At 32.7% G+C, this 142,977-nt stretch overlaps 14 protein-coding genes and 2 long non-coding RNA genes across 25 annotated transcripts; 7 read left to right on the plus strand and 9 right to left on the minus strand.

Moving 5' to 3' along the window:
- Window positions 1–1,835: 1,835 nt before the first annotated feature.
- Window positions 1,836–5,131, plus strand: LOC108483493 (protein SAWADEE HOMEODOMAIN HOMOLOG 1-like). The gene is made up of 9 exons (XM_017786937.2): window positions 1,836–2,346; window positions 2,874–2,959; window positions 3,087–3,132; window positions 3,238–3,376; window positions 3,898–3,967; window positions 4,124–4,175; window positions 4,403–4,546; window positions 4,638–4,757; window positions 4,873–5,131. The coding sequence occupies exons 1-9, from the start codon at window positions 2,284–2,286 to the stop codon at window positions 4,924–4,926; spliced, it is 774 nt and encodes a 257-aa protein (XP_017642426.1). The 5' UTR covers window positions 1,836–2,283; the 3' UTR covers window positions 4,927–5,131.
- Window positions 5,132–7,936: 2,805 nt separating this feature from the next.
- Window positions 7,937–13,584, minus strand: LOC108454193 (casein kinase 1-like protein HD16). 2 transcript variants are annotated; one of them, XM_017752572.2, is made up of 16 exons: window positions 12,820–13,584; window positions 12,420–12,530; window positions 12,268–12,341; window positions 12,085–12,154; window positions 11,943–11,998; window positions 11,788–11,859; window positions 11,492–11,586; window positions 11,336–11,402; window positions 11,079–11,208; window positions 10,781–10,999; window positions 9,673–9,815; window positions 9,417–9,591; window positions 9,147–9,237; window positions 8,895–9,052; window positions 8,609–8,797; window positions 7,937–8,526 (listed from the first exon to the last, which is right to left on the minus strand). In XM_017752572.2, exons 1-16 carry the CDS (start codon window positions 12,904–12,906, stop codon window positions 8,467–8,469), a joined length of 1,797 nt encoding a protein of 598 aa, XP_017608061.1. In that variant the 5' UTR covers window positions 12,907–13,584; the 3' UTR covers window positions 7,937–8,466. The 2 variants fall into 2 exon arrangements, with proteins under 2 accessions (XP_017608061.1, XP_052884008.1); XM_053028048.1 differs by lacking the exon at window positions 12,820–13,584 and adding an exon at window positions 12,652–12,806.
- Window positions 13,585–15,692: 2,108 nt separating this feature from the next.
- LOC108451260 (uncharacterized) lies at window positions 15,693–19,130 on the minus strand. Its single transcript, XM_017748994.2, has 7 exons — window positions 18,226–19,130; window positions 17,786–17,824; window positions 17,611–17,681; window positions 17,441–17,505; window positions 17,096–17,185; window positions 16,929–17,021; window positions 15,693–16,323 (listed from the first exon to the last, which is right to left on the minus strand). The coding sequence occupies exons 1-7, from the start codon at window positions 18,627–18,629 to the stop codon at window positions 15,889–15,891; spliced, it is 1,197 nt and encodes a 398-aa protein (XP_017604483.1). The 5' UTR covers window positions 18,630–19,130; the 3' UTR covers window positions 15,693–15,888.
- Window positions 19,131–31,751: 12,621 nt separating this feature from the next.
- On the plus strand, window positions 31,752–32,992 carry LOC128293047 (uncharacterized). Its single transcript, XR_008283068.1, has 2 exons — window positions 31,752–31,819; window positions 32,730–32,992. It is a non-coding gene; the product is annotated as an uncharacterized LOC128293047 (long non-coding RNA).
- An 8,854-nt stretch (window positions 32,993–41,846) lies between these two features.
- LOC108470554 (leucine-rich repeat receptor-like serine/threonine-protein kinase SKM1) lies at window positions 41,847–45,811 on the plus strand. Its single transcript, XM_017771939.2, has 3 exons — window positions 41,847–42,004; window positions 42,211–44,814; window positions 45,231–45,811. Exons 2-3 carry the CDS (start codon window positions 42,267–42,269, stop codon window positions 45,599–45,601), a joined length of 2,919 nt encoding a protein of 972 aa, XP_017627428.1. The 5' UTR covers window positions 41,847–42,004; window positions 42,211–42,266; the 3' UTR covers window positions 45,602–45,811.
- A 3,717-nt stretch (window positions 45,812–49,528) lies between these two features.
- Window positions 49,529–55,469, minus strand: LOC108459756 (homeobox-leucine zipper protein ATHB-8-like). The gene is made up of 19 exons (XM_017759163.2): window positions 54,948–55,469; window positions 54,615–54,837; window positions 54,322–54,481; window positions 54,002–54,102; window positions 53,765–53,855; window positions 53,041–53,136; window positions 52,842–52,955; window positions 52,650–52,733; window positions 52,394–52,549; window positions 52,221–52,295; window positions 52,023–52,129; window positions 51,737–51,929; window positions 51,337–51,522; window positions 51,172–51,252; window positions 50,932–51,066; window positions 50,511–50,836; window positions 50,283–50,382; window positions 49,953–50,102; window positions 49,529–49,853 (listed from the first exon to the last, which is right to left on the minus strand). The coding sequence occupies exons 2-19, from the start codon at window positions 54,830–54,832 to the stop codon at window positions 49,707–49,709; spliced, it is 2,520 nt and encodes an 839-aa protein (XP_017614652.2). The 5' UTR covers window positions 54,833–54,837; window positions 54,948–55,469; the 3' UTR covers window positions 49,529–49,706.
- A 7,500-nt stretch (window positions 55,470–62,969) lies between these two features.
- On the minus strand, window positions 62,970–65,503 carry LOC108481060 (uncharacterized). Of its 4 annotated transcripts, none has more exons than XM_053027712.1 (11): window positions 65,071–65,503; window positions 64,927–64,971; window positions 64,795–64,851; window positions 64,644–64,713; window positions 64,483–64,524; window positions 64,304–64,377; window positions 63,942–64,012; window positions 63,773–63,858; window positions 63,625–63,674; window positions 63,495–63,546; window positions 62,970–63,293 (listed from the first exon to the last, which is right to left on the minus strand). In XM_053027712.1, exons 1-11 carry the CDS (start codon window positions 65,227–65,229, stop codon window positions 63,271–63,273), a joined length of 729 nt encoding a protein of 242 aa, XP_052883672.1. In that variant the 5' UTR covers window positions 65,230–65,503; the 3' UTR covers window positions 62,970–63,270. The 4 variants fall into 4 exon arrangements, with proteins under 4 accessions (XP_052883672.1, XP_052883671.1, XP_017639729.1 ...); XM_053027711.1 differs by lacking the exon at window positions 63,495–63,546 and adding an exon at window positions 63,401–63,450 and having other exon boundaries at window positions 63,568–63,674; XM_017784240.2 differs by lacking the exon at window positions 63,495–63,546 and having other exon boundaries at window positions 63,568–63,674.
- An 18,096-nt stretch (window positions 65,504–83,599) lies between these two features.
- Window positions 83,600–85,465, plus strand: LOC108482694 (GATA transcription factor 12-like). The gene is made up of 2 exons (XM_017785818.2): window positions 83,600–84,099; window positions 84,467–85,465. The coding sequence occupies exons 1-2, from the start codon at window positions 83,806–83,808 to the stop codon at window positions 85,253–85,255; spliced, it is 1,083 nt and encodes a 360-aa protein (XP_017641307.1). The 5' UTR covers window positions 83,600–83,805; the 3' UTR covers window positions 85,256–85,465.
- A 2,863-nt stretch (window positions 85,466–88,328) lies between these two features.
- On the minus strand, window positions 88,329–90,716 carry LOC108457875 (protein NONRESPONDING TO OXYLIPINS 2, mitochondrial). 5 transcript variants are annotated; one of them, XR_001867189.2, is made up of 4 exons: window positions 90,381–90,716; window positions 90,044–90,225; window positions 89,452–89,509; window positions 88,329–88,600 (listed from the first exon to the last, which is right to left on the minus strand). XR_001867189.2 is itself a non-coding variant. In XM_017757079.2 (3 exons), exons 1-2 carry the CDS (start codon window positions 90,509–90,511, stop codon window positions 90,075–90,077), a joined length of 282 nt encoding a protein of 93 aa, XP_017612568.1. In that variant the 5' UTR covers window positions 90,512–90,714; the 3' UTR covers window positions 88,329–88,600; window positions 90,044–90,074. The 5 variants fall into 5 exon arrangements, 3 of the variants coding, with proteins under 3 accessions (XP_017612568.1, XP_017612581.1, XP_017612560.1); XR_001867188.2 differs by having other exon boundaries at window positions 90,062–90,225; window positions 90,381–90,710; XM_017757079.2 differs by lacking the exon at window positions 89,452–89,509 and having other exon boundaries at window positions 90,381–90,714.
- Window positions 90,717–91,016: 300 nt separating this feature from the next.
- On the minus strand, window positions 91,017–93,582 carry LOC108457865 (uncharacterized). Of its 2 annotated transcripts, none has more exons than XM_017757054.2 (8): window positions 93,337–93,582; window positions 93,037–93,243; window positions 92,554–92,614; window positions 92,428–92,464; window positions 92,192–92,269; window positions 92,022–92,094; window positions 91,706–91,745; window positions 91,017–91,433 (listed from the first exon to the last, which is right to left on the minus strand). In XM_017757054.2, exons 1-8 carry the CDS (start codon window positions 93,376–93,378, stop codon window positions 91,384–91,386), a joined length of 588 nt encoding a protein of 195 aa, XP_017612543.1. In that variant the 5' UTR covers window positions 93,379–93,582; the 3' UTR covers window positions 91,017–91,383. The 2 variants fall into 2 exon arrangements, with proteins under 2 accessions (XP_017612543.1, XP_052884760.1); XM_053028800.1 differs by having other exon boundaries at window positions 93,211–93,243; window positions 93,337–93,579.
- A 1,518-nt stretch (window positions 93,583–95,100) lies between these two features.
- On the minus strand, window positions 95,101–101,131 carry LOC108454215 (protein unc-13 homolog). The gene is made up of 5 exons (XM_017752602.2): window positions 100,429–101,131; window positions 99,085–99,951; window positions 98,385–98,840; window positions 97,401–97,590; window positions 95,101–97,309 (listed from the first exon to the last, which is right to left on the minus strand). Exons 1-5 carry the CDS (start codon window positions 100,963–100,965, stop codon window positions 96,375–96,377), a joined length of 2,985 nt encoding a protein of 994 aa, XP_017608091.1. The 5' UTR covers window positions 100,966–101,131; the 3' UTR covers window positions 95,101–96,374.
- A 4,022-nt stretch (window positions 101,132–105,153) lies between these two features.
- Window positions 105,154–107,015, plus strand: LOC108455352 (uncharacterized). Its single transcript, XM_017753925.2, has one exon. The coding sequence runs from the start codon at window positions 105,505–105,507 to the stop codon at window positions 106,591–106,593; it is 1,089 nt and encodes a 362-aa protein (XP_017609414.1). The 5' UTR covers window positions 105,154–105,504; the 3' UTR covers window positions 106,594–107,015.
- Window positions 107,016–107,145: 130 nt separating this feature from the next.
- LOC108455361 (probable transcriptional regulatory protein At2g25830) lies at window positions 107,146–110,114 on the plus strand. The gene is made up of 6 exons (XM_017753935.2): window positions 107,146–107,792; window positions 108,100–108,161; window positions 108,349–108,505; window positions 108,601–108,878; window positions 109,383–109,503; window positions 109,686–110,114. The coding sequence occupies exons 1-6, from the start codon at window positions 107,526–107,528 to the stop codon at window positions 109,776–109,778; spliced, it is 978 nt and encodes a 325-aa protein (XP_017609424.1). The 5' UTR covers window positions 107,146–107,525; the 3' UTR covers window positions 109,779–110,114.
- Window positions 110,115–110,537: 423 nt separating this feature from the next.
- LOC108455343 (GDSL lipase-like) lies at window positions 110,538–112,620 on the minus strand. Its single transcript, XM_017753921.2, has 5 exons — window positions 112,213–112,620; window positions 112,007–112,128; window positions 111,717–111,926; window positions 111,363–111,609; window positions 110,538–111,265 (listed from the first exon to the last, which is right to left on the minus strand). The coding sequence occupies exons 1-5, from the start codon at window positions 112,463–112,465 to the stop codon at window positions 110,988–110,990; spliced, it is 1,110 nt and encodes a 369-aa protein (XP_017609410.1). The 5' UTR covers window positions 112,466–112,620; the 3' UTR covers window positions 110,538–110,987.
- Window positions 112,621–116,334: 3,714 nt separating this feature from the next.
- On the minus strand, window positions 116,335–117,258 carry LOC108475807 (U-box domain-containing protein 12-like). Its single transcript, XM_017777784.1, has one exon. The coding sequence runs from the start codon at window positions 117,256–117,258 to the stop codon at window positions 116,335–116,337; it is 924 nt and encodes a 307-aa protein (XP_017633273.1).
- Window positions 117,259–131,522: 14,264 nt separating this feature from the next.
- Window positions 131,523–132,467, plus strand: LOC128292878 (uncharacterized). The gene is made up of 2 exons (XR_008282842.1): window positions 131,523–131,563; window positions 132,179–132,467. It is a non-coding gene; the product is annotated as an uncharacterized LOC128292878 (long non-coding RNA).
- The last annotated feature ends 10,510 nt before the right edge of the window (window positions 132,468–142,977 follow it).

The raw sequence follows: 142,977 nt of genomic DNA on the forward strand, positions 1-142,977 counted from the left end.
GTTCTCAAGAACTATTGGCCAAATCTTAGACAAGGAACGCCAGAAGGAAGAACGGTTAGCCTTGTCAATTCTTATGGGGCAACTGTCCTTGATCATATATTTGCTCCGAACCACTTGCACCCAAAATGCTTTCGTACCCATTTTCAGAAGCATTGCCTTATTATGTTCAACTAATCTCCGTAGTCCGAGGCCATCACTAGTGAGCGGTCTGACAACAGGATTTTCAATTTCTTTACAAATAAAACATCTCACTAACTTCTCAATTTCTTTACAAATCCAATCGAAACTAAGGTTGTCTGCATAAAGTAATTTGAGATAGCAAGCAAAACCCAATTAGCGAGACTGATTCGCCCTGCCGTAGAGAAAAGGATAGCATCCCACCCATTCAAACGACTCTTAACCTTATCAACTATAAACTGGTAAGTGGAGCAAGAAACCCTTTTATGAAGCAAAGGAACACCCAGATAAAAATCCAAGTTGTCAAATTTCCTAAAACCCACGCAGCTTGTAATTTGATCGGACAAGTTGTTCTCCACATTAGCTGAAAAGAAGATACTCGACTTTAGACCATTCACCTTATGCTCGGAAAACTTACAAAAAAATTTCAAAATATTCTTAATCAAAGTAGCTTCATTCAAATTCTCTCTTGAGAAAAGTATGAGATCATCAAAAAAAAAAAAAAAGCTGCGAAATGATAGTCCCCTACGATCAAGCCGAATCGGATCCCATTCCCTTGCCTCTATAGTCGAAGTGATACTATGCCCATGTTTCTCCGTACTTACGATGAATAGATAAGGGGATAAAAGGATCCCCTTGGCGGATCCCAAGAGTAGGCTGGAATTCGTCCGTCAACCTCCTAGTCCTCAATATTTCAATCAAATAAGTAATACAACGCATAATTAATTGAATAAGCTAAGGCCACATTTTCGCTTCAATCAAAGTATCTTCAATAAATTCTCATCCAACCCTATTGCACGCCTTTTCTAAATTATTTTTAATAACCATCCAATTAATCTTGTCTTTCTTTTTGTCCATAATTTTCTGTGCAATAATAATATTGTTTGAAATATTCTTTCCTACCACAAAGTTAGCTTGACTCTGAACAATAAACTTAATATAATTGGTCTAAACTAATTCATAATTAATTTAATCATAGTTTTGCACAATACAGTAAAGAGATTGATAGGACAAGATTGAATGAAGTAATCTACTTGTTGAAGACTTCCGAAGTAAGATTATTCTAAAATACTTTCTTGAAGAGTTAATTAACCATCCTAAAAATAGAAGGCCCTACAAACAATATCCCATCAGAATTAAAAAAAAAAAAAGTGCTTGAAACCCATCTACTCCAAGAGCCTTCCATGGAGTCATTCTGAACAAGGCCTATTTCACTTCTTTATACTTCACATGACGAGTTAATTGTTCAACCTCCAACTCACCTAGGAGAGGAAATTTATTATGAAGCGGATACCGACTTAAAAAAAACAATAGCACTATTCATAATGGATTATTCATCATAACATTATTTTATATTAAATAAATTGATATCATTAATACGATTAAACTTTTTAGGTGTCAAGATAGTATTATGTAAAAACATCGTATTTCAATCTCCTTCCAAAGCGAATCTGTCTCCACAAGATTTCCTGGTGGCCAAGGACCTTCTCTAATTCAGCTTGAAAATTAGCTTCCAATTCAAGAAGCCGATTTACCTTCTCCATTCCAAAGCCACTCGGATACCCTTTAATCTTACAATGACCCGCCTCTTACAGCCAGTAGTAGGGTCAAAAACCGATGGATACCAAGCCTTAAAAAATAAATAAAAAATAATACATCATATCAATTAATTCAATTTAAATTATTAAAGTTGAATATAAATCATCTATAATTATTAAATTTAGATAAAAACATTATATTGGTAACCAGGTGTGTGGCAAAACAGAGCTCCTCATCTACTACTACGCAGCAAAAGCCAAAACCAAAAGTGTTGAGCGTTTCCTCTCCAAAGCAAAAAAGGAGTAAACAAAATATTTATAAATAAATAAATAAAATTGAATCAAAAAGTCGAATGGCGCTTAAACTGGCATTCTCTCTTCGTTCATCAACTCACAGTCTGTGAAAACTTCCAACACTTCCGGCATTAGGGTTTTTCTGGTTTATATAAATTGAGGGCTTCCTTAATCCCCCCAAACTTTCCTGAGTGGCCGCCATTTTATAGAGGGAAGAGGACTTCAAAGTTTCATTCTTTTTTCATTAAAAAAAATCTATTTTACCAGTGGTTTGATGGATCGTCTACGCCCAAGACAGAGGGAGAGACTGGTCTTCTCTGGATTTACAAAAGCTGAGGTCAGAATAAAAGGCTCTTTATTTTAAGTTTTAAGTGGCATTTCATTATCTGAATACTTATCAGTTTTCTCCGATTCTTATTAAATGGTGTTGTTTTAGCTGTTAATTTTTTGCTTTCATATTCATTGTTTTTTTCTTTTAAAGAATTATCATCGGGTTGTTTTTTTCTTGTGGTAATATGAGTAGTAGTTTTCTTATGTATGAACAGTTGAGAATTTTAGCTCAGATTATGGGAATAGAACAAATACGGTGTCATGAAATTTTAACATATATTATTGAAAGCTTTCTGTATTTCTTAATGTATTGTCTTTGATGTACTGTGCTGTTTCTGCTTCTGATCAGCGTAAGTGTATGTTTCAATGTTGTTGACCCTAAGTCATTTTGCTATAAGCAAAACAATGCATTCATTATACTAAATCTCTGTTGGGGTTCCTCAAGTTTGTGCCTTCTACAAAGCTATTCTGCTATGAGATTATAAAACATATATATATATATATATGCCTATTCTGTTACCTCTTTATGTACAGATTGAGAAGATGGAGAAATTGTTAGTCGAATCAACAGAGCCGATTCAGAGTAAGGAATTTTGTCAAAAAATTGCAAGAAGTTTTAGGTTAGTTGCATTTCATGTATTTTTCTTTATAGTTCTTCTCCCCCTCCCTTTCTTCTCTCTATCCTTTGCACCCTTTGATATTAACCAAATGAATTAGCCTGGACTTAGATGAATGCTGTCTTTGCAGTGCATCCTCAGCTCGTGCTGGCAAACCTATTGTTAAATGGACTGAGGTCTTTCTTTACTCCATTACTTAGTATTTCTCCTCTTTTCCTTCAATATCATACTTTAGGGTATCTCCTATGAATGTGATCACTTATTTCCTTATTGTTTCTCAGGTACAAAGCTGGTTTGCAGCTAGGCAGAAAGAAAGCACATCCAAAGCTCCTTCCTTCACTGATACACCCAAAGATCAGTCCCCAATACCTGAAACTTGCCCTCTACACAATGGACATCAAGGTTCTCAAAGTCTTAGAGGTGTGTGTCCTATTTGGAATTTAAAAACGGAAATGGGCAAAGTTCGGAGAGATTTAGAAATCCGGTTGTTGTAATACGGGTTTTAGTTCAATTTGCTACCTCATTTCGGGAACATGAAAGCTATTTAAACATTGAGGATATGGCTCCAGGCCTTTGTTTTTGCACAAAATGTTATATAAACTAATTGTCCACACAATCTTAAGATTTATTCTTAGTCAGTTTGGCCTATGTCACTATTATAATCACAAATTTGCACCTTTGTCTCTCTTTGAGCAACAGGCCTGACGATTACTTTTACTTGCAAGGTAAAAATTTTACCAGTACAGGCATGAACTCACTACTGTTCATATTGACTGGTGCAGAAATCTCATACGGTTTTCTTGGTCATAGCTGCCTCTGCTTTGTGATCTAGAAACAATGACTTAACAAATAACTATAGAACCGAACCACCTTCTATGTTCTAGAGAAAAGTATGTTCTGCCTTTGCTAACTTACCTGCCTCTTTCTGGGAATGGTTTCAGGAATGGGAGGAAAGATCCCTGATCTGTCAGAACTAAAATTCGAGGCAAAGTCATCTAAAGATGGAGCATGGTAAGTAAATGAATATATATTAATCCATTAGTAATCGTTAGGCTTTTCTATGTAGAAAAAACAACAGTTGGAATATACTTGCATTTATTCTGTTATGTCATGGAAGTCTTGTGTTTGAACTTGCTCATATTGGACTGAGTTTATTTTGATGCACAGGTATGATGTTGATATGTTTCTCACTCACCGGTTTTTAAGTTCGGGTGAAGCTGTAAGTATCTAAATCATACTATTGCACTCACTGTATAGCTGATGCTCACCCCGAGCTAATAATTACGTAGTCACAGTTGTTTTCAAACATACTGACCCATGGAGTCAAATTCATGTGTAGGCAGTAAGTATTAACAGGGTGATTTTAGTTTAAAAAAGCAAAAAGTTCTTAAGAGTTTGTTATATTCGTATTTTAAGTCATTTGATAAAATATATTGTTTGTTAAAGGAAGTTCGTGTTAGATTTGTGGGATTTGGGGCTGAAGATGATGAATGGGTTAATGTTAAAAAGGCGGTACGAGAGCGATCCATCCCATTTGAGCATTCTGAATGTAATAAGGTGACCATTGGAGATCTCGTATTGTGCTTGCAGGTGACTTATAGATATGTACTCATTATTCTTAAATTTGTCAATAATCTTCCAACCCATTGTTACTTAATTTGCATTTTTGGCGTGAACTTAGGAGAGAAGAGACCAATCAATTTACTATGATGCTCATGTCGTGAAGATTGAACGGAAAACGCATGACATACGAGGTTGTAGGTGTCTCTTTTTGATCCGATATAATCATGACAACTCCGAGGTAAGCATCTTATCTTTTTGTCAACTCTTCTTTAGATACCAGCTACATCTAAAGAGTATCAAGTATTTCCTTTAAAGCTGCAGATACTGATCTTTCTAGGTTCGTTCTTTGCCAGGAAAGAGTTCGATTGAGGAGACTATGTTATATTCCAGGCCAACAAAGTAGATAATTAGCAGAATGCTTCTTGATCTTCTCTTCCAATCACCATTTTGCAGTTTTAATTGTGATTTTCTGAACAATAGAATTATGAGGATGTAAATTGGTTACCGTCAGCATAATTGAACCAACGGGAAATTATCTCCATTATGTATGGTTGTCTTTGGTACAGTAATACAGTTTAAACAGTGTTTTCATGTTGGAATATGCATATAAAACAGGTAAAAAATCACAGCTTTCTTCTTAAAATTGGTTCCCGTGTATTAATCACCATAACCAACTAGATTTAAAAGGATTTCGATGCCTCAAAAGTGCGAAGTAACCAGCTGTTGGCAACAACATTTTCATCTCATTAAGGGAAACTTGTAGGGGACAAATGACAATGACGCAACTTATACTTAAATCATAACGTTAGATGCCTTGACCAGTTACGCCATTAGTACGTCCAACACACTTGAGCAAAAATCTTTAAAATCATTTCTCATACTGAAACCCCACAAAACCAAGTTTTCCCTTTGGATTTCACTGAAGCTGTGTTTCACATCTTGTAAGATAAAAACTCACCTCTCTAAAGACCAGTTTGACATTGTTGTGATTGAAAATTATTTTTAAAAAATTTGGTTTGGAAAAAATATTTTTGGAAAGTGTTGTAAAAAGTGGGTTAATTTAATATATTTAATGTTACTGTCAAAATTTGTGATTGAGAAGATAAAATGTTCATTATAGACATAATATTGTAAATTAAAAATAAATTTATTTAAATAATATTTAAATCATTTAATATAAATTATACTTAAAGTATATATTTTAAATACTTTTAATAATTAACAGATTATTTATAATTTTAATTATACATGAAATATTTTAAATTTTTGAATATAATAATAAACAATTTTTAAATAAGTTAATATAATGATATATAAAATATAAATTAATCTAAAATTTTAAATACATTTAAAATAGTTAAAACAAATAAAATTATTTTGGTAATTTACACTGAAATGCAAAAGTCAAAAATATCTAAAACTAACTTTTGCGTTTAAATGAAAAATGTTTTTCCAATGTATTTTCAACTTTAAAAGCCAAGTGTTTGGCATTGTTTTTGGTGAAAAAAAAATACATTTTCAACCCCAAAACAACTCTCGAACAAAGATTTGGTGGTGTTTACATATCACTAGCGAGGTGAGATTCCTCAAAATGTATAGGTGTTTAGATAGTCTAATGGGGTAAACCCTCCTCCGATGAAAATGCTTTTCCCACTTTTAACTTTTTTATTTTACTCTAATATAAATCTAAAATAAAACTATAGATGTAACTGATAGTTATAAATACATGCATTTTATACGAGTTAAACATATTATATTAAGTATAAATGTAAATTTAAAATTAAAATTATAAAAGGTACATATGTTCTTTAAAAAAAGTGTATTAATTATGTAATGCTTGTACATTTTTAATATAAATATGATATTAATATTTTTAATTATTATTTTAAAAATATAATTGTAATTTAAATTTTATTATTTAATATAGACATGAATTTTAATTATTTACTATATTATAAGAACATTTTTAAAGTAATATCTATAACAATCAATTTTATTGTCAATACACTGCTATAGCTGTATTTAAATTCAAATATTAATTTCAATTGTTCTAATTTCACTACCACCGCTACTTTTAATCTCATCAAAATCAATCCAAAACCTCGGAATGATCAAATACTACCTACCTGTTAAAGACTATTAAGGTGAAATACTCGATTACAATTACCATCCGGTTAGATATCTAACAAAAGCATTTTGGATCAAATAGCAGGTCTCGATAATTTTTCTGCCCCAAACTAGGGAAAAGTCAATAGTAACGCATAGCCATTGCTCAAACAGCCCATTATATTAGCGGGGGCTTACATGCACGGAAATGCAACTGAACACAAGAGCAAATTGTCTTATTGTATGACAACTATTCGTAAGCAAGAAAACAAAACTCTCCAGTCCCAGAGAGATTCTTTAACCGCAATATCAACAACTTTCAGCATGTTCGAGAAAATTGCTTACTGCTTTTGATGCCACAACTTACAAAACGAACAGAGGTTAAATAAAAAAGTGTTGGTGCCCCAACTATCACCAGGAGCAGGGTGGACACATGTATTTTCTGTTAAACAATAATAATAATAATAATAATAATAATAATAATGTCATTGCCACACTATAGATAATTTATATGAATTGCTGAAAAAGACATGATATGTTTACCACATTAGGGGTAGAAAAAAATGACTGTCGAAATCAAAGATGAATCAACCTGAAGTTAAACCTGCAAAATACATGGAAAAATATTGCGAATAAACAGACTGGGCAATGTGCACAAAAACAGAAGCAAAAAATAGTGCAATCAATCTCCGGTTTCATAATGTATCAAATTAACCAATGAAACTCCTTACCAAATCATACGTTGGTTGTTCTCGTGGCGCCTGGCAAAAACTTTTAGGCATGTAAAAAGGGCCTCTGCTGCATTTCTGCTTCTGAGATTTTGACCTCTGTTAATAATACAAAAGAATCTAACAGGCTCACATTTGGAGCCTTAGACAAAGAATCACCTCAGACCACCATCTAAAGTCTAAAATCCACAGTATAGCATCAACATAGCAAAGGATCCTATTGTAAGCTAAAATACAAATGGTACTATCAGACTACATCAGCCACTATTTTTACCACTAAGGCAATCATTAAATGTAATAAGTTCAATATTCAAATGCTTTATCCGTAATGACACGGTAGGACTTCTTTGAAAGGGGTATATCACTCCTTGGAACGAAAGCATGAAATCCCGACTTAGAAAAGAGAGAAATAGATAATTGGAAGAAAACATCCACCAAAATAATTTGCAAACTTGGGGTGTTCGGCAAAAAAAGTTTGCTAAAAAGGGAAAAAAGGGAAAAAATAATGGAATAAAAACTCGGGGTGTTTGGCAAAAAAGGCAAGGCATTAGCTAAGAGATACTAAGATTGATCATGCACTGGATTTAGCTTTTAGGGAAATGAGAATACACGCACCAACTACAGGGCAAGAAATAAATAATAACAATATCCTATTACATCTTCTGCTTCAAAATATACAAAACAAGTAACATTCTTTCTTTAGGCTCAAATCAGACATCATAGAAGTGAAAGCCTGAAGGATCATAATGATCCTCTAGTCCAGAAAACAAGGCCTCAAACACCACCAACAATTAAAACTTATCCTTTGCACTTGCCTTCAACCAAGAAGTTATGATTTCAAAACTATACAAGTAAGGTAAGAACATTTGCATCTAATTCGACAGAAGCTTTTGAGTTTTGACTTGGATGAATGACAGTGCACAGGTTTTAGTAGATGCTAGATGATGATGACAATAAAGTAGAATTTTGCATACATCAACTCCAAAATGCTGTGATCAATCATTCCAGCTAAAGAGTTCCGCCCCCCAAAATTGAAGCAGTTGAGCCATCTCTTGTCGTACACATGCACGGTTAAAATAAAAAGACCGGCATGTGAACAAATCATTTGGCAGATCATGAAACAGTTCGGCCATAACAAACTGATGCAATATACAGATTCTTTGCCCATTTCTCCTGGTGAAAAAAACAGTGTGTAAACATTTACACTTGGGAAACAAGGATGAAAGCAGTTAATGAATAATGTTCGATGAAATACCTTCACATGTGTGCTAGGAAAAGCTGAAGTTCGAAGGGTCTCCTGAGTTTCATCTGTGGGTTTTCTTCTTGGAACACTAAGAACAAAAGCAGCTTGATCCCAGGTTGCAGCAGTTGAAGTGATACGGTAGCCATTATCCCATCTCCGGTGAATACCTTCACTGGGGTAGAGAAAATCTAATTCTACAACCTGCAAGCGGCACCAACAAAAACATATTATCAGGCAGCAAGTTTTTCCATTTACCACAAGTGCCAGGGAATAGACATTGAAGGAAATCCAATAAAACCTGGTCAGAAAATGGAGCACCGCGTGACATAACAATTGCCCATCTGCTTCCAGCAGTGGCCATGGCAGTCACATAGAAACCCTCCCTCCATTTTTTGTTGATCCACTTAAAGGGAAATGAATCGCTAACTTTGTAGGATTGCTGCAAAAACTGGGTCCCTACATTCAATAAAGTTACAGAAATGAGCTAAATTGTGTAACATAGAAAATACTGTAATTTCATTTTAGATACTTTAGGGATTGCTAAACTAACCCTTGGACATTACAACTAATGAACTCCCATTATTAGCTCCTGCAACTGCACTGATGTAGTAATTTTTTTCCCACTGCTCCATAATCCATTCCTTCAGAAAGTTACAAAATTGGTATGTTAATGTTTGAGCTAAGACAAGAAATTAAGACCTATTTACAACAATGTTTGACATGCAAAACTAAGAACAAATATCAATTAGCATACAGCTAACAAGAAATGTAATATGGTAGATGCAATAGACATAATTCTGGGAATAAGAACACAAGCAACCTTATGAAGAAAGTATGGAGAGAGTTCATAAACTTGAGCAGTGAAGCCAGTGCCAGCATCCATAATAAGAGCCCATAGGTTTGAACAAGAAGCCACACAGCTGATAAATAACCCATCTTCATTTCCTTTCTCGATATGCTGGGGAAGCCTCACATCTGCTACATTGTAATGGTATCTACAACCAGAGAAAAAAATTAGCAACATCTATTCCTACTTATGAACTTCAGAAGCTTGATGGTGATTTTAAGATTTATACCTTTGCTTCATAGGCCTACGAGCATTATACACACTAATCCATTGTGTTGCAGGCATTCCCATTCGAACCTTCTTCTTCGGTTGCTCATCCTCGTCCTCCTCCATCATTAACCGGCCTCTCTTTTGTCCTACTTGATACATAAGCTACAAGACAAAAATTACATGTTAAATGAATTCCAACAAGGCAACAATTGAGACACGTTTCTCTCAATGAGAAGCCAACCAAAATAGGGATTTAAATTGCGGTAGCAACCGCAGTTGCTTTTTTGGTCGCATCGTGTTTATCACAATTGTGGGTCAAACGGAGGTTATCACGGTCATTACGCTCATTCCGGTTGTGATTTTTTTTTTTGCTTAGTTTATTGTGAAGTTTAAAAATTATAATTACAATCATGAAAGCTATTTTCTAACCATTTTTAAAATGTTTTAATATATTCTATGATTTTTTAATTGATTTAATATTTTTATATAATAAATAAATACACATAAAAATGAAGTGAATTTTTTTAAAATTTCATATTATTTAAATAGTTCTCAAAAATATTATATTATATTTATAAATATAAATATGCCTACTATCCTTACAATAAACATATACACAAATACATAAATAAAACCACTATTTATAAATATTATAATTTTTTTCTATTTTCTTTTCTTTCTTCATATTGTTCTCTTTTTTTTCTCCTTTTTCCGCCTTACTTAAAAGGCCTAAAAAGACTAAAGGTTAAAATGTGTGAAACTATGTAACATTAATTTCTTTATTTTTTGAAGTCATCTATTATTTACTTTGACTATCTTCTTCATCTACTCTCCATCCTCTGGTTAAGCGATCTCTCTCTCTCTCTCTCTCTCTCTCTCTTCTTAATTTTATCGTTCTTTAACTTATGAATTAGCCAGAAAACTGGAATAGCGGGTCGTTATTACCGCTACACCGATTATTGCGGCCACTATTCACCGCAATTGTTGTGATTTAAACTCAACAGTTTTTCTTCCGATAGCTGTGGCGGCCAGCAGCACTACCACTAAATAGTGGCCACTATACCACTATTTCGGCGCTATTTGAATCCGTAATTACCAAATAATGCAGACAAAAGAAGCAAAAGTACCTTCTGAGCACCATCAGTATTGATTGGCCTAATATCTGGATTTGGACCAACAATCCCATCAAAAAGGGAGATGTATTTTGCATAATTCGGTTCCTCATCAAACTTCAAATTCACCACATGCTCAACAAACTGTCTGAAAGGTGCAGGGCAAAAGCAACACAAAGTTTCTGGGGATGTAGCCATCTTCTTCTTACAAACAAGAAATCCTTTGTTTTCACCCTAAAATAACCACCCACATCAAGAAGGTGACAGATAATAAATATCAAAATGCTGAAATTTATATTAAGTAAATGCAGACCTGATACCCTTGCCAGGGTAACCGACCACGTAGGAGAAAAATGAGGGTGTAAGCGAGAGACTCTAGATCATCTCTCCTGCTACCAGTTCTACCAAGATGAGCATGAACACTAGCATACCGTACGGTTCCCCTGCAGTAGAGGAAAAGGAAAAAAAAGTACTCCCAAGCTTATAGATATAGAAATTTAATAAAAGTACAATCAAAGAAGGAAACAAAAGCATGCAAACATAATTTTTCATAACAACATTTAATTTTACCTGAAAACGTCTGGACGTTGATCATACTCAACATGTTGACCACTTGAACTATCCCGCCACTTGGTTGCTGTTGAGTTCAAACAGACAAAAGAACTGTCAAATATGATCTGGATCTGAAATAAAACACATCTTAAAAGGAAAAAACCAATGGCTTACCTAATCCTAGGTCAACAAGGAAAAGTTTTTTCTCATCTAGAGTTCCTGGAGGACCAAGCAAGAAATTCTCCGGTTTTACATCCCCATGCACATATCTGCAAAACACAAAAGCAACAGCATTATAGCAACAAATGTCTTCCAATGATCAAAAGTCAAAGCCAATGATACACTGATTTAGTAGACCTCTTCAGCATTATCAATCGAAGTACTTTAACTTTCCTAACAAGACAAATCTTCTTGCCATATTTAAAACCAAATGAAAAACAAAGAACAAGCAAAATAGAAAAAAGAATCACCCTCTGGAGTGCATCTTCTCTAAAATTGAGATGGCCTCAATGGCAATACATGCAACCATTTCAATGGACATCCTGGAAGTTGAAGAAAAAGCTACCATTAAATGGTCAATCTCTTAATAAAGTAAGGAAAATAATTTAATTGAGAAGGAACATACGTGTGCGAGTTGTTATTCCAAACATCCCATAAGCTAGGTCCAAGAATATCCATAACCTGTTCAAAACATTGCAAAATCTCAGTCATCTTTAAAACCTGATACATATATATATCATTGAACTTAGAGACCGCAAAAGACATACCATAACGTAGTAGTCACCTTGCCGACCCTTGTAATGAACTCGAGGCACACCATGGCTACCACCAAGCGCACTGCAGAAAAAAATTAAAGCCCTAGTTAAAATTACAAATGACGGGCAACCCTAATTAATGAGGCTACGATACAAATATAAAACCGTTAAACAATGAGATGGAAGGGAACTCACCCGTAAACTTGCCACTCATATGGTGGCCCATAGTTACATCCTTTGCTGCTTCTATGCTCAAATTTTAAAGCAACCTAAAGTTCAAACATAACAAAATTAGCACATTGCAGATATGAACAATTTTCAGAGTATGCAATGAAATAATTTGATACCTCTAAAGCTCCTGGACCAGCACCAATTCGTCTACCAACATACACTTGTCCAAAGCCTCCTTTCCCAAGTTTCCTTTCTATTCTATACATGGGAGAACCACCTACCTGAACCTGTTGCAGCAAAAACAAAGAATAAGTATAATTTCTTCAAACTGATAAAACAACATTATCTGCTTCTTCCTTCATGTAACTGATTGTGTAAAATGAAGCTCGATACTATAACCAATCTTACAAAGTCAAAAGCAATAAATATCAGGTCCGCGACTCTTTTTTCTTTCTCTTCTACAGACTCTTTGCACAGATTTTTTTTCTTTAAAAACAAAAAAACTGAACTCCATAAATAGATATCTCAAGGTAAAATGAAGCAAAAAAGAGTCCAGAAAACTTTGAATAAAAGCACCTTCTCGGGAAGTGGGGCTGCACTTCCTTCATCTTCGGCTCCAGGGCCTTTGTCGCCGTTAAGGCCGCCGCTATCGTACTCGTCCATATCTTTTCGGCAACCTTTTTCTCAAAACCCTAAGGCTTTAATATCCTCGTTTTTTTTTCTTCCAAAAGGCGTAGCACCGTTCACGATATTATTGTGTTCGTTGTCGTTGCTTTTAATCTTGTTATCACAAGTGGCAGCAACGATCGCGTCTTTCTGTTTACTAACCAGTCCGGTTCTCCTCTGGCGAGTGCGAACAGTGAACTTTTTTTCTTGCCGGTGTTGGTGTAGGGTTTCGGGAGAATATCAATCGGATTCGGTTTCAGGTTACGGTTGACGGAGGCCCGATCTCTGCGAGCTCGGCTACGCAGCTCAGGCATCGTAGGGACTACATTCGTCCATAAAGGGTAGTAGCTTGGTGAAGATCCATGAAGGTTCTAGAATCATCGGCCGATTAATTTTGATTACAGGCTTTGAGAGATAGGATATTAACCCAATAACAAAAAAATAAGAGTTAGAGAGAGTAGGAAGATTTTATTTGATTAGAACAGATAAAGATGGTGAAATTGGGGTTTGGTAATGGAAATTTTGGAGATCTGTGGAGGGAAATGAAAGGAATGGGATACAACCTGGTCAGAGTGAGATACAAAGAGAAATGGAGGTGAGAAATTAGAGAGACAATGCTTCCTCCTGATTTTTTTTTTTCCCCTATTGTTGATTTTAAATTCATCTTAAATTTTCAATATTATGTATTACTAGCTTGGTCTTATGAAATTAATTTTGAATTCGCATGGAAAAAAATTTATGTAATAAAATATTTATTAAAATTTTGAATAAAATTAATTGATATTTTAATTATAGTGATAAAGTTTATATATTTACCATGCACTATATTTTTGAGTTCAAATCTCATATTTTATCACATAAATATAATTTAATTTACTTTAGATTTAAATGTTATTATAATTAAAATTTTATTATTTTATTATATAAAAATGATAAAACATGCTCATCAAAATATAATTTAATTTAATTTATAAATAAAACAATATTTTATTAATTTAATAATTAAATTATAGTTAAGTGACTCGTGATATTATTTTAATAAAATATTTATAAATTTTTAGAATAAGTTTATCTGTGTAGACAAAAATTTTTATGGAAGTTGAGTTTGGTTTTATTTATTTAAATTTGATTTTAAATCTCTATTTCTAAGGAATTAATATGAAGTTTAATATTTTGATTATTTTTTTATTTTTTGGCAGGCTGATTTTTTTCCTATCTTAATTTATATATAATTTGTTGATTATTTCCGAATCGAATCGTATTAGCGGATCGATAATCGATTGGGATGTTAGTTTAGAATAAAATATTAGATTAGTTTATTCGTAAATCAATTGAATTAACGAATTAAATCAGTCAAACTAATCGATAGAACTAATTAAATTGATGATCAAATTAATTGAATCAACTTTTTATGAAATCGATTAAATCGAAAATCAATACTCTAAATTATTTGAATATCAATTCAATCTTAAAAATGGTGTTTCTTCGATCAAATGAAATATTAAAATTAATATATATATATATATATATATTAAAGTTTTGGTGTATTCGTAAATGAAAGTTTGAGTAAAGTCTAAAGGTTATGTAAGATTGTTGGAGAATTTCACCTTCCCTACCCTCTTGACTCAAGGTCCGCTATTGGCTTTACATCCTCTAGTCTAAGTTGTAGGCTTGAAATTTTACTGTATATATATATCATTCTTTTAAATATATTTAAAATAATTTGTTATGATAAAAGAATGATATTTAATACATTAATTGTGTATTTTTTAAACTCCACAATTATAAAGGGTAAAAATTTTGTTTTTCATTGTATTTCACAATCAAATACGATAAATCAACATGAGCAACAAATTAAAACAGCTCACCACAATAGAATTTATTATAGTGACAGTTATCATATTTATTTAAAATAAAAATTCACCAACACATCCAACCATTTAACATGTTTCTTTTTCCAATTCAAATCTCTTTCATTTATTAATATCAAAAGTAAACAAATAAAACAAATTAATCGTGATAAAATCGCTGTTTTATTCTTATAGAATTTAATCGTGAAAGTATAAATTATTAAGACACCTTGACATTTATTTATATTTTATCATTTTGATTTTAATTTATTCTTTAATCACATTGGTCCTTGAATATCAATCTCAGTCAATTCCTTCTTTTTAGAAACGAAAATTGAACAGAATTGGTAAAATTTTATATAATAGTTTACATAGTAATCTATGTATACTTACATTATTGATGTAGATAATTTTTAGAAATTATGAACTTACTACCAAATGAGCTACTACGAATGTGCTGTTGCCAAAATACGCAAACAAACTCAAATGTTTAAAAAGTAATACATTTTATCCATCAATAGAGAAAACTCGTACAAGCAGAGAAGATAACATCAAATCAAGGAGCATATTGCATCTGCAGTCCAGCACATCATACTATATATGCTTATCCCCAAGTTCTTCAACCCTTTATTCCACTACCAAAGCCCCTATTTCAGCCAAAACATTGGCCCTCACCAAATTCTCTCTTCTACCCGATCAGGGATTAAGCCACTAATATTTCTACCCTAACAAGCCTAGTGCACATCATACAGCCCATTTTGCTGCCATAGCAATTTTAGTATCGTTTTCACATGTGTCATATACATCCGCTACATGAAATATTCTTTTTGCCTACCTAAGCCAGAAGTAGCACATGTCTTGCACAGAATTTATTCTATCAGGATAGACAAACAAAGAATTATAGTTTATGGATAAATCAGAAATACAACCATATAAAATGAAACAAACCACTAGATTAATATTGATTATACACGGTTACAAATTTCACTATAAAACCAGATCAACAAACGTGAGCTTTTAAAGTTTACTAAAACATCTACGTCTTCTTTCAAGTGAGATGTTCTAACATTAGTTTTGAGAAAGGAAAAAAAAAAAAAAAAACACTTGAGATGGCGTCCTGCAAGATCATTCACCAGATATGATCAATATTTTCAGCTATGGTGCCTAATCGCTTCTCCATCCAGTTGATTATATCCTGCCCTACCTCTTCACGCTCGGGTTCAAAGAGAAGATCATGCAAGAAGCCTTCATAGAGCTTTATGTCTTTGGAGGTGGAGGATGCCTCGTTGTAGAAATCCTGGGAGGCGAGTGGATCAGTGACTTTGTCTGCAGTCCCATGCAGAACAAAGAATGGGATTGTCACGGACTTAAAGTTCCGCATCAAATAAGAGGAAATGCGCAATATCTCATGCCCAGTTCGGGCCCTTATTGGACCAGTGTAGACCAAAGGATCAGAGTACTTGGCCAAGAGTGCCGCAGGGTCCCTTGAAACTGGGATGCCCTTCTTGTTCGCACCTTTAAACTGAAGCTTAGGAGCAACCAGAGAAAAAAGAGGAGCAATAGCCTGCATAAAAACACCATACATATTTATATTTTATATATAGAAATTAAAATAAAAAATCATGGAGGAAGAAAGTGGCAATTCATCATATCTGTTTTAATCAGTACTAAAATACCAATTTGACAGGATACAAGGAGGATACATACGAATATTGAGTTAAACCACAACTAATTTTATTCTTTATAATATGTTATTGATATTACACAGTAGCAAAATGGTTATACAAAACCAAAGCAACTCACAAATCTCAACCACAATAGCTAGATGACATTATAGGGCAAAACCATGAAAACAATATTCAAACTAAAACCAGACGAGCTGTCTCTAAAAGGAATTAACACCTCCTAAATACCTTTATCTGCACAGATCTTTCGCTTGACAGAATACAGACGTTTGAAAAGAACTAAGAAATCGATCACAAGAAGAAAGCCCGCATAAATGGAAGTGATATTAAAAATATTCCTTAGTTAAATTATTAAACCAATAATGGGTGATTGGTTGGTCGAAGCACATTTAACTTTTAACACTAAAGTTAAAGAAATAAAATCCGGAGGCAACTACAGCATGATTTAGCACGGTACAAATATAGAATAAGAAGAGCAACTTACCCCAACAATTGGATGTGCTGGTTTAACACGCAAAGCTGGAGAGGTCAACACAACTCCCTCCAGCATTCCTTCAATACGAGGATGTGAAGCTGCCTGGTAAATCACACCTTATTTAATTAAAAAGGTTCGGCAGATAATTCAGTTAAAGCAGTCGGCAGATGTGATACCTTCAAAACCACAGCTCCACCAGTAGAGTGACCAAAAAGGAAGCAAGGTACACCTGGGTTCTCTGATTTGATCTTTTCCAAGAAAGCCCCCTGGAAGTAGAGAGAAAAACTTAGCACCTTCTTGCAGGCATATTTTGAATAAAGCCAAAGACTTCCAAGTTATGGTTTTAGTTATTTGTCACTGGCCAGTAGTCAAGATAGTAAACTTCAAATTGTTAATGGTTAAAATGCTTTATCATCACAAGAGCAATAGGGTTATCCAATTAAATGTTAAATGACAAAGTGATCAGGAGGAGTTAATTTCTATTGCACATTAAAAGAAATACAGATAATTAAACTACTTACAGTGTCTACAACAACATGATCAAGTGAAGGAACATATCCATGCAATCCATCACTGCCACCATGACCTATAGCAATGAAGTTTTTCTCATTACCACAACTTAAAATCAATACTCTTGAATAGATTTTTGCAAAACAAAAACAAATGCGGAAACTTGTGTCAGATTATGTACCTATCCAGTCCATTGCATATACACCAAAGTTGCAAGAGATTAGTTGCTTTGCAAATTGAGCATATCTTCCACTGGAAATGAACACCACAAAAACAGAGTGAAAAATGAGGAAATTCTTTTCCAATGGGATAAAAAACTAAGATCTTCGTAGGCTTGATTTAGAAACTAGTGTTACCTGTGCTCATTCAGCCCATGTATAATGATCAAAATTCCCCTAAAATCACAGACAAGCAAGCAGTTAAGAGACGAGAGAGTAAAGCAATGGAATGAAGGCAGCTATATAATAAAAGTAAAGAACAAAAGCAGAAGCTACTGCCTTGCATGATGCTACAGACAAACTAACAGCAAAGCGTTATAAGTACATCAACCCAAAAAGAATGTAATTGCTGAAGAAAGCAAAGCATCATTCCACCGAACTTACACTAAAATTCAAAATCTTGATCCACTCGAATTACCATTCTAAATATAGGAAATTGAAAATAAGTTGATTTGTGTAAAGACTCTAGTATTCTCGGGTCATAAGCAATTCAAAAGTTAGTAACTTAAGTTCATGATTAAGCGCACAAATTAAAAAGAAAAATAAGGAACGTCGATAAAAAGAACACTACCGCTTACTTTAGTTCACCGGTAGCCGGAAGCCAAGACCGGCTAAACAAGGCATTTCTTCGAACGCCAAAGAACAGAGATGTGTTCCAGCGGTACGGAATCTCTCCGTCCTCGGTTTCGAACCCCATGTTCAAACCCTCCGCCAACGATCTCCTTCTTAAGGTGTCCTCCTCTTCTAGCCTCCATAATGATTTCCGCCTCGCCGTTTTAGCCGGAGATTGCTGCCCGGAAGCAGCACCGTCAACAGCCGCAACATCCGTCCGAAATTGCCGGCGACGAGGGAAGAGTAGGATGAGGATGTACAAGATTACTGATTGAATGAAAATCAGAGGAGTTCTTAGGGTCTTAAAGATCGGGATTATCCGATTGCTTGCTCCCGATGTCAATGGCTCCATCTCCCCAGCCGTTGACATGACAGAGATGGCAAAAAATCAAATTAAAAAAAATGAAAAAATAAAACCAAAACTAAAAATATATGGATATGGAAATAAGGAGAGGAAACAACGAAAAAAAAAGGTAAAATTTTACAGGCCAGGGGCAATTTGGCTGGAATATTTATAAAGCGCGGGCAGGTTTCGGACAAGGAAACCAAGGGGGAAAAGAAAGATCAAAGTAACGGCTGAGGTGACGTGGAAATGTTTGATTGAGTGGGGGAAACAATTTTCAATCTTGGAAGTAGGATGGACGGCGATGATGGAGTGAGATGAATAGCGTGCTTCGACATTTGGGTGTAGGAGAGTTTGATTCTTCATAGTTGAAATTAGGAGAAGGAACAGTGAAGCTTACGCTAAGCAACAGAAATTGAAAGAAACTCTACGCGTAGCCAGCCTCGCAGCTCGGCTTCCAAGCGCCAGAGTCATGTTTTTAACTGTTTCTCGTTTGTGCGAATAATTAGACGAGAGACTGGTTATCAACTCGACGACTCCCCCCCCCCCCCTATTTTTGTTCATAGAAAAAAAAAACAAAGGAACAAAAATGTAAAATAAAAATGTGGAGGAAAAGATAAAGCTCAATAATTTATCACAAATTTTATCGAATATTAGGTAAAATAAAAGTGTAGTTTATTATATAATTATAGTAAAAATAATTTGATTTGAAATTTGACCCGATAAACCTCTCTACTTAAATATTTTCTTAAGACTCATCTGTAGAGGGGAGATGGGACTCCAGACAAGCTACTGGATTGTCTTCTTCTTCTCTATTTCTTCGCCATCCTTTTTCTTTTTTTATTTTCATTGATACCGTGTAACAATTGAGTTAATCCTATACTTTTTAAATTTTAAAATATTAATCCTCATCAAGTAATATAAGTAAGTTCATTAAATTTTATTATTAAAATGATGAGGTAAACATATTATTATATGTCTACTATGTTGTTAAATTATTATTTTACATTTTACTCGTTAAAAATTTAATTAATAATTTAACACTATCATTTACATCAATATTAAAATTTTAAATTTCAAAAAATAAAAATTAAATTAATTCAATTATAGAATATATACTAAATATACAATTATAGGCATAAATAATATTAATAATTGTATTTAATTAAATAAATTAACTATTCATCATTGAGTAAAGACTAAACTTTCAAATTAAAAATATATAAAAACTAAAATTAATAAATTTAAAAAGTAAAAAAATTAAAATTAATTAGATTAAAATTTACAAATTTCATTAAATCAAAATTTAAACTAAAAATTTTTAGAGAGAGAGAGAAAGTATTTCTTTTGGTGAATGAAGATTACATTTTTCTAAAACTATTTACTTAATTCAATAGAATTAATCAAAACTAAATATATATTTTCCATCAAAATATTAAAAAGTTTTGACTCGCATGGCGGGCATATTTCAGCCTTCAAGTGTATATTATTATCCGCATTTGCCGGGTCGTACTATTTGTCGGGTCGGTGAACCAAAAAGGTAACCGCCCTTTAAATGGCCCCGCCAAACTAATTAAAACCATTAATTTTGAACAGCGAAAGGGAAGCCAGCCAATAGCGCCAAGCGGATAAAAGTCTCGACGAGCTGAGACTCAACGAAGCATCGATGAAATCGTAACCCCCCACGACGTATTTTCCTAGCCTCGAATTGCTCGTCATTGTCGTCACTGAGATTCTTACACGTGTCGCATTTTCATAGTTGTTATCCTTTTTAAGTTTATGGGTAAATTATAGTAGTAGTCACTCAATTATTAATATTTTTTGTCACCTAACTATGAAAATTTATAAAATATCATTTAATTATTAATAATTTTTTTGTCACTGAATTATGAAATTTTAAAATGGTCAATCAATTATTCAATTTCATCTTTTTCATCACCAATTGACTAACAGTGATAGCTTTTTAAAATTGACATAATAATAATTTTAACCCTCAACATTTATATATTATGTCAATTTACTCTTGATTCTAAAATATTTAACCCTTAATATACATTGTGTAATTTGATCATTTTTGCAAATTTACTTTTCTTCGTGACCCATTTCACTTAAAAACTAAAAAGAAAACAAATTTATCAACTAAATTTAATTGAAAATATACAAAAGAAAAATAAAACACCCAAAATTCTGAAATAATAACTTTCACCTTTTCTAATTTTTTAAATTTATCCCTCGAGAAAGAAAAATAAAACTGAAAAAAATTACAAAATGTGTAAATGTGGAATGTTAATTATTTTTAGAATCAAAACTAAATTAATAATGATTACAAATCTTAAGGGTTAAAGTTGCTATTGTGTCAAATTTAACGACTATCATTGTTGGCTAACATATGGCAAAAAAGAAAAAAAAATTGAATAGTTGATTGATCATTTTGTAAATTTTCATAGTTGGGTGACCAAAAGAATAGTAATAATTGAGTGGCGATTTATTAACTTTTCATAGTTAATTAATAAAAATAAAATATTAATATTTGGGTGAGTACTAATAATTTACTCTTAAGTTTATTTCATCTATTAGTTAAATAGTTTTATTTTATTTGTATCTATTTATTTTTATTACGACTCTTCCAATTTTTAAGTCAAAATAATTATATAATTATTGAAACAGTAATAATGTGAACTAAATTAAAATTTAATCATTAAATAATTAATAATAAACAAATTATTAGCGTCGTTTCTTATAACAAAGACATAAATCCAAATACATTTAAACTAGTAATATTATTCTTTACTTGTAATGATTTTCATGCCTAATACTTGTAATGATAAATGACTTAATTTTTAAATATTTTATTAATATAATAATTTAAATGAGATGACAAGGTCTCTCCTATCTTAACTAATTGTCGAGAGTTCGATTATCGCCCTGGATATGGAATAGCTTTAAAACTCGTGATCAACATCTTAATAAGCTTATAGAATGTGGAAGATTAATTACTAAGTTTACTCCTATAAATACCTTAAGGAAAAAATAAATCAAATTCAAACATCAACAATTTGATATTTTGTTTTATTATTATTATCATTTGTCACATCCTTTACTTCTTTTTTTCTCTTTCATCTTTTGTCGTATTTATCACGTCCTTTTCATGTTAACATCGTGGCGATTTCTCATATAATTATCTTACCCATTTTTTCTTATTTTTAATGACTTTTGGTAACAAATATTCTTTTCTTGAATTTTGGTAACAATTATTATTAAACAAATTAACAGTATAAACTTTAAAAATTAACAGTTTAATAGCTTAAATAATTTTTTGAATAATACAGTATTTTAAATGAAAATTTTAAATAGTTTAATGATTAAATTATTTTTATTTTTAATTAAACGATAAAATAAAAATTTATCCAGTAATAATATAAGGTAAAAGAAATATTAAGGGTTTTAAAGAACAAAAGAAATATCTAAAACAATGATTACATAATAATAATTAGAACAATGTAAAAAAGCGAGGAGATTTTGTCTTCTTAAACGTATACAAATAGAATATTGAGAATATGGATAAGAGGGTTATTATGGCCTACAAAGTATATATGGAGGATGAAAATAGAAGATTAATAAAATAATGTTAAAGTCGATTGAGTTTTAACTTTATTAATATTGATATTTTTATCAAGATAGGAGGACGTGGGTTCAAGTGTTTTAAAATGCATTATCTTTCTATTTAATGATTAATGAGAAATTATGAGTAATTTTAAACATTATATAAAGATGAATAACTATATTCAATCAAAATAGAAAGGTATTATACAAAAGAATTCAATAAAATTATTAATTCAACACTCACTCCGTGAAGAAAACTAATGAATTGATTCCTTATTTATATATTTATAATAGGATAAATTTGACAATGAAACAATAGTTAAGGGTTGTTTTTCAGTTTAAATCTGGTTATAAATGTAGCTCTTCTCTCAAATTTATGATTTTGAATTTGTAAAAAATAAAAAAAATAATTGTATTTTATTTTTACAAATAACATGATTGATTAAATTGGTGTTACAAGATAAATTGATATCCACTTGATTAATAAAATTACTTAAAATTGTTTTTAATAAAGTAACAAATATTAATATAATGGTGCTTTTATCTTTTATTATGTTTAAAATAATATTTAAAAGTAACAACTAAAAACTAATTATATGGTCATTCCTAATATATATATATCTAGCTCTCACGATTTTTTTTTTTTAAACTAAGGTAATCTGAGATTATTATGTTTTGGTGGTCATGAGTGACCAGTTAGGGACGATCTCTACGAGAATATAACGTGAGGGCCATCTGTGGGTGCTTGCTAAACAAATTTTCATGTCACTATGTGTCCAAGCCGGGGTAGGAGTATAATGAGCTCAACTATACATTAAATATAGATTTACTTTATATATTTTTAATTTTCATGTCTATTTTATGGTTCATATTTAAGGTTTATAGTTATTTTTTCAAACAATGCCGTATCTAACGTCTGAACATATATGCTCTCATTGAAAATGCAATATGTATTATCATTGTACTTAACACTTATTTGTTAATCTATATATTATTTACACAATATACCTACTATAATAAAATATATAATTAATTTATTGTCTTGAATTAAGTGATATAAACTCAATAAAAATATTAAAATACAATTTTTGTAATATTATAAAACTTTTTATATTTTAAGTTATTTATATAATAATTAGAAAAACTTAAATTTAAATTTAATTCTTTCTAAATTTAACTTTAGAACAAAATTCAAATTTCAGTATTCATTTCAACTATATAAATACCTAATTTAATTTAAAAAATCATTACCTTTTCAAGAAAATGTTATTATATTAATTTTGGAAAAAAATATCATATTTTTATAATTTGTATTCTATCTATTAAAATTGAAAGATGGGCTTGCAACGGTATGAACGCAATAGTTTGTCGGCTCATAATATTGAACAAACATGGACCATCAAGTAGAGTTTTAAGCAAATTAATGGTCCATCTGGACCATCATCTAGAAACTTATGGGCTTAACGATTTTATATTTGGGCGTTAAAACGATATGCGTGTATGGTTTTCATTATTTTAAGATTTTGGACAAAAACCCAACCCAATACCTTATGCTTTGAACGGAAGATAACGGGCTTTCACAAATATTAAAGCCTTGTCTCCCACTGCATTCCACACTGACTAGTACTAAAATTTTCATCATGTAAAAAAGAAGAGACGTAAATGTTAGTATTTTTATTATTTTTATTATTTTTTAAGCATAAAGTAATTAATTTTAAAATTAAAATTTGTAAATAACATTTAAGTGGACCTTAGTCTTGGTCTAAAATAGGGACCAAAGTTCTTTATCGGGGAGATGGTATTCATGATTGGGCTCTATAATTGCTTGCTGCCTGGTCCCCAATTCTCAAACCCCTAAAATTTGTTGTGTAAAATTAAGTAAAGTAAGGCTTAGGTGGTGCAACATCTCACTTTGAACGTAAACATCACACGTGCGATAGATTCAACTTTAGGGTTTAAAAGCGTGAATGATGGACCGACCTTTCCAAAAATACTTTGAATTTTTTAGTCATTTCATTGGACCATTCTCCTAAATCTTCAAAATCTTTAAGTGTTTGTTCACCAAGAAAACGACATTAATTAAGCTTACTAATTGGGCTTTTTGCCCTTAAAGTACAACTTTAATTGAAGCAAAGAACGAAAATGTCCATTACAACCTATCTCTTTCATGCACATACCTTATCAATTAATGAAAATAAATCCAAATTTAAATGATAAAAAAAGAAAGTATCCATACGAGGGATGTTCTTTTTGTTGCACTTACTGTTGCTAAAGGTAGATAAATTAGGAGACAAGTTAAAAGGTCGGTCGGTTAAAGCTTTATTAATGTCATGTTGGGGAACGTGACGTGACGTGATTAGCTACTAGGATATCAAAGGATCGCAAAAGACATGAGATTATTGTCCAAAAATTAAGTACTAATATATGTATGTCAATTGCTGTAATTAAGGGCGTTCAATTTATTAGGTTTAGTTTCGATATAAAAATAGGTAATAAATATATTTATTAAAAGTTTATATAAAAATCAAATAAAATTTTGATTGAAATGATATAAAATACGTTATGAGTAGAATTTTTATTATGATTGAATTTTACTGATTTCATATAAAGCGTAAAAGATAAAAAAAACATTCATAATAACGTAATTTATTTTATGTTTGGTTGACTTAGTATAAGTATAAATAATTATAATAAAAAATTATATTATTTAATTAATAAGTCTAGACTCTTGACTAAATTGACAATGATAGAGACATTGATTTTATATATCTAAATTTGAAATTCACCGTGTATATTGTAATGTGTAAACATTAATTCAATTAATCCAATTCACAATATTGTATAACACTTGAAAAAAATTATATTCAAAATTTAACAATTACAATCTAATATCAATTTTCATTATTATTATTTTCTGGTGAAAAAAGAAATCGTTCATGTTCCATTTTCAACTTAAATCAGGAACTTGGAAAGGTTTCGTTAATGGGATTCATGTGCAAAGCTAACTCAGTATTTCTTTTTTCAAAATTTTTTTGAATGAAGAACAAAATTGAAGAAGATTTAGAAGATAAAGTGTTATGGGCAGTGGTTTTCAGCTGCCATGTGACCCTCAAATTGGCTGATAACTAACCCTAATAATCCCACGTTATAATCTCAGTGGACCCTTTGCGCCCGACATTTGTGATCACCCTCTATATTAAATTATCTATTCTTTATAAAAGAAAGTGGGATATTCAAGTTAGCCCAAAAGCAATACATATATACTAAAGTTTCGAACTTATTGATCACTCTCTGGACCACTAACAAGAACACGAAACCCTAAAATAAAAATTTGCAAAAGAGGAGATTCAGACCCTTATTCAAGGGATACGGGTCGGCTCCACGTCATGCATGCTTCATTCGATGAATTGTGGGGAAATATATTTAAGAAATAGATTAAAAAAGAAAGAAAGAATTATATGATGTAAGTACAAATTTAAGCACTAAAACTAGTTTATTGTTTATAATGCTCTTTTACAGCATGTTAGTATAAATCAACTTTTTAATGTTATCTTACAAAGAGAATATTGAACTGAATTAGGCATTTGATTTGATCATCCCACCTTCTAAACCCCCAAAACACCAAAACAGATTAATTATTTTAGTATAATATAAATCTGATTGGGTTCTAGATGTACAGGACTTCCACTAGCAACATAATGTGGTTTTGTATCTATGCTGTTTATTTAAAAATTAGTGTTATGATTTAATTTCTCATGAATTCAATTAATAAATTATTAATTTTTCAAAACAAAAGTGTTATTTTGAAGAGAAAATCTTAAAATTATATATCAATTATGGTTTAATATGTAATTATATACGTAAATTTTAATTTAGTACAATTTTATACATGAATTTTTATTTGATCAATTTTTTATAAATTATTAACACAATTATTGACATAACATCATTTTACATTTATATATTGTAATAAATAATACATAATTATATTTATCCAATGTGTATTTATTTCTTTAGATGTGTATGATTAAATCAAAATTAAAGTTTTACATATACATTTGAACCACAACTAGAGTTTCACGTGTATATTTGCAATCAATTAAAGTTCATGTATATAATTGCATATTAAATCAAAGTTCATATATAATTTTGAAATTTATCCCAATATTAAAAAGACTAAAAATACTATAAAAATAATTCTTTAAAAGATTTGAATTTGATATAATAGGTGAACCTTGTCAACACAATCAAAATTTAATTAAAAATTTATTTATTAATTTTTCTTATTTTATAAATAATATTTTATTTCAAAAATTATTTTTAAAAATTTTATATTATTTTATTTCTTTCACCTATATCAGGTGTACCATAGGAATAGTATAAATATGTTTTTCACATAAATATTTTTATAATCAAATTTAAAAGATATATATTTAATTTATTATAAAGTGATATGTACCATAAAATGATATTATTAAGATATTACTTAGATAATAAAAAATTAAGTACCATTTCATGGTTTAAGTAAAAATATTTTAAATTTAACTTAAATCTATATTTATAAAAGATAATAAATATTGAAGGAATTAGAATGAATATCATTATTAATTCAGGCAATTAGTGGTCATGGATTACTCGTGCAGCTCGTGTCCATTCAAGTAGTGGGATTCATCGCACTTACACGCACTAATAAACTAAAGCAATTAATATGTAAATGATCTCTTCTCTTTGATATCTTGTACACAACATATTATTAAATATAAAAATATATAAAGGTGGGGGTTAAGAAGAGTTCTAGATTCTTCAATCATATCTCATTTTAAGAAAATAATATAGTGGAACCATTTTTTACACGTAACGACACAAATTAATAGTACCATATTTGTACAACATTCATATTTGTTAACCAAAATCCAAGTATATGTGCGATCCCTATGGTTGTCGACAACTATTTTGGACTATATAATAAAGGACAATGCTAGAAGCACTCAAATAATGCATCGTTTGGGAGAAAAAAAAACATAGTGAAGGTTTAAATGAAAGGTTTTTTCTTATAAACTTAATATTAAGGTTAATATTAAATACAGTTAATCGTATATAGTTTTTATACATATAGTTAATTGATCTCTATGCAACAACTTATTTGGATAATTAATTCGAATTTGTTCCTTTGATAGGGTAGTTTTGTTTGAATTTATTTGGTCTGTCGGATCAGATTCAATTGGATTCTTTAATATTAAAAGTTGGATACATCAACTTCTAACACCAATTGTTATAATATACGTCGATAATAACAGTAAAACAATCAGAAAATAATAATAATAATAAAAAACACTTTTTAGGAAAAAAATTACGGGTAGAAAAAAATAAATTCACTAATATTGAAAAACAAATGATACAAGAGAAATTTCGATTATTAAAGGTTGAGAAAAGCCTATTCTAATCAATATCAAATAGAATAAGTGTAAATTTATAAGGATTCTACTTGTGCGGCGCTTGACCTCTCGCCCTTATAGATCCCCTTATTTTACCATTGAAATTCGAGTCACACTGTCGTCTGGTAGCCTGGTAGCTGGTAGCGAGCAGCGAGCGTTTTCTAATTTCCTCCAAGATTTGGGCGATTCTGCTTCTTGTTTTTTTGTTGTGTGTCTGCCTTATTCGTTTGAATATTATGGCAGTTTGGGTGGGTTTTTGAGTTGTTCCGTTTTGTGCCTGGTGAATTTTATTTGTGTTTTTCCTTTGTTTTGCTCATTTTCGGTGGTCGTACGGTGGGTTTTATTGTGAAGCGACAGGGTCTGACGGTGTTCTAGGGTCGATTAGACGTTTCTTGCAGTGCTTTTGGACTCGTGTCTCACGGTGATTTCTCTCTGATTACTTTTCTCTAGTTTTTTTGTTTATTTTATTTGTTTTCTGTACGTTGTTGTTCTTCGTTCTATGCGTTCTTTGGTTTTTTTTCTCCTTTCTGGGTCCTACGGGGGCTGAATTCTTTCTTTTTCGGTTGACTTTGCTACGTTCTTTCCTTATTGTTCCTGCATGAAAACTGGTCACATTATTTTTTTCTCTCGAAAAATGTGCATGTTTCATACATGCAGTGTTTACGTGTTTTCGTTTCTTGAATAGTATTTTCTTTGACGATTTATGTTTCTTATTTTCTGGTTGGTTTCTTTGGGTCTTCTTGGTCTGTCCGGTGGTGGTCTCTTTAGTGTTGGTGAGGCTTTGTACGTGCGCGGGGTTCGATTTCGTGGTGGTGGCCCGGTTCTATTTTTGAGTTTTCTTATTTGGTTGCTTGGAGCTTGGGCCAAGGTTGGTTTTCTCGCCGTTTTTGAGTTGTTTCTCCTTCGTTCAAATCATGAAGAATAGTCCGGAGAATGATATGACAAATATGACGGAGGAGATCAATGAGCTCCTCGAGCGGCTGAAATTCTCGGAAGAGGAAACCGGGAAAATAATCAGTACGAACGACGAAACGAATACTCAAGGTTTTGAATCTTGGGCTGTGGGCAAGATTATGGCATCGGAAACACCTAACAGGGAAGCGATGTACAGGGTGTTTTGATCGCTTTGGTATACAAAACAGGAGATCGATTTTGTTGCTCTTAAGGACGGGGTGGTGATTGTCAAGTTCGGGTGTTTGGAAGATCGCAGCCGCATCCTAAATCTGGCACCTTGGCTCTTTGACAGATGTCTATTCTCGATGTTACCTTTCGAAAAAGGAAAAGATGTTCAATCTTACGAATTCTGGCTCTTTTCATTTTGGATTAGAGTTTATAATATCCCTATGGAATTAATGGATCGTAAACTGGCTTTCGACGTTGGTAATGCCATAGGGGAGCTGATGGCGATTGACTGGAAAGACCGAGATGGTGGGTGGACTGAATTTATGAGGCTAAAGGTTAAGATCAATATTCTAAAACCTTTAAGGCGGGTGGTGAGGATGGTGGACGTGGAGAGTGCGGAACAGATAGGGTTTATCAAGTACGAGCGACTTCCAGATTTCTGCTATGCATGCGGGGTGATAGGTCATACGGTGAGGACGTGCATGATTTGTAAGGACGGGGCTAGGCAGCATGACTTAAATCTCCAACATGGGAGTTGGTTAAGGGCGCCTGTTGTAACCCTAAATCAAGCAAGGGGCCTACGAAGGAATGGGGTTGAATTGGTTGCTTCAGGGGCCCGTGAGAGTGAGGGGAAAAATTGGTCTAGCTCGACGGGTGTAGGGGAGCAGTGTGTCAATATTGGCCAGGAGAAGTCAAATGCTGCTGAGTTAATGGTCTCCTCCCCTTTAGATAGAAACAGCCATAAAATAACGAGGGAAAGACTGGGAAGGCTCAAAAGCAAACGGAAAAGACATAGAGAAGCATATGGTGACATTACGGATGAAAGTCCAGCTCGAGTTGTTAAGAGGAAACTTTTGGACAGTGTCTCGCCTGTTAAGGCGGTGGATGGTGACCAGTCCCGCCAAGAACCATAAAATTTTTAAGTTGGAACTGTCGTGGGGTGGGGAACCCTGCGACAGTTCGTGAGCTTAAGCAACTCCTGGTTGCTAATGTTCCTGATATTATTTTTCTGTGTGAGACTAAGATTAACTCCAATGGATTCCACCGTATTCGCTCTTTGTGCAGGATGGAGGGTTGCCTTGCGGTGGACTCGGATGGTAAGAGTGGAGGACTGACGTTGCTTTGGAGGGATGGAATAAATGTTTCGATCCAAAACTACTCCAAATTTCATATCGACTCGCTAGTGAGGCTGGAGGACGATGTGGTATTGAGATTCACTGGCTTTTACGGCCAGTCTGACCCTAGCTCGAGGCTACAGGCTTGGAATATGTTGAGGAGAGTGCATTGTAGCGTTAATGAAGGCTGGATCATTAGGGGTGATTTTAACGCCATATTAAATGATTCTGAGAAGGAAGGTGGTCGACGAAAACCAAATGTGTTGATGGAAGAGTTCAGTAATATTTTGGAGGAGCTAAGGCTGGTTGATGTCAAGCCGTGCAACGGATGGTTTACTTGGACTAACAATAGGGAAGGGGATAGACTCGTCAAAGAAAGGCTCGATAGATTTGTTGCTTCGGAGAATATATTGGAGAAGCTCCCCTATCTTGCGTCCTATATCGTTCGCCAATCTAAGTCTGACCACGAGGCTATCCTGTTGGATACGGACGGTAGCAAGCCCAAGAAAGAGAGGTTGGGCCACAGGTTTTGGTTCCGCTATGATACGTGTTGGGCTGGGGATTAGGAGCTTAAAGACATTCTTACGAGCATTTGGTCGAAGAAGGAGGGTACCTTATTGGAGAAAAATAAAATTCACGGGCACCGAAAAAGTGAGTTATAGGGCCTTCGTCTTAGTGAAATAAGTTCGAAAATAATTATTAAAAATATTTATGAGCCTAGTGGTGTGTCTAATTAGGATCTAATTAAGTGAATTTAGCTTAATTTAGAGTAAGTAATAAAAAGGATTAAATTGAATAAAGGATAAAAGTTTAATTATAAAGCAATAGAAAATAAAAAGGATTAAAATGGCAATTAAGCCATTGACTACAAATGAGGTGGCATATTGGTGAAATAAAATCAAAGATTTTTTTAGGTTTTATATATTATAATGATTATTATTATGGTTTTATATTAAATTGTTATGATTATTTAATTGATAATATATTATAAATAAATTAAATAGAAGACAATTGTATGGTAATAAAATATACATGTGTAAGAATTGTATGGGTACATTTGTAATTTAAATATTTAATTACTTATAATTTAAGTATAAAGATATTTTATAATTATTAATTGTATTAATTAAATCATGAGATTTTTATTTAATAAGCAAATTAGATAATGACATTTGTAATAATATAAATATGTACACTTGTTATATAATTATTAATTTACTTAATATTAAAGTAAAAGATATTTTAATATATTATATTAATATTATGTTATGTTAATAAAATAATAAAGTATAAAAGAATTAAAGAAATAAAGAAACAAAAGCAAATAGAAACAGAATTGAAAACGGGAAGCAGGGGAGAAAAAGAGAAAGAAAAAGGAAAAGAAAAATAAAAGAGAAAACTAAAGATTTGAAGCTTGGAGTTAATTTGGTAAGTCAATTAAGTCCTTTTTAGTTAATTTTGATGTTTTAGGAGCTTTGAAACAAGATTTTGATGAAATTAAGTTGATAGTTCAAGAGTTCATATGTTTCCAAGTAGGGTTCATGTTGGAAAAATTATGGAATTAGGGATTTAATTGAATGGATTCTAAGTTAGAATTGATTAAGGGATTAAATTGTAAACTAGGCTATAAGTTTTATGTTGTAGGGACTAAATTGAAGAAATTTCGAAATTAGGAAATATGCTGGAAATTTTATAGTTAAATATAAGTTTAGACAAAATTTGAATAGAAAAAAGAGTGAATTGGATTAAGAAAATAATTAAGTTTAGTTAGGATTAAATTGGGAATAAGGTAGGAGTTGTTTAGAAATTTAATTATTTATTATAATTAATGCTGTAAATAATAATGCAAATTACTATTATTTTCGTAGCCAACAAAGAACCGGAAGCATCAGCATCGAAAGGAAAGGAGAAAGTCATCGAGGACTAAAACGGGAGAATTACGGTGTGTATTATTATAATTCGAATTTTAATTATTATTGATTGCTGAAATTTTAATTGTTATGTATGGTAAATAAGACTTGAGGTAAGTATGTGAAATTGATATGAATATTGAGTGAAAATGAAAGTGATGTAAATTTGAATCAAATTGAATTGAATAAGTGAATTATGGAATATGTGATTATTTGAAAAGTGTATTGATTGAAAATAAATAAATTGTGACAAATGTATGGTGTTGATGGTATACACTTGTGTGAAAATTAATTTGTATATGAATTAAGATAATAGATATTTGAATTGAATGAGTATTGAAAAATTTTGTGTAAATGAAATTGAAATTAGAAAAAGTAAAATAATACCCTATTAACTTGTCGGACTAGATTCGATACAAATGGCATGCCATTGGATTTGTGATGTGATGAAGAGATTGTAGTTCGGCCGAGAGGATGTTTCTGTTATTATATACTTCGGTTTATCCGAATAGGCATTTAATGCCTTATTGGTGTGTTTGGGAGGATATATTATACCGGTGTGTTATGGAGGATTTATAATATTCGGGTGTGTTTGGGTTGGATATTCGGTGTGTTTGGATGGAATCCAGCGTATCATCATAGTCCGAGCTTTGTTAATAGGGTAAATAATTGAAATGAAATTTTGAAAATGAGATTATTTGTTTTAGCACTATTGAAAAGTACGAGAAAGAATGTATGAACTAAATTATGAATTGAGTTAGTATGAAAAAAATGAATTATGAATTTAAGATTTATGAAGTAAAATTATTGTATATAAAAGTAGTTTAAATAATTATAAAATTTATGGTTGATGTTTGTAATTTATTAATGTTAAATAGTCTTGATTTATAGTAATACCACTGAGTATATCCATACTCAGCGTACGGTTGTTTCCGTGCCCAGGTTAGTAAAAGTCAAGTGTCCCGGCTCAGCATCCAGAACAATCCTGACTCCAACACAAACTTGGTGATGTATATTTTTCTTTTGGGTAAAGGTGGCATGTACATAGGTGTTATTTAGTCACTTGAATATGTATATTGTTTTGAGTAGTGAAGGATGAATTATAAGATTTAGATGGTTAAATGAAATGGTAAGGAAAGTACATGATATTTTGATACATGAACATTAACTTGTTAAATGAATGAAGTTTATAATCAATTTTGAATGATGCTATGATAGTTATTAAGTTAAAATTATGTTAATGATATAAATATTAGTTATATGAATGTGAAATATTAGTGTTGGTTGTTTTGGTTTGAATTTGCGGAGGTTTAGGTAAAATAAGCGAAATGTTGCGAAATTTTATAAAAAAAAATTAGAATACTCGAACAAGTCCCGTTCTACTTTTAATACGTGTTTGAACTTCGAGAGTTCAAGATAGGGACTTAATTATTATATTATACTCTGAAAGTTTTATTAATTGTAAATTATTCGTAAGTTGTCTGATATATCCGGTAATGCCTCATAACCTCGTTCCGGTAACGGTTTGGGGTTAGGGGGTGTTACAGTTTTAATGTTGCCTTGCTTGGGAGGCAGGTGTGGCGCCTTATGAGCTGTAGAGATACGCTCTGTTATAGAGTTTTAAGCGCTAAATATTTCCCGGACGGGGATGTTCTCCATCCTAAGCAGATTGACAAGCCCTCCTTTACGTGGCAAAGCATTTCTAAAGCTGCTAGTATTTTGTATGAGGGTTTTGGTTGGACTGTAGGCCGTGGGGATAAGATTAATATTTGGCGCGACAACTGGGGCTTTGAAGGGCTGTCGGGTGCCTCGATTAGACTGAATAGGCAGGAGGTCCACGAGAACAAGGTGAGTGACCTGTTAAATAGCGAGAGAGACGGTTGGAATGCGATTAGGATTTTTGATATATATGGTGAATTCTTGGGGGACTAAATATGCAAAATTCCCCTTTTCCATAATAGCCCTGATGACTATCGTATTTGGTACCATAACCCTTTCGGTTTCTACTCCACCAAGTCGGCTTACTCTTGGATGATGCTGAAGCATGTGGGGTACGGCCCTCATCGGATTTTTTGGAAAGTGGCCTGGAAAATTCAAACTCTCCCGAAAATAAAAATTTTTTGCTGGCAGTTAGGGCATGATATTCTTCCTACGTATGAGAGAATTTTTAGCATTCGGCAGGAGGTCAGCTGTATTTGCCCGAGATGTGGTAGCGATAAGGAGACCCTCATCCATGCCATGAGAGATTGTCCGAAGGCTAGGGAGGTTCTGGTCTATAGTGGTTTAAATAATAAACTCCTCGAAGGCAATTGCAGTAGGTGTGTGGACTGGATCCAGGATGTCACTCGCATGCTGGACAAGAAGGCGTTCTCTAACTTGATTTCGGTGTTGTGGAACATTTGGAACAGCCGGAATAATAAAGTCTTTCATGACAAGGAGGATGGTGCCATGGTTACCTGGGATAGAGCTGCTGCCTTAAGTCGTGATTTCCGCATATTTAACCTTTTAGACAGGCCGTTGATCCCGAAACCGGAGAGAGAGCATGGTTGGAAGAAGCCCGACCAAGGTACGGTCAAAATAAACTTTGATTGTAACAACCTAATTTTCAGTTGTGTCAGAACAGTGATTTGAGATCACTAAATTCTACAAATGAGTAGGAAATATTATTAATTTAGTGAGTATAAGTTAAATGTGAAGTTAGGAAAAAAAATTTTAAAATAGTGAATAGCGTACTAAAAATAAATATTAAAATAATTAGAATCGAAAAACGAGGTATTAAGACCTCGAGAATTTTAAATCGAGCCATAAATATTTTTATAAATATTTATGGAGCGTTAATAAGTTAATATTAAAGTTTCTTTAAGAAATTTTAAAGTTCTGATAGTTAATTGAACAAAAAGGACTAAATTGTATCAAATGCAAAATTGTGAGAAATGATTAAATAGCTTAAATGATAAAAGAAAGAGGGTTTAAAAGGAAAATAGACCCAAGGTCTCTTTGGGCTGGACAGCAAGGCATGAAATCAGCAAGAAAATAAGGAGAATTAAGGGCAAAATTGGAAAATTACAAAATTTACTTAATAAAGCTAGGACTAAAGTGGAATTATCTAGATTTCTCTTTATTTTTCTGCATTCTCATCAGTAAAAACACCATGGAAGAGTTCCTTCAAGCTGGTTTTTCATATTTTTACTTCAAGTAAGTTCAATTCTTGATTATTTCTTGAAATTTTTGTGTTTTTATGACTTTTACAACTAGGTCCACTTGTTGAATTCATTAGTTTTTAATTTTATGAAAGAAATTGAAAGTTGCTATGAATATGTGCTAGAACTATATGATGATTTGGGATGGAATTAGAGCTTTAAATTGTTTATATGCTGATTTTATTGAAAGAATTGAATAGAAAGTGAATGTTTAGGACCTAATTGTAAAAGAGTTTGAAGTTAAAGTTTCATGTGGAAATTCTGAATTTCAATAGTTATGAAATAACTTCTAATGTCTAGGAAAAGTATTAATTGAGAAAATTATCTTAATTGAGGGGTTAATTGAGTAAGGACTGAATTGTATGAATTGTGAAATTTGGGGAAAAAATGGAAATCAACACTTTGCACTAAAACTGTTTTGGACAGTAGCAGTAGTCTAACTTTTAAAAATCACCAAAAATTTTAGAAATGGAATTATAGGATGAATAAAATATGAAATTAAAGCTTATTGAGTCTAGTTTCTTATAGAAGAAATTATGTAAGCAATGGAATTGTAAATCATGAGATATGATAAATTTTGTGAGACAAGGTCAGAATGATTTCGAGTTCCCCTGTTCTGAATTTGAAAAATCATCAAAAATTGGATAAAAACAATTAGAGGCTTAAATTTATATGTTTAGGATCCTGAATGAGTCTATTTTCAATAAAAACAAACGAGGACATCATTTGAATTCTGTACGAGAAGATAATTAATTTTTAGTGAAGAAGGGTCGGAACTGTCAGACAGCAGAACAGGGGAGATTTCAATGAATAAACTGTATTAATTGGCCTAACCAAAAATTATGAAATTTTTATGGCAAGAAAAAATATGAGTCTAGTTTCTGGGAAAATTTATGGATCTTAATTTCGAGTTCTGTAGCTCAAGATAAAAATGATTTAGTGGCTATGACACGGATGGACAGCTTGAATATTCACATAAGTAAATAGTGAAAATTATGGATGGTGTTACTTACAAGTGTGTTATTTATACTAAGGATGTGGATGGAGAGGAGGAGGAAGAAAAGTAAATATATATATATGAATGACTTGATCACATGCCCGATTATAATCGATAAATGTTGAATTAGAAATGATATAATGTTTTATTTGGAATATTTATTATGAAATTATGAATATCGTTATAATACAAAAATCGTACTTGTGAGTTTGTATAACTAAATTTTAGTGACCACTTGTTAATTTTATGAATTTCATGATGTGTTATTTTATATGTATTGATGATAAAATCGCGAATAATGTAAAAACATGAAAATTAAATAAATGATCAAATTGAGCATTACAATTCAGTGACAAGATGAATTGAAGGAAAAGACCATGGTTGGACCATGGCAACAAGTGATAAGTGATAGCTTGGCTACACTTATCGATCAATGACAAGTGAAAGTGATAAGTGATAGCTTGGCTACACTTATCGATCAAGGACAAATGAAAGTGATAAGTGATAGCTTGGCTACACTTATCGATCAAGGACAAATGAAAGTGATAAGTGATAGCTTGGCTACACTTATCGATCAAGATAAGTGAAAGTGAAAGTGATAAGTGATAGCTTGGCTACACTTATCGATCAAGGACAAATGAAAGTGATAAGTGATAGCTTCACTACACTTATCGATCAAGGACAAATGGCAAGTAAAAGTGGTAACTTGACTACCGATCAATGAAAAGTGGTAGCTTGACTGCCGATCATCGGCTACTTGATTAGTGAAAATGGTAGCTCCGGCTACGATCGATGAATAGTGATAGCTTGCTACAAGTGACAAGTGATTTCGTAAAGACCATATCCGGGATAAGACATCGATGTGATATGTGTATAAATGTAAGACCATAGGCTGCTTATGGCATTCTAGTGAAAAGACCATAGCTATGCTATGACATCAATGATTGTCGAGAAAATTCAAAGCATACCGGTGCGACCAATTCAGTAAGATGTTCACTAATTTGAAAAAGTTTGGTAAGTATTACATGGAATTATGTGACATAAGGAAATACGAGTTGATGAGACATGAGCATAAAACCCGATTGATGAATGAGTTCATTTGTGATTATATATTTCTATGCCTTGAGTGTATTATCCGTATGAATTGGTATTCCAAATGAGTTAATGAGAAAACTTCTAGTATGAAATAATCTGAGTTCTAAATGAAATATCATGAAAACGTACCTGAAATACATTGGTATGTCTTGTATATGCTATTTGAATTCATGAATGTGGAAAGTAAATGTATGTGGAAATAAGAGATGATGATATCTGTACATGGAATTTATTGATGAATACGTACATCCAAATTTATATGATAGATTTTAGTGTACATTGAAATTGGGCTCAATAAGTGATTTGGCAATTTAAATCGTGATTGGCAGGAAGAGTTAGTGAATTGTATATTTATGAATTGTTACACGTATTTGTCTGAAATACGAGGAAGTGATGGTAATTGATACATGTAAATTTGAGACTATGATATATATATAAAAACATGGAATATGTTTGATAAATGTGTTCATTTATAACTACGGAATTATGTACCTCATGTGTGTTATTTGCATAAAGATGATATTTCAAAAACTTTAGTGAATAAAGCTTAAATATGAAATAGTATGAAATCGAGAAAAGTTGTTATGAAAATGTATTTAAATTATCTATAAGTGTTTCGTGCTTCTCAGTAATGCCTCGTACTCTATTCCAGCGACAGATACGGGTAGGGGTTGTTACATTGATGCTAGTACAAAAGGGGGGAAGATCTGTTTCGGTATTGTGGCCAGGGACCATGAAGGTTTCGTTCTTGGCGGTCGTGCGGGTGTGTTGGAGAAGAAAGTTTATGACGAATGTGCCGAGCTGCATGCGCTGGAGGAAAGCATTACTTTCACACAGACTAGAAGCTGGCCGAAGCTGATTTTTGAATCGGATAGCGTGGGCTTGATCAACCGGCTCAATAAAACAAAGATTGACTATTCTACTACGGGCCATCACATCAAGGACATCATCAATAATTTGAAACAGTGCTGTAATTTTAGATTTAATTTTGCTTGGGCCCCGCGTACATGTAATAAAGCTACGGATGGTCTTTGTACTTGGGCTAATATTCAGAATTGCTGTACGGATTTTGATATGGATTATCCTTCGGAAATCCATGATTTTGTTTTAAGTGATGCTATAAATTGAGGTTGACCTTCGGGTCTTTTTATCAAAAAAAAAAAAGAAATTCGAGTCACACAATCTCTAACACCAATCAACAACTCATTTACCAAGTTTGTATCATCATCCTGTGATAAATACGGAAACATAGAAATCACTTCTACTTTGCCAAGCAGCCTCCAGATTCGACATCAGCTCTACAGAGTTCCCAAAGCTGCCATCACCAATATCAAATATTAATTAAACCTACCACACGACGAGAACTTACCATGATTAATGTATTGCTCGGACCCCTCGGCTGTCTCAGAGTATCCAGTATGCACAGTCACTTTCGGTCATCACTACATTCACATATAACAGAACCACATCGACGTTTGGGTCCAATTCCTTCAACTCTTTTAATGGATTCATTTTACACGGAATACACCAAACTCTATTGCCAGATGCTCTTAACCAGATCTATACTACTATAAATCCGAGTCCTAGCTTGTGCATATCCACTCTTTTGTTTACGCCGGAAGTGGACGAAGATATTTCAAGAAAGTATAAATGTCCATTCAAAAATCGGGACCATTCAACAGGATATATACTCCTTTCAGCGTGGTATTTTTATAACCAACTCACTGTCTCATCATCCTATCCATCCATCACTCTACAGATTGGCTCGTCATGCGGCGTCTATTTAGACCCATAAGGATTGGCACTCCTCTATTATCACTACTACATACACCTGATGCTAATGTATGATAGTATGTTTCTTTTATAGATTTACCCCCCAAAAAATAAAAAGGTTTTTTAAGGATAAATCAAATTGTTTACTGGTTTGGGAAATAAATATAATATTCTATCTAAGATTAAAGAGCAAAAGTTAAAGAAAAACTTACATTAGAGAAAGTATCATATTGTGTTATCGGTTGATAATTTATACATTACTAATACATTAAATATTTTAGTAAAAAATTAAATACTAAACCCTTTTTCGTGAAGTATATGCATTAGTGGATGAGTACATTCAACATTTTTTAATTCTATAAAATAGCAATTATATGATAGGGAATAAGACATTTTTTTTTCTTTTATCTAAAGTAAAGAAGTTGTTGAACAAAAAAAAAAAAACCTAGGTAAAGGGGTTGTCCAGTGTTGAGCTTGTGAGTCTGTGACATCATGTCAACAAAGAATTAAGGTAAATGATAACTTAATTGGTTGAATAGCAAAATATTTCCATTAATTTGAACTCTTAATTAATAATAGGATTACACTTTGAATTTGGATAATTTGGTCTTCCATTTTACAAAAAATAAGATATTTGTTTTTTAGCCACCATTAATTTTAAATATTCACATACATCTTGTTAATCAGTGATCTTGTTAATTAGCGAGGTAAACAAAGACGGATGATGATGGTAAAGAAAAAGGGGAGGAGAGGTGAAAGTTGAGAAAGAGGTTATTGTTTATAGAAAAGTAAGAGAATTTAGAAAGAAGATATGTCTGCGTAAGTATTTGTGAGTTGTTTGTATGGTCCTTTTATAGTAGGATGTAAATTTGAATACGTGTCTTAATGTCACCAATATAGACTGATTTGATACTTTTAGCAGTGACGATAGTGCCACATTTTAGGATGTGGCATTTTAGGGTGACTAGCAATTAACTATCTTAGGCCTCCGTGTGGTCCCTATATAGTCTTAATGAAGATGTCCCTTTCCAAAGTTCATCGAGTTAAGGTTCACAAATTAACCCTGAGTCCGTAGCATCATTGGTTCAATTAAAAGATACATGTCTAGTTCTCTATGAGTACATTGTAAGGTCTGTAAGGTATGTTGGGAGGTCAAAGAGGATGTGAGATATAATACACAATTAGATTAATCATATTGCATACCTATTATGTGAGAAAAAAAAACAATAAAAACTTTCGAAGCAGTGATGATTTTTTATAGAATATAAATATTTTTATTAAAAATAAATAAAAATCAAATGAAGTAATAACCTTTTATGTGTATAACAAATAATTAGATAGATGAAGTATCTAGATTTTTTGAGTTAATGTCAATTAACTCATAATTACTAAAACTCAATCAACACTTAACTAATAATAATATATAGGTAAATCCAATCTTATTGAAGTCAAAGCCTAAAATTATAATGAGCATAGAAAATGGAGAAAAAAAGAGAGCAAAGCATGCAGGGGGGTATGACAAAGACAACACACTGTATATTCCTTCGAGAAAGAAATGGTGGGGTCTCCCTTAATACCATACCTCCCATTTCCAGAGAGTATCGCACGAGCACAACATTTGTGTACCCTTAGCTACTCCCTTTCCCCACCATGCTCTCTATTCTTATCTAGATCTCTCTTCAGTTTTGTTTAACCCAATCTCTCTTTTATCTATGACTTACCTCTACCTTATAATCGTATGTAAGTGTATTATATATATTAATTTATACATATTTATGGTTTCTTTTTTCTCCCTTTATTTGTAACTCCTTTCTATTTGCTTTTTAATGTGTAAAAGGGAATGTCCTTTTCTCTCTTTATGAAGGGGAGGGGGGTAGGAGAGAGAGAGAGAGAGAGGAGAATCCAAGATAATAATGATATAAACAGTGAGTCCAAACAAAAAGGGGGATTGAAGAAATGTGCTTTAACGTAAGCCATTTGATGATAATTTTTATTCCCTTTTCTCTGGCCAGTATTCCTCTCTACTTTTACTAAACACTCTACAGTTACCATTGGAATTGGACACAGTATTTTCCTTTCCTTCTTTTCTCTTCGTTCACACTTGATATAAATAAAAATCAAAGTATTTAATAAATAAAATATAAAAAGTAATACTAATAAAAAAATACAATTTTAATTTAATAATAAACTATAAATAAAAAAAATTATACTCGATTAATTCCTGATGTGAATTCAATAATTTTTTTATTAGATATAAATGCATCTCAATTCATAATTTCTTCTCACAAACTCTTACAGAATAAATTAAATGCGGACACACAGTCTAGTTAATTACTAGCTTTGAGTTCATTAATACATCAAATCAAATGAAATCATAGGAATAATAATTTTTATTCACTCCAGGTTTACTTTGCTAGTCAAAGCCTAATCCATGTTATTTCTGATTATTACACTGGTTTAATCTCACTTCATTGCATCTTCTTTGGACCCAAAATTATTATTTTGACCAAGAAAGGATGGGTGGATTATTGGCAATAATAACACAGCTGCAAGGGCTAAAAACGTGGTTTTACTTTCATCAAACATCAAGATTACACTTGATTATAATGTTGAAAACTCAATCTGTAATCTGGGTATACAAAATAATGAAGTTTCATTAGAAAAATATAAAATAAAAGGGAACATAAGCATGCATATAAGTGAGTCAGGTCACATTCTAGTAAATAATTAAGTTGAAACATAAAAACATGAGGTCATAAAATCAAATATAGAAAAGGTTAATCAAAACAAAGCTTTTTCAACGGTTACAGAAATGAAATCCCAGTTTCAGTCAAAAGAGCATATTGTTGGTAATATCCGACAAAATCAGAGCTTTTTCTTTTTCTTCTTTCCAACATATGTCCCTGTTTTCACTTTCAACCGTTCGATGTTTCAAAGGCAAAGTCAAGTTGCAATCTTGTAATTATTTGTTAATTCAATGCCCATTTCCCCATTACCATCTATTTATACACTCTCTGATCAACTCTCTCACCCTACCATCTTCACTTCAATAGTTGCAAAAAAGGGGGAAAAAATACATACATTTTTCTTCTTCTCTGTGGGAAAATCCCACTAATATTTGAAAATTTCTGTAATCTAATGATTACATTTAGGTATCTTACTATACATTTCACTCATATTTTATTGTCAGTTTAAGATTTGGATCTTTTCATGCATGTTGTTTTGTTAATTAGTCTCTCATTTTGATTGAATATATAGGTTCATGCACATATCTAATATATGTGATAAAGTATAACCTTTTGTTTAATTGATATATGTATGTATGTATTGATCATTCTTTTTTTGCCTTTCCAAACAGCTTGGGATCCCTGGAGTTATATCTAAGATCATCTAAGGTATCATCACAGTAAAGATATGGCAAAAACAGGAGCTCAAGCAAGTCCAGTTGTAGTGTTCTCCATGTTCATGTTGTTCATAGTCTTGTTTTTCAGTTTTGTCGTGTCTGATAATGGTAAAGAAGTTGAGATTCTTCTGTCTTTCAAGTCTTCGATCTATGACCCTTCTGGTTTCCTTTCAAACTGGGATTCCTCAGCCACTTTTTGCCAGTGGCACGGCGTCACTTGCTATAATAATCTCTCTCATGTCGACAAACTGGATCTTTCTGCTAAAAACTTAACTGGTAAATTAGTTTCCTCCTCGATTTTCCATTTGCCTTTTATTCAAACTTTGAACATCTCCAACAATCAGTTTTACGGTGAAATTCCCGAAGATATATTTTCTTCTTCATCTTCTTCACTTCGGTTTCTCAACCTTAGTAACAATAATTTCACCGGTCAAATACCAAGCGGTTCCATTCCTGGTCTCGAGGTATTGGATCTTTCAAACAATATGCTTTCCGGGAAAATCCCACCAGAAATCGGATCGTTTTATAGTCTAAAATTTCTTGATCTGGGTGGGAATTTTTTGGTTGGGGAAATTCCAGTCTCGATAACAAACATCACCAGTTTGCAGTTCTTGACTTTGGCTTCAAATCAATTAGTCGGCCCCATTCCACATGGATTAAGCAAAATGAAGAGCTTGGAGTGGATATACGTTGGCTACAACAATCTGTCGGGTCAAATTCCTGAAGAAATTGGTATGTTGACTTCCTTGAATCATCTTGATCTTGTCTACAACAATCTCACCGGTGAAATCCCATCATCCCTGGGGAATCTCAGCGACCTTCAGTATCTTTTCCTTTACCAAAACAAGCTTACAGGTTCGATTCCAGACTCCATTTTTGGACTCAAAAAGCTGGTTTCTCTCGATCTTAGTGATAATTCATTATCTGGTGAGATCTCTGAACTCGTAATTCACTTACAAAACTTGGAGATTCTTCATCTTTTCGGCAACATCTTTACGGGTAAAATCCCCAAGGCTTTAACCTCTTTGCCTCGTCTTCAAGTCCTTCAGCTTTGGTCCAACAGATTGTCAGGTGAGATTCCAGAAAGTCTTGGAAAGAATAATAATCTCACAATTCTCGACCTCTCAACAAATAATCTCACGGGTCGGATACCAGATGGACTTTGCAGTTCGGGTCGGCTTTTTAAGCTCATTCTTTTCTCAAATTCGCTTGAAAGTGCCATTCCAAAGAATTTGAGCACTTGCACGAGTTTGCAGCGACTAAGGCTTCAAAACAATCGTCTGTCAGGCGAGTTATCCTCGGAGTTCACGAAGCTGCCTCTCGTCTACTTCTTGGATGTCTCGAACAACGATCTCTCCGGCAACATTGGAGACCAAGAATGGGACATGCCGGCTCTTGAAATGTTGAGTTTGGCAGGAAACAGATTTTCCGGAAGGTTGCCTAACTCATTCGGGAGCCAAAAGATTGAGGACCTGGACTTGTCAGGGAACGGATTTTCAGGTACAATTCCACGTAGTTTCGGAAGTTTAACGGAGCTCATGCAATTCAGCCTATCTGGAAACAAGCTAATCGGTGAAATCCCCAAGGAATTATCTTCATGCAAGAAGCTCGTGAGTCTAGACTTGAGCCATAACCAACTCAGTGGCCAAATTCCATCAGGTTTCGCTGAAATGCCAGTTCTTAGTCAGCTTGACTTGTCGGACAATCAATTATCTGGTGAAGTTCCACCGCAGTTGGGGAAGATGGAATCACTGATTCAGGTGAATGTTTCTCACAACCATTTACATGGTAGTTTACCATCTACCGGGGCCTTTCTCGCTATAAATTCAAGTGCAGTTTCGGGTAATGATCTTTGTGGTGGAGCTGAAACGAGCGCTTTACCACCATGCAAGAAGGTTAAGAATCTGAATTGGTGGTTCTATGTTGCTTGCTCGCTCGTTGCTTTAGTTTTGCTTGCGTTTGCTGCTTTTGGCTTCATATTCATTCGAAAAAGAAACAATTTGGAGCTGAAGAGAGTGGAAAACGAAGATGGATTCTGGGAATTACAGTTCTTTGATTCCAACGTTTCAAAGTCAGTAACAGTCGATGATATTACACTCTCTGCAAAACAAGTAAATGGTATTTGCAGAGGCAATAAATCGTCTGCAAATGATTTCCAATTCGTGGTGAAAGAAATGAACGACGTCAACTCAATTCCATCGAGTTTTTGGTCTGAAATCAAACAACTCGGCAAGCTTCAGCATCCAAATCTTGTTAATCTGATCGGAACATGCCGGTCGGACAAGAATGCATATTTGGTTTACGAGTACATAAAAGGGAAACTTTTAAGTGAAATTCTTCACGAATTAACCTGGGAAAGACGGCGTCAAATCGCCATGGGGATTGCCAAAGCTCTAAAGTTTTTGCATTCTTACTGTTCACCAAGTATAATTGTGGGAGACATGTCGCCGGAGAGAGTTATCGTCGACGGAAAAGATGAACCTCGCCTACGATTAAGGCTTCCCGGGCTACTTTCAACGGAAAACAAAGCCTTCATTTCTTCGGAGTACGTTGCCCCAGGTACGTGAACAATAATAATACATAAATTGAAAATTTCCTCGTTTAACTGTGAGAATAATAGTGCAATGTCAACTTAATTATGTAATCCTGTCGCATATGAAAATTTTTTCTTGGCAATTTATAATTAGTCAAAGCAGAAATTATGAGATATTATTATGTCTGGCTCTTAGATACTTCAAACAATAACTTTAAAGCATTTTATCATAATTTATTTTATAAAAGAATATATATGAATCTTAATGGTTAGGTGCTTAGACACTTGAACTTCAACAAGGTTTTACATATTAAAGGAAAACAATTTATTCATATATTAGATATTGAGTTAATAATATTTTTCTACAAATCCATGCACGGGCAGGTTGCTAATGTATGTATATTTATTTTTATTTTCTTTTCTCCTATAATATATTTGGCAGAAACCAGAGAAAGCAAAGATATGAGTGAAAAGAGTGATATATATGGATTCGGCCTGATTCTGATAGAATTATTAACGGGGAAAAGCCCTGCGGATGCTGAATTTGGAGATCAGCACCAAAGCATGGTAGAGTGGGCCCGTTATTGCTACTCAGATTGTCATCTTGATATGTGGGTTGATCCCATGATCAGGCCAGGCCATGCATCCGACGTCAACCACAACCAGATTGTCGAAACCTTGAACCTAGCTCTCCATTGCACCGCGGGTGACCCCACCGCTCGCCCCTCCGCAACCGATGTATCCAAAACTCTACAGTCTGCTTTCAGAATAACTTCCTGTGTTTCAACCCTAAAGCTCTCTTCATCTGTTTAGGCTTCTTAATAATTATATATTATATATAGCATGATTTTGTTCAGAATTTTTGTTTTTTGGGTTAATTTCCTTTTTGGTTTCATGGTTTCTAGTTGTAAGTTATTAAAATATTGTCGTCGTCACTCAAATGTTTTGTTTGATGGTATGCTAAATACATACTATTGAGTGTAAAATGTAGATAAATTAAATGCAATTATATATGAATTACAATTTTTGTTTCTGCACAGATTGTAGAGTATAAATATATATATATATATATCTTTGGAGGTCTTCTATATGCATCCATGGCTCAAAGATTTAAAAAGAAATACCCATAGCCTGTAATAAATGAAGTACTTATAAATGTTAAATCTAGTGTTAGATTTTAAAAATCTAATTATACGAAGGGTTACTAGCAAGTAAGTGGATATACCACTGGCAAACCCACTCTTTGGGGTGAAAAAAGATATTGAAATCCCATTTTTTGGAATGGAAGAGAAAACCTGATATGCAGAGACCATTGTTTTCCTTTTTATCTTCTTTTACAGCTTGTTTTTTAGATATTGAAAATGGCATATAAGGATCAGACAGAATTCACATGGATTTGGGACTCAACACCATGGCCTACTCCATTTCCATTTCCTTTTGTCTTCCCTTATTCTTGTAGTAATTTTGACCCTTTTTACACTTTTGTTTTGTAAATATTAGCGTCAAAACAAAACACTGCTCGCTAATTTCCTTTCATGCCCATGGAAAAAGAAACTAGAGAGTTCAAAACTTGTTCACTTTCTCGTTTGTAATAACCAAGTTGTTGACTATATATAACGTTGAAGTGGGTTTATTGGTATCCTACAATGACTTGCAAAAGATCTTCTGCTCTTATCCAGAGAAGGGCAACGCACGCCTTGTTTGTTCTTTTTCTGCCCCCATTATATAAAAATTTGTTTAATATAACACATGCTTGGCTGCTTGTTTACAGCAAAAGTCAAAAGTTAGATCACAAAGGGAATTGGGGTCTTCTTCCCTATAGCCTTACAGATCGATTGATTGAGAAAATGGAGTTTCCACAATCTATAAATGTTTGACCCTTTTTAGAGTTTGGTTTGCATGTGAAAAATTTTGCTTTCAACGGCAGTGAAAAGGCTTGGTTTCACCACGCGCGCCCAGAAGCTATCGATTAGGTCAAACAGCTAGAAAACAGGGACATTGCTCATGCTTCAATGGTGGACCACTCTCTGTACTAAATTCCTGATGTCTTGATGATGATATTGTTTGTCTTATTGTCGGAACACTCTTTTGGAATTGAAAAAGAAAAGGCCAAAATGGTACTCTTTTAACAATCCCATATATTCATATGTAAAAAAAGCTAGCTTGAGCCTTTGAGGTATAAAGGCAAACTGGTATAAAATGACTGCCTTTTTTTCTCTTCACACATGACAGACAATGATCAAAGGGGTTTTAATATTTCAATATCTGGTTTACGAATAAATAAGAAAAAAAAAAATCTTACAGGGGATTGGAATCCTTGGTTATAAGTATTTTTTAAAATTTTACAGCAATTGATGGTTTGATTTTTTAATGAGATGGGGCTCATTTCTTTTTTCTGACCTTTCTTGTGACAAACTTTTGCCTTCAAAGTGGCAATGATGATGTTGAAGTTTTTTTTTTTTTTTTTTTAAATCTTTGTTGTTTTTCACTTCCATTCTCTATAAGTAATGATAGCATTGACAAAACCCTTTTTTTTTTCTTTTTATCTTTTAGCCAATCAGAACTATCATGGGGGAGATCGGAGCTCACATTGTTGGAAGATTCCATCACTAAAAGATCAAACTTTAGGCTTTAAGCATTAAAAATAAAAAAAACTTTGTGTGATGTTTCATGGAGCAAACCAGCTCAATTTTGCTGGCAGAGTTTGTTTTTTCGTAACGTTGTTTATCTCAAAAGCTTCAAGATATCAATTATGGTTTTTTCTTTCTTGGAGACCATGCAAAAAAGTCTCTTCGATCGGCTGCTTTCTTCTATTAAGAAAAAGCTCCTTTTCTCGTCTCCAAAAACTTATTTTCCTTTCTTTGATTCAATGGGGCATAGCTGGTGATCTTCTCTTTCAAATTATTTTCCCTTTAGATTTCAAAATTCCAAAAGTTTTTCCCTTTTGCACATCACAAGAAGGGAAAGTTTTTACATATCTTAACAACAACCCACTTAACAACATCTATGGAGTTCTTGATATAGGAGAAATGAAAAAGTGGGATGATTTGTGTAGTTTCAATTTGACCAATTATTAGCAATAAAGGTTTTTTTCTTTTTTATTTAAAACCATGTTTTGCTGACATTTTGGTTATATCATGCTTAGCCAAGGCCAGCTTCCATTAGCTTTTTTTATCAAGGGCTTAAATCACAGCCATTGAGTTATATAAATGGAAGACCTTCTTTTTGTAATTGGAGAAACTACTGTTTCTAACAGGTCTGAATCATTTCAAATTTGTCTAACATAATGTCAAAATTATTCATCAAAAAGGTTATTAATCTGTTTTTAAGATTGTCTCATAACTTTATTATCCCACAAGCCTTTTGTTCCTCATATATTCCGGTGTAGGATTAACCACATCAAATCAGTCAACTAACTAATAAATGATTTGTGTTGATATTTCGAATTCAAACTCGCACAGTTTCTTTCTGTTATATTAAAAAACCCTAGTCCCTGCAAGTTCTTAAAACATCATTTTCATTCGTATGTAACATTCCTAAGACTGCTATATATCTATAGATAGTTTATCATGGGCTTGAAGTACTATTTATCACTACTCATGTTAATTTGTTAACTAATTATTGAAGTTTTACTATAAAACAAATGGAACATGGTGTAACACTGCAAGCAATAACATCAATAAATGGGCCGGTTTTGAATGATTCAATAGAGTAGGTACTGGATATGTACTTCATAGATATAAGGTTCAAGTTTTATCCATGAATGGAATAATATTGAAATGATCATTAGTGGATGAAGGTGATGAAAGATTACAAGGATTGACATTGACTCAAGATGTGAAAGAAATTTAGACTAATCATTATACTGCATATCAGTCTAAAAACATGGAAAAATGATGTTAATGGTCAAATATGGTGGAAGGATATGGAAGATTTGATAATCATATATATATTTTTTAGTGGAAGTCTTTAGCGAAGCGCATTTGTAAGTTAGGAGGATGACAAATTCTTTGTCTTCCAAGTGTACAATAAAGGGGGAAAAGAAAAGAATAAAGGGTGAAACTCAGTATTGAATCTGAAGCAAAAGTATGAATAGAGATAACTTAATCATGGTGGGGTTGAGAATTCCTTATCTGATTTTACACATTTCAAGAACTTTTTTTTGTTCATCCAGCAATAGCAGATTTGACTGATATGTTTGGCCATTTAAGGGATATAAAATCAAATATGGTTGAGTAACATCATAGGATCTATGGCTAGATTCCATGTTAGATGCTCTCAGCTTCTTCTTTGGAAAAAAAAAACATTAATTGTCACAGTGAAATGACATGCATATCAATACTTGTCATGGATCAAGAAAATTATGCCCAAGGAAGATGAACCATAGGCATTGGATTTGAGGTCTTTTTGTATTGCAATTGTGGTAGTTTCACTTTCATAGGCTCTTAGACATTGTCTGCAACAGTTCAACAGTTTAAAGAAAAAGAAGTGAGGCATCATTGAAGAGTGGGTCACAGGCAATTGCTAGTAAACAGGCATTCAACGAAAGACATCCAATGAAACAAGGGGTGGAGCAAATATTCTCAAAAGAGAACTCCATGATTGAGTTTTAAATACAAAGAAAGGAGGAAAAGCTGAAAAGTACTGGAAAAAAAACATAAAAAGGGGCATCGATAGTGATCAATGAATTAAAGCATGAAGAAGCAAAATACAAAAAAAAAAAAAGAAAAAAAAAGGGTATAGCCAGAATCAATGCCCCCTCCCTGGAGAAATACCATTAGGTTCACCATCCTTGTAATAGTATCATTCCATCATAAGTTAAAAGGTTTCTACAAACTAAAAAAGACTAAAATAAATTGAAAAAGGGAAATTCTTCTAATCTAGTTGATACCTACAACCTATCTTCTCTGCTAATTTTTCATACAAAAGACCAGTTGACGAACATGAAGCAGATACAGTGAGCATTTTCTTCATCATTTACCACTTTCCAAGCCACTGCTCTCTCATAGGAGATTGGTCTCCCCATGCTTGACAAGCAGATACCACCTTGAAGGCACATAAAACCCTGCTCAACCATAACAGTGACGAATAGAATCATTATCAACTATTATGATCAACTCATATATATTGTTTTCACTTATGTATATCATACTAATATATATACCTGCTGCATTACTTGTGGGAACTCTGCAAATAGGGCTTTTCGTCCATTGTCATCGAAAATCTTTTCCAAACTTATGTCCTGAAGTGCTACCAAGGTTGTTTCAAGCATGTCCAGTCCTGCTTGATTAGCAAATGTGAAAACTGGTAGTGCCTGCATATATTACCAAGTAGGTTATGTTTAATATAAAGAAAGGTGGGGGTAATAACGGAATGATGAGGAAACAATTATTTTAGTTAATTTTCTGTAATTGTAGCTCAGTAAAGCACATGAGCAGTTAGGAAGATTGTGAAAAGTATCATTCTGTTGTCAACAAGACATTTGCCAGACTACCTTCAAAGAGCAGCATAGAACTGCATCAGTGTGATGCCAAAGCGTTTTTAGAATGGATTCACTTCCTTCGTATTCAAGCAGCTCCACTCCTAGATAACACCTGCAAAGAGATGAACAATCCGAAAATATTGATTAGCCTGAGTCCAGAATGACATGATAGATATTAACAACCAAGAATTCGGTTCACAATTATGAGAAATGGGGATGAAAATGAATTGATTGACACACCTATAGCTCTGACAAATCCAACGAGCAAGTGTCTGTGCTTCAGGAGTACCAGGAGGTGTTCGAAAACCAGCATGAGAGCCGAAGTTGGAGGGAGAGAGTGCCAATGCCACCCTTTGAACCGAGGCAATGATACTACGGACATACTGTCGAGCCATGGTTGCCACATTTTCTTGAAGGTGGATCTCATATACAAACTGGAATGCTATTGTCATCACAGATTTTGTGCTTCCATTACGACCAGAGTTATCACCGGTTGATCTGTTTCCAGCAGCTCCAACTTCAAGAGTAGAGGCAAGATCAAGTGTACGATTTGGACTGGATGCATCCTACATTACATTTAAATTCATTTAGTAAGAAACTAAAGCGAGAAAAGACCATAAAGACATAATTTTTGATAATATCATGCATGATAAACACTTACCATTCCAGAATCAAGAGGGATGATGCGGAAACCAGAAGGAATAATAGGCGCATCATCAGAGAATGAAGCATCAATGGGGGCAAAGATGAGTTCAGCACAAGTCCCAACTGCATTCTCATCAACTCCACTACAAAGCTGAGAGAATCATAGAGGAAAGAGATTATATATTGCAAGAAATGAGAACAAAACATTTTCCCATGCCATAAAATAAAGGAATTGTGTTGGTGAAAACTCAAGTACCTGCAAGAGGAAGATATCACCAGGCATGATCATGTCTTCTCGATAATGGCCCATATTTTCAAGCTTAATGACCTCCATGAACTACAACAGAAAGTGAACAATTTTTTAGTATACCTTGTGCCTATTGATCCCCAAGGATTATACAGTAATTGCCAAATTACTTACCTCTTCATGCTCAATAGTATGAGCTAGTGGAAGAATGACCTGACCCCCAAAACTTCCACCTCGAGCTACTGGCAAACCACAGGGACCAGCTTTGACAGCAGCAGCAGAGTAAGCATCAATACCACTGTCTGCCCACTCTGATCGATGTTCTCGCAGGAATCTGAGTAGTATGGCTGGAGGCACATTCTACAAATAAAACGAAAGCACAGGTTCATAAAAATGAAACATGCATTCTGTTCATTGAGACCTCTAGATCTTCAGTGAATCTTATTATATCAATGAATGTTTATCTTGTGGTCATGTGATAACAAAATTGGGAAGGGAAAACAGTTTTGTTTTGTTTCATTTCTATAGATCTTACGCTGCTATTGACATGCTTTCAACACATTTAGAAGCTTACCTGGAGTAACATGGATGCTTTGGCACATAGAATTGCATTGCCCATTGAAGGAAATCCATTACCGTAAGAAAGATTTATGCCCATCATCTTGCTAGGAGATGAGTTCACAAGGAGGGTAACATCATCAACACCGTCACTTTCCAACATGGACCATCCTTCATCAGCAAACCCATTAACAGCCTCATTAAATCCCCTGGACAATGCAATATGTTAGTTTCGCATCTATCAAGAATCAATCTACTACTGCACAAAAATATGTGAATTCTGAATAGTTGGATGAACATACTTGCTCAATTTCTGACTAAGTGCACGCAGGGCTGCAGGTCTTCTCCCCCAGCCAGTAACATTTGGCTGAGATATTTCTTGTGAAATCTGCCTCAAATGACGCAAGGCCTGCACAATATGCAAGTTGATGTCTAGACAGTTTTGTAGAAGCAAATAAGATATTATACCACTGAGCATAGATGCAAGGAATATATCTTACCGCCATTGTCGTCTTTTGAGCAAGCAATGTTGAGGACTCGTAAAGGGGGCGCAACACTTCGGGAACACTCCAAGGCTACAAATAAGCAAGTAGAACATTGAAACTATTGCCTCTTGCAGGGGAAAAAAGTAAAGTTTGCATGTTTAACAATAGAAGCAAGGTGATATACATACCTCCAAATCCATGTGATCAACTATGTGAATGATGGATCCTCCCCCTTCACAAGGTCTAATCAGATAACCACTAGGCAATAATTCTGCTCTCACGAAATTTGCGGCTGGCGGCATACTTGGACCATTCTGAGTGTTGTTAAGTGATCTTTCACATACCTAGCAGCATATCATAATTATAACAATCAGAATATAAAAAACTTTTCTGAAAACATTAAGTCAAAAGGAATAGCAAAAGCTCCATGGTTAACATGTATACCACAAGACTACCGTCCTCCATAACAGATGTATAACGCAGCAACCAAAAGTCACGAGCTGGTGCCAGTGTTGTTGGGGCATAGAGCTGAAAGAAAGCAACCGGAATTTAGAACTTTTTACCAGAAGCAATTGCACCGTTAATTCCAAATATTGTAGATCAAAAGGAAGAGAAATGGGATCTTAATTAGCTTACCTGCATATAAAGCAGTTCAATGGTTCCACCATTTCCAGTGGACAACACGTTTATAACATCCACAGCTCGGCAATCACGATACCATGAAGGCCGATCTTTAAGGATTTCAGCGACCTACATGAAAAAGAAAACATATATTGATCAGTCAATTCTTCTCCAAATTTGAGCCAATTTCAGTAGAAAGCAAAAATGAACTTACTCTTGTAGGATCTAGTCCCACAAGTCCGCATGCACGTGCTGCCACACCACTGCGACCATGAGAAATAGCAACGATTCCAATAGAATCCGGACCAGGCTGCACAGGTAAGAAAGATATTAGCAGTAGCCAGCAGGTAAAATTGGCGCAGGCATTTGGAGCTAAGATTACTATTCATCAAACAAGAAGTTTTAACAAAGGTAGTTCTTTTTCTTAACTAGCATAATGATATTGGATTACTATTTAATTCAAGTTATGTTCTACAAAGGGAGCAAAAAACAAGAGATCCATTTGAGAATATCATATGCATGTTTGAGTCCCAAGGTACAATCTACCTGGAATCTGTATGTAATGATTTAAAAGAAAGATAACAGCATGCTATTACCTAACAATTGGTTCTCCAGTTTTATCTTTATCAGTATTAATTCATTATTAAAAAAAATCCGTAGATTAAAAAATTCTAAAGGTAAAAAGAAAAAGAAAATCCAACTCATATGGGAAACAGGGAAATATTAGTAACCAATAGAAAAATGGGAAAGTGGGGTTGTCCTCGATATTGACATAACAAATATGGGTTAGGATGTTGCTTAGAAGATTAGCAAGATTTTATGCTTTGTTATATAAATAAGAATTTATCGATAATGACAATGAATAATGGACTACATTAATATAGTTTAATAGTATTTTACAAAGAATAAAAGAATGATGACAGTAGAGAGAGAGTTACCTTCATCCCAGGCATTTGGACCCACTCGACAGCAGTTCCAGTGGCCTTTGAAAGAAACTCTGTTAAAGTTTCCTCTGCAATGGACAAAAGTCTGGAATGCAAAAACAAAAGCACATAAGGCGCACTAGCAATTATACAGCAACAAAACAAAGATTCAATTTCATAGAGAAACGAGGAATGAAAGGGACATAACAATGGGAGTGTATAACAGTGACAAAATTTCCCACTACTACTAACCCTGCAGGGCTGGCATCCCTTGGCGGATGTTGAGGAGTCAAATGGTGTTGACCGCTCGTCACTACTGATTCACAACTTGTATCCGTGGTAGCTAAAGTCGTCTGCAACCACAACAACAACCAAAAAAAAAAAAAAACCACTGCAATTAACAAAAATTCCCATATTTGAAAGCAAATCAAATTCGCATATTTGAAAGCAAATCAAACACTTTCAAGTAAAGGGTACAAAAAAATTATAATATGATTGTACTGTAAAGTCCTCTTCTTTTTTTTTTTTTCCTTTAAAAATATGAAACGTGAAAGGGAAGATGAAGTTCTTACATTTTGAGTCTGTTGGCGGAAATAGCTGTTTTCATAAACAAGCTGTGAAACTTGCTTTTGTAACCTATCATTCTCCTCCATCAACAGCTTATTCATAGCTGTCAACTTCCTATTCACAGCTTGGAGGCGTGATGCTTCTTTTCGTTGTTTTTCTCTACATCTGTGATTAAAAATAAACAAAAATTCAACAACCACATAAAATCATCAAAAAATGAATTAAGTTGCCGAATTACTATATGTTTGAAAGGTTAAACAACGTATGGAAGATTTGGAATATATATGTTTGTTTGTACCTGCGATTTTGGAACCAAACTTTAATCTGTTTGGGCTCGATGTTGGAGAGGATGGGGCACTCACGAATGAGTTGTTGACGACGCATGGAGCTAGGCTTAGGACACTCATGGTAGAGACGTTCTAAAGCTTCGACTTGCTCGGGCGTATACCTCACATACTTGCCATTATCCATAGCTATCTTGGTCCCTTCTTTGCAGGATGAGGTCACCGCCATCATTACGTCTACAATCCATCAAAACCAACAACAATTTTCAGTAAAAAATAATTAGCATTCATTTTCAAAAAAGTATACGTGAAAAAACATATGAAAAGAAGTAATGAATATATCACACCGTTCTCTTTTCCGGGAACTATGAAAACACAAACGGGATCACCGGCGAGGTCTCAAAGATCCATTTTTCAAATTCTCAAACAAACAAACAAAAAAGAAACTAACAAATTCTGAGCTTTGGGTAGTAGTAACACTATATAGAAACGAAGGAAGGTGTTCGTCTATGGAATAAAGAGAATTAAAAAAAACAGCTGTTGCTATCACTGTTGTTGATGATGAAGGAAACAAAGAAAGAGGGGGTTTCTCTATATGAAGGAAGAGAATAGATGGGGAGGCTTGTTTAGGGAAAATAAAGAGAAAAGAGAAAGAGAGAGAGGGAGTGAGTAGTAGATGATGGGCATGGAACGGTGTTAAAAGGCAACAGAGGGAGAGAGCCCCCCTTAATACCTGACAGAATATCAGACTTTGTTTTTTGTTTTCACATTCTCAAATCTCAATCATACTAATACTATTGCTTCTGCTGCTTCCCTATTTGCCTTAGCTGCTTTTTTTTTTTTTATTATCAAAACTTAAAAAGACCGTCACTTCGGTGTGTGTAAAATATATGTAATTAAGTGTAAGAATATCCAAGGTTGAACTTAATAAGATCCATACTCTCAGTTCCAGCGCGTGTTTTTACTTCTCTTCTTCTTCTTGTTCTAATCACACATGCTCGTTTGGTTCTATATAAATATATGAAGATTTGAGGGGAAAATATATATTAACATATTATTTGCTTGTTTTTATAATATTTATTGTATGACGGAATATATTGATATTAACTTTATTGATTTTTTTAACAAAATTTTATTGTAGGATAAATACGAGGATAATACGCCTAACACACTCAAATTTATATCTTTTTATATTAACAATAATACTATGTAAATCGAGTTAAGACTCAATTGGCTAATTTATTAATTTTTAATGTTGTTATTCTTTGCCTAACTCATATTTTATCCATTGGAAGAGAACTTTTATTCACGTTTTACCTGTAATATTTTCTCACGATTATATTTACATTAAATTTCCAAGAGTATACCATTTATGTAGATTATAACAAAATTCAAATATTTAAAGAAGTAATAATAATAATGAAGGCATGAATGCATATGTTGAGAATAAAGAGAAGAAAAAATTATGGAAGAGTTTGCATGCGGCCTCGGTTTCTCAAATCACACCACCTTTCCTCTCTCTTCATCATCATCATCTCTCTTAACCCCCTTTTAATATTCTCACATAATTCATGATATATTGTGCCTTAATTATATATATATATATATATATATATTCCAAGGATGCTATTTAAAAACTTACCCAACATTGTTTTTCAAATATAAAATTTATTTAATTTTATTTTAAAAAAATAGCTCAAGTATGAACACGATGATGATAATAGAGAAGCAGTCTTAATTAGTCGGCAAAAGGAAAACTTATACGTTATCAGCAAAAGAAGAAAGGTTGAATTTTAGACTAAATTTTTTCGAAGAATTGGCAATGGAACTATAGCTATTGTTTGAAAGAGTAAACGAGTCAATGCCACTTAATGAAAAATAGGCTAAGTCAATTAATGATGAACGACCAATGCACATCAAATTATTCAAAATATGAATAAAATAATAATAAAAAGACTAAGGCTTCCAATTCATTAAGCAATGGCAGACCAACTGAAGTGGTGTTTGATTCTTCGACTACTCGCATCCTTAATTAGACTTTAATCCACTATCAATTTTAGCCTAAAATACGCGTCTTTACTTTATGTTTTATTTTTAATGAATTTCATACACTTAAGTTAATTTTAAAACTAAAATGAATTTAAGTTTCAATTAAATTATTGTCAAAAATAAAATAGAATAAAATAAATAAAAATAAAGAACACAAAAATTTTACGTGAAACCCTTTCGGAAAAAAACCACAGGCGAGGAGAAGAAAATTCACTATGTCGAAAAATTTTTACTCAAATACAAGAGGAATAGACTATGTCTATTTATAGGCTTGCAAAGCCATATTCTAGTAGGATTGAAACACCTTATCCTAATCAATATAAAATAGATGGAGTTTAATAAGGTTTAAAACCTTGTTCTAAAATAAAATAAAAGAAGTCTAGTTCTATATGGATTTTACTTTTATTTTATTTTCCATCGTATTTTATTTAAATAAGAATTTGGGTCACTTAATTCTAACAATCTCCACCTTGACACAAATTCTCAATGAACAAGTTCTTCATCGCGAACTTTCAATAAACAAGTTCTTCACCTCTTCCAAAAACCCCTTAAGGGTTTAACTTCAACAATGAACACCAACCAAGTCTAAGCAATGCTCAAACTTGGTTATAGGAAGTGACTTAGTCATCATATCTGCAGACATTTTCATGAGTGCTAATTTTGCTCACAACAATATCACCACGAGCAATAATATCACGAACAAAATGATACCGAATATCAATGTGTTTTGTTCTCTCATGAAACATTTGATCTTTTGTAAGAAAGATGGCACTGACTTGTCACCCTTTGCAACAAGCCTTGCTTTATATCCGGGTTCTTTAACTCCTGAGTCCCTTCTTTCTTTTAAACACCCATTTACAACGAATGACCTTTTTACCTTTAGGAAGTTTTACAAGATCCCATGTTCGCTTTTTGTGGAGTGATTCCATCTCCTCTTGCATAGCAAACATCCACTTTTACGAGTCTTCACAGCTAATCGCCTCGAATAATTAAATGGCTCTTGATTCGCATCTATATCTTCACCACATTTAAAGCATAAGCAACTAGATCAACCTCGGCATACTTCTTTGGAGGTTTAATTTCTCTTCTTGTCCTGTTTTTGGCGATAGAGTATTGCGGTGAAGAAGCAACTCTATTCTCAATTTTTCTACGGCTTGAGGAGTTGATTCGTATTAATCGATGCTCCACCGCTTTTGGTTTTCTTTATTGGAAGAGTCTTTAAGAGATAAGTTAGGTAGCATAGCGGTTTCATCAAAAACAACATCTCTGCTAATCACAACTTTTCTATTTTCAGGACACCATAACTTATAGCCTTTTACACCACTTTATAACCAAGAAAACGCATTTAATGGATCTCGGTTCCAATTTTCCATTATCAACATGAGCATACGCAGACACCCAAAAATCTTTAAATCGTAATAATTAGCGGGATTACGGACCATACCTCTTGTAGAGTCTTTTCTCAATGGCAACGGATGGAGATCGGTTGATCAAAAACATGCATGAGAGGTCGCTTCGCCCAAAATGACTTGTAAGTTGGCATTTGACAACATACATCGAACCTTCTCCATGATCGTTCGTTCATTCGCTCGCAACGCCGCTTTTGTTGTGGAGTATGACGAATCAAGTGTCTCATGATCCTTCCGACTTGCACAATCTATTAAACTCATCGAGCGAACTCTAAGCCATTGTGCATGCGGAGGTATTTTATCTGCTTTTCCGTCTGTTTTTCAATCATAATTTTCCAAGACTTAAATGTGGAAAACACATCGCTTTTACGCTTGGGAAGAACGCCCAAACTTTTCGGAAAAATCATCAATAAAGGTTAGCATATAATTAGCTCCACCTCTCGAAGGCACTCGGGCGGCCCCACGATCGAATGGATATACTCCAACGTTTCCTTCGTGTTATGGATTCCTCTAGTGAATCGAACTCTCTTTGCTTCCCAAAACACAAAGTGCTCACAGAAATTCAGGTTTGCAAATTCCTTGCCCATTAAGAAGTCCTCTTTGCTTAATTCGCCATGCCATTCTCACTCATATGCCCTAGGCGCATATGCCAAAGTTTAGTAATATCATCATCGACAAGGAAGAGGAAGCGACAATTGCATCACCAAGATAAAGAGAACCACAGAAAACATATAACTTGGCAATCTTTCTTTGCCCTTTCATCACAACAAGGACCCTTTGAAATCTTTAAACCCCACTTTCACCGTGTATCTGCACCCTTTTGAATCAAGAGTACTCAACGAAATTAAATTTCTTTTCAATTCGGAACATGCCGCACGTCACTAAGTGTTCGACAACTCCATCAAACATCTTAACTTTAATTGTTCCAACACTGCGATTTTACATGAAGCATTATTTCCGTCAAAACAACACCTTCAGATCATTGTTTCATAAGTTGTAAACCAATCCCGATTGGGACTCATGTGGAAGGTGCAACTGAATCAAGTATCCACTCCTCGCACTTTAGAATCATTGATGAAGCAACTAGAAGTTCACCATCATTGTAGTCTTCTACAACATCGCCTTCACCGAATTTTTCGGTTGTTTTCCTTTTGATTCGCACCTCCTTTTAATCTTATTTTGTAGCTTATAGCACTCAGATTTAATGTGCCCTTTCTTCTTGCGAAGTTGCAAGTTTTACCTCTGTTTGAAGATTTCGATCTACCCTTAGATTTACCACGAGGATTCCGTTCTGTGTTCTACCACGATCATCATCAACATTCCGGTCTTGTCTCCCACGAACAATGAGACCCTCTCCCGAGAGTTGGGTTTAACCACAAGATGCTTCATCTTATCATACGAGGTTAAAGAATCATAAACCTCATCAACTGTGAGAGACTCATGGCTATATAAAATCGTGTCTCTAAAGGTTGAATAAGACGGGCAACGAACAAAGTAGAATCAACCCTAGATCTTCCTTATCATCTTGAACCTCCATGGCCTCCAAGTTTGAGAGAATTTCTTTAAACACTTTTAAGTGTTCGTGTACGACGCACCTTCCTCCAAACGATGAGCATAAAGACGCCGCTTCATATGCAACTTGCTTGTTAGAGTTTTCGACATACATATTTGTTCTAGCCTCTTCCATAATGCAATGGCGGTTTTCTCTTTCATCACATCCTGCAAAATTTCGTTGGACAAATGCGATGTAATTGTGTTAATGCCTTTCGATCCTTACGCTTCTTCTCTTCATCTGTTAATGTCGAAGGCATCTTATCTATCCTAGCAGGGCATCCTCTAGATCCATCTGCAAGAACGCTTGCATCTTAATTTGCCACAACGCAAATCGGTGTTGCGATCCAACAAATGAAATTTCATACTTCAAAGACGCCATTACCGTGATCGAGATGAATAACCCTAAGCTCGATACCAATTTGTCAAAATAAAATAGAATAAAATAAATAAAAATAAAGAACACAAAAATTTTACGTGGAAACCCTTTCGGAAAAAAAACCACAGGCAGAGGAGAAGAAAATTCACTATGTCGAAAAATTTTTACTCAAATACAAGAGGAATAGACTATGTCTATTTATAGGCTTGCAAAGCCATATTCTAGTAGGATTGAAACACCTTATCCTAATCAATATAAAATAGATGGAGTTTAATAAGGTTTAAAACCTTGTTCTAAAATAAAATAAAAGAAGTCTAGTTCTATATGGATTTTACTTTTATTTTATTTTCCATCGTATTTTATTTAAATAAGAATTTGGGTCACTTAATTCTAACAATTATAATAGACCAAGTTTGAATCTAAAGATAGAAGAGCTTCATCTTTGATAGTTTTTTAAGCACTTTTTCCTTGTAAACTTTTTCTTTTACAATTATTGCTAAAAGGGGAGTGATTGATGCAAATCCCAATGAAATCAAATTGGAGGAAAGTTTTTGAATTTTTGATCAATTAGGAGGCTGAAATCTCCCTGGTTAGTAGGATTTGGTACGAGAGAAGGGAAAGGGTCCCATACGGAGTAGCTCATTTTGTATACCAAAGCATTCTGTGGATCGACTTCCTACAAAAGCAAGGCTTATTCAGAGAGGGATGAATATTGTGGTTTGAGGAGCAGGAAAGTAGGGATCATTTGTTCTTTGGTTGCAGGTTCTCTAAAGGAATTTGGGAGCTTTGTCAATTGGCAGCATGAATTGATGTGGGCAATGAGGAGATTAAAAGGGAAGGCATTGATAAGTGTTCTTTATGAGGTTGGATGGAATGCTGGATTAGAAAGGAATGAAATAATAGACATTTTACAACAGTTGAAAACAAAATTAAAGAGGTGATAAGTACTAACATTAAAAGAAATGAAATTATTAGTCATTTCCAGAGTTTCTTATGTAGCAGATTTCTACTTTGGTTATAAAATCACAGGTATCTAAAGAAAACTTAAAAGATAAGGTGGAATGGGCCATTAATAGCTTAATATCAAAAAGAAAGGGAAAAAAGTGAATTAATGTTGTTTAGTGGTAATTTTTTATTTCATATTGTGCAATAATATGTTAAAGGTTATTTAAAAATAAAAAATAAAAAACAAAGGCCAAAGGGCGCTGGCGAAAGTGTTAACATACCCCGCCACTCGCGCTTGTTCCATTGAAAGCGGTGCCACTAAGCAGATTGCGCTAAATTTCGACATTCCATTTTTCTTAGAATTTTTATGTTTTGAAAAATTAGAGCAACGAATAACAGAATTACACGTGTAGCACAAGTGATTGTAACGTGAGGTCGACGCCAGCAGACCATATCCTCGGGGTTAGGGCGTGTGGTCCACACGTGGGGGGACCCGAGGTGTGGCCCCCGCACGCGTGAAGACTTCCCTTTCGCTTTACAACGTGCTCCTTAGTCCTTACCACTTACCAGCCTACTCGCCCAGGTGTCACTTATTTATTAATTTTTCGCCCATGTTTTCTTTTTTCTTTTTTTTTAAAAAAATTAACTATTTTTTACTGTTAAAAGACTTACTTAAAATCATGTGCCTTTTACTGACGCGCTTCTGAAGGAGAGCATAATTCACGCGCAGTAAACAATGGGAGTGATACAGAAGTTTTCAAGTCGGCTCCAACTTTTATAACTTTTGTAAACTTCAATTTTTTGTATAATAAAGAGCAAACATTAAATCTAACAAATAAAGGTGAAAAAACAATCCCCTTTTTGGTACATTCAATTTGAGACAAATAGTAATACCACTCATAAATATCAAAACTAAGAAGACAATTATGTATAGAAATTGTTTAATGTTACAAACAAAATTAAGCCCTTTTTTCAACTATTGCAAATATTGCAAAGTGGTCCTCTTCCAAATCAAATTTTTATATATCAACTAAATCCTATTTAGGAAAAGAACATGTTTTTATAAAGTTTTCAATGTATCATCGTAAAAAAAGGGTAAGTGAGAAGATAGAGAGGATTTGGTCTTCCAAATTCCCATCATGGTTTCCTGGTTTGTTAATTCTGTCCCCCACCCTGCCAATACATGAATTAATACATATTGGTGAATAATGATAAGAGAAATAGAAATAAACATGTGAGGGTTTAAGAAATGAGATCATGCGGGGAGCATAACAAATTAACTAAGGAGAGAGCACAAAAATTGAGAGAAAATTATATATATATAGTGGGAGTATGTGGTAAGTAAAATATAAAAAGGGTATAATAAACTTTGTGAAGAAGCAACGCAAATGCAAAGGCAAGAAGAGGCACGCGAAGCACAAAGTGAATAGGGAGGAGTGAAAAAGGAGAGGAGTGGGAGGGCCGACAAGCGAATGGTAGTGGCAGTGGCAGTGCCCACTCAACGGCGCGGAAATAGAGGATTTTGGCCCACTGCATCTGCCTCTTCATCATTTCAATTACCCCTCCCTTCCTTTTTCTTTTTTTACTAGGTTTTAAATAAACAGGAATATTCGGCGGCGCTGCTTTATGAGATGCAAATCCCGTTATTCATTTTTCTTTATCAAAGGCAAGTGGGGCAATCCCTTACTGTTGAGCGAGAGTCGCCAGTGAAGTAGATTAATGCTCTAATCAAATGCTCCTCAAATAATAAATATTAATTTTATAAAGAGAAAGTGTAATATGGGTATTAAAGCCCACTTAGAAACCCAATGGTCCCGCCATGAAAGTATATAGTAGACTACTTAATGTATGAGCCCATGAACTTGGCACTTTCGATCCCAAACCAAAACTGCTTTAATACAGAATTATTTTATTTCACTCATTATTAATATCAGTACTTCATTCCCTGCGATTATGAAGCACGTTTCATACCCATTAGCTAATTCATTATTATTTTCTATGAGGACAGATCAAAACAAAATATATATATATATATATTATGTTCCACAAAACAGGAAGAGTAATTTCATATTCTTCTTTGATGCCTACACTTAATAGTCTCTTAACTGTCAAAAAAAACAAAAACCCACCAATCGATTGCAATAAGCCAAAAAAGTGAACTAACAAGAATCTTAGCCTACGCTTTGTGGGTTATCCAGGAAGCTCCGTTTATGCTCTACTTATCTTTTGGTGTACATCCAGGAAGTGGGAATCGAGAATCCAAGTAACTGCCAGGTATATAGCCTTAGATGTACAACCTATTTCCCATTTACATATTCAAGGAGATGCCAGTCAAGTTCAAAATGGCGAGCAAGAAGCCGCTGCAAGAAGCAATACCCAAAGAGAAAACAAATTATATAATAACGTCGAACATGAGGTGTCAACTGAATAAACATAAGATGAATATGCATATTTCAAAAGATATTACCAGTAGTAGCATTAGAAAATCTAGCAAGTATCTTGAACATGGGGTGTCAACTGAATAAACATAAGATGAATATGCATATTTCACAAGATATTACCAGTAGTAGCATTAGAAAATCTAGTAAGTATCTTTGCATCTTGTACTATGCACTGGCAACAAAAACACATTACTTTGGTTATAGGAGGTGTAGGTGTTGCTTCAAAATTGAACTCGGGAAAGCGTGAAACCTCGATAGCGTTTTCAAATAGTATATATGTAGGAAGCTGTCCCATGCTCCCTGTGAGTGCAAGACTCCCATGTAAATGCATTACAAACATTAAAAAATAAGTTCTAAAACTTAATGAGATCCCTTTGTAATTAATATATGTTACTCACCTCCAGGAGATATTCCGAATTTTTCTGCAGCATTTGGGAAAAGTCCAAGGTCAACTATTCCGAATGACAGATTTTTGTTTGAGTATCTGACCAAAGAACATTGAATGCTAATGAAAACTTATTAATGGAAATAAACAAGCAAAACAGATAATTTTGTAAATCAACTTACATGATTGACAGCTCGGGAAAGCAGCGACTGGCACGTCTGCAACTGGATGAAAATGAGGCACGAAATTCTACCTGCCGAAAGCATGGTCATCACCCACGAAAAAAAAGGGGTCTCAAGTTCATTAAATGATAATAATATCGGAAATTAGTACTCGAATATCAGATTTTGTACCATCAAAAGAACTTGATCTACAAATATACTTCTTTAAGTTGGAACTTTTGTACCTTCTTCATATATACTTCCAACATTCCTTCTAATTTTTCAAGAAGTATCACCAAGTCCCAAAAGCATGCAATTTTACAAAGAGAACATCCTATACGCTATTAAACATTAAAGATTCAAGAAAAAAAATTGGAACCAACCAGCCAAAATCTTGATGTGTTCCCTTCAGTTAGCAAGGCTTCCAATTGCAATGGTGTCAGTTTACTTGCAGAACCTAGGAAAATCAATTCATAAGCAAAAGAAACAGCATTTCTATCAAAATGATATGCTAGTTGTTCTTCTAACTATAACGAAAAACTGAATGGAAATTCATTAGTACCAAGCTCTTCGTAAGGAGGTTGCTGTGTTAAAACATATATCACTGTAAAAAATAAAAAGCAATGTCATCATAAACCTGCAATTTTTAAAGTTGTATTAACAATTTGTGCACAAACCATAGTATTTACAAAATTATCTTAGCAAGATAAGCAACAATAATACCTGAAAACACCACAAAATACCACAAAGTCACGTGATAGTCCATTATTAGAGTAAGGGCAATTAGAAAGATCTGGGAAAAGAAGGGAAATTTTAGTTGCAAATCATTTCCAATAAAATGAAACAAATAAACCAAACAAATGGGTGACCTTACCTTTCCAACAAACAATGTATCAGCAATGAAAGCCTCCCATGTTTCTTCTCTTGCCATCTGCTTGCAAAGCGGGGAAAAAAAACAGTATATCACACCATTAAAGAATTTTTTTTTTCAAAGTTACTCGATTACCTTGTATGCAATCAGCATAAAGAAGGCCAAAACCGCTTGAATTTCCTAAACCCAAAATAAGAAAATTGGAGATCTGTTAAGGTTAGAAAAAAATGGGGTTTGGCTGGTGAAAAAGAAGAGTAGGGAAAGAGAATGAGAAATTACCCTATAAAAGAGAAGTTGAGTGATTTGAGGGGAGAGGACATTAGAAGCAGAGCTCCGAACGATGAAATAAGAGAAGAAAGATAGGAAATGGAAGAAATAATACGGCTCTCCTACCATTTGATTCAACCACTCCATTGGATTACTTCGTTTCTTGTCCATTATTTTGTATTCACACTTGTCTTGCTTTTGTAGGGTTGGATCTGAGTCGAGTTAAGAGCTTCGGTTTTCTGTTACAGGTTTTTCCATTTTTGTTCTCGTCGAAGTCGAATGAAAGAATAGTGTTATTTTCTCTGTCGCGACGAATGTGCCAATTTCTCCCAAGGATCTTCAAACCGGAAAAAATCCTTGGACCTCATGGCCCGAATTTCGCACATGGATTGAATCCATAGTCTGAACTTTTGCAAAGGGAGAGGCCTGAAACTATTAGGCGAATATGGGCTTTTAAAAGAGATACTTTGTGAGGGCTTGACAAAACCTATTCAAACAAAAAATATGTTTTTTTTTATAAGTATTTGTATTTTATTCAAAAAGCAAAAAACTTGCTACAAAGCACGAAGAAAAATAGTGTTATGTACATCACAAATCAAAGAATGAAAGAAAAAAAAAATCAGCAAATTCTAGTTCAAACAAAGTTGTTTATTATAAGGATCCAAAGAATTAATAAGCCTTCCAGTAAGATGACATAGCAAATTCCACTTCTCAAAGTTGCAGGTACTATTTCTTTCATACCAAATAGAATACACATAAGCATTCCAAGCCAAATTAAAAAGATATGAGATAAGGGACTTACCCTTAAGATAAGATATTGCCCAGCATAGTTCTTGATCCCACGAGCTAACCATTCTTCCGATGCCACACAATTCCAAATTTAACTTCCAGTGTCCGTAAGAATATTCACATTCAAAGAAGATATGATTCATGTAACACCCCTAACCCGTATTCGTCGCTGGAATAGGGTTACGGAGTATTACCGAAATAAATAGATCGAATACAAACATTTCATAATACTTAACATCCATTTCAGATATTATTCATAAAATCCCTTATATGAGCCATCATGGCCCAAAACATACATTAGAAACAAGTCAGGACTAAACTGAAAACTCAAAGAATTTTTTGCAAAATTTCAAAAATTTTCCAATTTGTAGGGGATACACACCCGTGTGGTCAGGCCATGTGGCTCACACGGCCAAGTGATACACTCGTGTCCCAGGGCACATATACATTCGAAATAAGGTACACTGACATGTCCATACCCGTGTAATTCTCCGACTTAGGTCACAGGCCAAGTCACACGCCTGTGTGCCAGGTCGTGTGGAAAATCCTAAGCATTCTGTTTTAAATTTTTAAGATGCAGGGGACACACGGCCAGTTTACACGCCCATGTGCTAGGCCATGTGTCACACGTGGCTAAGACACACGCTCGTGTCTCTGCATGTGTGAACAAAATAATGTCATTTCCAAGCCTTATTTCTCCCCCAATTTATCTTTCACCTACATAAATATTTTAAGACATACACAAGCCAATCCAAGACATTTAAACCAAGCCAAAATCAAGTCTTATGCATGACATATCACCTTATAAATCCTTATATCCAAACGTACCTATTTAACCAAGAATACATATAGACATACCACACTAAACACTCATATCAAACATGTTATTATCTCATATGTATAATTTCAAAACACATTCATCACAAGCCATTTCAATGGCTAGTTACAACCAAAATATTTATATGCCAATAATGGCTAAATTAACATATACATGTCATTATACCAAAGTTGATTTAATATATATACCGAAAAAGGGTGTTGATAATGTGATGTGGCTCCGACCAGCTTCCAACTGTAACGAGCTTCTGGGTTACTATAAAACAGAGTAAGCATTTAAATGCTTAGTAAGTTCGTATAATGGGAATTAACTTACCATTCAAATGCATTCAAGGTAAATACATATAATATATTCAAGCAAGTTGATCATTAGCCTAAACACATATCCACATCATGTAACACCCCCAACCCCAAACTGTCGCCGGAATGAGGTTATGAGGCATTACCGTACATATCAGACAACTTACAAATAATTTACAATTAATATAACTTTCATAGTATAATATAATAATTAAGTCACTATCTTGAACTCTCGAAGTTCAAACACGTATTAAAAGTAGAACGGGACTTGTTCGAGTATTCCAATTTTTTTTTTTTTATAAAAATTTCGGCAGCATTTTTGCTTATTTTTACCTAAACCTCCTGCAAATTCAAACCAAAACAACCAACACCAATATTTCACATTCATATAACTAATATTTATATCATTAACATAATTTTAACTTAATAACTATCATAGCATCATTCAAAATTGATTAAAAACTTCATTCATTTAACAACTTAATGTTCATGTATCAAAATATCATGTACTTTCCTTACCATTTCATTTAACCATCTAAATTTTATAATTCATCCTTCACTACCTAAAGTAATATAAATATTCAAGTGATTAAACAACACCTATGTACATGCCACCTTTACCCAAAAGAAAAATATATATCACCAAGTTTGTGTTGGAGTCGGGATTGTTCTGGATGCTGAGCCGGGACACTTGACTTCTACTAACTCATGCACGAAACAACCGTGACGCATGTATGGATATACTCAAGGGTATTACTATAACTCAAGACTATTTAAAATTAATAAATTACAAACATCAACCATAAATTTTATAATTATTTAAACTACTTTTATATATAATTATTTTACTTCATAAATCTTAAATTCATAATTCATTTTTCTCATACTAACTCAATTCATAATTTAGTTCATACATTATTTATCGTACTTTTTAATAGTGCTAAAACAAATAATCTCATTTTCAAAATTTCATTTCAATTATTTACCCTATTAACAAAGCTCGGACTATGACAGATACGCGGATTTCCACCCAAACACACCAGAATATCCAACCCAAACACACCCGGAATATTGTAAATCCTCCATAACACACCGGTATAATATATCCTCCATAACACACCAGTAAGGCATTAAGTGCCTCTTCGGATAAATCGAAGTATATAATAACAGAAACATCTTCTCGGCCGAACTACAATCTCCTCATCACATCACAAATCCAATGGCATGCCATTCGTATCAAATCTAGTCCGACAAGTTAATAGGGTATTATTTTACTTTTTCTAATTTCAATTTCATTTACACAAAAATTTTCAATACTCATTCAATTCAAATATCTATTATCTTAATTCATATACAAATTAATTTTCACACAAGTGTATACCATCAACACCCTACAATTGTCACCATTTATTTATTTTTCAATCAATACACTTTTCAAATAATCACATACTTACCTCAAGTCTTACTTACCATACATAACAATTAAAATTTCAGCAATCAATAATAATTAAAATTTGAATTATAGTAATACACACCGTAATTCTCCGTTTTAGTCCTCGATGACTTTCTCCTTTCCTTTCGATGTTTGACGTTTCAGGTTCTTTGTTGGCTACGAAAATAATAGTAATTTATATTATTATTTACAACATTAATTATAATAAATAATTAAATTTCTAAACAATTCCTACCTTATTCCCAATTTAATCCTAACTAAACTTAATTATTTTCTTAATCCAATTACTCTCTTTTTCTATTCAAATTTTGTCTAAACTTATATTTAACTATAAAATTTCCAGCATATTTCCCTAATTTCAAAATTTCTTCAATTTAGTCCCTTCAACATAAAACTTATAGCCTAGTTTACAATTTAATCCCTTAATCAATTCTAACTTAGAATTCATTCAATTAAATCCCTAATTCCATAATTTATCCAACATGAACCATATTTGGAAACATATGAACTCTTGAACTATCAACTTAATTTCATCAAAATCTTGTTTTAAAGCTTCTAAAACATCAAAATTAACTAAAAAGGACTTAATGGACTTACCAAATTAACTCCAAGCTTCAAATCCTTAGTTTTCTCTTTTATTTTTCTTTCCCTTTTTCTTTCTCTTTTTCTCCCCTGCTTCCCGTTTTCAATTCTGTTTCTATTCTCTTTTGTTTCTTTATTTCTCTTTTATATTTATTTGTTTTACTTATTTAATTAGCATATATTATAATATATTTATTTTAAATATCTATTTTAACATCATTTACATATTTTACAATTGTACACATATTTAATTCTACATTTGTACCAATAATTTTATTACATTTGTCATTATTTAATTTGTTTCTCAAACAAAAATCTCATAATTTAATAATTTAATTAACAAATATCTTTTTACTTAAATTATAAGTAATTAAAATTTAAATTACAAATGTACCAATATAATTTTACACATGTATATTTTTATTACTATACAATTATCTACTATTTAATTTATTTAATAATAATGCTAATAATAATAATCTAATATAAAACCATAATGTTAATTAATAATTATAATAATTTAATATAAAACCATAATAATAATCATTATAATATATAAAAGCTAAAAAATCTTTGATTTTATTTCACCAATATGCCGCCTTATTTGTAGTCAATGGCTTAATTTCCATTTTAATCCTTTTTATTTTCTATTGCTTTATAATTAAACTTTTACCCTTTATTCAATTTAATCCTTTTTATTACTTACTCTAAATTAAGCTAAATTCACCTAATTAGATCCTAATTAGACACACTACTAGGCTCATAAATATTTTTAATAATTATTTTCGAACTTATTTCACTAAGATGGAGGCCCTATAACTCACTTTTCCGATGCCCATGAATTTCGGGTTATTATATATGCAAAACCACAACCACTTCGGGAACCCTGTATCTATTTCATTTCATTTGTTCAAACGGGATTTATTTCTTATCAGACATTGTTGGATATGTGATTTATTTCCATACTTAGCAATTATACAAATCACATACATATAAATCAATCATATCGCATAAATATACAATTTAGTTACATGAACTTATCTCGATAATTGTTCGTGTACGCAAAATCTACTAATCTGATACTTTTTCTTTTCTACGATCTAACTCCATTTTTGATCTATTCGAATCTATACGAATGAATTTAACATCAAATTGATACAATTCATATTCAATTCAGTCCATTTCACATCTTAGATGAAATTACTATTTTGCCCCTATACTTTTAATTAATGACGATTTCGTCCCTATGCTCGGAAAATGAAATTCATGCAATTTAACCCTTATTCCAAGTCTAACTAATTTTTACATGTAACATTTTTAGCCCATTTATTTCATAAAATTCAAAATTTTTCATGAATTTTATAACTTTTCAATTTAGTCCCTAAATCACAATTTCATCAAAGTTTCCTTTACAAAAGTTGTTTATCTATCAACAACCTTTCATTTTCTACTACAATCTTCAAAATTTTAGCATACTCATCCATGGAAAAACCTTAGCACTTTGATAACTATGCAAATTAATCCCCGAGATAGCTAAATTAAGCTATTACGATCTCGGAATATAAAAATTACTAAAAACGGGACAAGATTACTTACCCAATTAAGCCAAATAAGCTTGCTTGAGTTCTCTTCTCTTAGTTAGGGTTTCCATAAAAAAATTTGGGAGAGATGATGATTAATGATGATAATTTTATTATTTAATCCATTTATCATATTTTCATCTTTTTCCTTCCAATTTAGTCATTTTCTTTATTTAATTTTCCATGGATGAATCATCAAACTTATCTACTAACTCATCTTAATGGTCTATTTTTCATATAAGAACCTCTAATTTTGAATTCCATAGCTATTTGATACTTATAGCTACTAGAATTCAACTTTTGCATGTTATGTAATTTGGTCCTTTTCTCAATTAAACATAAAATCGGTAAAATTTTCTTAACAAAATTTATATACGATATTCCTATCATAATATAGATTATGAAATAATATTAAAATAATTTTTCTTACAAACTCGAAATTGTGATTCTGAAACCACTGTTCCAATTTCACTGAAAATGGACTGTTACAATTCCGAGATTCAAGGCCAGAAGAACATAACAAACAATTCCTTTTAGAAGTAACCGTGTTGGCAATCTATTCAGAATAGCCATCCAAGAAATGATTGAATGTTTTGGAACCACAACAATCTATCCCATGGAACCTTAATTGCCTTCTTCCTTATATCCTTCTAAACATCCGAGAAGACACAATAGTTCTTATGGGAAGACTCCTAATAGAGGCTGCTATAAGCTCCTTAAGACTTAAAATCTTTTTTCAATTCTAGCTGCTAGCTAAATTTGGATTAGCTAACCAAAAAGAACTACCTCATAAAACATAATTTTCACCCCAAGCAACCTAAAGAAACTCTTCTGAAGCAAGCAAGGAACGAACTAGCTACAATATGCAAGCTTGATTTCATTCTTATAACATGTTAATTTGCATGACTTTTTGTGTTTAATTAGGTTAATTTTTGAATTGATCCCTACTGAATTAGTGATTTTATGTTTTAATCTTATCAGGGATGCAATTGGGATGTTATAAGTAAAAAATGAGTAGAAAATGACCAATTTGCAACACAATCAATAAAATGAAGCCGAATAAAAAAATATGGAAAAAGCCAAGAACTCGTCAGATTCTTTTGACTTTGTAAAAGCCAAAATTAGAAAAAATCTGAATTTTTTTTATTAAATTTTAATTATGTGTTGAATGGTTAAAGCCAAATTTAGTAAATGTTATGTATATAAATAGGGCTTTAAGGTGTCTTGGAGAAGACACATTTTGTTTTGCACTTGATTTTCATTTGAAATTAAATAGAATTATTCTTTTTTTTTTTGTCAAAGTTGGTGCGTAGCATTCTGTTACTTCATTTTCAATTCTTTATTCCTTTAAATTTTGTTTAATTGCCTTCCAAGTCCTTTCCCTTCCTAATTTCCACCATTTTCATTCAAATTCAATCTATAGCTAACCAAAACATGATTAAATCCATGCTTCACTAAATTTCATTTTAGCTTTAGGTCGGTGTTCTTTTCGGTTGGGAATCATGAGATGTAACACCCCATACCCGATACCGTTTCCGGAGTTGAACACGAGGTGTTAACGGACTTAATTCATTAATTAAACAGCTCATACAATACATTTTAAAATTTCCAGACAAGTTGGCTAACTGCATCATAGTCGCTTTAAAAATCATATCTCGAGTTACGAAACTCGAAATCCAATTCCGTAAATTTTTCCTGAAACTAGACTCATATATATATCTACTAATTTTTTTCTAGAATTTTTGGTTGGGCCAATTAGTACAGTTTATTAGTTAAAGTCTCCCCTGTTTCAGGGTTCAACTACTCTGACCTTTGTGTATTACGAATCAGATATATCCCTGTACAGAGCTTCAATGACTATGCCGTTTGTCTCTAATAAACCTAGACTCAATAAGGAATCTGTACATATAAAGCGTGACTTCTAATTATCTTTGTAAAATTTATGGTGAATTTCCAAAGTCAGAATAGGGGATCCAGAAATCGCTCTGGCCCTGTTTCACAAAAATTTAAACATCTCATAAAATATAGCTCATATACCTGTTTCGCTTATTCCATATGAAAATAGACTCATCAAGCTTCGATTCCATACTTATTCATTATTTAATTCCATTTCTACTATTTTTAGTGATTTTTTAAACTCACGTCACTGCTGCTGTCTGAATCTATTTTATGGTAAATTTTACCTATTTCATGGTTTCCATGGATTAGCTAGCAATTTGACATACATAATACCAAATATGATCATGATTAGCCATTCCAATGGCTAATCATTACCAAGCATTTCTATTTCCATACCACTCAATAACCATATCATAAGACCATACATATAAAATGATTATAATGCTATACATGCCATACTCAAAATATACAAGCCATTATGCCAAGATGGTATACGGATAGTGTGAGCGTGCCTCCGACCGCTTCCGATTTCCGAGCTGGCTTGTCAACACTACAAGGAATGAAAAGGAGGAGTAAGCATAAATGCTTAGTAAGCTCACATGCAAATAGCAAGTAACATAACCATATAAGCAAACATAAAACATCATTTGCATAATCATCACCAAGACATTCATATCACCTTTTCATTTATCATCTTACCATATTGTTGTTATATCGAGTTTTCAACCCGAGGGTTAAGTACATACCTGTTCAAAGTATCCATTTCACAACACTTACCAATACGTCCCTTTCATCTTGAGTATTCCTCCATTTGAGTAGAACTTTACCCGTTGAACACATCGGAATATAATTCGGATACATGGATAACTTGCACATAAGTGCCACATATTCAATCAAGCAATCATGTAACCCGCCCATAAGCGAACTCGGACTCAACTCAACGAGCTCGGGCGTTCGCATCCATAAGTGAACTCGGACTCAACTCAACGAGTTCGGATGCCTAGTTACATCTCATGAACTTGAACTCAACTCAACGAGTTCGGACGCTCGCATCCATAAGTGAACTCGGACTCAACTCAACGAGTTCGGACGCTCAACCATCCTAGTGACATGTCACTTGTATCCTAATCTATTCCTAAGGTTCAAACGGGCTTTTTTCCTCGATCTCACATCTTTTCCGTCTTCCACGGAATATCGAAATCGATACTTGGTGATAGTTCATACTCATCAAGTAATTCACATAATTACATATTATCAAACAATTATCACAAGTATAATATTTCATAATAATTATCATATCATTTAAAAACATTAAAACATTTAAAATAATAACTATGTTACCAACATTTACATATGAACTTACCTCGTATGCGAAAATGGCTATTTTACCATTTCGTCCACAACTTGGTATTTTCCCCATTTTAGCCCAATTTCAGTTTTCCTTGCTCTATCATTTAAAATATAGTCTAATTAGGACTCACATTATTCAAATTGACCCAAAATCATATCTTGGAAAAATTACAATTTTGCCCTAAACTTTTGCATATTTACACTTTTGCCCCAAAGCTCGTAAATTAAAATTCAGCCTATTTTCTTATGTTTTATGACATGCTGATCATTTTTCCTTCTATGGCAACATCAAATTCTCACTCTAACATGTACTTATGACTATTAGGTATTTTTACCGATTAAGCCCTTTTGCTCGTTTTCACTTAAAACCGAGTAGCACAAGTTGTCTAACATAATTTAAAACTTTATATTCTATCATAAAACACCAAAATACACAAATTTCACCTATGGGTATTTTTCCAAATATAAACCCTAGGTTAAATTATTGCTAGCATAAGCTAAATCGAGCTAAGGGACTCCAAAACGTAAAAATCATTAAAACGAGGCTAGAACGGACTTACAATCGAGCTTGGAAGCTTGAAAACCCTAGCCATGGTTTCTCCTTGCTATATTCGGCCATGGGGTTGAAGATGAGCAAAATTGGCTTTTAATTTTGTATTTTAATTCATTTTACCCTAAATGACCAAAATGCCCTTACTACTAAACTTTCCAAAAATTCCTTCCATGTCCTAATTTTTGTCCATAGACTTAGAAATTGGTAAAATTACTCTTTAAGGACCTCTAATTAATAATCTAATTCAATTTTATGCAAAATACTTCTAGAACACAAGTTTTGCAATTTATTCAATTTAGTCCCAAATTTCAAATTAAGCACTTTATGCATAAAATTTCTTCACGAAATTTTCACACAATCATGCAATCATATCATAGACCTTAAAATAATCATAAAATAATTATTTATATCTCGGATTTTGTGGTCACGAAACCACTATTCCGACTAGGCCCAAAATCAGGATATTACATGAGATATGTATCCATACTAAAAATCTTTCCAATCGGTATTCACATTTTTCCTAAGTATCAGGATTGACAACTCATCCCTTAAAGTTAACTCGATTTCAAGTCAAAAAGTGCATGTTGGGTTGGAGTCGTGTTTGCGGATAGTTGGAGAAACAAGTCGACCATGCTGTATTTAGATCTTCGAGAACAAATCAATGGAGAAGTGATAGAGTTTAAACGACCCATGCAGTTGAGGCCGTTAATCTGAGTTGGGTTCTTTAGAGCGCAAGGCTACCGAAATCTTGAGTCGAGAACACGTGTATATCAGTTAGATAATCGATAAGGGTTGGTTTGCAAGTCTTATCGGGACCAACTACGAGAGGATGAATTAGTGGTTAGGACGTTCTTAATTGCTATAACCAACTTGTTGTTTGGAGGAGAAAATTAATTTTCAAGGATCAATTCAAAAATTAGAAATCCGCCAAATCTAGGGTTGAGGCTTATTATCTCTGTTTACAAAAATCCGAATCTATTTCCCGATTTAAATTTACTTCCACTATTAATTAATTGTTTATTTATGTTGTTTCGATTATTTATTTTCTAAACACTTTCAAAACTCCCTTAATGTACATGTTTGTTTATTTTTTAACAGATCCGTTTGGAGTCTGGGCACGACTTTCGACATGACAAAAATTTTGATCACAAGTTAAATGCAGAAGTTGATTATAATATCCAATCGCTATGGACTTGACCCTACTACCACTCTTTACTACTGTTTAGAGTTATTTTACTGTAGAAATTATTTTTGGTGGTTTCGATGCTCATCACATTCCTCGAGACATTTCAATCCCAAACCACCTTTAGACTTGGGTAAGCAGATATCCCTCCAATTAACCCTTGCACCAGTAGCTTTGATGTTGCTATCTTTCTAAAAGAACCTAGCACACAATTGATTAACCTACTTCAACACAGCCTGGGACAATAGAAACTGCCTACTCCAAGATGCAATTCCAAATAAAACAACCTTGATCAACTGAAGTTTACCTGCAAAACTTAAATGTCGAGTAAAACAAAAATTATGTTTGGTTTTTACTTTTCGATCATTATTTTTTGTCAGATTTTGCTATTAGCCTCTATATTTTGAATAAGTTATAGATTTAGTCTTTACACTGCAATTTGATTAATTTAGTTATTGAATTTTTTTTCAAACTCTGGAATTTCAATCTTAACCCAAATAGTAATAATTAATCCATTATATAAAATTTTGCTATTAGTTTTGTACCATGTTTAAGCTATAAATTTAGTTTCGATCTATTGTTTGATTTTTTTCCTTATACTTTTTAAGTTTTAAAATTTCAATCATCAATTATACCTATTAAAATTCTAAATATTAAGTTCTTCAACTTTTGTTTTCTACATTTCTTTTGTGGATGATTTATTATTTCAATTCTTTTCATTCGTAATTTTTCCATGAATTTTTTATACTTAGATGTAATCACAAATTTGTTCATATTTAATTAAAGATTAAAATCAATTAAACTACTATGAATTATTAGAGATCATATTGCTAAAAGGAGAAGGGAAAGATCTTGACAAAGTCGATGGTCAAATAAATTGAACTTATATACCTTATGTGTTCGTTGTGATTAAATAGTATTTTGTTGGATCATTATGTATGTTTCAGAAACGATGCATTTTTAAATAGTTGGCGTATACACTACTTGTACGACTTAAGACAAACTTATTATCACCTATGCCATTGCCCCTGAACACAAAAACAGTGAATTAAAACATAATTGTATACCTTATATCGTGGTACTGATAAGATTGAAATTTATTGCTATTAAATTAGTGATGTTACAAAGTTCAGTACTTGAAAATGATTTAGTTGAATTTATTAAAACAGACTTGGGTCATGCTTATTGTCTTTTTACTCATGCCATAGAGGTAAGGCACGAAGATATTTCCTATGATACCCTCTACGGCATGTTATTGAATGGCGAACATCAACTGCAACTTGATGAAGTTGTTGCCATAGCACCAACGACACATTATGGTTAGACTCAATCCACTCAACGTGATTGTGACAGAGGTAGGAGTAAAGAGGGCCAAGGGAGGAATTTTTTTTCTTCCTCTTATTCTAATTATTGTCCTCAAAATTTCAACCCTTTTGTTCGCTCACTTCCCTCTAATCTGCAGACCACCTATAATGTCACTTAAATAGAGCCTATTGATTCTTCGTGTAACGCCCTTAACCCGAATCCGTCACCGGAATAGAGTTACGGAGCATTACCGGAGTTACCGATTCATTTATCAGATATTTCATTAATCTGATATCTTTTCTTTTCCACGTTCAAGTCTCGTATTCAAGTCATCCGGATCTTTATAAAGAAATTTGATCGTCGTTTTCATTTATTTCATGTTATAATACATTCAACTAATGCTCTAAACAAAATTATCATTTTACCCCTAAACTTTTAATTAATGACGATTTCATCCTTAGGTTAAAATAAAATAAAATTATTGCAATTTAATCCTTATTTCCAGCCGTTATTCTCACACAAATTGATAACAACCTATGAATTCTATAAAATGTCAGAATTTTCCATAATTTCAACACTTTTCAATTTAATCTTTAAAACATTTTTTTCCCTGATGTTGAGCTAAATTAATAATTTCATTCAATTTTGTAATTTAAATAATAAAATAATCCATTTCATGCAAATTGGTCGTTTCTAACATTTTTTTTACAAAATTGCCCATAAAATTTTACTTTTATTCAATTTAATCCATGAGCCTAAAACATACAAATTAGCCATGCTAGCTGAATATTCATACATATTTTCCTCCTCCTCCTCTCCATTCCACATCCTTAATTTATATAACATGCAACAAGTAACATTATCAATAATTTCACTATTTACTTATGTATATTCAAAACTGTTCATTTGCGTCATAGTCACTAAATTATTTATATCTTAAGCTACAGAACTCGAAATTAAGATCCGATAATTTTCCCTAAAACTAGGCTTACTTATCTTATTACCATAAAATTTTTAAAATTTTTGATTTATCCAATAAGTACAGTTTATTCTTTAAAGTTGCCCCTGTTCTACTGTCTGACAGTTCCGACCCTTCTTCACTAAGAATTAATTATCTCATCGTACGAGATTCGGATGATGTTCTTGCTTATTTATATTGAAAATAGACTCTTTAAGGATTTTAAACATATAAATTTAATCCCTTAATTATTTTTCTCCAATTTTTTATGATTTTTCAAAGTTAGAATAGGGGAACCCGAAATCATTCTGACATTGTTCACAAAACTTATTATATCTCATGATTTACAATTTCATTGCTTACACCGTTTCTTCTATAAGAAACTAGACTCAATAAGCTTTAACTTCATATTTTATTCATTCTCTAATTAGATTTCTACAATTTTTGGAGATTTTTTAAAGTTAGACTATTGCTGCTGTCCAAAACTGTTTTAGTGCAAAATGTTGATTTTCCTTTTGCCCCAAATTTCACAGTTCATACAATTCAGTCCTTACTTAATTAACCCCTCAATTAAACTAATTTTCTCAAATAATACTTTTCCTAGACATTTTAAGTTATTTCATAACTATTGAAATTCAGAATTTCCACATAAAACTCTAACTTCAAACTCTTTTACAATTTAGGTCCCAAACATTCACTTTCTATTCAATTCTTTCAATAAAATCAGCATATAAACAATTTAAAGCTCTAATTCTATATCAAATCATCATATACTTCCAGCACATATTCATAGAAACTTTCAATTTCTTTCATAGAATCAAGAAATAATGAATTCAACAAATGGACCTAGTTGTAAAAGTCACAAAAACACAAAAATTTCAAGAAATAATCAAGAATTGAACTTAATTGCAGTAAAAATATGAAAAACCAGCTTAAGGGAACTCTTCCATGGTGTTTTTGCTGATGAGAATGCAGAAAAATAAAGAGAAATCTAGATAATTCCACTTTAGTCCTAGCTTTATTAAGTAAATTTTGCAATTTTCCAATTTTTCCCTTATTTTCTTGGTGATTTCATGCTCTTGCCGTCCAGCCCAAATAGACCTTGGTTCTATTTTCCTTTTAAACCCTCTTTCTTTTATCATTTAATCTATTTAATCATTTCCTACACTTTTGCATTTGATACAATTTAGTCCCTTTTGTTCAATTAGCTATCAGTACTTTAAAATTTCTTGACGAAAATTTAATACTAACTTATTAACACTCCATAAATATTTATAAAAATATTTATGGCTCGATTTAAAATTCCCGAGGTCTCGATACCTCGTTTTCAATTCTAATTATTTTAATATATATATATTTTTGTACATTTCACTATTTCAAAATTTTTCCTAACTTCACATTTAACTTATACTCACTAAATTAATAATATTTCCTACTCATTTTTCGGATTTAGTGATCTCGAATCATTGTTCCGACACCACTAAAAATTAGGCTGTTACACTTCGAATCTAACATGTTTTTAATTGTGGATGTTTTGCCTATGCATCTCATGCGTCTCCTACTCCGAAGCTAGGAACATTACTCATCCTATTCGCCCTAGTTCAAATCTTGCCAATACCTCCTCCCAATTCAATCAGTCATGGTTGATGGATAGTTGAACAACACATCATCTTACTGCCAACCTTGATAATATTGTTATTCACTCTAAATACCGAAGTCCTAATGAAGTTAAAGGATTCATTTGGTTGTAATTGAAGTATAAATGCTTTATTTGAATAAAAAGAAAGTTCAAAGGTTTTTTTTAATATATTAACCAAAAAAATGTTGCTTCTTAGAAAATAGGGTAAGCATTCGATTTAATTGATGACAAGAATTTCAGGTTAGTTAGATTGGCTTATTTTGCTTCCCCATCCTTCACCCCACCACTACTACCTCCCTTGAATCCTACTTGTCGGCCACTGGCCTTTTTCAACATGAGGAGTCTCATTTTTTGGAATGATAATTTTGATTTAGGGTTTCATCCTTAATTTTTTTCATGAGAGAGATTTTCTTGAATCAATGAAGAAGTATACGGTGTCTAAATTTTATCTAGTCAACAATGACTTGACTTTTTTAGATTTACGTAAATTCATTTTTGTATACATTTGGTTCGATGGAATTAAAGTTTTATGAGTTTTTGTAAGTTATCTAAGAAGAATGTGATTGTTGAGGTTAAACTCAATACGCTACTTTAAGAGACTGTTTTGATGACTTGTGTTCGTGTCATTCGTGTCCTTGCCAACATTATTTTTAATAGTCTAAAAATTTTCATAGCATAGCTTGATTTTCTATTCAAGCATTTTTACCATTTTTTTTTCTCTACCTATACTTACATTATACCTTTAATTAACTTGGTATCATAAATCAACCATGCACCACCTTAATTAAAAAAATTACTAAAACAATCAGTTATATATAAAGTAAATTATATTATTATAAGTATATTTTTTATATAAAATTAACAAAAACTCGATTATAATAAGAGTAAAACTTGCATCAAAATAAATTTTAAATATTAATTTTACTTTTTAATCTAATTTTTTTCACCCACTATCATAATCAATTATATGTTTTACGTCGGTTTAGCTTTCAATGAATTAAGTCCATTTATTTATATTTTCTAATGATTTGCATATGAAATTTCCATTCTGAGAAAACAAAAGATTTATTTAATAAAATGGGCCTAAAGATAAGCAACCATTCTGGTAGGAAAATGATAACGTCCCGGTCCACGTGAGCTGTGCGGAGAGACGGTGGATGATAGACACGTTTGTCTTCAGCATCACTCACGTGACCGTTCGGCACGTGGCCTCACGTTATCGGGTTTTTATTTATTTATCATATAAACGTTATCGTTGAAACTATATGCTAAAAGAACCACAATAATACACACTCTAATGTCTTGGAACAAATACATATTTTTATTTATGTATACGCTCCTATGCCTTTTTAAGTCTTATCTCATTTGGTCCAACTCGAAGCATCATGGAAACCCGCAACCACATTTGATCTAGCCACGTGGCATTGATCACCGTCAGATCTGACTTTTGACACGAGGCAATGCACTCACATGGGCTGCTGACACCACCCACCCTCCCGCCCCCTATCACGTGCAAATTGGACCCATTCATGCAAATCCCAATTTCCTTTTACAATTAAAAGAAAAATATCAAAGTGAGTGAGAAATAAAAAGGCCTGTTAAATGGAGACCTCCACGCTAAGCAACGCCTTCGGTACCTTCACTTTTTCAGGCTTTACTTTTAATTCAAGCTTAAAAGAAAAAAGGAGAAAAAATTACAACTATAAAATTCTCAATAACATTAAAATCAAAGAATTATTTTACATAAATAAATAAGATTTAAGAACAGTAAAACCTTATCCTCTCTTCGGAGTATACTTGGTGTCAGCTAGGGGACCCACCTTCTCCGTCTCTCCGCTTCTTGATACTTGCCACGTGGACGTCCTAGCACTTTATTTAACATCGATAGTTGCACCATGCAGCCGCATTTCCAAAACCATAAAACATCCATGGATTTATTGGAAGGATTTTGGTAACAAGTAATATTAACTAAATATAAGATTTTCCAGTGTATTAAAAATAAATTATTTATTATAAATAACTTAATATATACATTTTAAGACAATAATTAACAAAAAAACTACACCTTTTTTTGTTTATTTCTTTTCCTTTGTGCTGTAATAGAGATATTAGTTCCCTAATAAAACTGCAGAAAAATAGGTTCAACGACGTAATAGAGCATATTTTTCACATTAATTAGCAATATATTGTCTCGTTCGTAATCCTACGTGGCAGTTTTGTCGAAAAAGTGAAAAACCCTGTTGGCATCTCCTTCTTCTATAAATCCTGACCGTTTAACTAATCAAGTTTAGATGTAATAATCGTGCTTATTAGTGGGGTTTGAATATAATACCCGAATTAGCAGGTGAAATTTCAAAGGAAAAAAAAAAAAAAGGAGCGGATATCAGAGAATAAATTAATTTTTTTAAAAAAAGAAGGAAACGTAATTAAAAATCATAAGCGCAACTCTCGAGGGAAAATAAAGCAGAGGAATCGGGCTGTAAACTTGGACGCTAATGCACAAGCCTTAGCGACAAGTTTAAAAGATCGGTTCCTAAGGATTGGATTTTAACACGATATAAAATTTTATCCTCTCCCTAATCATTGATTAATTAATTTGTTAATTACTTCTTTACCCAATGATGCTCAGTAAATTATGTTTAATTAATTCTGACCGGAAAATACATTTTTAATTTAAATTACTGTTATCGCCCTATGTGGCATGTGAGTAAACCGGAGTTGTAAGCAATGAAATAAAGATTGTGTGCAATACGTGGTGTTTATAATTGTTGTACACTTGGGTGATCATCACCAGTCACCACCATCATCTACTATCATCAACTACACGTGCGGTTAGATTTTTATCATCAATCGAAACCAAACTTGCGGGCCCCACCTTGATGGTGGCCCCCTGATTTTGTTAACCCTCGGATCATGACTTATTATTAGGTTTATGTCGTTTTTAATTTTGTACGAGTGATTTGATTTTAACATTTTAAACTATTTTTGAGTAATTTTCATGGGTTCTAATTGTTATTTGATTTTATATATAGAAGATATCATATATTAAAATTTAAATGTCAAATTAATTAACATTAGATAACTATATAATTAGGTTTGAAATTTACTGTACTTTTTACCACTATCATGTTCACGTATGATGATGATATTTAAGATTTAAGTCAGTGAGGCATTAGCATTGTAGATAAAAGTAGAAGTCTTGATTTTCATATATCTAAATTTAACCTTTATTACGTACAACCATTATTATGTGTAAATCTTTAGTTTTATCATGTATTTTTATGTAAATCTTAATTTAATTAATCGATTTTATCATGTATTTTAATTTATTTTTATTTCATTTTGATTTGATTTTGTAATTTGGTGACACATATAATTGTAATTTGTACTTTTAAACACACACAAAAAAAATATAAAAAGCTTAAACGAAAAGGATAAGTCCCTTGCAAAATTGACATTGTCTTCAACACCATGGATGTTTTATTTTTCCGTTGTGATAGGGATGCTAAAAAAAGGAAATTACATGGTGCTGAGTCTCATAGTCAAAGCATCCAAGGCATCTTCCACAAGAAGCTTCTCCATATACCAGATGGAGGTTGATGAATAAGGTACAAATCCAAATCCTACTTATTATGATTTAATGAAATGTTGTTATTTTATTGGACTCGATGTTTCTTCCAATAATCTTTAAGTACTTGATAAACAAAATTTTGATTGAAAACAATATTAATTTATTGAAAGATTCGTTAATTTTAGACAATTAATACTTCAAAATATTTTTATTTTATATTTAATATTAACAAAAAATTATTTAATTTAAAACATCGCGGTTTGATTACATATATAACTTTAAAAGAACCAAATTTTAAAATTTCTTTTATATTTGCTTTTTAAAAAAAAAAGCAATGAACAATAAACTAAAATAAAAGAATAAATTGAGACATGCATGTTAGTTTGAAAGTGGATCGATTTAATATAATAGCGTTACCCAAAAGGGCAAAATCTCAAAGAAAAGGGCAGTAAAGTAAGTTCACACTAGATTTTCCTTTATCCTAATTAAAGTTTATTTAAATTATTTAAAATTTCCATTATTAAAAAAATAAAAACGTCGTCAAAATGCACTAATTTAGCAGTCCGCCAGCCCCCTTCAAACGCAAATAAACCCTCAATCTCTCTCTTGAAAACCACAACTCCCCATACCTCTCTCTCTTTTCTCTCTACACTCACACATTTTCCTCACTATACTCTCCCTTTAACGCCACCTTCCCCTTCCAAATAAAGAAAAGTATTACCCCCCCCCCCCCCCCCAAATCAAAGCCATGGAGGCGCCTGAATTCGTTCCAGGAACCACCTGTTGTTCCCAATTCACGCCTGACAAACCTGACCATTTCATTGTCGAGGACTTGCTCGATTTTTCCAACGACGATGCCATTTTAACCGACCAAACCTTCGACTCCTTCTCCGCTGCTGCCCACTCCACCGATTCTTCCTCCATTACTCCCTTCGACACCTGCAATTCCTCCGCCTTCTCTGCTTCCCAACCCAATTTAGTAACCGGTATTGCTTCCCGTGCTTTTAACGATGGTCACTCCTCCGCTGACCTTTATGTACCGGTAATCCCCCCCTACATGCAATCATATATAGAAAATATGGCTGTTTTTTTATTTATTTATAAATAAACTGGAATATATATTTGAATGTCAGTTCATTATTTTTACTGCTTCCGCAAGCCAATTAAATAAATTTTACAACTACGTTTCTTCGGAATTTTTGTTTGAATTTCAAAAAGTATAGTAAGTCATAAGCAAAGATTTCACGTATTTTCTACTTTTTGATTATTTTCCCGGCAACCAAACAAAGATAAAGATTAAGAGCCATGTGCATGGCAACTGCAAATTGGTTAAAGCTGTGTGAATAGCTTTATTGAAGTAAAAAAAAAAATGAAAATTGGCTGATAATCATATGTATATTTTTTTACAGTGTGATGATTTAGCGGAGCTAGAATGGCTGTCAAATTTCGTGGACGAATCATTTTCAAGTGATGACCTACAAAAGCACCAGCTGATATCCGGAATAAAAATCCGGCCCGATGAATCATCAGAGACCGGAGGGTTTCAATCCGTTCTGCCCAGCCAAATTAACGACTCCATTGATAATGGTGACAACAACCACAGTAACAATACCAACAACCCAATTTTCCATCCAGACATGTCGGTGCCCGCCAAGGCCAGAAGCAAACGGTCTCGTGCTGCGCCATGCAATTGGGCCTCCCGCCTCCTTGTTCTCAGCCCGACAACTTCATCTTCAGAGCCTGACATCGTCGTACCGGTGCAACCACCTCCACCGAACCACCCTGGTAAAAAGCCCGTCAAAACGATATCGTCGAAGAAAAAAGAGGGTGGCGTCGCAAATTCGGATGGGCGCAAGTGTCTTCATTGTGCTACGGATAAGACGCCGCAGTGGAGGACTGGTCCCATGGGTCCCAAAACATTATGCAATGCATGTGGCGTGAGGTATAAATCGGGTCGGCTTGTGCCCGAATACCGACCCGCTGCTAGCCCCACATTCGTGCTTACAAAGCATTCAAATTCCCACCGCAAGGTGCTGGAGCTTAGGCGACAGAAGGAAATGTTAAGGGCTCAACAGCACCATCAGCAACCATTCATGCAGCACCATCATCAGAACATGGTTTTCGATGTATCTAACGGTGATGATTACTTGATCCACCAACACGTGGGCCCTGATTTCAGGCAGCTGATTCTAGAGTAGAGTACCTTAACTAAGGTCGAGAGTTCTTTAATTTTTTTCCCCCCAGAATTAATTTAGTTATTGAATTCATTAGTGAATTCCAGTTTTTTGTTTTTGATAATTTTCGTAGACTAATTTTCTCTTGAATTTGGGCCTTTTTCCTGCCAAATTTGGCAAACTCATAAACCCCACTTTTCTTACCTGAGGCAAATTTAGTAATTTTAATTTTAATTTTTCGGTGTTGATTCTTTATTTTGACTTCTAAGCTCCAGTCTCTCTCTCTCTCTATATATTTCACAAAATAAGCAATTGCTTGATATTAGATTAGATTAGTAGTTAAAATATAATTAATCAACATTACGGGCTCATTAGATTATTTATATCGAAATATCTAAGCTAATGCATTAAAGCTTCCCCAAGGTAGTTAGAATTTTGTAATGTTTATAGCATAAGTTCCCATCCATATCATTTATACAATTGCTTTGCAACCAGCAGAAGATATAAAGTCAAGAATCATTGTATTTATTTAGGGTTGCATGAAAATGTACAAGTCACATGGAGTTTTGGTTTTGTCAATAGACTGAAGACACACGAAACATAATTTAAGGTCCATCCCCACCGACAGAAGGTGAATATTGCAAAACCGTTTTCAAGGTCTCTACTTTCATAGGGTAAGGCTGTTAGCTAGAATTAATGGCATATAAGGTCAAAAAAAAATTGGCCAAACTTGATTTTTTTTAAAGTTGAATACTGTGCAAGCACAAGCAATACCAACCCTAATGCACCAACAGTCGTCTCTCCTATCCTTATTTTGTTGTTGAAGACTAGAACGTAGTACTATATATGATGCTTGATGATCAACATAAATTTCAGTGAGAAGAAATGGGATGACGAAGTAGCTTTTAAGTTTTTACATGTATACAGAGAATGTTTATGAAATCAATGCCTATCCCGTAACAGTTAACATCGTTTTCTGCGAATACCATTTGCACAAGTTTCCCTACCCTTGGGAAAAAAAAGGTTGGTTCTCACACAAACATGAACATGGAAATTCAGGTCTAGCTAGATGAATAAAATATACAGGAAAATTGGGTTTTCAAGATTTTTCAAAAAAAGAATTTATTCTGTGTGTATATAGTAAACCATGCAGCATGTGATGTGTGTAAGGATTGGAATCCGGAGAGGTTTTAATGGGAAAAATATGCTATACGATCAGTTATCTACTACAAATGCTTTTTCTTTTCCCTTTATTTATTTATGTGTAGGCATTATTGGTTGACGATACCTCTGTCTATGCACGATCCTAGGCAATGGTAATCCCATAGGCCTGCAAAATCATTTTTAATTAAGTAAAATAATATTCTTAACACTTTAACCACTTCTTCATTGCCTTTGTCTTGTTTGTTAAAACAAAGGAAATAACAGTACAGAGGTTAATGCTGTAGTATATATATAGGTCAGTTGTTAATATATGTACAGACACTAATTAATTTAATATGGAAACAGAAACGAAGCGAAGTTTGCGGTAGTCACATGCATGCCTCCCCTCTTCCATCCCGCATGCATATGAGTCAGTCTTCAATACCCCATCACTTACTCATCTTTTTTGTTGCCATTCCAATAACCATAATATGGATTTTAGTTTTAATATATTTCTTTTATGTTTTTAAAACTTTATTAGGCGATTACGTGCTATCTTTGAATGCTCCTATTTGAGAAAAGGAAACCAAGTGTTCTTTTTATTAAATAATTATTAGAAATATCCAGATATGGGAGTAAATAATGATGTTATAAATATATTGGAGAAAGTAATGAAAATATGGGCACCCATGCAGCAAGAGTCACATATTTGCTTGCATGATGCTTCTATTGTAAAAGAAGCTGTCCCTTTCAATGACTCCGCACCTGCACAATTTGCAGGTTTCTGCTCTCTTTCCTTTAATGGATAGAGAGATACACTACTTTTATCTTTTGCCCTTTTAATCATCTTCTTCATTTCCACTTTTTACTAAATGACATGGAACAACATAAATCATGTTTTTGGGGTAACGAAGGCAAGTATTTCGGGTTTTGGATTTGTAATTTTTTCGGGTGTTCATAACCTAATGTTTAGGGTTTCGACCTTGGTTGAGCAACAAGGTAATGAATATGATCAGGGCCACATAGCAAGAGAGTAAAGAAGGTAAACTTCACAGTTTTGGATAGAATTACATGGCGTGCAAAAACGATATGAATATGTCAAAATTTATGTGAAAACAAAATAAGGGCGAGTAGAGGAGACATATGTTTAGATTTCAGGAGCTAAGAAAAAAGGGATAACCAGACAGGGACGGTTCGACCACGCAAATTGCAAACATTATCCAATTTGCTCCTTGCGATGGCTATGTTTAATGATGCATGGAAGCACATGCTTGTTTTTACGAATACGTAAACATGCTAAAATTGAAAAAGATATACAATGGCAAGCAATATTCTTGGGGGTGATGGAATGGTAAAAAGGTCCCACAAGCAATGCAAATGTCGCGCTAATGGGTTTAGACATGGGCACCATAGCCAGGGCAAACTTTAGAAGACACATGGGGACACCCTCATCTCTTTCACCTTCCTTACTACTAATTGATGCTTAGGAAGCTAATATAGTCATAACATCACTTTACAAGGTACCTCTGCCGAAACCCACACCTAAACTAAACAGAACCGTCTTCGAAAAAGGCAAAGAAGGGGACACAAAAGAGGTACACTGGACACATGATGCCAAGGATTAAAAATGGATTTGAAGGTATACTTGACAATTTTGAACATGATACAAACAAAATAGGGGGAAAAATAATCAAAACATGACATGAGAACATAACACGGAACATACAATTAGGACTAGAGAAAATAACACAAACATGACATGAATAAATGAATTCCGAGTCTATTTGAAGGCCAACCAGGAAGCTTTTACTGGTAGAATAGGATGACAATGGAGAATGGGATCATGCATCAATTCATTGCTTTCACTTTTCATTACTGCAATATGAAATTATTTTAAACAAAAAGACATTTGAGCTATGACAGAATTCGAGTAACTGGCAAAGCAATTCTATAATTTAAAGTAAACTAGTTCAATCAATTTCCATAACTGAAATCTAAAGAGAGAATTTCCGAAATTGTGTAAAGTGAACACAATTCTTGCAGTGTAAGTTATGTCCATCAACCAAGACTTGAAATTTCAATTCAATTAATAACAAAAAGGACACACTTATGAAATAGAACAAATCTTCAAATGGACAACACAAGATGGAAAGCAATGACTATGATCCATCATGCTCTAATTCCTTCCACTTTTGCTATGTTATCGAGGCACACTGAGACCTAGTTCTGTACAAAATTATAAAAATAAGAAGCATTAGCGAGCAGTCTATAGAAAAGAAACTAAATGATGAGGTTTTAAATGGTGAATAAAGGTACCTCAAATGTATAAATCAATGGGGTCCAGAAACATATTTACTTGTGATACATGAAAAAAGACCTTGTTGGCTATGGAACTTATATGTTACTTGAGAACAAGTTAATGAAACATCTACAATAGATACGAGATAACTTGCAAAAAGGGCAGTCAAAAGTGGCACCTTACATATATCTATTCGGAAATTTCTAAAGAATTGGTCATTTAGCATGCATGGACAAAGCTATCCCAAATTTCAATCTGATATTTGAACAAAAGAAAAAAGCACCATCTCTGCATTTCAAAATACAGACAACCAAAGTGCAGAAAACAAAACAAGTTTGAACAATTCTTATGGCTCTACATTAATACCACAACTACAACGTACATTGAATCATTTATTTCAACAGGAAAAAAGCAACGTTTGGACTCCAAAGCTCCATCAATATCAATGGACAATGAGGACAGAAAAGGGCCTTCAGTTGTAAAACATTCTTAATTGACTGAGACAAATCAAACAACCTTATAGATCACATTGAAAAGAAAAGAATAACCAAGTAATAAAGAATGAAACATAATATAGAGCTATGGACTTGAACATATCGGTCATCTGTATTATATAGAGAGCCTATTAGAGTACGATATGCATAAAGTAAATTGTCAACATAAGGTAGAGTCTACATTTCCAATCATATTAGAGTATAAACAAAATCTTCAACTTTGACCAACAAAGCAAGATTACTATCAATAATTTTCAGTGCATGCTTAAAGAGTTATACACAACCTTATCAAACCATGTGAAAGCTCCCCAACTCAGGTTGTGTCTTTCTTTGTATCTACCCCTGTTCCAATACACCCAACTTATCAAATCATCATACATGTACATTTATTCTCACTCACTTGTTATTACAATTTAATCTCCCTTAAGTTGCCTAGCTCTTTTTTTTTTGGCTAATCTCTATTAGATTAACCATTATAGATATAAATTGATTTTTCATTTTTCAATAACAAGTCTAATTGGGTGACATCTGACCAGATGCACATTTAATGAACTTCAGCAGTTGAAAACCAAGCACAAACTTCTCATGCTTTGCCTTTCCTACTTGCTTAATTCTTATCTAACTGAACCCAAGTCACCTTTCTGTCTTCACTTTCTCTTGGTTTAGATTATCAACAAAACATTAACAAAGGGAAAACTTATACATTAAGAACTATTAAAAAAAAAAGGCAACCAACAAAGAATAGTTAGATGGTCTTAAAATTGATAGCTTTCAATGAGGATTCATTGAACATGAACATCATGGTCACGAGATGTCACAACCTAAACAAATAACATTGATTTACTATATTATTTAAGTAAAAAAAAAGTTGCTTACGGAAACAAAATTACAAACATTTTGGAGATTATCAAACTCCTGGATTTGCACTGCAAAGCATACCCTGAGACAACGACCTAGAACTCCTTGAATCGATGCCTAGACACGACGTTAACCGAGCTGAAGACACGGCTGAGTGGAGAGGCAGCAGAGATTGAAGACAACCCAATTGAGAAACAGACCTGAAAAATTAAAGCTAGACAATTTAGAAGCAAAATTTCGGTAATTTAAGGGAAACCCAAATTAGAGAAAGGGATAAATTAAAGCGTTGTTAATAAAATTGGAGAATTGGAAAAGAGGGGCCTATAATTAATGATAAGGTTTTCAAAGGGCTTACCTTGAAAATGTCGGAGAAGTGCAAGGAGGAAGGAGAGAAGAGGCGGGTTTTGGTTTAAGGGTTGGTTTGTTAATGGCGGATTTGAGGGTAGAGAATGTTGGTTTTGAGAGAGATCTAAATCGAGACGCCATTTTCTGAGAAAAATAGTGAAATATTAGGGTTAGGAGGAACTTTAGGGTTTTTGTGGGGTTTTAGCATTATAGGTTTCGTTGGGGCGGGGAAAATTACGAAAAGGTGAAATAAAAGATATTAATTACCAGAAGTCACTTTCTCTCTAAACTATTAACTAAACAACAATTTAATAAAATTTAGCATTTTTAGCAAATGGAACCTTTGGGTCTGAGAAAATTCCAGACCTGTAGTTATTATGCTATTTATTCTCTCTTTTTATTTCCAAAATTTGAGAAATATATGGACTAATTTCTCCCTCTTTTACAACCCTTTATGTTCCTTTTCTTTGTCAGTATAGTCAATACTCATTCAATTATTCAAATTTATGATATTCTTTGGGGAATAGATGCCAAGTTTAGAGGTGTTTGGAGGACTACAGTGAACAGTCTATAGATGCATTCATAATCCCCTTTATTTTTAGATTGTAACAAAGGCAAAAGACTGCTAAGACAATGATAAATAGCATTATTTCCTTCTGAATTTCTGTTGAATAGCACTAGATCATAACTTAATCAAGGAAAAAAGCAACCCATCAATGGTTAGAGTACATAATAGTCAGATAAGAAATGAACATTATGGTTCCTCAATCTGTTGTAGCAACAAATTCCAATTGGTATTTCATTTCTCCGTCCTACAATGAATGGTTAGAGATAATCCTCATCTACCAACGGCTCCAATTTGTTCTATTCCTTGTTCTAACTGGTTCCACAAGCCAACCAAAAGGTTGCTCCTCCTCCGAAACATCATTGTTGTGAAGCGATTAGACTTGTTACTGTTGACTGTGGAGGCACCATAAGAAGGGTCTTGTTTTTTTTCTTTTGCTTCAACAACATTAGAGCAAGTTCAACTTCCCTGTCACTGAATCAACTACCACCTTTGGTCCTGTACAATCACAAAAACAGATGTATAATAAATAAAGAAAATAAAACTTTTCTTCTTTTAGTTGTTGTTTACATTAATTCTACTTGTTATCACTCATTTCTTTGTTTGGTGAAAGTGAATTTCAACATCGATAAATGAGGAAGTGTATGCAATTATATCTCATACCATCTTCAGCTACCAAGCAATGGACTCATCATGGCATATAACATATACTATAACAGATAAGCAACTACAACAGTTCTAGAAGGAAAAAGAATAAAAAAGAACCAAACCAGGTCCAATGGCAAGAACTGTCTTTGATCCTGCTGAAACCTGTTCAAGAAAGCAGTCATGAGATCTTGGCCACAAATTTTTCTTTCAAATAATAAGCACTATGAATTTGGTACTCAAAGATCAAATTCAAGACCACACCATGATGTAGTAGAGAAACCGAGGAACCACTTGGAACCCTTAAACTGTGTAATAAAGAACCTCGAAGAACTAACAGTAACTAAGGCTATTGGTTCGTTTGTACGTTTAGGCCTGTCAGTTACCATTACACTGAAGTTACCTAACTGTGAGATTAATCGAAGTGATGCAAAAAAATACCTGTGTTCTTCCAGCATCAGCAACAACAAAAGTTGGAAGGCCAATATCCTCAGCTGCATCCCTTAACTTATTCCTGACAAAGAAAATGGAAGGTGCACTTACACAACCATATGTGTAACTTGACATACATGGTGAGAACCCACTCACTCCCAACAAAATCACCTGCTTACATTTCTTGTTGATTCCTGCACGAAACGACTATTTTGGGTTGCCCACAATCCTCCCATTCTCTTAAAAGGGATCGATCACTGCAATATTTTCAAATGATTTAATGTTCAATTAAACACCTAAACAAATTACTAACATAGACAAAGGGTTCCAACGGATCTTCCACTAGAGCAAGGTCAGACCAACTTACAAGTAAAGCTTGAATTAAGAAATTGGCTTATAATCAAGAGAAACATACCTATGCATTAATTCAGCATAAATGCCAGTGGCAGCATCTGTATATTTGGACAGGAAAATTCAGCGAAACAATTGAAAAGCAGACGAGATAAATTTTAAATCGAAAGTAGCAGCCAAGGAATCTCACGTGCACATTGGGATGCGATCTTCCCCGCTTTCATCTTTAGGTCTTGTCTAACCACTAAAACCTGCCATAAACAGCTCAAGACTCAATATTCCAGAGTTTATGAATATCATCAGTCGTTACATTCGGGAGATGTTAATAAACAAATAAATAAGACATCAAAGTGTTCCTAATTAATTAATCATAAACACAAATTTAAGTCAATTAGTTCAGCAAATATATGGAAACCATAATCAGAAACAATATATACAATCAAGTTAAAGCATTCAGAGGAAAAGACACAAAATTAGCTTCTTGGATTTATTATCAAACAAGTTGACCCACAATGCGATCCACTTTTGTATTTAAAAAAAAAAAAAACCTTCAGTCATGGAAACAACCTAAATACGCTAAAATAACATTACATGTGTTATCTGTAACGATTGTAGTAGGAAAGAATCAAACTTTAAGAAGTAACAATAAAAAAGAAGCCAATAAAAAAAATACCATTTTAAGGTCTTGGTCAGCATTAGAGGAAACTAAGTCTAGTTCTCGAAGCTTTCCAGTTAGGAAATTCTTCTTCTTGGAAAGGGTTTTAGTGGGTTTCGACAAATCCAGAAATAACCCCAATATGAAACCAATAACAAGGCCTGGAATAAAGTTTTCAGGTTTGAAACTTACTCCTAACAATGCACTTCCCTGTTTCTGCAGCTTCTGATATTGTATAACCACAATCAATTAGTACAAATTAAAAATAAAAAAGAGGGAAAAATAACAGCCAAAATGAAAGAAGTGACTGAGAAGTACCTTGTTTGAAGGTTGAGAAGAGTTTCGAGTGGGAGCCCACATGATCTTTGAGAAAATAGATTGAATTGGGCGTAAACTGGTTGTATGTGGGAAATGGAACAGCCAGGAATACTGGGTGAAAGAAGACGCTAGTTGTAGAAGAAGGGCTAGAGATAAAATGATTTGTCGTCGTGTTGGAATTCGCTGAAAGAATACAGGGTTACTGTAAAACGTAGTCGTTCAGGATAATATACTTTGAAATATAATTATCCTGTTTCTGTATGATATTAGTTTTATATATATTTTTATGTCTGATTTACTATTTATATTTCGGGTGTCTAATTGTCACTTCTAAAATGTCAATTCTAAAATGTCAATTCCAAAATTTTTGTTTTAATGTATAACAAAGTTTTTCCATATTTTTGTTTGATATATTACTTAAGGCCTCAATAAAAATAAATTAAACTTTTATGAAAAATTATACTCAATTAAATTTTTAGCTTTTGTTAATAAAAACTGTTAGTTGATCGATTTGACTATTAACCTCACTAATATGATTAATAGAAACCATCAAAAAGTACCACATGACAGTATGCTATATGTTGACATGGTATATCACATCGAAAAAATAATTTTAAAATTAAAAACATTTTTAAAAGGTTAACTAAAATTTGCATACAAATAAATCTAGACAAATAGAAATGAATTTAAATAATAATTTATTTAAAATCATTTTGAATGAATGTAAAATTAAAAAAATAAAAAATGTGTAAAAACTCAAAAAAAAAAAATTACTTACTAAAAAACATCATGCCATCCTTTGATTTCAAAAGTTGTTGAAGTCGAATACAAATAACAATGTACATGGTTTATGAACAGAAGATTGGCTCTAAATATAATCAAGTTGGCTATTTACACCATATTACTATTTAAAAAGTTCCAAACCATGCCCATTGAGTTGATCCATTCCCTGCAGTTCAAGTCTATTGCTTTTGGACTTGATTCGATGTCCTTGTGGCATTCGACTCATCTATTCCCTGCAGTTCAAATCTATTTCTTCTGGACCCGATTCAATGTCAGTGAAGCATTGGCTGTTGAGATCAAATAATTCCAAGAATTTTGACTTTCTTAAACAACCACCAGTTTCCTCTTCAGGAAGCTCTAATCTTTTAGCTAGTGGTTGCTAAATTAATCTTTACAAAAAATTTGTATATATAAAATATTTTTAAAAAAAAATTTCAATAACTTTTTTGAGTTTTTTTCACATTTTAATTTTTTATATACATTTTAAATTTTTTTATAATTTTGAAGTTTTTAGTTTTGCACTCCTTCAAAATGAATCTGGACAAATAATTGTGTAGATTTATTTGTATCTGGACAACCATTTTTTCATATAATTTTATATGGCCATTTTAATTATTTTTGAAAAAAACTTTTATTTTCTTATTTTTTTGCTGATGTGGCAATCCATGTCAGCATACTAACACATGGTAATTTTTAGTAGCCATGTCAGTGAGGTTAATGGTCAAATTGACGGTTTCTATTATCGGAAAGGATCAATTAATTTTTTTGAATTACTGAAAATTCAATTAAATATATTTTTTGTAACGGGTCAACTGATTATTTATTTATTTATTACTGAAGGCATTTTTTACCCTAAAGCCTTATTGTAATAATACAATACAACCATATATAATAAGAGGTGACATCTACTGAATTTAATTTAAGTTTTGAATTTATATTTTGTGTAAAATATTCGTATACAACACAAGCCACGTACGTGCATTTTGTGTTACCAACATTATGGATTCATGTAAAGTTCGACGACACCAAATTATGACCACGACATGCTACACTATTAGTTCAAAACAACCCAATCCATAGCCAACCTGATGGTCCGAGCATTCCATCAACGGCTCTTTACGGATATGTTTCGAACTTATTTATACTAGGTGCCACAGGAAATGTTGACACTGTTACATTATGTGCAGCCCCTTCATGCACCTGCTCTGACCTTACAACCATATGCAAAAATATACTATTTGTCCTAATCGGAGTATTGGGTGTCACAACATGGATGATATGTGTTGCTAGAGGACTCTTAGGCTGCGCCAGTTGAGCCGCCTTCTAGGACTGCCTACTTTGCCTGAAGCACTTGCAAGAGCTAGCCCATGCGTGAGGTCCCATGAGCTCTCACGTCAGGCAAAAAAGGAAGGTGGGTCAGGATCAGGTGTTCAACATGTTGAAACCTGATTCACGAAGAATGCTTGATGAGATGGAAGAGAAGCAAAGGAAGTAGGTTGGCTACTTGTGTAATTCGTCGTGCCAGAAGGATCACTGATCAAGACAAGGATCTGAAGTTGGCTGCTTATCTTAGCCAGCACGAAGCAGCAGAAGTGGTGGTGCTGGCCAATGTACTGGATATATTGTCACGTTCTTTCTTTGGGTTGGAAGTACAAATGTGTACATACAACTATAGAAACTGTAAATGTATACGTCTCAGACGGAATACTTAAAGCAATCTAGTTCAAATACAGACAAAGACAACGAAACAGAACAGAATATTTGAAATCTGTAAAAGAAAATAATAATAATTTCCTCAATGAATGAAGACTGATTTATGATACATAAGGCAAAATGAACAAGCAATGATAGTTAAAAATACATAATGAACAAAAGAACCTCAGAAAGCAAACAAATTCTCCTACATGCTGCAGAGAATACACAAATTAGATATGACGAAATCTCATAATCATATAATAATTGAATCTTACAATGAGTGTATCCACCCACCTTTCCTCACAAGTAAGCCCTTGAAGGTCCTCTGCCTCTCTCTAGTTCCCTCTTCTCACCACTCCATATCTTGGTGAATATCATCAGCTGGATTTCACCTGAACATGGCCAATATGCTATACAAGAGTAACACAATTAGTGCCACATCTTTAGGAACTTGTGCAGGCCATCTACGAAGTATATAGAAATTATAATAACATTGCTAGCAAACAATGTTATATAGGATGCAGCCTGCCTTGGTTTGGTTTACTCCCGACTCCAGGTTATTAAAGTTTCTTAGGTAAATTATAAGTCTTCTTAAGGAACTTTGAAGCTGTCTCATCATTCCGGTAACATAACACTCGCAGAAGAGTGTTTGGTTCAGTAGGATTCCACTGCCCTGATGTTGGAGGTAGTGGAAGCCTGGACCTTGCAGATGAGCCATATGTCTCCAAGGTCACACGTCTGAACCGCTCAATTAAGCTCTCTGAATCGGTTCTGAAGAGGGGAAGGACACCTCTCACTGTAGATGAAAACTTATCTATGAGGTCAGCATGCAAACCATCTCCATTGGCCCAGAACAGATCTTTAAGAGCTTTGAAATCATCCTCTATAATTTGAGAATCCTGTCGAGAGAAAGCACGAGAAGGACCTCCAGCAAGTAAAACAAGCAAGAATCCATCACAGGAAGCTTTCATGATATCAGTTATAATCCTTGTACGAACTCTTTCGTGTACAGTTTCTGAGATGATCAACAAGTTCCGCTCCAGTTCCTGTAATAGAGGGTCAATCCTAGAAGATGATGGCTCTCCTACATACAAACCATCCCATAAAACATGACTTAGGTCATGGAATACGATTTTGTAAGCTACAGCCTCAGAGAGTAGCTGAACCCCTTCCACACAAGCAGATGGTGTTAGTTCAAATTTCTTGCTCAAACCATTCAAAAAATCTTCCACATGAGCAGACTCACAGTTCCTCAAGTGAGTTATGATCCTCTTCTCTAAAACATCCATCTCAGATCGGATGCAGTGGAAAGTATTAATACGATCACAAAGCTGTGGTATCCCAAATGAATTATCTCCATTCATTGTTGCAACCTGAGAATTTCTCTTCTGAGAATTTTGTGACTTTTCTTTCTTCTTCCACACACCTTGGAACTTTGATCCTATCTCACATCTGGTCAATGCAGGCATTGTGGGGATATATGTACTTCGTGTACCTACGTGTCAGATTAAAAGGACAAAATGTTGGCAATTCTAAAAACCTTAGACATCATATTCAGATATTTTATATGATTTGCAGGAATTTACCACATCCAGATTTTGCCTTCATTACGTAATTCTGAAGACATTTATCAAGGCCAGCCATCAAATCAGGAAGCAATGCAGGATGTGTAGGTATTGGCAACTGGAAAAATGCATCTAAAGTCTCATCAATGATTCTCAATATTTCAACTGCAGAGGGAGCATATCCTTCTTGATTTGCCTGTGGATTCCAGACCTAACATAATGGAAAGTGTTGGTTAGCAAAATGAAAAATAAAATAGTAACAACAAAGTCCAATTATAAGCATATTGCAATCACTACTTCATATTCAAGTCGGTTGCAGGAACATTAACCACTTCCTAAGAAGATACTGCTTGATATGTAACATAGAATGTGCAAAATAAAATTCTGTACATATAAAGAAATCATCTCCCACTAACGTATGCAATAGGTGAAAAAGATCATAGGCACTGAAGCAGTTTTAGGGTTGCAAAGCACACAATTATGATTTTAATAAATGATAAGGAAAGTAATCATATTTATGAAAACCAAACCACTAATCCGACATCTGGAAGCTGATTTCTACACTCTTCATTCCTTCAGAATACCTAATTACTTATAATTATAGGCCTTAGCACGTAATCCAAATGTTTAGATTTAATAGTTAAACGTAATTCCTTTGCCTTCTCAGTTTAGGCGTTACTTACCTGTAGTCGAAGTGCAACAACCAGGGTATAACTGATTTATCCCTAAAGAGAGTAATACATTAGCAAAATATAATTGCCTTCGCACCCATGCATATATGTACATGTGTACATACATAAATATTATATATGTATATACATATGCATATATATATAATATATGCATGCGTGTGGATAATATTATTCCAGCAGCAAGAAGAGAACACTTATCCACAAAGACAATAAATTTACATTAATGAAACTGTGAGTTGAAGAACTAGGATTTTGATGGATTTAAAATTCAGATAAAATTGTCATCCAGATGAAAAGAATAGCAAGTCCGTACCTCTTGTTGCAAATTCCTGTCAACCCATTCCTTAAGTCTGTCTAATCTTGTCTTGATCCAACCTTTAACCAGATTGGCAATTGCAGTTTCAGCCTCATAAGGAGGCATCTCACGGATTATGGCCTTCCCACCATCTTCACTGTCTACTGCATCCTCAACTGCAATCTGAACAAGATCTTTCTCAAGTTTATCTGCAGCTCTCAGGACTTGAACAGCATCAGGAGTTAACTCCATAATACCTGAGATGAACTGTTTTATCTCATTTGCATAACAAGAATGAAGGGTGGCCACGGCTACACCAGCTGCCAAAGGATGCCAACCCTTCAGTATTGGACTGAAAACCTTCGTCTCATGGACTGCTAGCTCACCAACATCCTTAGCAAGGATTGCAAGTACAGGAAGAGGATTTGGCTGGTTTTTCGAAGCTCTCCTGCTCGAGTCTGCTTTCTCCATTCTCTATACAAAAAACAAGAAAAAAAAGAAAAAAAGAGCATATGCCTAGTCATTAAACCAACTAAAAAGGAGAAAAGGGACAAGACAGAGAGCATCCAAAGGCAGCAAACACTTGTTGCATTCAAGCCCATGCATATAAGGATCTTGTAAATGTGGAACGAACACGCGGATACAAAACAAGTGCCACAGAAACTTGGCTTTCCTTCATTCTCAGTAAAATGGACAATAGCAAATATTAAAGACTTGCCTGAGCAAAAGCAGTGCGCAAAGATGACCTGATGTAAGTGTCAATCCTATTTCGAGCTACATCAACCTCTCCTTTCCTCTTTCTCCGATACTCAGTAGATACATCCTCAACCAAAATCTTAGCTGCTGATACACCCAAAGAAACAATGCCCTGCATGGTATATATATTTCCACTATCGAAAGTGTCATGGTATGCAAGGAGTCTTTTCTCTGCCCAGCCTAGTACGGAAGTCAATGTAGAACTTAAGATCTTGGAGTAGTCAGGATCCTTGGTTGCTTTGGCATCTTTTGCTACTTCTGCTAGCTGACCATCAGCAGCATATAGTAAGTCCATTTCAACTTGCCCAGTGGCAACAAAACGGTGAAACAGGACCCATGTAAAGCAGAGATTATGGAGCATTTGGTTAATACCAAGAACCACCCACGTCTTCTTTATGTGCTCCATAAGCTCATCAACTTCCTCAACAATAGACGTCTCATCATTAATATCAAAGCACGTCTCTAAAAGCATTTCATAGAGTCTAAGATTCAGTGGAATGCCGTCAGCCCAGTGGCATGAATCAGAGAAAGACCCATCAGATCTGGAAGCAAGAGACATAACAGCACTGCGAAGAACTTGCATCGACTCATTGTTCTTTCCAGTTTCTATTGGTCTATCTAGGGCTGCATGTATAATCTGCCGCAGCCGTTGTGATGCATTATTTGATTTATCAAGTGACACGCGAGGATGCAAAAGTAACCCAGCCTCAAGAACCTTAAGGTTTCTTTTCTGCCATGCATCATATTCTTGTTGATCGGTAAAATCTGATTGCTTGAGCTGTTGTAATAGCTCCAATGGCAGAACAACTGACTCAATTCGTCTTCCGACCTGTGATACATATATTTATGATAGATATTATCAAAGCTAATGAACCCAGTATAAACATGGTAAAGTCCTCGTGCAAGCCTCCACCCCACCCTAAAGTCATCCCCAACAAGAAAGAAAACATGCAGCAGATATTAAAAAAAAGAAAAGAAAAAAAAAGATAAACACGATAGAAATTCATCAGAATTCTAATACATTTTTGTCTTTAAGTTGATAATCTTGTTGGATTTATATATTACTCCATTATTCATGATTAAATTCTAGAATCAAATTTGTTTGTACATTAAATCATAATCTACTTTTCAACATTGTGATCATCGGATCTTGTTGCTTCAACTTTCATACTAAATAATTAAAACTCAATTTACTCGTATCAGAAGCCGCATTATCTGGATCAAGAAAATTGCAATTCAAAGAAAGAAGCAAAATTGCGGATCAACCAAAACTTGATACAAAATGAAAACTCAAATTTTAACTAACCAGGCCGCCGCCGATTCTCAAAAGCGCTCTTCTAACTCGTGAATCAGCGGTCTCAGGTATCCGCATTTGAATCCTCATAAGCTCCCCTACAGTCGTAGGTCGCTTGGATTTGCCCTCGCCGGAGCCTGGCCCGGAACCCGGACTCTTTTTCGATCCTGGCGACTTCAATCCAAAAGCCTTCTTCATCTTACTAGCGGCAGCTGACGTAAGCGAGCGTTGCAACGCGGGCGAATTAGGTGAGTGGTTGTTGTTTTGACTAGGCGAGTTGTAACCCAGCGAATCAGAATTGGAAGCGGAAGCGGAAGCGGAAGAGGAGAGAGGTTTCGAAGAGGAGGTACGGCATACGGCGAGGAAGACGTCATAAGCAGTGAGTCGGAGGTCAGAGTCGGTGAGTTGAGAAGCGAGTTGTCCGAGTGGAGATTGGAGATCGGTTGAGGTAAGCTTGCTCGGTAGCATTCGAGGTTTCGTTTGCAATGGCAGTGGAGTTAACTCTCTCTTTGAGTGGCCGAGCGAAAGGTCTCTGAAGAGATGCGCCATTGTGTTAACTCGAAGAGAGAATGAAAGAGAAACGAGCGAACGAGTTACACCATTGGACTATTTGAGGGAGTAAATGTGTAAAACCAGATGGGAAAGAGAAAATAGATAGGAGCTGTTTGGCATTTTTGTTTTTTCAATTTCATTTTATATTCTAAAAATCTTTTCTAACTTCAAAAAGAAAAATTCTGGCATTATTATTTAAACATATTAAACTATTGCTTTTACATAGTTTTAATATATCAATAATTAATCATTTATAAAATTTTAATTTATTTTACATATATACAAGTCATACAACACTATTTTTTACGATTATATATTAAAAATATTTATTTAATTCATTGACCTATTAATTAGGTATAAAATTATACCTAATCAAATATATTAACTACAAATTTTAAATAATAATACTTCAAGAAAGCGATTTATGTAGTGATTAGCATATGTTAGTCATAAATTTGACTTTGGTGCACAATTTAAAAATTGGATTAAAAAAAGGAAAATTGATTAACATAATAATTAATTATAATTTCAAGATTTCTTTTCATCTTTGGGCGGAGAGTGAATAAGACAAACAGTGATATGGGCGTGAGGGCGCATAAAGAGAGTAAAGCGCGTAAGGAACTACCAACTGTTTTCGTGCAAATGGGAAGTGTAAAGGCAAAAAAAGGGAAAAAGGAGAGCGAATAAAAAACCAATGAAAGCTGGATAATTTGTGAGAAACGGCGGGATCCTTGATTGGTAGGAAGCTGTGGGGCTGGATCGGGACCACGCGCACATCCAGACTCGTTAACCCACCAACAAAAAAAATTTAATTTAGGGGTTTTAAATACTGACATAGTATGTGAATATCATTATTTATTAAATTAGTATGTTTGAAACAGAAATAAAGGTAGAAGAAAACAGATGAGCAGCACTCATAATTTTTCTAATACATTTATTAAATTATCATTACAAAATAACATGGGTTTAAAATGAATTATTTTTAAAAGTGGAGGAGTAGCTACATCAAATCTTTGTTTGTTTTTTTTTTTTAATCAAATGTACCCACACCACATTTTCAATATATTTTTGACGTAATTTACTAAACAATATTAAATTGCATCTATATCCCTAAGTAACATTTGTTGTTAGAAATATATGAAGAAAAGAAATCCAAAAATTAGCTGAAAGAAGAGCGAATGAAGGCGAAAGTAGGAAAATTAATGTTGAAGTTTGGAATATATTGAATGTCGGCAGCAACGAATACCAAGTAGTAACCTCCAATGATTAGGTGAGATTAAGATGTTTCTATGAAAAGTACTAATCGATATCCAAAATGTTAAAATGTAATAAATTTATAAAATAAAATGGTAAACTATAAAAAAAAAGTATTCACTTTTGTTTGTCTTATATTATATTTTAGTCACTTATATTTGAAATGTTACGTTTTAAACACTTACGTTATCGTTTTGTTACGAAGTGATCACTCTATTATTAAATTTCATTATCTCCCTAACAGCAGTCCTATGTGGCAGTCCAAATGAGTTTTAAATGACAACTTAGATGTCTAGTTGTTAGGATAAAAATAGGTTTTTAATTAAATAAATTTCATTTAGACTGCTACGTAGGACATCCAAGTTGGCACTTAAAACCCATTTAGACTACCATATAGGACCATCATTAGGGAGGTAATGAAGCTTAATAATAGAGTGACCACTTCGTAACAAAACGATAACGTAAATGACAAAAACGTAACATTTCAAACATAAATGACTAAAATATAATTTGAGACAATCAAAAGTGACTACTTTTATAGTTTACCCAAAATAAAATGTGATGTTTTTTTGAAATGATAAAGTTAAATTAATGGAAATTATAATATATTGGTTTTAAATTTTATGTATTATTTTAGATTTTATATAAAAATAGAAATATCCTTAAAATAATATTTATTGTTTTATAGAAAAAGATTTAAATTACAAAATGATACTTCAACTGTATTCAATTTTTTAAAGTTAGTGTCTAATTTTTCTTTTATCATACTTAAACTATACTACAACTATATCTCATTATCAAATTACCTAATCTTTAAAAAATTTATTAGCCAATCATTTTGTTCCCGTGATAATTTTTAATTAAAAAAACCCCAAAAAGGTTCAATATAGTCCCCTTGAGTTTTTGTTTTTTAAGAACGTATAAAAATATTTATCTCTTTTATTCTTCACCTAAGAACTTCGGTGAAAAATTCAAGAACCCGTTGAACAACTCATACAAACCCAGTTTTCGACGATAAAACCGAGATTCCGACGAGGTTTTTTCCTTTTTAAACTTCAATTCTGATTCATTTTTCACTCTAATTCAAAATCTATATATTATTTTTCTTAAAAACAACTTTTTCTTGTTATTTTCTATATACTTTGCACATATTAGTTGATGTTGGATGAGCTTTTAGGGATGAATATCAAATTTATCCATAAACTTTGGTTTAATGTGCAATTTGATACATGAATATATACAATTATTTTCATATTTGATTAATATAATTGTTTTTGCATGCAATATGTCAATATAAAATGGTGTTAATTCAATAATATTGTTAATGATTTGTAAAACTAAATTAAATAAAATTTTTATGTATAAAATTACACAAACAAAATTGATATATAACATTGCACATTAGATGAAGTTAATAGATAATTTTAATATTTATCTCGAATTTTTCTAATAAAAATCTAGATAAAACATGAAATCTAAATATAAAAAATTGAAAAATAATATGGTAAGAAGATTGTAAAAATAAAATAAAATCTACCAATTAAAAAAGCACATTAAAAGAGAGGAAAGAATTGTGAGGAAGAAAACAGCGTAAAAGAATTGGAAATTTTAATTTAATTTCCCTATGAAATTTTGCGTACGAGTTAAAGGTGGTACATATATCTCGTAGGGTATAAACTTATTAGAATTGGAATATGAATTTTGTTGTCGAAAATTGACTTTAAATAAGTTTTAAAAGATAAAAGAGATAAATATGTTTATAAGTTTAAAAATATATATTTAATTTTATTTTAATTTTTAATTAAAATGATCATATGTCACAAAATAATTGATTAAAAGATTATTTTATCGATTGAGGTAATTTGTGTACCAAAATATAATTAAGATACCACTTTAACTAAGAAATATCATGAGTATAATTTTTTAGCATTTTGTGATTTAAACTTATAAAAATAATAAATTTTATTAATTTTATAACTAAATTATAATCTAATTAATAGGTAACATAAATTCAATTAAATTCTAAAATAATAAACACATGTAAATTTAATAAAAAATATCAAACAATTGAAATTAGTGCCCAACTCTCTCCTCCTGCATATTTTAGTGCGTTGTGTATTTTTGCATGAAGAAGAATAGATAATCCATAGCATAGCACAAAATGAGTATAAAAAGGATTTTATTAATACCACACACACGTTATTTAAAAGAAAAGGTAGATTTGTATTAATTTACACATCATAGTTCGCCAATAATTTGATGTAGCTGAGTCAGAGCTCCAATATTAAAAAAGTACTATGGTTACCAAAGGACAACATGCCACATGCATTTGCTCATGCTTCTTCTTCTTTTGCCAACTAACCATGCATCATTTTTACGGATGTATTAGTTAATATGTATTGATATTTAATAAACTAATATTGCTGAGTGAAACTCGAATTTTTTGAAAATTTTTCCAAGTGAATTAAGTTATTATTTTTAACTTTTTTTTTTCTAACTTTGTGAAGAATCCAAATGTTTAAAGAAGTTGCTTGAGACGTGATTGGGGGTTTACCCCCTATCATAAGCAAAAGATTTTTTTTTAGTAGGTGACTGTATGTCACGCACGACTTAAATCCCATGAAAAGCTTTCGTTTTGTATACTTACATCCCGAGTGGCCTCTCAAAGCACTCGATTTTTCTACAAGATTAAAAAATAAAATCTCAACTCGATTCGAAGACAATAATATCTTTTTAAAGGATAGGTCAGTTCTTGACAAATAAAACTTTTAAAAACTTCTTCACGAAAAATCAATAATTGTACACAAATATTTGTTAAAATTTAAAATTAATGTATGTTAAAAAATAAATATAAAATAAGATTTTAAAACATTTGTGGAAATACCTTATATTTTAATAATATTGTAGCATGTTTTGAATGCTTGGACTTTTTCTAATTTAAAGATGAAAGCCAAAAAAAGGGTGTGAAAAAGAGATTAAAATAGAAAATAGTGTTAAAGCGAGTTCAAATTGCTTTACCAGATATGCATATCAAATTTGATTTTCCTTTTTAAAATATTTTAAAGATTTCGTATCTGATTAAAGAAATTATGAATTTTGGAAATGGTCGTCCCCATATAAGCCATCAGATTTGAAATTACAGGGTGCCATTCCCTATCCTCAGTCTTGCAATCTACTTAGCTTTTGTCTTGGAGTAGTTTTGCTTTATTTATTTATTTATTTTATGGGTTATATACCCTTTTCAATTCATAGCAAAAGATAAGAGTTTTGATTTTAATCTTCATGTCGGCACTGGGTGACGACGAGTTAAGCTTAGTTCTCAAATGGGTTTATGATCAAAATGACAGGAAATCCTTCTCTCAAGTCTGCAAACAATGGCTGCGAGTTGAAGGTTTAACCCGATTATCCATTCGGGTTCTTGAGCCCGATCTCATCCCCGTTTTCTTGCCCAGATTCCCAAATCTGCTTTTCTTTGAAACCCAGGTTTTTATCTCCAACCCCCACCTTGAATTCGTGGCTAAAACATGCCCAAATCTCCAAGTCCTCAACCTTAATCTTAAGAAAACACTTGAAGAATTCGAAGAACTTGACGGGAATTCCGGTTTTGAAGATGTTGGGAATGATGGGATTAGAGCTTTGGCTAATGGGTGTCCAAATCTATCCAAAGTCCTGTTGAGAAAGAGGAAAAACGTAGCGAATTTTGCTGTTATTTCCCTCGCTAAATTGTGCAGGAACTTAACAACTTTGGATTTAGGAAGGTGCAATTTGGTGGATGACCGAGCTGTCGAAGCAATTGGGTGTTCGAATTCGATACGGGTTTTGAATTTTGAAGCTTGTTCGTTGATTACTGACCATGGTTTGGCTGTTTTAGCAACTGGGTATATCTCCAAAACGCTGAAAAAACTGGTTCTCGCAGAATGTGATCGAATCACTGATTCTGGGGTGTCAATGTTGAATCACATTTGTTGTTTGGAAGAGTTAAATTTAGCTGAATGCGGGCCGAAGATAACAGACTCTGGTGGCCTCGCCGTTTCTTCACTTTCAAGTCTCAAGAAATTGAATTTGGGTTGGCTGATCAACTTATCGGATGTCACAGTTATTGCCATCGCCAACAATTGTGTGAAGTTGGTGTCGATTGATTTAACAGGCTGTGAGTTAGTGACTGGAGTTGGTGTCAGAGCATTTGGTAACCATGGTTCTCTAGAATACCTTGTGTTGGCTTCTTGTTACAATATTTGCATGAATGATTTGAGCATCGTGGTTAGATGCCAGTCACTGAGGGACATTGTGCTTGATAAAGGACTGAGGATGTGGATTCCAATGCCAATGCAAGTGCATATCAACAAGTTTTGTCAATTACATTGGCGTTGAAGGATTAACACACACAAAACAGTCGATTTCTAGGATAGAAATTTGGATAAAATCAAAAGGTTAGTGCTTCTTGATTTTGTCAAGTACCCTTTCGGAAAAGAATTTATACAAACATCAAATCTCTTGCTCATGAATGTTAATAATTGCATTCTCTCTTTGGACTGTGAAATTAAAAGAAAGGGTATTGATGCTTGTTCAAGATTATTGATGAAGGAAGCTCAGAAAACATTGTTTGTTTGATGGGAAAGCAAAAGTAAGGGTATTTTCTGATTGGAAATAAAGTATTAGCAGCCAAGATTTCTTGTTGAAGTTTCAAACTTTTTTCTTTTCTCTTTTTGTTGTTGTTTTCTTAATGTTGTGGTTGTAAAGCCTTTTTCTTGCTTTTATTTGAGGTCTATGACACATTCATCATTCTTAAGGTATATCCCTCTTCTTCTTTTTTTCTTCCTTGTTCATTGAACCAATTAACAAATACAATTAATGGTTGTACAGTTGTACTTGACAATGGTATGTGTCACTTTCATCCCTAGGCCATACGGTTTCTCCATTATAAAGCCTCTGGAGCTGAGGAAAAAATTCGTTCTTTAAAATTTGAAAGATAATTGCACGAATCAAAGTATTTAAGCACCAATCTCATTGATCAATATGGCAAGCTATTACGTCTAATAACGTTTGTACAGAACAGTTTAATTACGTTTTACTGAATTTCTTACGTTAATTTTCCATGTGATTACTGAAAAAAGAAAGTTGGAATCTTTGGCCCATTTTATATGTAATACTGCAATTGATGGGAACTAAGACTTCAAGGCCTAATATATGAGACCAGGGTCCAAGCTATCCGTTTCGTTGTCCGAGAAAGCGCGCGCAAAGCAAAACCGTCCTTGTCTTCCATTTTAGAGAAAAACCCACATCCCAAGTAAAGCAAATAAAAGATGGGGTCATCTTCAATGACGAGAGCTGTTGGTGCTATACTACACAGATTTACAAATGGGGTTCCCTCGACTTCCTTGATTGTTTCTCGAAGTGGTCTGTTGAAAAGCAGTAGGAAATTATTATTATCATCAGTATCCTCAATATCATCGTCTACTTCAGTATTGTATCAAGTTAACACTGACAGCAATGAGCATCAATTTCGAAGTATATCCACTTTCCCTCCTCTCTTCATGGGCAGGCGCTCTTCCAAGATTGCCGGCAGAAAGGTCTCTTTTGTATTATTTTCTTATATGCCCGCATTTTGATGAACTTAGAAATATCCTTATTTCAAAGAAAAGAGACATGACCCCCCTCCCCGAATAAATATAGCTGTTTTATGGTTTAGCTGCAACCTGTTTGATGAAAATCCTAACAGAAGATAAGCCCAATTGTAATTTATGAATGGAAATGGTTTATCTTATGTTTAATCTTCTTTTAGCGTGGAACTGAAATATGCTTTCATCTCTTATATATGCGGTAAAAAAACTCAAAATCAATGAAATAATTTTATACTACTGTTCTAATTAAATCCAGGGTGCTCAAGATGCAAAGAAGGCCAAACTCTATTCAAGGATTGGAAAAGAAGTTGTATCTGCGTAAGTTGGTAGCTCATAGTCCCTCCTTCATTAGCTATATTAATGCGAAAAAGAGTTTTGCATGTTGCTTTTTTATTAGTTAACTGCAGGAAGTTCTATCATGTTTTATTTCTACTAGTTTGTACAACTTCCCTACATTTTTGTATGGAGACGAAAATGTCATAAATTGATGCTTTATGCGTGGCAGTGTAAAGAAAGGCGGTCCAAATCCGTCATCAAATACCGTTCTTGCTGCCGTACTTGATAAGGCGAAGGAGCTTGATGTACCCAAGGAAATATTGGAGCGTAATATAAAGAGAGCTTCGGAGAAAGGGCAAGAAGCTTACATTGAGAAAGTTTACGAGGTCAGTGTGTGAATACTGTCTTAATTTTATTTATAGACTTGTTGCTATAGTGATAGTCAGTAAGATTGGCTCTTCAAGTATACCCCTTCTTTCAGGTATATGGTTATGGTGGAGTTTGCATGGTAGTGGAGGTCTTAACAGATAAAATAACTCGGTCAGTGGCAGCTGTTAGGGAGGTAGTCAAGGACTGTGGAGGAAAGATGGCGGATCCTGGTTCTGTTATGTTCAAGTTCAGGCGTGTTCGAGTTGTTAATATAAAAGTCACTGATGCTGACAAAGACCAGCTCCTTAACATTGCGTTAGATGCTGGTGCTGAGGATGTTATTGAGCCTCCAACATATGAAGATGATACTGATGAGGATAGGTCAGAGAGGTAATGCTCTTTCTGTTTTATATTTCCGTACTTCTTTTCATTCTGAATATGTTTAATTTCTATAGAAATATAGAGGAAGTAATTATAGTTATCTTTTCTGAGCATTTCTCTTTTACATAGGTTAAGGCTATCACTGGTTGTGCCTTAAAACATGTAACCTAAAATTTGCAAATACATCTAATCAAAGCTTCTCGTGGTGTACATGAAGTTCAAAAATATGCAATTTTATTGTTTGCATACAGGACTCGAATGACTTGTTTTCTTTTCTGACTGGAGATTGTTCAACTGTTCCAGACAAGAAAATATTTGGACATATAATGACAGTATTATGGTTCTACAAATATGATAGGCATGATTTTATCTCGTTATATGTTATGATATCTGTCCACATGTATGGTTGTCAATAATACGTTACAAACCTATCCTTTTTTTTTCCTTTTTCAAATAATGCAAGTTGTTTTGCCACTTGGACTGGGGAAAGTCTAACCGGATCCCTCCATGCAGCTATTATAAGATTGTAAGTTCGGCAGAAAACTATGCAACAATTCTTTCAAAGCTACGTGATGAAGGAATAAATTTTGAGACTGATAATGGTTCCGAGCTACTTCCACTAACCAACATTGAGGTATTTATCTGTAATGTGTATAATTTCTGCTAAACCAGGTTCTTTTGCCTTCTATATGGCTGATGCTGACCTTAGGTTTTGCAGAATGCTTGGCATACATTGAACTGCCTAAGCCAGTGTTTTATTGTTTCACCATCTTGCTTCTCCTGGCAGTGACATCATTTACTTTCGGTTGGTTTCAGGTGGATGATGAGGCTATGGACTTGAACAAGGAACTTATGTCTCAATTACTTGAACTTGATGATGTCGATGCTGTTTATACGGACCAAAAGTGATTTATTATCTAGACCATTTCGGTGATGGTACTGATGTTCTGATGCCGTGAGTCAGTTAACTTCTTGTTGGTGCTTAAATATCACAATCTTGGCTGCATTGTTGCTCATTTTAGCTAGGGATTTCCTAGAGGACCTTTATATTCAATATTTGATTTTCAAGTTTCAACCCTCTGAGAATGGAAGGAAGAAGAAAGGTTGAGCAGTTTTAACTTGTATCACAGTTTAGATAATCTCTCTTTTATTCTTTTTTACAAATTCTGAAGAGCTGCCATGGCTGAAACCACTCTTTTCAATCCTAAACCATGTCTTGGTCTTGAATAAAGGATTAATTGGCAATGTCATCTCTGCTTTAACTCTAACAAGTGTAGATGCTTGTTTCAGGAAATATCATTTTTTGTAGAATCATCTCTTGGGAATAGTTTTCCATACTAAAAAAAGCCGTGGAAGTAATCTTAAAGAACATTTGACCTTGGGAACGATATTATTATGTTGGGGATGTTTTGGAGCTAACCTTGGAAGGTTGGTAAGTTTATTGAGTTACTTCCCTATTAGGATGTGCTGAAGAGTATGACTTAAAAGATTTCAAATACAGACTTTATTATGGAATACATTTTTTAACATTTCCGTGACATACAAGTACTTTCTTGATTAATAAAAAAATATAGAAGTAATATGTGTAACTATTACCAAAAATATAACTTTCTTGATTAATAAAAATATAGAAGTAATGTGTGTAACTACTACCAAAAATATAACGTATTAGTTACAAGTTATTTTTCTTTTCTTTTATTCTTTTTATTTCCTCACAGCAACAAAACAACCTTCTACAACAAGGATAAAAACGACAAACATAATTGCTCATATCTGCCACTTTTCGTTGCTAAAGCAAGAAAGTTTGACAGAAAAAGTCTAACAACTTGATCTTATCAAAAGCCTTTACTGGATAAGGATACATAAAAGGAAATTATATTATAACCTAAAATGGCCTACCTTAGCAACTGTTATTGAAGATATGCTCCTTGGACTTTCCTAATGTTTCTTCGTCCTGACGTCGAGATTTTAGATACAAGATCATATGAATGCGACATTAAAACATAATAAAAGATGATATAATTAAAATATTGAAGTAAGAAATTTTATATAAATATAATTATACGAATACACAATATCTTATTTTTGGAATTAATACGAAATAAAAAAAAAATTATTCTACGGCATTGAAATGCTGAACTGATCGGTACAGTAAAATGCATTGTCTTGAAATAGCATTTTAAGATTGTAAGGCCAAACGATATCAGTATTGCCAGCCCACATTAACTCCGCAAATTGCCGGTAGGCCTTTTCCGAGGGATGATATGAATCAAAGAAGAAATAATCACCAGGTTTATCACATAGTTCATACACCTCTATCCCTCTCTTCCCTCCACAGCTATAAACTCCTCTGTACGGACCAGACCCGCAACATGCTGTCGTTGCATCTTTGAAACCTACACACCATATACCACACAAAAAACAGTCATCTAAAATAATACCCTTCTTATTTAAACCTTTCATGCAAAAATAATAAGCCATTTTCAGAATTACCATATTTTGAAGGGTTGTTCAACCTTTCAGTAAAAGGCTGATACAAATTGTAAGAAGCATATTTGAACCCTTCAAGCTGGTTCTGTAACTTAACCAGGGTTTTGAGAAGTTCAGCATTGTGAAGTTTAGCTATATCTGTCAGTTCATCAATGCAATAACCCCCTGATTGTGCTTTCATGTATGGTAAACAACCCAGTGGTAACAGATTTGGGAACCCAAATTTCCTCCCTCCTTTCTTGTATATTTCCTGAACCAATTTAAAGTAAAAAAAAAAAAAAATTAAGCAACCTTTGCACATGAATGGTAGAAAATGATAAATTTTCTGGGTTTTTTCTAAAGAAAAGTATAAATTACTTTGAGAGCAACAGTGAGGTTGCCAAGCACCGTGGAAACAAACTCTTCATCTGAAACACTTGAGTTTTTGGTGAGGTAATCATTGCCTCCAATGCTAATCAAGTAAACAGCTTTGGACAACAATTTCTTGGCACCTGCATCTCCTAGTTCTTGTCTCAATGATTTCTCAACTTTGTTGAAGTATTTTATTTGAGTTTCTAAGTCCACAACCTGGTTATAGACAACAAATCATCTAAATATGAACCCCCCCAAAAAATAAAAGATGAAGATGATAAACCGATATTACATACAAATCCTTGATGGGATTCAACGAGAGCACCGGCTCCACCTGAAGCAAAGTTCACGCCATCTGTAAACTTACGCTTTCCAGGCTGTAAATATGGTGGGATTATTGGTATTCCAGCAAACTGAGCTGTTAAAAAAAAAAGGGTAAAGAATCAAAGGGCGATGAATTTGATTATAATGAGAATTTGAAGTGTGTTTGAAGTGAATTTACCAATAAAATCTGGGATGAGTCGACCATCTGAGAATCTGCCAGTAGGGTATTTGAAGAAGGTCTCGCCGTAAGGATAGAAATTAGCACGAAAATCGGCGGTGGTGTTAATATAGTTGTTGTTTCCAGGATCAAAAAGTGAATCACCAAAGATGAACAAAGCAACATGGTTTTCAGGCAGATAATGGGAGCTAATCAGGTTGATACATGTAAAACAAAGCAAGAAACTAATATAGGAAGCACTTAGGTTCACCATTATGTGAACAAATAAAACTGATATATGCTTTTAATTACGCTCCTGTAATCGTCTTATATATAAGATTCTGAAAATCTGAGCAAATCCTTGTGAACGCTGAATTAAATATTAGCAAATAGTTGGTGAAGACAAATAAGGAATGTCATTAGAGGTACGTAATTTAAGTGTTAGCTAGCACCTATAAAATTATCTATATTATAGTATTGGTGTCACGTTAACTGGACGTAAGAGCTGGATTAATTTACAGGTTTCGAAATGAATAAGAGTTAACTTGTCTATTTTTCGAGTAGAATAGTTGAAATATAATTTGCCCTAAGTACAGGGGCTTCCCTTGAAATTTTACCATTTTTAACTTGTTTTTACAGAATCATAGTGTACACAAATCATAAATCAAGCCCGAATTCAATATCTGGATTTTCAGCTATAGTTATTTAAGTTGGATTTATAAGAATATTTTCTAGTTATTGGGCTAGACCACATTCATGAAATTGGGCTCACCCGAAGTATGAAACTCAGCTTTGGACTTAAGATTATTATTCCATTCAGTAGCCTCAAAAGACAAAATGGACGTAGCTACTTACATAATAAGCAGGCCTTTGACCTTCCATTTCTTGATAAAATCTTTTCTGGGTGTGGCCTTCACTTTGTTCTGAGCTGCCTTCACTTAACATCAGTTGATTTAATAGGCTTTTCTGCTCTTTTTTTCTTTTTTTGTTTATGCCATTATTAACTTACTAGCATTGAATATTGATGCCTTGTTTTCACTTGTTATTTTTCCTTTGTTTCACAGAAACTGATGATCACAGTAGTAGACGTGGAGTTCGAATCTGTGATTCCGTACATGTTTTTTTTATTTATTGAGATCTCAACACATGTCTCAGTTCCTTTGAGCTGTCAAAAGATTACAAAATATGTGGCTCAAACCAACACTTCCAAAAAAGAAAGAGACACTGTTTTAAATTCTCTTATTAGGTACAAGACTTACACCGAACAAAAGGAGCCTATCTACATTTATATCCATATGTTCTTTCTTCTTGTATGAAAACAGACCAAACAAGTTTTAATGAACATAAGAGAAATAGGACTTTGATAATGAAATGATTTTGATACGTCTAAGAACATGTTCACTAGTGGTCCAAAAAAACAAACAACCAACCCTCTGTAGCAGTCATGACAATCCCAGTACCAGCTTTTTGAAAAATCGAGTCTTCTATTGCAGCAAAGGTCGTTTAACTGGCATTCACATGGGTCTAATTTTGTTTTGTCTCCTATCCTATGGAACACCAATCCGACATCAGGAGAAATGAGAGCTACATTATATCTTCTAGGGGCGTAGATGCTGGCAACTCTTAGCTCATTCCATTATTACTTCACTTCTTGCAGTAGTAACATTTCCCATTGTATTTTGTACATGTTATTCATAATTTTTTGCTCATATATGCCACAAGATAACAAACACCAGATATGTATGATACAAATATGGTGGTAGCTCTCAACCTGCAGCTAGGCAGCAGCTGCCCGTTTGCTGCAAGGGGGATCATTGAGGGTTATTTTGGAATTTATTACTGTACAGTAATTTGGTGAAATTTCATTGTCGTCCTCGAGTTTTTCACTTTCTTGGTTTTTTCATCTCCATCTGGTGTTTGCTAGGGTGAAAATAATAGAAAGGTCAATCTGAAAAAGGACTGCATACATCGATATTCAATAGCTATCTTTGAAAATTTTGGGCGGTTTGCTGGGGTCAGGGAAATGTTTTTCTTGCATATGTTTTTTCTCACTTTCATACTTCATATAGTTTTTTTTTTTTTTTCTATAAAAAAAAACTGGTTAGTATGGATTACATATGGATGACTTAAATCCATGAAAAATTCAACCAACAACCTCATTTTGTCTGGGAATTATATTGGAACACGTAACTGTGTTTCTTTGTTGAGAGTGAACTGTTGTTGGCTCTCAACAGAAACAATTTTAAGCTTCGAATTAATGGTGAAAGCTTAAAACAGTAGTTTGGTGTTACAAGTTGTGTTCCTCATTTGATTAAAGCTTCTTTTTTTTTTGTTACCAGCAATACATTGACAAGTTGTTTCGTATGGAAAAAGGGACCCTTTTCTCATCATCAGTTTTTGTCTACTTTCATATTCTATTATCTATTTTATTGCTTGCAGTTATTGGAATTCTGTCTCTTTTGTTTCAACTTAGACAAAAAAAGGAACAAGTTTTATCATCGCGTAGTTAGATGACTGGTACTAAAAACAACACATACATAAACTACTGTGTAATGAGGAAAACACTGATTAATGCAGATTAATATATATATATATATATATATTCATATTTGAAAGCAAAGATTAATATATCTATATATAAGTTTGGATGCTAATTAAAACTTTTAAAAATTTTAAAAGTTAAATGAAAATTGAAAAAAGGGTTTAAATGATATTTTAAAAATCTTTGTGAGATTAATTAAAATTAAGTGGAAGACAAGTTTGTGTTCATAAAATTTGATGGGAAAATTGATCAGATAAAAGATGGATATTTTTGTAAGTTTCATGCCATCTTTCTTTAAAGAATTAGTGAAGGTGTAAGAGATTCTTTTATTAAAGTGAGATGACATTATAGTCTAACAAAATCAGATGTCATTGAGAAATAATGGAGTGAAAAATCAGAGCAAATTCTAAAAAATAAGTGCATTTGCAGGTGTTGGTGATGGAAACAAGGAATTGAAAAAGATGAGCTACAATGGTTTTTGTAATTTTAAAAAGAAAACTGTAGAGGAAATTTTAGAATACTCGAATTTGGTAAAAAATAAAAAAATCTCCTAATGAAACATTCAAACCTCCTATTTAATTGTAAGACTTGGGTAAAAAGTTCTTAAAAGATGATTAGAACGAGAAGTAAGAATGATCGTGCGAATGGTAGAATTAAGAGAAATTACTCGAACTACTGAAAATGGAAGATAACTTGCATAGATAGCGGGTATAATCGGTAGGAAAACACTTAGAAATATTTTGGCAACATTAGTGTTTAATTAAGTGCAAAAAAAGAAATGGGTACGAAAACACTTATATTAAAAAGAAAAGAATATTTTAATTAAGTTTGAGCAAAAATCAATTTGATTAGAAAAATTCGATAAAAATTTAAATTTTGCATTAAATAATTCAAGTTAATCTAGTTATTCATATCAACTTGAATAAAAAAATCAAAATTTTAAGTTAACTTGAATATGAATTACACATTTGAGTTATCTGAAAATCCAAATAAGAAAAAGTAAAACTACGTCGTTTTGATAAATATTTATATTTTCTAAAATTAAAAGTCAAAACCATTAAGTTAAAAAGGTAAAATTACGTTGTTTTGATAAATGTTTACTCATCAATCTTACTTATATAGTTAAATAATCTTATACTTCATTTACTAGTTAAATAGTCAGTTCATGTAAACATAACATTGAGTATAAATAATAAAATTTGTTAACTCGATTCGCTTGACTCAATTCGAAAAAGGTTCAAATTAAATTTAATTACTAAAATAAAATTAATCAACTCGATTAACTCAAAAATTTTCAAACTCAACCAAATATTCACCCCTATTCTTTTAACTACATTCATATTTAAACCTTTTAAACCATGCAACCTGAAATTCTTACGAACTCTCGGATGGGAATTACTCCAAATTTAGTAACATTAAAATACAATCCATAAACATGCAATCCTGTTATATTAGCACATATCAAAATATATAACATCTCAATTTAAATTTAAATATTTATTAAATAACAATTCAAATCAAATTCCATGGAAATCTAAATTTATATAAAACAAATACTATTATTATAGAACAAAATCTTAATTAATACTATATTATTATTTCTACCACTGGAGCAACATATGACTTCCGTCACTGTAGGAAACCAAATTAGCCTCCATCGTCTTCCTTAGCAACTGAGCAGTCATCTCTCGAGCTTTCGCGGATCCTCTGACCGAGATATCAGCCAGCACAGTTAAGAACTCCGGTAGGTTCAAAGCATCTGCAAGGCAGCCCTCGCTTTCATCGAACAGTCGAACAAGGATTTCGGCCGCGCCTTCCTTGCTCAACATGCATCTCCCTTTTAGCACCTCCACCATCGAACTAACAATCTGCTCCGTCTTTTTCAAAGCGTTCAACCCTTCATCGAACTTAGAAAGGAGGCCCAGGACAGCTAGGGAAGTCCCGGAAAGGTCTTCTCCATCGCTGCTTTCCACCACATGGATTAATACGGGGATAGCTCCGGCTCGGACAGCTAGGGTGCAGTTACCATGGAACTGCACTAGCTCAGCTAAAGTGCTAAGCAGGTGATGGGCTGCTGCGTTGCACGGGTCTGAAATTGCATGGATTAACAAAGGGATGGTTCCAGCCACGCCGAACTTGGCCTTGTTTTTGTCAAGCATGGCTAGGCTACAAATGAGGGAAGAAGCCAATTTGGTGGACTCAGGTGGGGAGGTTGGGGAGAGGATTATGGAGTTGAGATGGTTGATGGTTTCCATATCCGCAAGAGACTGTTTAAGGTTTGGGTTTAAAGAGAGGTTAAAGAGTACAGATAATGAGAGAGTTTGGATCATGGGAGAGATGGATTTAGATAGGGCAAGGAGGGCAGGGATTCCTCCATAAGTTTGAGCTAGTAAACTTCTGTTTTGGGGACTAACTCTGGTAATGGAAGCTAGGGCTTGTAGTGCTTTTTGCTGAACTTCATGAGAATCTGATTGTGCTTCAGATAGATATTCATGAATGGTTTCTCGAAGTTTAGCTGTTGACATGGTTTGAATTAAGTTATGGAAATGGTAACAAATGTTTCGAAGTTCAAGCTTTAAGATGATTTTGTAGAAGAAAGAACAGAGATGTAGATGAATTCAATGCAAAACATCATTGGGAAAACCTTTACTCTTTGGACTACTTTGTTTATTTCCCTTCAACTTGAAATTTTTGAGCATTGTTTTGATAGTTTTTTAATAATCTTCTCTCCACCCAAATCAAATCTCAAACAATATTCTTAACTTCATATGAAAAACATATTGCAAGTAAACATCTTTTATAACTATTAAACGATGATGTTAATGACTGAAATAGGACCTCTAAATAAACCTAAAATTTCATTGAAGCATAGGGACTAACGGCATATTTATCCTTTCATAAAAAATGAGATGTGGCGTTAAAGCATATGAGGTTCCACACCAGTACGGCAACCCATTGAGAAGGAGACACATCAACATCAAAAAAAAAAAAAAAGGCGATGTGATTGTTATGATCTGACGGCTAATCATTCACTATGCCTACACGTGGCAGCACGCAGTTGGTGGGAAAATACAAACAGAATATCCAATCTTACTATCTTGTTGGGCCTACAGGGGCCCACATAGACGTGGGGCCGAGAAAAAATTAAATCAGGTGGACAAAGGCCTTTTGTTTTGGTTAGCTGGAAGTCAAAACGTCTTTATCTATATATTCATCAGGGCCCCAATTTGCTACGTTCTGGAAATTGACGATGCCCACTCCTCACTCCTTAATGATTTTGTCTTGCTTTGTTTTTTTTATAAAAATTATATTTTCATCTATATTTAGATAATTATTTCAGCTTTAATTTTTTTACTTTAAAAAATTGTTTATAATAAAAATTGGAATTTAAGAATATGTTTAAATGTAAATTATAAATTTAAAACTTTTATACAAAAAAAACTTTTTTTTTCTATTTTGAACATGGGTAGGGTCTTAAGCCCAATAAACTGAAGAATGGACATGGATAGCCCAATGGCCCATCCATAAAATCTCCTTCTTCTTTTTTAAACAATAATTTGATGATAAAATTTTAAAATTGAAGTAGAGACCAACCCCAAGCACCTTCATTTTTTTTCTAGTTTAAGACTTCATTTATATATAGATACCTACCTTCAAAAATATTTAAGGCGTATTTGATAATAATGTTATTAATAGTGGTGGAGCCAAGGGTCCTGTTTCTCTTAAAATGAGAAATTTTTATTTAAATTTTTAGAATTTATAAAATTTTAAATTAGTAATAATAAAATTATACTTTGAACTCTAAAAATAATAATAAAATAATTTAAATTATTTAAAATTACAAAGATATAGAGTATTAAAATTACAAAATTATATTTTTACTATTATAAAATTTTATAATGTAATTCTACAAAAAAAAAATTAACCCCACCCTGAATAAAAGAATGAAAACTATAATTTAATATTTAGTCGTTGAAACTAAATTGAAAGGAGTTTGAGTTTTAGAATCCACACAAGAAATGCATACCCTATGTAACAAAAGTCAAAATGAAAATGATGACATTTAATAATTAATTAATTAGTTGGGACTTTATTATTAAATTTCATTTACAAGTTGCTCTCGTATAAATTATTAATAATTTTTTATATATTATCTAAAGGAAGTTTTTCATGCCAAATGAGCAACAATTTTAAACTTTTATTATCAAATATTATAAAAATTATTATTATTTATCAAAATAATATGTTTAGAACACTAACTTGAATTTTTATATTTTAATACCTAAATTGCCATTCCTATTTGGGATTCAAGGTGAGAGATTCTCTTCAAACTGATGTTTGACGTGTGATCTCAATTTGCTATCTCGAAATTCTTATTAAAATGTTATCCATTTTAGTAAACAATTTTAAATACATATTATTTAAGTAATAATTTATTTTATAATATTTAAATAAATAAATAAACTAACAATTTTAGACTAAATAATTTATAGTGTGAGAAGTGTCGGACTTCATCAATCAACATTTTAATAACAATAAATAATATCTTCATTTATTTTTAAAATTTATTTAATTTTGAAACCAACTCCTTTTGCAATTCATTCTATTAAGTACATATATTTTAAACTATTATAAATGGATGTTTTATAGTTTGTAGGTTTTAATATTTAATACATTATTTTATTTTTCATCTAGTTTTTTGTCTTGGTAAAATATTAGTTTTTTTTTAAAGTTCAATTCATAATTCATTCAATGAATGGAATCATACAATTCGGAGAAAAAAAATAACAAGTACTTGTCGTAGATGATGAATGAAAAGCTTCACTAACACAACAAAGACTTTAGCTTTAATATTAATAGAACATTATGACATGTTGACAATTTACTTTGCCACAACTCAAGCACGACGTATCTGGAGTGATTGTAAGCACTTAATACAATAAAAAAATTAACCTTAGATATTCCAAAGCGGCGAGCAAAAATTGACAAAATAGTCAAGTATTCACCAAGCTAGAGAAGACGACAACAAAATCATCCCTAAAATCACTTGTAAAACTAAGATTACATGTATAAGCAAGGCTAAAAAACAAGCTGCAAAAGCAAATAAAAACTTCTAAAACTAAAAACTTATTAAACAATGGAAAACAAACAAAAAACATGTAAAACGTAAAACAACACAGGTCCAAATCGACACTTGAAATCATTTATTATTTTGAAATACTCTCAAAATATAAATAGATTAAGAAATTGACGAAAAGCCACCTACTTTCTAAGAAAAACTACTGATTGCTGGCGGAATTTTATCAAACAACTAGCACCGTATTTTATCCATCACAATTTGTGAAAATAACAAAAATACCTACAAAATAGATTCGTAAATTGAAAAGATAGAAGACATGTGTAATAAATGAGAAGAAAAATGAAATAAATGATTGATGAGAGAGGAAAAAGGTAGACGCCAGTCAGCCCAAAGGCTAGAACTAGCAAAACAAAAGGTAAAAAATAAATTATCTTCTAAAAGAATTCGTAAAAAAAAAAATTAAGATGATGAAAATCATTATAATATCAATTATTAAGATTTTAAAAATAAACATATAAATTATATTATTAATATAATTTGTAAAATGTTATAAAAATACTTCAAAGATATTAATTATATAACCATCACAGGGTAAAAAAGCTAATTAACTATATGCATACTTAGAACTATTTTCTTTACTTTTCCAAGTGAAGAAACTATGAGGAAACTAGCTAGTTATGTAAAGGATAAATCCTAGCTGCGGTTTTTTAACAATTTCTTACCCTAAAATGCCGACATGAGAAGAACTGAAATCTGAGAAGCTCTTTTGTCGATTAAGTGTTGTATTCTATATTCAATTAATTAATTATATTATTTTTTAATCATCACTATCAGATTTCATCTTTTCGTATGGTTGCTTCTCCTCCCAACACCTCCATTCACCACCAGCATCGTCGTTCATCATCACCGTCGTCAAACCCTATTCAAGCCACCGCCGTTCAAGGCCCTCTGTTGACCTTCCAAAGGCTTCAACCATGTAACCCATACAAAAACTTCACTTTTGAAGCTTGATGGAACCCATATAAATGTGTTGGCACTTTTAATTAATAAAAATTAGACAAAACCAGAGAAAGAGAAAATCAAAATCAAAGTTAATGGATAAAAGGAAGCCATTTTTAGATGTAAACCGGAGAAATCTAACTCCAAAAAGCTAAATTAATTCTTTTAGTTTCTTATTCTTTCTCACCTACCACAAAAATTACAAAATGTGTTGTCTATTATTTATTTATCTGTTTTTAAGCAAGGAACGAACTGGGAATGGGGGAGAAGATGGGAGACCGAATCGAGATTTTTTTTTTTTAAATTTAATCGAATCAAAATATTTGGTTAATTTAATCTGTAGGATGAACTTAAAATTTTTTAATGTTTCCTAATTAATAAACATTAAAAATATTTTAATGTTAAAAATAAATAGTAATTTTATTTTAAAAATAAATATTAGTTACAACTATTAAATTTAAAAATATTTATAATTAATACTTATTTGTATTATTATTAATGAATAGTGCAAGAAACTTTGTAAATGAACTAATTATTAATTTAGCGGAGGTTATTTTTATTATCATGTTTGGACCTTTTCTTGCATAAACTTGAGAGCATGTGTCTGGATTCTTATACAATAATGAAAATGTATTTTTAAACTAGAAAATACACAGATGTATAAAATTAAATGAAGGTCGCTATCTATCAGTTGTCCACTCAAGCAATATAGAATATGGATTATCTCCATCTCCACATTTGTGTTTTAATTATTGTCAACAGCATCATTATTTTATTATCGTCATGATTAATAATTATTATGTTCCATTTAGCTAAATTCTTCTATCCCATTCTACAATAACTATATATAGAAATGCCACTTTAGATTATAATAAGATGATATTATTAATCTTCCCATTTAATTCTTTTATTAAATTTTTACATCTTTAGTAATTAGTTTAAAGTTAAATATTAAATTTAATATCTGTTATAATAAACGTGAAAATAATTATAGAATAATCATAAAATAATAAAAAGAGAAAATAAAACTTACATATTTTACATGAAAATTTTTTAAAAAATTTACGTAAAAAAAGAATTTTAATGTTGAAAAATAAATAATATGAAATTATATTTATGTATTTTTCTTTTGGATATATAAAAGGCAAAGACCGCAGATGTTTTACCTACTGAATTAGATTTGTGTATCAATTAGACAATTAATACTGCTGCCAGTAATTACTTTTCCGACAGCCGCCATTATTGAAAATCATCTTTCATCAACCAATGAAAAATATTCAGAGAAAAAATTGAAAAAAATCACAAATAAAAATATTTTTATTTCTTTTACTTACTTATTTACCATTCTTTTCATCCTATTTTATCCTTTCACTTTTTCCAAGTAGACCTTAGACGTAATGGATAACATAGGTAGCTTTGTTGGAGGAAGAGTCGAGTACAAGTGTCCATTTTATTTTGTCCCAATGGATCAATGGAATAAATGAGTAAAGCCGATAACAATAATATTTAATATACTCTGACAAATTGTAAATTTATACATTGTTAATTAATTAAATGTTAAAATATTAATAAAAATTAAATTAATTTCATATTAAAAATTGTATATTATTAATTGATGATAATGTATAAAATTATATACCAAGGGAAGTAAATGGATACGAGGTTTTACGTTTATAGTAAACTAAGATTTGGTAATGTTAAATGATAATACAGTATAATTTTGGGGTTTTACCTTATTACACTTTTACATTTATTAAATTCAAAAATATTAAAGTAAATTTAATTATCAAGTTTAAGACTAAAAATTAAATTAATAACTAAGGATGAATACACGTGGCAGAAAAAGCGGATGCCGACAGTCAGTTATCAAGGGGTGGAGGATTTGATTGTGCTACTTAAAAAAGTAAAGTAAAGCTGGGGGATGGGGTGACTGGGAGTGAGAGAGACAAAGAATGTGACTAGAAGACGGTTTCCTCGCCGGTGGTACTGTCAATGGTGCACTCTTTTCTATGCTGCCCTGGTTTCCAAGTTTAAATATATGGTTAAATTCAGTTTTTAGTCCTTATACTCTATGAAAGTTATGAGTTTAATTCCTGTACTTTAATTTGATTGTTTTTAGATTTTGTACTTTTTTAAATTTTAAAATTTCGATCCTCATCAAATTAGGTTACTCTATTTTCAAAATATGATGTATTAAAATATATGATCATATGTGTAATGTCATGTGTTATTTCTATAAATTACTCATTAAAAATCGAGTTACTATTTTAACAACTTTCATTTTACGTAAAATTGAAATTTCTGTAACGGCCTAATTTTCAGTGGTGTCGGAAATGGTGATTTGAGATCACTAAATTCGACAAATAAGATTGAACAAGATAGTAATTTAATATTTATGAGTCAAGTAAGAATTTAGAAGAATTTGTGAAATGGTGAAATTAGTGAATTAAAAGAATTTATTAGGTCAAACGGGTCAAAAATGAGGTATCGAGACCTCAAAGTTGAAAATCGAGCTATAAATATTTTTATAAATATTTATGGAGTGTCATTGAGTTAGTATTAAAGTTTCAGTTAGAAAATTTTAACGTTTGGATGGCTAATTAATTAAAAAGGATTAAATTGAAAATAGCACAAAATTTGTTAAATTGTGAGTAAATAGCTTAAGTATTTAAAAGATGGATTTAAAGAGCAATTAGACCCAAAGGTTAATGGCTGGACGGTTTGGGTATGAAATAAGCAAGAAAACAATGTGAACAAGGGCAAAATTGGAAATAGATAAAAGTTAATAGTTAAATAATGATGTAATTGAAAAATCTAGACATTTCTTCATATTTTCTCAGCCAAAAAGCCATAGAAGGTCTGGAGAAAGCTGGTTTTCATATTTTTACATCATGTGAGTCTAATTCTTGCTTTTTCTTGATAATTTTTATGTTTTTATGACTTTTACAATTAGGTCCACTTGTAGAATTCATTAGTTTTTGATTTTATGGGTGAAATTGGAAGTTACCCTGGATGGATAAGGGAATTTTATGATGAATTATTATGAAATTTAAGTTCTAATTTCATATTAAGGTGGTTTTATTAAGTGATTTTGATAGGAAATGATATTTAGGACCTAATTGTGAAAAAGTTGTGAATTGAAGGTTGCTGTTGAAATTCAGAATATAAAAGGTTTTGAAATAGTTTATAATGATAAAATAAAGTGTTAATTGAGAAAAATTAGTTCAATTGATGGGTGAATTGAGTAGGGACTAAATTGTGAAAACTGTAAATTTTGGGGTAAAAGTGCAATTTCGAAATTTGAACAGCATAAATTGTGAAGTGAAATAGAAATCAAATAAATGCTAATGAGTAGAAATATTTTATATTATAGATCAAGAATCCAAAGAAGAACGAGGAAAAGAAAAAGTTGCGAATAGTCCCTAAATTTCAATATCTTCTACAAATTAGCGGGTAAGTTCATATGGTTGAATTTAGATGTTTATTTGTGAATGATTGAAGTTTATAATGTGTTATTATATACTAATTTGTTGTGGGATTGTGTAGATTTTGTTAATGAAAGAATAAATGTGGAAATGCAAATTAGGAAAAACGCAGGATTGAGTACGTTCGTATCGTGACGTGTGATGAATTGACGGATAAGACCATGGTTGTTCCATGGCAAAGTGTGAAATGTAGGTATGGTATCAAATCCATACTGAGTTAAAAAATGTAGGTATGGCATTTCCCATACCGAGTTGAAAAATGTAGGTATGGTATTTCAATGAGGAAAACCATACTGAGTTGTGAATCGTGGCATTGAGCAACGACGTACTCAATTTCGTAAGTCGTTTCCTAATTTGATTATAAGAAATAAAGAGAAGTGATCCAAATGGAAGAGATTGAGTAGTTATTCTTGTTGAGCTCAACTATGTGAATTATTATAACAATGGTTGTGAATCGCAGAAACTTTAGTAAGTGTTTTGGTATTGTTTGGAAATATTATGTTTGGTAAGCATTACTTTTAACCTATGAACTTACTAAGCTTCAATAAGCTTACTTGTGTGTGTTTAATATTTTTATGTAGATTGACTTGAAGTGAAGTGGGTAGATCGGATCAACACAACAAAGCACACTATCCAGATCAATTCCGGTAGCTTTTGTTTTAAGTTTGAAGATTTATATGGCATGTATAGAGTTTAAATGAAATGAAGTAAAGATGTTATAAACTAGTTAACAACATTTTGTACTAAAATAGTTTTTGGTTAGTAGCAGTAGTCTGAGTTTGAAAATTCACCATAAATCATAAAAATATAATTATAGGTTGAATAAAATATGAAATTAAATCTTATTGAATCTAGTTTCACATAGAAGAAACGGTGTAAGCAAAAGGCTTTCATATCAGAGATATTTGAATTTTTGTGAGACAAGGTCGAGTGATTTTGAACTCCCCTGTTCTGATTTGTAAAAATCATTAAAAATTAATTAGGAGTCATACTATATATGTATGGATTCCTTATTGAGTCTATTTTAATAGAAATAAACGTCTTGGTTATTTGAATTCTGTACATGGAGAAATTTGGTTCAGTAGTGAACAGGGTCGAGCAATAGAACCCGAAACAGGGAGACTTCAACTAATAAACTGTACTAATTGGCCCAACCAAAATTCTAGAAAAAATTAGTAAGTAGATATATGAGCCTAGATTTGGGGAAAATTTACGGATTTAGATTTGAGTTTTGTAACTCGAGATATGATTTTTTGCATCTGTAACGCAGCTTGGACAGCTTATCGGAAAGTGTGATATAAATTGTTTGAATTTGTTTAAGTGCTCAAATAAGTTTAGTAATGCCTCGTGCTCGACTCCGGCGACGGTCTCGGGTAAAGGGGGCGTTACATTTATTGGTATCAGAGCTTTGGTTTAGTCGATTCTCGGAACGAATTTGATGTGTAAAATGTTTAAAATACATGCCATATAAATCATGATAGTGTGATGTGAATGATCCGATCTAATTACTAATTTTGTTATAGATTGTAAAGATGTCGATAGACCCGATGGTGCTAGTTAAGAAGAGGAAGTTAATAGTAGAATACAGACTTACGAGCAGGGAACAAGTGGTAATGTCCTATTTCTTTGATGAGAGAGGAAGAACTTAAAAATATGATTTACGGATTAATGAATCGGTGGTATCATGAAACAATACAAGGAAGAAGTCAGCACAACAACCTCCTCCTCCCCTCTTGTACCACCATTACAACCCGGTTGCTCCTTCTTTAATAGATGAATCTAGCAAAAGAACACCAATTGAAAAACTCGAAAAGTGTGGAGTGAAGAATTTCGAGGAGATCGGACGATGATCCGGTTAAAGCGAGTATTGGTTAAAGAGTTTGGAGAGAGTTTTTAAACAGATGATGTGTTCTCCGGAGGACTATTTGGGATGTCGCGCGCCGCTATTGAAAGAAGAAGCGTATAATTGGTGGGAAACCATTGAGGCAATGGTACTGCAGATAAACTTACAGGAATTCTTCCAAAACGAATTTAAGAAGAAGTATGTGGGAAAGAGATATTTAGATAAGAAGAAGAGAATTTCTTGATCTTCGACAAGGGAATAAAACAGTGGCGAATATGAAAGAGAATTTGTGTATCTCAAGAGATATGCTCGGGATGTTGTAAAGCGAGAGGAAGAAATGTGCATTAGATTTGAAGAAGGGCTTAATGATGAAATCGAATGATGATTGGAGGTACAGAGATTCGGAATTTGTGATTACATCGATCGAGCTCAAAAGATGGAAGAAGTGTATAACGAAAGATGCAAAGAGAAAGAAGAGGTAAAGAGGTATACAAAAGAAGTTTCTCTAGACCAACTTCGACTTTTTCGCCAAAAAGTTCGAAATGATTCAGTCGACTGTTATAATCCGAACGATCGAATAAAAGTAAAATGACTCAACAAGATGTCGGAGTAACTAAGAAACCAGCAGACTAGTGTTAGTAGTGTGCAAAATATTCCGAGACTTAGATGTAAAAATTGTGGTAGATTTCATATTGGTGAGTGTTGGGGAAGAGCCGGAGCTTGCTATAAATGTGGTGGAACTGATCATTTTATTCGGGATTGTCCTCAATTATTAAAAGAAGATAGAGAACAAGGGAGAAGCAAGCAAATACTCCTCGAAAGGTAAACGTTAAGTCAAAGTAGTCTTCTTTGGACTGTTCATTCGAACGAGAATCTGCACTCGATCGAGACAAGAGTACTGCGTACATATGCTATCCGGCAAGGAAGAAGCTTCGCTCCGGATGTGATAGTGGTAATTTCTATCTTTTGATGATTCAGATATGCTTTAATTGATCCTGGATCTACACATTCATATATTTACCTTTGCATTAGTGTCGAAAAGAAAATGATTGTTGAGTCCATGACCTTGAATTGCAAGTCACTAATCCACTAGGGCAAAGTGTGTTGGTTAATTTAATATGTCGGAATTGTCCACGAAAATACAAGGTGTGAATTCTCTGCTGATTTAATGTTGTTACCTTTCGAGAATTTGATGTTATTCTTGGAATGGATTGGTTGATTGAACACGATGCCATAGTGAATTGTAGAAAACCGGATTGATTTAAAATGTCGACGGGGAAATAGTTTCATTGAGTTTGGGGATAAAAGAATGATGTCGAATTATTTCACTTTTACATTCGAAAATTGATTCGGAAAGGTAATGAAGCATTTTAGCTTATATTCTTGATACTCGGGGTTCGAATTGAAGATGGAACAATTGTCGATTGTTAATGAGTTTATTGATGTGTTTCTGAGGAATTACCGGTTTACCCCGGATCGTGAGGTTCAATTCACAATTGATGTAATTAAGATGCAGCTCAATATCAATACCACCGTATAGAATGGCACCACCGAGTTAAAAGAGTTGAAGACACAGTTGCAAGAGTTATTGGATAAAGGGTTCATCGACCGAGTACATCACCTTGGGGCGCTTTGTCTTATTTGTGAAAAAGAAAGATGGTTCGTTGCGATTGTGTATTGATTACGAGCGGTTGAATAAGGTAACAATTAAAATAAATATCCATTACCTCGTATCGATGATTTGTTTGATCAACTGAAAGGTCTTGCAGTGTTCTCAAAAATAGACCTTAGATCTGGGTATTATCATTGAAGGTTAAAGAGTGTGATGTGCCAAAGACTGCTTTTCGAACTCGGTATGGTCACTACGAATTTTTGGTAATGCCTTTTGGTTTAACGAATGCCCCTGCTGCATTTATGGATTTAATGAATCGAATTTTTCAGTCTTATTTGGATAGATTTGTGGTGGTATTTATTGATGACATATTGGTCTATTCAAAGACAGAGTCTGAACATGCACAGCACTTGAGAATTGTACTACTGACGTTGAGAAAAACGGTTATATGCGAAATTTAGTAAATGTGAGTTTTGGCTTCATGAGGTTGGATTTCTGGGTCATATTATATCAACTGAAGGAATTCGTGTGGATCCAAGTAAAGTTTCAGCGATGGTGAATTGGAAAACACCAAGAATGTAACGAAGTGCGAAGTTTTCGGGATTAGCGAGGATACTATCGCCGTTTTGTAAAGAATTTTTCCATGATTGCTTCACCAATGACTCGTTTATTACGAAGAATGTTGAGTTTATGTGGTCGATGAATGTCGTGAGCTTTGATCGATTAAAGAAAATGTTAATGAAGCTCCAGTCTTAACTCAACCGAATCGGTATACCGTATGTTGTGTACAATGATGCATCTTTAAGTGGTTTGGGTTGTGTGTTAATGCGGGAAAGGTGGTGGCTTATGCTTCACGGCAATTAAAACCACATGAAAAGAATTACCCTACACATGATCTTGAGTTAATGCAATTGTTTTTGCCTTAAAATTTGGAGACACTATTTATATGGTGAGAAGTGTTATATGTATACGGATCACAAAAGTTTGAAATACTTAATGACTCGAAGGAACCGAACTTAAGACGAGGCGGTGGTTAGAGTTGCTTGAAAGACTATGATTTGGTTATTGACTATCATCCGGAAAGCTAATGTAGTTCTTGATGCACTGAGTCGAAAGTCATCCTTGTTTGCACTTCGGGTAATGAATGCTCATTTGGCTCTTAATGAAGAAGGTGTTGTATTAGTAGAATTGAAGGTAAAACCAATGTTTCTTCAACAAATTCGAAGCTGCAGAATGAAGATCCAAAATTGGTCTGAAAGCGGCAAATGGTTCGGGATAATTTAGATTCGAGTTCAAGATTGATGATGAAGGTATATTGCGCTATCATAATAGGATTTGTGTTCCCAATAATTCGATTTAAAGAATGATATTCTTTCTCAAGCACATAATAGTATGTATTCTATTCATCCGGTAGTACAAAATGTATGGTGATCTGAAAAAGACATATTGGTGGCTTTGGTATGAAAAGAGAAATTTCGAATTTATTGCAAAATGTTTGATTTGCCGATAAGTTAAAGCGAGCATCAAGTGCCAACGGGTTCATTACAACCCATTATGATTCTGAATGGAAGTGGAAGCATATTTCAATGGATTTTGTGTCGAGGATTGCCTGTGACTCAGAAAGAAAGATTCGATATGGGTGATTGTTGATAGATTGACAAAGTCAAGACACTTTATTCCGGTCGAATGCAGATTTTTCACTTAATAAGTTAGCGAATTGTATGTGTCGAGATTGTGAGACTACATGGAGTTCCAATATCTATCATTTCGCATCGGATCGAGGTTTACTTCAAGATTTTGGAATAAATTGCAAGAAGCCTTAGGCACCAGATTGAATTTTAGTACTGACATTTCATCCTCAAACAGATGGACAATCGAGCGAGTGATTCAAATTTTAGAAGATATGTTAAGATGTTGTATACTCGAGTTTGGTGACAGTTGGGAAAGGTATTTACCGTTGGCTGAGTTTGCTTACAACAATAGCTATCAGTCTAGTATAAAAATGACACCATTTGAGGCTCTTTATGGTAGAAAATGCAAGACTCCATTGTGTTGGTCTGAATTGAGTGAATCAAAAATAGTTGGGGTTGATTTGATTCGAGAAACCAAGAGAAAGTCCGGATTATTCGAGATAGTCTAAAAGTCGCCGGATCGTCGAAGTCATATGCGGATTTAAAACGAAGAGACATAGAATATGCAGTGGGTGATCGAGTATTTTTAAAAGTTTCACCATGGAAAAGGGTGTTACGATTTGGTAAAAAGGGAAAATTAAGTCCAAGATTCATAGGGCCATATGAAATTGTGGAAAGGGTTGGTCCTGTGGCTTATCGTTTGGCTTTACCTCCGGAACTTGAGAAGATTCATAATGTGTTTCATGTGTCTATGCTAAGGCAGTATAGGTCAGATCCTTCACACGTAATTCCCCATACTGAAATTGAGCTTCAACCAGATATGACTTATTCAGAAGAACCAGTGAAGATTTTGGCTCGTGAAGTTAAGGAATTGCGGAACAAAAGAGTACCATTGGTTAAAGTATTATGGCATCGACATGGTATGGAGGAGGCAACCTGGGAAACAGAGGAGTCAATGAGATCACAGTATCCAAATCTATTTTCAGGTAACAAATTTCGAGGACGAAATTTTTAAAGGGGGGGAGAGTTGTAACGGCCTAATTTTCAGTGGTGTCGGAAATGGTGATTTGAGATCACTAAATTCGACAAATAAGATTGAACAAGATAGTAATTTAATATTTATGAGTCAAGTAAGAATTTAGAAGAATTTGTGAAATGGTGAAATTAGTGAATTAAAAGAATTTATTAGGTCAAACGGGTCAAAAATGAGGTATCGAGACCTCAAAGTTGAAAATCGAGCTATAAATATTTTTATAAATATTTATGGAGTGTCATTGAGTTAGTATTAAAGTTTCGTTAGAAAATTTTAACGTTTGGATGGCTAATTAATTAAAAAGGATTAAATTGAAAATAGCACAAAATTTGTTAAATTGTGAGTAAATAGCTTAAGTATTTAAAAAGATGGATTTAAAGAGCAATTAGACCCAAAGGTTAATGGCTGGACGGTTTGGGTATGAAATAAGCAAGAAAACAATGTGAACAAGGGCAAAATTGGAAATAGATAAAAGTTAATAGTTAAATAATGATGTAATTGAAAAATCTAGACATTTCTTCATATTTTCTCAGCCAAAAAGCCATAGAAGGTCTGGAGAAAGCTGGTTTTCATATTTTTACATCATGTGAGTCTAATTCTTGCTTTTTCTTGATAATTTTTATGTTTTTATGACTTTTACAATTAGGTCCACTTGTAGAATTCATTAGTTTTTGATTTTATGGGTGAAATTGGAAGTTACCCTGGATGGATAAGGGAATTTTATGATGAATTATTATGAAATTTAAGTTCTAATTTCATATTAAGGTGGTTTTATTAAGTGATTTTGATAGGAAATGATATTTAGGACCTAATTGTGAAAAAGTTGTGAATTGAAGGTTGCTGTTGAAATTCAGAATATAAAAGGTTTTGAAATAGTTTATAATGATAAAATAAAGCGTTAATTGAGAAAAATTAGTTCAATTGATGGGTGAATTGAGTAGGGACTAAATTGTGAAAACTGTAAATTTTGGGGTAAAAGTGCAATTTCGAAATTTGAACAGCATAAATTGTGAAGTGAAATAGAAATCAAATAAATGCTAATGAGTAGAAATATTTTATATTATAGATCAAGAATCCAAAGAAGAACGAGGAAAAGAAAAAGTTGCGAATAGTCCCTAAATTTCAATATCTTCTACAAATTAGCCGGGTAAGTTCATATGGTTGAATTTAGATGTTTATTTGTGAATGATTGAAGTTTATAATGTGTTATTATATACTGAATTTGTTGTGGGATTGTGTAGATTTTGTTAATGAAAGAATAAATGTGGAAATGCAAATTAGGAAAACGCAGGATTGAGTACGTTAAGTATCGTGACGTGTGATGAATTGACGGATAAGACCATGGTTGTTCCATGGCAAAGTGTGAAATGTAGGTATGGTATCAAATCCATACTGAGTTAAAAAATGTAGGTATGGCATTCCCCATACCGAGTTGAAAAATGTAGGTATGGTATTTCAATGAGGAAAACCATACTGAGTTGTGAATCGTGGCATTGAGCAACGACGTACTCAATTTCGTAAGTCGTTTCCTAATTTGATTATAAGAAATAAAAGAGAAGTGATCCAAATGGAAGAGATTGAGTAGTTATTCTTGTTGAGCTCAACTATGTGAATTATTATAACAATGGTTGTGAATCGCAGAAACTTTAGTAAGTGTTTTGGTATTGTTTGGAAATATTATGTTTGGTAAGCATTACTTTTAACCTATGAACTTACTAAGCTTCAATAAGCTTACTTGTGTGTGTTTAATATTTTTATGTAGATTGACTTGAAGTGAAGTGGGTAGATCGGATCAACACAACAAAGCACACTATCCAGATCAATTCGGTAGCTTTTGTTTTAAGTTTGAAGATTTATATGGCATGTATAGAGTTTAAATGAAATGAAGTAAAGATGTTATAAACTAGTTAACAACATTTTGTACTAAAATAGTTTTTGGTTAGTAGCAGTAGTCTGAGTTTGAAAATTCACCATAAATCATAAAAATATAATTATAGGTTGAATAAAATATGAAATTAAATCTTATTGAATCTAGTTTCACATAGAAGAAACGTGTAAGCAAAAGGCTTTCATATCAGGAGATATTTGAATTTTTGTGAGACAAGGTTAGAGTGATTTTGAACTCCCCTATTCTGATTTGTAAAAATCATTAAAAATTATAAAAAATTAATTAGGAGTCATACTATATATGTATGGATTCTTTATTGAGTCTATTTTTAATAGAAATAAACGTCTTGGTTATTTGAATTCTGTACATGGAGAAATTTGGTTCGTAGTGAACAGGGGTCAGAGCAGCCGAACCCTGAAACAGGGGAGACTTCAACTAATAAACTGTACTAATTGGCCCAACCAAAAATTCTAGAAAAAATTAGTAAGTAGATATATGAGCCTAGATTTGGGGAAAATTTACGGATTTAGATTTCGAGTTTTGTAACTCGAGATATGATTTTTTTTGCATCTGTAACGCAGTTGGACAGCTTGTCTGGAAAGTGTGATATAAATTGTTTGAATTTGTTTAAGTGCTCAAATAAGTTTAGTAATGCCTCGTGCTCGACTCCGGCGACGGTCTCGGGTAAAGGGGGCGTTACAATTTCATAATTTGAAAAAGTATAGGAACTCATATGGACCAAATCTACAACATTTAACCAAACACATTTAATTGATACTGTTTGGGTTATGACTAATATTTTAAAATTTAAAAAGTATAGAGACTAAAATTGATCATTAAAAAATTATAGAGACAAAAATTGAGAAAATTGGATAACCAAACCTAATCTACTATTACTTAAAAGGTCAATTTATGCTATTAGACCACATATTGTACATAAGTTGTAAATTTAGGCTTCATATAATTGTAATTTAACTTGTTCAATAATGGTCCCTATACTTTTGAATCCAACAATTTTACTCATTGCAATTTTCAAAATTCAAAATTAAATTTTGATCTAAAAGATAATAGTTAAATATATTTAGTTAAGTTTTGCTATTGATCTTATATAATGCATAAAGTTGTAGATTTAATTTATTTCTCTAATTTAAATATTATTAATTTCTATACTTTTTGAAATTTGAAATTTTAATATTGACGACAGCTTTTAAATTTATTAATGGTAATAACAAACTACAATGAATTAAACTAGAATTTAATAAATTTAACAGCTACTATTTGGTCAGGACTAAAAAGTCAAAATTTAACATACAAGGACTGAATGCACAAGTTAAACACAACACAAAGACTAATAGGAGATATTTAACATTTTTAAAATAGAGCTTTAAATATGTTATTTTATTATATAAAATGAAAATTGAGCAAGCTGGAAATGGTTTGAAGTACTACATATTTAATGTCGAACATGCCACGTGAACATGTAATAAATTCTTGAATGTTGATGGTATTTGGGCACTCTCTTGCTTTGGGTGATAATGTGGGGTCTTTCTATTTAATGCAGCGATGCCATATATTCCCTTTGTAATAGAAATTTACCTGTTTCCAGATGAAGATAATATGTAACCATTTTGTTTTGTAATTTATATAGCATGGACTGCTATACATTTGGTGTTCTTCTTTTTTGGAATTGCGACTGAATTTATTTAGATACTGTTAGAATATCTGTTATTAGAAATAAATAATTTGCATATTCAGTGATGATTTCATGTTTTTTTTATATATTCGAATAACTACTTTTGATTGATTATTAATTTGGTAAATTTAATATAACATTTGGTATCTAAATTTAATATTTTTTAAATTCGTATTTAAATTTGACTTGATGCTTAATCTTTTTGGGGTTAAATTTGGTATCTAAACTTGACTCTTTTCCCTAATTTGGTATCTAATCTTTTTTTTATTTTTATTTGGAACTTGTTAAATATTTTACAAATTACCCAATATACTAAATTTTTTTACGAGGTAGCAAAAATAATCAATGTATGACCGACATGTGACAGATGATATGATTTATTTTACATTTTATATGTTCAATTACTTTTAGTTTTAATTAAATAATTAATTACCTTATTAGTTGAAAATAATGAATTTATTATAATTTGGGGTTTAAATTTTTTCCTATTTAATATTAATTGTTAAACATAGTTTAATACTTTTTAACATGAATTTTTCTAATCTTGATAATCTTTTTGTAGCATAACAAAAAAAAAAAAAACTAACGCGTTTAGTATTTTACATAATTTGTATAACATTTAATAAATTTGAGTACCAAATTAAAAAAAAAAAGAAGAAGTCAAATTTAAGTACCAAATTGAACTCAAAAGAATTAGACACCAAATTAAGAAAAAGTGTGGAGTTGAAATATGAAATGTATTTTTTAACTCTTTCATTCTTTGAATATAATATTAATGTTTGTGTTGTTTGGATTTTAGGAACACATAATAAAATTTGTTAATCATATGTTTATAGATGTAAACTGTGATGTATTAAATATATAATTAATATGAATTGTATATTGAAATGTTTTGCGCACAACTTACAATATTTTTAAAATATAAATTTCTCAAATGCTACCTATTTTGGTTCTTAAACTGTTTTTATTGAGTTTGAAAACCCAAGAAGCATAAATATATAAGAAGCTCAATTAATTAATTACTTATATTTGCTAGAATTTGTTTAAATTTAATATATTATGTTTTTAGCATGGTGAGGTTACTGTCTAATTGCAATTGTAAATAACTCCATAATTAAAATTTAAATGGAAAAACATTCCAATAAAAAGAAATTTATGGTTAAAATTTGCTCTAAGTCATTGTATTTTTCTACATTTGGAATTTTGTCCTTATACTTTTAACTTTAAGGATTTAATTCCTTTAGTTTTCATATTTTAAAATTTAAATTTAATTGTTAACACTGTTAAAACTTTTTTATTAAATTTATTGATGTGATATTTGAATTAAGAAAATACTCACTTATTGGTCATGCAACAAAAACTAACAATTATTAACTTGAGTTTAACAAATGGAGTTTTATTGTACTCACGATCGAATCTACATTTTAAATGTTAAAAATAACGAGACTGAATTCCTTTAAATAAAAGTAGGATAATTAATTTCTAAGTGAATAAAAAGTACACGAACTTGAAGTATATTTTAACCTATATCTATTTATTTTATGTTTGAAAAAATATCTAGTAATTTTTAAAATGTAGGATTATCACATAGAATGTTGGATTCCCAATGTTAATCTTACATTCCAATTTTATGTTGATATGTTTGGGTGAAGAAGATTACATTGTGCCGATTAATCTCAATACCGCGTATTATCTTAATAATGTGAGATTTATAATAAATATACTCATTCTTGACGACTTATTATATTTTATTTATAATTTTTTAGTAAGTAAATTTCAAGCAATTTTACAATATTTAGAATAGTGTATTTTACCAAAATTTAAATCCAAAATTATTTTTGTAGATATAAGCTTGGGTGTATGATTTCCTTTTTGGTTAACTTACGAAATTTCCCTTGGGTAAGTCAGTACTTTGAAGGACCACAATATATATATATATATATATTCAGAACAAGAAAAAGATAATGGTTCCAAATTTCAGCAGTGGATGACAATTATGCAAGTGTATTTTTGTTTTGAGTGTGAAGTTGACAGTCAATCATAATAACAAAAATCTTACTGTATCTATTAGTAAAGTTGGGACAAAGCTTTGCATAATTATGAATTTATGATATTGATAACTCTGCGTTAAGGGGATAAAAAAAAAAAAGAGACGATGGCCATTGGCCAAAATTTTAAGCTTCTAAGCCAAAAAAGAAAAAGAAACCCTTTGGTGCTACAGTAGATTGTTCTTTGCTATTGTTCCACTTTAAGTGGACCAAAGTTTATTGTTTGCAGAAAGGACACACACGACAAACAAAAATTTTCTACCTTGGCCTTTGTTTCAAAGACAAATTTTAAGGTACATCAGAAACAAATAATAATAAGAAATTGGGGAAAAAAAAAAATGGGTATGGTTGTGTAATAGAAAGAGACTTGGCAGAGGTAGCCAGCCACCTGATCATCCAGTTGATATAAAGCTATGTTTCAGAGCTTAAAATTGTCTTACAAAAAAGATGAAAAATTAGTGTCAGAAATCAATCATTTTTAGAAAAACTTTTGTTATCCGATGTTAGATAATGACTCTGGGTTTACGCCATTTCAAATCTTTTTCAACACCGTTCATCATTATTACATCAACCTTGTTATCTCACCACATTAATTCCACAGTTCCCGACATTAAAAATTGAAATCTGGACGTAGAAATTTCATGCAGTAATCTTTGCTGTCATCTCAATAATTCAGAGGAGGCTTTATTTCTCAAAACATTAGTAAAAATTCATTGTCATGTGATTGTGTGGTTATGCGTGCAGCAGTGGCTAAATGGATCGATGTAAGCATGCATCTTTTTTTTTTGCCCCTCAATCGTCAACTCCTTGATGATAATCAGCTCGAAATAATACACATTGTTTGGTTATGCGTTAATTATATGGAGTTGGAAAAACTGAGAACGGACAACATATAGTTGCCTGCCAAGATAGTGAAATTGGACAATCATTTCAACGTGCTGCACTTGTACATATATATATATATATATATATATGGAAGAAAGTGACTTTTCTCGACAGCGAAATATTGAGAGAAGGTAAACTAATATTTTCCAAGGATGTAATAACTATGTCCCTAAAGTTTAGGATCGAATTTGATATGCTTTTTTGATTAATGACTTGAAAATGTCATCAGTAATTTGAAGGAGCTTGAGAATAGTCGGTTCAATATTTGCTGCATATGATCAAAAGTAAACAATAAATTTGAGTGGAGAAATAATTTAACTTTTGCCAACTGATCTTCCATGTCTTTCCCCTTTTTGACTTTGATGCATGCATTATAAATTGTAAATGGATAAATAAGCATTTTATTTTATGTGAGTTTAATTTTGACAAGTTGCCTTGCCTGCCAATTCTATCTTCAATCCTACATTGAAATGATAAAAAGGTTGCGCCAATATACATATTTCTCCCAACTAAAATTAAAATCAAAGAGAAACCTCAAAATTTAAGCCTCCCCAAAATCGAATACATAGAGAGGGGGGAAGGGGGGGGGGACCATATATATCCACAGCTTTTACGTAGTCATAGATCTTTTTATTGATAAGCCCTTGTGGGGACTCATTTTATCTATGTATCTGCAGGCTTTTAGGGCACTTAAATAAGTTGGATAATATAATTATATGCATACATACATATATGATATGTTATTACATTATTAAATTTGCATCCCCACGTGGAGGATGTAATGCAGCCTAAGCAGTGAAATATGGACAACACATCATGGGGGGAGGCAAATGGATTTATAAGAGATAAAAAAAGAAAAAAGAAAAAAAAGGAAGGTTTGGGAGTTGAGATTGATGGCAAAATGTGTGTTGGGATTAGTGGAAATGGAAGTTTTGTATAATAAGGCAAAAGAGTCTTCAAAGTGTGAGGCATCGCTATCAAATAGTTGTGAGTATGTAATATATGGTCCAGACTACGGATCGTGCATTTTCCTTGCCTTATTTACAATGCCAACCCACCTAGGCATCCAAAAACATGTCCTTGTTTCAGTTTTCATTGCATTGGCAGGCAATTAATGATTCAATTGCCAATTTTATCTTTCAACTTTGCTAAAATATTTAAAAGTTTACGAAAAATGAAAATAAATCTAATCAAAGTAGGATTAAAATTTTCAATTTTCGTAAATTGTAACAAGTTTAGGAATCCATAAAATTGAATGTGTAGCTCTGGAAGTAGGGCTAAAAGCTGGTGAAAAAGGCTATTTGTTGCTTTATTGACTGTTTCATTTGCTTGTTAGTCATAATCTTGTTGAAGAAGTAAATCTTAGAAAAAAGTGGAGAGAAATCAAGTTTTGCTTCTTGGGTGGAATCATAACCTTTATAATTTGATAATTTAATTCTTGTTTCTTTCTACAAAAATATATTATCTTATTTTCAAGTTGCAATGGAGGATACCCCATGCTTGCTAATTCCAGATTATGGTCAGATTCTAAGAAAAGAAGAAACATGCATGTTTAAAAATCCATTACATCATTGCTTTATTAATTTATCCTATTATTATTCTATAATCACCAAATAATGGTAATAAAAAAAAAATAAATTGGAAATGCCCGGCAGCAGGAACCTAGCTAGTATCATTAATTATTAAAATTAAAATTAAAAGAAAAAGAAAAAGTTGGTTGGATTTGATTTGTTTGTTGTTTAGTAAAGCAATAGAGCCCACTTATTTGTGATAATTTGTCCAAGAGAATGATTAGGTGATGGATTTGACTTATATTAAACTGTCTTTCATCATTATGTTTATTTTCCAAAACAAGTTTAAAAAATGCAGACCCTTCTAAATCAAGACAAATAGTATAATATCATGAATTCCTTAAAGAGGAAAGCATACACAAAAAAAAACCTACTCATATATATGCTCAAAATACAGTTCAAAATTTTAAACCAAAAGAAACATGATTTAAATTTTATCTTTTTTAGATAAATAAATTAAACACCATTTTTACTATCTGCAATTGTGATATACGAGTTCTTTTCAGATTAATACAGTTCTTGATTTGTACTATATTTTGTACTAGAAAGCATTTCCAATGTTGACAAAATTTGGGTGAAGAAAGAAAGGATATAAATAGTTGCTGCAAATTTGGGGTTGGAATAGAAAGATTGGAAGTGGCATACGAGATTTTGTTGTCTGATATGCCTTTAAAGTGATAGGAAATTAAAAGTTGGTTTTAGATTCATAGATCATCCATGTTTTTATATGGGGAGAAGATTCAGTAACAAAAATTTTAAAAAAAAAAGTTTTTTTTTTTAATTTTTATTTTCTGATTTTACCAATTATCAAGTGTCTTGAAAAGCTAATTGTCTACTTCGAAAATGAACAAAAATTTCCCATCTTATACATCTTGCTTTTCAGGGTTTTTTTTTTTTCTTTCTTTAAGTAGAAATACGTACAAAAATGTTACATGAGGTGTAAGAAATTGGTAATATATCCCATTTGAGATCTTTTCCCCCTTTTTTCGTTTGGTGGGTTCGCGATTTTGGCTACATATTTTAAAGAGAAAGAGATAAAGTGTGTTTTGTCTTGAAAGCCAGAACCTTTTCTTTCTTCTTTAATGCAAATATGTAAAAAATGAATTATTTTTGGTACTAAGTTGAGGCGCATGTTTTTTCATGTTATAATTTTAATGGATGTGAGAAAATTATTTTATAATGTTTGACATATATGAAGAAATACTAATAAAATTACATTAACATATTTGATACATTTAACACTTATAATTTTATAAATTTATTTTATTAAATAAAATTAATATTCATATATTTTAAGTTTTTAGTAATATTTAATATTAACAAATATTTAAATTAGTTCACAATGTATATATTTTTACATTTTATAGATACATATGAATACATTAAAAAAAGTAACTTAATTTCAAAGATGTATAATTTGTCAATTTTTCTCATTACATTATGATATAATAAAGTTAATCGTACTTATATATTGCATACTAAATATTAAAATCACATGATAACTAATTAATTTCTTTAAAATTAATAATTTTTATCATACCAAATGTATTCTAAATATATACCCAACTTTACCCGTCTAATACAATTATTAGTTTGAATGAATGATATAATACATCATTATTATTTCAATATATAAATTTAAATAAAATAATGAAAATTTTTACTTAAATTACATTTTCAAACTTCAAATTGTCGATTCTTTCATCAACATAGCTATTAACTTAGACGTAAATACCAGTTTAGAAATTACATGAAAGATATTTAAAAGTACGTGAATAAAATTATAAATACAAATATATTTATCATGTATAAATAAATAAGTAGGTCTTGATTAAAAAAAACGCTATTAGATATAAATTTAGAAATCGTTTTCTAAATCAAAAGTTGGCCATCCACTTTGCGGATGATATATAATCTTACGAGAATAATAAATAAATAAAAAACCCCAACCTTTGGAATTTATTTATTTTATCTAACTTTGATGAACATATCACTTTGTTTGATTTTGTGTTTGTTGTTATTCTTTTTTCATAGAAAAACACCATGCATAACATGTGTTGCTGTCATTAATCAGATTAACAGAAAATGACTGTATTGAGCAAATTACTAATAAAAGCTCCTTTTTTTTAAAAAATTTACCGGAATGGGCCAGTTTTTACAAAACGTGTCCACGTCAGTGCGTTGTCAGAGGAAAACGGTTCCTCAAGAAAGCGCTTTGCCTACGTGGACCGAAAAAGCTTCCTTGAGGGAAAGCTTCCTTGAGGGCGCGCTTTTCTGTCCATGTAGGCAAAGCGCTTCCTTGAAGAAGCGTTTTCTCCGTGTTTTTATTCAGGTTTTCTGCAATTAAGATTAGGGTTTTGGGAATTTTGGATTTTTAAATTTTAGGGTTTTAAGGAAAAAAATTAAATAAATTAGGGTTTAGTGTTTGTTAATTAAATTAATTACTAATTTTAAAAATTAGATTATGGTTTAGTGTTTACGATTTTTAAGGAAAAAATCAAATAAATTAGGGTTTAGGGTTACTTAAGTAAATTAATTATAAATTTTAAAAAAATTAGATTAGGATTTTAGGGTATTTAAGAAAAAAAATCAAATAAATTAGGGTTTGGGGTTTAGAGTAACTTAATTAAATTATTTGTTAATCTAAAAAAGCTTTTACGTGGACGTTCTTTTGCTACAGTAGTCTCTGAAAAAATAAATTTGAGAAGATGTGTGTAACGCTCCCTAACCCTATACCGTCATCGGAACAGGGTTACGAGACATTACCAGTCAGTACAGTCCAATTTTGGTCATTAATTAAAATAAATATTTACACACATCCTAATTTTAAGATGTCGTCCCTTTAATGGGCCATCGCGGTCCAATGTGAACAGTAAATTCAATTCGGGACTAATTTAGAATCACTACGAATTTTTAGTAAATTTCAAAATTCATACTACATACCGTTGCCAACCATAATTTACTCATTTCATGAGTACATCTATAACCTAAATGACTCTCATAAAACATCCTAGGTACATGCCGTTACCAATAATTAACAAACTTTACCTTAATGAATTCGGGATCGAACTGGGATGCTGATTCAACGTTCTATCTTTACTAAACCTGCGCACGGAAACAAACCGTACGCTGAGTATGGTATACTCAGTGGTATTTCCATAATCCGAACACTTAATAATATAACAATTAAACTTAAAATCACAATAACAATTATAAGTATTCATTTATTTGTTTTATAGATAAAATTTCAATTACTTACCATATAAATTCTATACAAGTCATATAACAAACACAATAACATATTTGTTCAATTCTTTTCATTTACTTACCGTATAAATTCTATACAATATATTCACAATTAACTTGTTTTCACACTTTACTTCTTAACAATATACCATTTTAATTCATCCTAACATCAATCATCATCCATATGAACTTCACTCATTTCATGAACCTTTTGGTTCATGTTTTCAATCTCATATCTTAATTTCAATTCTCAATTCAATTTCTCATTTCATTCCAATAGCTCAATCTATCAAATTCACTCGATTTATCTTTTCACTTATTTACCCCTATTAACAAGACTCGGACCTTGGCGGATACACGGATCCAACCAAACACACCAATATGGCACCCAAAGCCTCATCGGATAGTTCAAGCAATATTTGACACCCAGTGTTTCATCGGCCTAGCCGAAGTAAAGTTGGTACCCAGTACCTCATCGAATCTATCCGAAGAAATATAGTGACACCCAGTGTCTCATCGACTCGAGGTCGAAGAATCCCTGAACACTTTCAATCCTATGGCATGCCAACTATATCCGACTCAGCCCGATACTGTTAATAGGGTATTCAATTCACTTTTCAATTTTTCAATCAATACACATTTTAATTAATCACATAAATTCATAATTCAATACAATTCAATTCACTTTTCAATAACAAATATCCAAATATCACAAATCTCATATTTAAAATTTTCAAACAATTTATATTTCAATTCAATTCAAATAATCAATATATATTCAATATTCAATATATATATATATATCTATATATATATATACGCCTAATTCAATCAATATAAATTCAATAAATTCATCACATACTATATCAATCCATTTCATTTGTAAAACACAATAATTCTTACTTCAAAACACTTAATATACATATTAAGAAATAAATTCAACAATTAAGTATTAGGTTCGGATTATAGAAATACAAACCGTAATTTTCGAGCTAACTCCGTTGACTTTGTCTTGTCCTTTCTTAGCCGAGATTTACGGTACCACATTGACTACGAAATTAATACAATTCATAATCATTAATACATTACTAATTCATATCTTGAGTTATAGAATTCTAAATTAAGATCCGCTAATTTTTCCTGAAACTAGACTCACAAATCTTCTTACAATAAAATTTTCAGAATTTTTGGTTTAGCCATTAAGTACAGTTTATTCTTTAAATTCACCCT

This window comes from Gossypium arboreum, chromosome 5 (assembly GCF_025698485.1).
Source record: "Gossypium arboreum isolate Shixiya-1 chromosome 5, ASM2569848v2, whole genome shotgun sequence".
Classification (NCBI taxonomy): domain Eukaryota; kingdom Viridiplantae; phylum Streptophyta; class Magnoliopsida; order Malvales; family Malvaceae; genus Gossypium; species Gossypium arboreum.

Bases quoted from the DNA above. Each gene is read 5' to 3' on its own strand.
- LOC108483493 (XM_017786937.2), top strand. From the start codon at position 2,284: ATGGATCGTCTACGCCCAAGACAGAGGGAGAGACTGGTCTTCTCTGGA. The intron at 2,960-3,086 runs GTTAGTTGCATT...CTGTCTTTGCAG, and splicing joins AAAATTGCAAGAAGTTTTAG to TGCATCCTCAGCTCGTGCTG. The intron at 4,176-4,402 runs GTAAGTATCTAA...TGTTTGTTAAAG, and splicing joins TTTTAAGTTCGGGTGAAGCT to GAAGTTCGTGTTAGATTTGT.
- LOC108454193 (XM_017752572.2), bottom strand. From the start codon at position 12,906: ATGGACGAGTACGATAGCGGCGGCCTTAACGGCGACAAAGGCCCTGGA. The intron at 11,587-11,787 runs GTGATTCTTTTT...TGTGTTTTGCAG, and splicing joins GAGAAGATGCACTCCAGAGG to ATATGTGCATGGGGATGTAA. The intron at 9,816-10,780 runs GTACTTTTGCTT...TTTGTCTTGTAG, and splicing joins ATACTGATGGTGCTCAGAAG to CTTATGTATCAAGTAGGACA.
- LOC108451260 (XM_017748994.2), bottom strand. From the start codon at position 18,629: ATGTCAACGGCTGGGGAGATGGAGCCATTGACATCGGGAGCAAGCAAT. The intron at 17,682-17,785 runs GTAACACTAGTT...GTTCATTTCCAG, and splicing joins CATGGGCTGAATGAGCACAG to TGGAAGATATGCTCAATTTG. The intron at 17,186-17,440 runs GTAAGTAGTTTA...CTCTACTTCCAG, and splicing joins ATCATGTTGTTGTAGACACT to GGGGCTTTCTTGGAAAAGAT.
- LOC108470554 (XM_017771939.2), top strand. From the start codon at position 42,267: ATGGCAAAAACAGGAGCTCAAGCAAGTCCAGTTGTAGTGTTCTCCATG. The intron at 44,815-45,230 runs GTACGTGAACAA...TATATTTGGCAG, and splicing joins TTCGGAGTACGTTGCCCCAG to AAACCAGAGAAAGCAAAGAT.
- LOC108459756 (XM_017759163.2), bottom strand. From the start codon at position 54,832: ATGATGGCGGTGACCTCATCCTGCAAAGAAGGGACCAAGATAGCTATG. The intron at 53,856-54,001 runs GTTAGTAGTAGT...TTTGCATTCCAG, and splicing joins AGGGATGCCAGCCCTGCAGG to ACTTTTGTCCATTGCAGAGG. The intron at 52,296-52,393 runs GTATGTATATCA...GCTTATTTGTAG, and splicing joins TTGATCACATGGATTTGGAG to CCTTGGAGTGTTCCCGAAGT.
- LOC108481060 (XM_017784235.2), bottom strand. From the start codon at position 65,229: ATGGACAAGAAACGAAGTAATCCAATGGAGTGGTTGAATCAAATGGTA. The intron at 64,852-64,926 runs GTAATCGAGTAA...CTTTGCAAGCAG, and splicing joins TTATGCTGATTGCATACAAG to ATGGCAAGAGAAGAAACATG. The intron at 64,525-64,643 runs GTATTATTGTTG...TATTTTTTACAG, and splicing joins GTATTTTGTGGTGTTTTCAG to TGATATATGTTTTAACACAG.
- LOC108482694 (XM_017785818.2), top strand. From the start codon at position 83,806: ATGGAGGCGCCTGAATTCGTTCCAGGAACCACCTGTTGTTCCCAATTC. The intron at 84,100-84,466 runs GTAATCCCCCCC...ATTTTTTTACAG, and splicing joins CCGCTGACCTTTATGTACCG to TGTGATGATTTAGCGGAGCT.
- LOC108457875 (XM_017757079.2), bottom strand. From the start codon at position 90,511: ATGGCGTCTCGATTTAGATCTCTCTCAAAACCAACATTCTCTACCCTC. The intron at 90,226-90,380 runs GTAAGCCCTTTG...TTAATTTTTCAG, and splicing joins ACTTCTCCGACATTTTCAAG to GTCTGTTTCTCAATTGGGTT.
- LOC108457865 (XM_017757054.2), bottom strand. From the start codon at position 93,378: ATGTGGGCTCCCACTCGAAACTCTTCTCAACCTTCAAACAAG. The intron at 92,465-92,553 runs GTGAGATTCCTT...CCAAATATACAG, and splicing joins GATCGCATCCCAATGTGCAC to ATGCTGCCACTGGCATTTAT. The intron at 91,746-92,021 runs GTATTTTTTTGC...TTTCTTGAACAG, and splicing joins CTGATGCTGGAAGAACACAG to GTTTCAGCAGGATCAAAGAC.
- LOC108454215 (XM_017752602.2), bottom strand. From the start codon at position 100,965: ATGGCGCATCTCTTCAGAGACCTTTCGCTCGGCCACTCAAAGAGAGAG. The intron at 98,841-99,084 runs GCAAGTCTTTAA...TTTTTTGTATAG, and splicing joins TGCGCACTGCTTTTGCTCAG to AGAATGGAGAAAGCAGACTC. The intron at 97,591-98,384 runs GTACGGACTTGC...CCATTATGTTAG, and splicing joins ACAGGAATTTGCAACAAGAG to GTCTGGAATCCACAGGCAAA.
- LOC108455352 (XM_017753925.2), top strand. From the start codon at position 105,505: ATGTCGGCACTGGGTGACGACGAGTTAAGCTTAGTTCTCAAATGGGTT.
- LOC108455361 (XM_017753935.2), top strand. From the start codon at position 107,526: ATGGGGTCATCTTCAATGACGAGAGCTGTTGGTGCTATACTACACAGA. The intron at 108,506-108,600 runs GTCAGTGTGTGA...CCCTTCTTTCAG, and splicing joins ACATTGAGAAAGTTTACGAG to GTATATGGTTATGGTGGAGT. The intron at 109,504-109,685 runs GTATTTATCTGT...GGTTGGTTTCAG, and splicing joins TTCCACTAACCAACATTGAG to GTGGATGATGAGGCTATGGA.
- LOC108455343 (XM_017753921.2), bottom strand. From the start codon at position 112,465: ATGGTGAACCTAAGTGCTTCCTATATTAGTTTCTTGCTTTGTTTTACA. The intron at 112,129-112,212 runs GTAAATTCACTT...TTTTTTTAACAG, and splicing joins ACTCATCCCAGATTTTATTG to CTCAGTTTGCTGGAATACCA. The intron at 111,266-111,362 runs GTAATTCTGAAA...TATGGTGTGTAG, and splicing joins GAACAACCCTTCAAAATATG to GTTTCAAAGATGCAACGACA.
- LOC108475807 (XM_017777784.1), bottom strand. From the start codon at position 117,258: ATGTCAACAGCTAAACTTCGAGAAACCATTCATGAATATCTATCTGAA.